Here is a 134,262-nt window from a genome sequence, read left to right on the forward strand (position 1 = left end):
CATCTGTGGCTGGCCTCTTCAGAGGATCTGATGTAGGAAACGAAAGCAAGTGTATATACCGTGAGGTCAATAGGTGAGGCCATCTGAATAGAAGTAGCTTAGCTTGTGAGTAACAATGAAGTCTGTAACATGTGAGTCACAATGAAGATAGCAAGGTCAATAGGTGAATGCATCTGAATAGAAGTAACCTGGCCTTTGTTCCCTTTGATTGCCATTGCCATTATTGCCATTATTAACACGGGACAACTATAGATAATGGCAATCAAAGGGAACAAAGACCAGGTTACTTCTATTCAGATGCAATCACCTTGCTGTCTTCATTGTGACTCACATGCTACAGACTTCATTGTTACTCACAAGCCAAGCTACTTCTATTCAGATGGCCTCACCTATTGACCTCACAGTATACATACTCCACTTGCTTTCCTTTCCTACATCAGATCCTCTGAAGATGCCGGCCACAGATGCAGGCGAAACGTCAGGAGAGAATGCTGCTAGAACACGGCCATACAGCCCGGAACCCCCACAGGGCTCCAAAAATTAAATTAGTCCTAAATAAAACTGTCTTCTCAAAGAGAGAAAGTGAGGGGGCCGGGCGCACCTCCGTGGGAAGAGTTTTCCATAATTGTGGGGCTGCCCTCTCTCTAGTGCTCACAAAAGAAGCGTCTTGAATTGGTGGGGCAGTCAGGGTGTCTCTCCCTGCAATCTTAATTCCCGAGCAGATACATACGGGAGAAGACAGTCCCCAATCTCAAGTCATGCAGGACTTCAAAAGACAAAAACAACACCTTGAATCGGGCTTGAGAGTGGATTGAAACCAGTATAATTGCCACAGTACTGGGGTCACACAAACTCAGTTGGTAGCCCTGACCAGCACTTCAGCAACAGCGTCCTGGCCCAGCTGCAGCTTCTGAAGTTTCGCCAAAATATATTTTTACTTTCAAACTTTTAAACAGACAGGGAGAGCAGGGCTAGGTAAGCACTGGGACCCAGGCGGAATATTTTACAACAAAGAAGGTCCAGCATGCTTTGATCTGTGGCGGAGGAATATACAGTCTACTAACACCTTTATGTGAAACAGAGTATAGAGTTGTCAATCTCACAGTGGGGCTGGAAATCCCAGATCCCAGCCTTGAGGGGACTTATCAGGCCTATGAACCAGCTGAGGCAACCCCCCCCTTGCTCTCTTGTAAGATCAGAATAGATTAAATCTCTCTTACACGTTGATTACACTGTGCAAATCAAACAGTCACTCTTCTTAGGGCGATTCCGCACATGAGTAAAATAGGTTCTACCCAGTTCCCTGAGAAGGGTACTGACCTAGGTCGAAGCCGTTGTTGTTCCCCACTGCAACCAGCTTGATCCCAGCTCGGAGGGCGGAATCATCCTGTGCCTCTTCGCCGCTCCGTTCCGATTGGCTACTGTTCTACAGCCATATTCCGTCTATCCCCACACACGTTATAAAAAAAGACTGCCACAGGAATGGAGGGACAAAGGTGGCGTTTTTAATTGGCCAACTGTACGCATGCCCGAAACACTCAGGTGTGATTGGCTGAATGGGGGACTCCTGGCACCAGCGATTCCGCACTTTACTGGAATCGAGCTGAGTTCAAGCGTGGTTCCCTGAAAAAGTAGTAGTTCCCAACTGGAGTCGGAAATTTGACCATTACATGGGGCGAAGCTGGTACAAAACCACGTCGATCCCAGTGGTTGTGCGGAGCACTTAGGTCGAATGCAGCTCGAACTTAGGTCGATAACGCAAGTGTGGAATCGACCTTAGCTCTCCAAAAAATCTGCAGATTACAGTATACTGGATCTATTTTTGAACATCAATACCATATTTCAGTTGCCTTCCTTCCTTTTTCGAAACATTATTTAGACATATCAGCACAACGCAAGAAATATAATTTCCATTTCTCACGAAACTCCTGTTTTCGACATCTGTTTACTAGACTAGTAAGATTTGCCACTGTGGCGTGTTCTCCCATCTTCTCTTCCCATGTTTCTCGGCCAGGACACACGTCTGCTTCACACCTGTAGAGTCGGCAACCCTAATGCCTTCGCAGGAGGGCAGAGCACCTTCTTCTTGTGGGAGCAGCCAAGACACAAGGCAGTAGAATGAAAACGGGACCTTAGACCTGGAATTCAACGCCTTTAACTGACTGGCAGCACTAATATTGAGGATTCTCAGCAAGCTTCCCAGGGTAGCTGCTTCTGACAATCGCCCGGCCACCACATTGTGGCTTCTTTCTCGTAAATTCTACCTCAAAAAATTAGGCAAGGCCCTAAGGGAGGCCTCTCCAGCACTCCTTAAGGAGCACAGATCTTAGCAGCTCAGGGATAATCAATACAGGTCGTTTCCCCACTTACCATCAACCACACTTTGCTGCGTGCTACTCTCAGCGAGCGTCATTTCTGGCGCGCTCCTGGGCTTCCCCCGACCTTGCACTCTGCGCGGGGTCATCAAAAGGTGACGTTTTGAGGAGTGCCAGGAATGACGTGCGCTGAGGGGGCGTGAGAGCGGCAGCGTCGGGGCGACTGCATTGTTGCCGCCCCTGTAGTGGGGAGTGCTGCGGGACCTCGCGCTACTTGGCGAGAGTAGCGCGCAGCAGATGGTGAGTGGGGAAACGACCATAGTCAAATATATACAAAGGATTTCTTGCTAACTTGAGCTATGCAATACACACTCCTAAGCCCTAAGAAGGGGGAAGGGGGCGTTAGAGCAAGACAGGCAGAGTTACCCAGTCCACCGAACCGTCGCAGTTGGTGTCCACCTTCATGAAAATGACATCAATGTCTTCATCAGGAATGTTGCCCATAATCTTCTTCATCGCTATTCTAAACTCGTCCATATCCAAGCCTGAAAAGAAAGTACTGATGAGAGTGTAGGACCAAAGTAAAGGATTTGATTAATTTGATTGGTGCGAAGGTACATGGTGTAGTGTTTAAGAGCAGGTAATCTAAGAACATAAGAACGTAAGAACGAGCCTGCTGGATCAGACCAGAGTCCATCTAGTCCAGCACTCTGCTACTCGCAGTGGCCCACCAGGTGCCTTTGGGAGCTCACATGCAGGATGTGAAAACAATGGCCTTCTACTCAGAGGTAGGATCCAGCAGGATCTCACAGGTTCGCGAGAGTAGGTTACTAATTATTTGTGTGTGCCAAGAGGGGGTTACTAATTGGTGATTTTGCCATGTGATTTTTGCCTTAGTTATGCCCCTCCTCTCAGCAGTAGCGCGCAGAACTTGAAGCAGTCTAGCAGGAGGTGCACCGGCGTGCGTGGCAGCCTGCGTCTGTGTGCATTAGTTTCCCGCCCAAGGACCCGCGCAGCGGCTGCATCCTTGCCACAACCCCGTCTAGGAATGCCCCGCCCCGGAATGCCCAGCCATGCCCCCATCGTGCCCAGCCCAGCCCCATTGGCACTACGCCACAGTTTGAATCCCACCACCATGGGAACCTGTTACTAAAATTTTTGGATCCCACCACTGCTTCAACTGCTGCTGCTCCCGAGCACCTGGTCTGCTAAGGCATTTGCAACCTTAGATCAAGGAGGATCAAGATTTGTAGCCATAGATCGACTTTTCTTCCATAAATCTGTCCAAGCCCCTTTTAAAGCTATCCAGGCTAGTGGTCATCACCACCTCCTGTGGCAGCATATTCCAAACACCAATCACACGTTGCGTGAAGAAGTGTTTCCTTTTATTTAGTCCTAATTCTTCCCCCCAGCATTTTCAATGAATGCCCCCTAGTTCTAGTATTGTGAGAAAGAGAGAAAAAATTGTCAACATTTTCTACCCCAGGCATAATTTTATAGACTTCAATCCTATCCCCCCTCAGACGTCTCCTTTCCAAACTAAAGACTCCCAAATGCTGCAGCCTCTCCTCATAAGGAAGGTGCTCCAGTCCCTCAATCATCCTCGTTGAAAAAAACCGGGTTTGATTCCCCACTCCCCAACCTGTATGGCAGAGTCGTATCTGGTGAACTGGATTTGTTTCCCTGCCCCTCCATATGAAGTCTGCCTAGTGAGCTAGTCACAGTTCTCTCAGAACTTTCTCAGCTCCACCTACCTCACAAGTTGCCTGTTGGGCTGGGAGAGGAAGGGGAGGAGTGTGTAAGTCCCTTTGAGTCTCCTTTGAGTCTCCTTACAGGAGAGAAAGGGGGTATAATCCAAACCCCAGTGGTTATGCAAAAGAAGCCATTTCAATGTGAGCCTCCTTCTGTTGCTGTATGACGTGCAGCACAAACAGAATATCAAGGGTGCTGCTACCTGGTTCAGTCCTTTGCACCCGGTCACCCTATCATACAGGCCGCACCCAGGAATCATAGAGCATTTGGGCACTCGTGGCCTCCTTTGCTTTAAGCATGCTTTCCTTTCAGGTTTGATTCTCGTTTGTGCACACCATTTCCCCTCTCCGGCAGTCACTCTGCTTCAGATCAGAGAATCCCTGCGGTTTCAAAAATGCTCTGTTACCTTCATTTTTTCCTCCCTTTGTAGGTGAAGTGAAGGAGAAATGTTAGCATTTCTTCAGGTTTTCTTGCTTTCGCACACCTTTCCCTGCCCACACCACATTACTGGCCACTATTCTAGGACAATCAAGTCCCCCAGAGGGCTTCTTTTTTTAAAAAAATGTTCATGCTGAAAGTCAGTCTCAGGAGCAGAAGACTGGTGGTGGTGGACCCAGTGAATTTGACAAGGCTGGCTTCTCTACCTGAACAAAAAACCAGGGCTTTTACCTGCCTTCCTTGTCTTTCCCCTGCCACAGCTGCTACCGCCTCCCTCCCTCCGTCCCTCCGTCCCTCCTTCCCTCCATCCCTCTGTCTCTCCATCCTTCCGTCCCTCCATCCCTCCCTCCCTCCGTCCTACCCTCCGTCCCTCCCTCCCTCCGTCCTACCCTCCGTCCCTCCCTCCCTCCGTCCCTCCCTCTGTCCCTCCCTCCCTCCCTCCCTCTGTCCCTCCCTCTGTCCCTCCCTCTGTCCCTCCCTCTGTCCCTCCCTCCGTCCCTCCGTCCCTCCGTCCCTCCCTCCCTCCGTCCCTCCGTCCCTCCTTCCCTCCATCCCTCTGTCTCTCCATCCTTCCGTCCCTCCATCCCTCCCTCCCTCCGTCCTACCCTCCGTCCCTCCCTCCCTCCGTCCCTCCCTCTGTCCATCCCTCCCTCCCTCCCTCTGTCCCTCCCTCCGTCCCTCCCTCTGTCCATCCATCCCTCCCTCCCTCCCTCCGTCCCTCCCTCTGTCCCTCCCTCTGTCCCTCCCTCTGTCCCTCCCTCTGTCCCTCCCTCCGTCCCTCCGTCCCTCCGTCCCTCCCTCCCTCCGTCCCTCCGTCCCTCCGTCCCTCCTTCCCTCCATCCCTCTGTCTCTCCATCCTTCCGTCCCTCCATCCCTCCCTCCCTCCGTCCTACCCTCCGTCCCTCCGTCCCTCCCTCTGTCCCTCCCTCTGTCCCTCCCTCTGTCCCTCCCTCCCTCCCTCCGTCCCTCCGTCCCTCCGTCCCTCCGTCCCTCCGTCCCTCCCTCCGTCCGTCCGTCCGTCCGTCCGTCCGTCCGTCCGTCCGTCCCTCCTTCCCTCCATCCCTCTGTCTCTCCATCCCTCCCTCCCTCCCGCAAAACTTTAGGCTTTTACTGCTCGACATGTCAGACCTTGCCTTGGCTATTCATTTCAGCAAACTATCCATAGTCATTCAGATGCAAACCTCCATAAAAACGGCGGCAGACAACCTTACAGAATGAAGTTTGCATTGCAACAACAACGAGGTGGGATCAGCTCAGATCAGCTCAAGCAGGGAAACTAAAAACCGCAGGGCAAAAAAGAATGGTGCAAACAGAAAACCTCACTGTGAAGGAGAATGGATGGGTTCTCAGCCTCAGGGTAAGTAATTCACACTTGAATGGCCAGATACATTGGAAAGGTGACACGGTGCCCAAGAACGGCAAATGCACAGAATCATTTTTCTGACAGTAACCCCAGTGAAAGTCCTCGCTACGACCCTTGCAGTTTTTGCAGAAAGGCTCTCTGGTTGCAGAGTCTGCTTCAAGAAATTGCAGAGAGCTGCAGCCAGTCAGGAAAGGGCTTGATGAACCTCTTGATCAATGGTGGGATCCAAAAATTTTAGTAACAGGTTCCCATGGTGGTGGGATTCAAACAGTGACGTAGCGCCAATGGGGCTGAGCAGGGCACAACGGGGGCTGAGCAGGGCACAACGGGGGCATGGCCAGGCATAAAAAAAGTTCCTAATTTCCAGCTGGTATCTTTCTGTCCATAATTTAAACTCATTATAGCAAGTCCTATCGTCTGCTGCCAACAGAAACAACTACTTCTCCTCTAATTGACTGCCTGTCAAATACTTAATACTTTCAAATACTTAATTTTGTTTCTAGAAATCAAAAGAAGGATACTTTCCTTAAACAAGGAACTTGACCATATTTCTAAAACATGTTTTTAAAACAGCCCAACAGGGAGAATTATCCCGTTTTCTACCTTCGCTAACCAGCCCCATAGGAAACAACAGGACTTTATGATTTTGGGACTTAATGGAATTTCTAACGGAAAAGCAGACCCAATTTGTAACCCCCTCTTGGCACACACAAATAATTAGTAACCCACTTGCAGATACCAGCTGGAAATTAGGAACTTTTTTTTTTTACAGCAAGAGTTTTTTACAGTAACAGAGAAATTATTAATGCCCCGCCCCCGGAATGCCCGGCCACGCCCCCATTGTGCCCCGTCCAGCCCCATTGGCGCTACGCCACTGTTTGAATCCCACCACCATGGGAACCTGTTACTAAAATTTTTGGATCCCACCACTGGGTATGTGTTGTTTAATTAACAGAATCAGGAGTGGGTTCCAGGTGGGATACCCCAAAGCCTGCTCTGTGAAGCCCAGTGTGCCTCTTCTTTAGTGGAAGGAGTACGATAATTAAGTATTTATAAAGATCTGTGAAAGGAAGATTTTCCCTGGAAAAAGTAGTTGAATGAAGGAAGTTTTATTAAAACTGAGTCAAAGACCTGTCTGTAACAACTGAAGTGTTTAGCAAATGACTGTAACAACTAAAAGATTTAACAAAGTATTTTGGCCTAAAAAAAACTTACTATCTTGGAAATTTATATTCTTGTAAATCTGTAAATAACAGTTCTGTCTTTGATTGTTAATAAGGCTCAAGGAGTCATTTAAGAGTGCCTGATCCATCCTGACAAGAGGAATCAGCTTTTGGAGGGAAAAGCAAAATCTCTTCACAGAATTAACAATATTCCCTCAGAGGTGGCAGCTAGAATAAGCCTGACAGGATCTCCTGAAGACCACTGTACGGAGAGATGAAGAAGAAGAAGAAGAGTTTGGATTTATATCCCCCCCCTTTCTCTCCTGCAGGAGCCTCAAAGGGGCTGACAATCTCCTTGCCCTTCCCCCCTCACAACAAACACCCTGTGAGGTAGGTGGGGCTGAGAGAGCTCCGAGAAGCTGTGACTAGCCCAAGGTCACCCAGCTGGCGTGTGTGGGGGTGCACAGTCAAGTCTGAATTCTCCAGATAAGCCTCCACAGCTCAGGCGGCAGAGCTGGGAATCGAACCCGGCTCCTCCAGATTAGATACACGAGCTCTTAACCTCCTACGCCACTGCTGAAAAAGAACCAGCTCAGAATGACCGTTTGCTCACCTCCACCGCCGTCGACGTCTGCTTCGCGGAACATGCCCTCCAGTTTCTGCAAGTGGTCGTAGTTGATCTGCTCCTCCACCTTCTTGCAGTGAGCCTCATCGGTCGAGTCCGTGAGCCTTATCAGGTGTTTGTGAGAGGAGCACGTGACGCCGGCCTTGCTCAGAAGCCGAGGTAGCTTGGGCTAAAGGCAACACCACATTAGTCCAGAGTAACCAGCACTCAAGAGCAACATCAGAATCTGGGAGCAGCTGCAGAAGTTTTGCAAGTTGCCAGCCGTCTTTTGAGTCAGAGCTGATCTCGTCAGGTCGCAGAATTGCCGTATCAAAGTGAGTTTTTTGACTCATAAAAGCTTCTAAACTTGAAAAAATCTGTTAATCTTTAAGGTGCTACTAGATACGAATTTTATTCTGCTATTGTAGACTAACATGGCTACCCATGTGAAACTAAAAAGAAGGAGGAAGAGGAAGAAGAAGAGTTTGGATTTATATCCCCCCTTTCTCTCCTTCAGGAGACTCAAAGGGACTGACAATCTCCTTGCCCTTCCCCCCCTCACAACAAACACCCTGTGAGGCGGGTGGGGTTGAGAGAGCTCCGAAGAACTGTGACTAGCCCAAGGTCACCCAGGTGGTGTGTGTGGGAGTGTACAGGTTAATCTGAATTCCCCAGAGAAGCCTCCGCAGCTCAGGCGGCAGAGCTGGGAATCAAACCCGGTTCCTCCAGATTAGATACACGAGCTCTTAACCTCCTATGCCACTGCTGCTCTTGATAAAGAAGAAGATTTTGGATTTATACTCTCCCCCCTTTTATCCTGTCAGGATACTCAAAGTGGCTGACAAATTCATTTCTTCTCTCCACCACAGACACTGCTTGCGAGATAGGTGGAACTGAGAAAGTTCAGAAAGAACTGTGACCAGCCCGAGGTCACTCAGCAGGAATGTAGGAGTGCAGAAACACACCTGGTTCACCCAGAGCCGCCATGAATCTGCTGCAACTTGACAACATCTTCTTTATCTAGTCATCCTGACCATTCCTGTTTAAGGAGGTCCAAAACGAGTGTTTTTGGACAATCAAGGTCAACTCTCATCTAGGGCCTAGCAGCAATCAGAGACCTTGAAACAGCCTTGCAAGACGGACCGTGCTGGAGGCTCACAGCTGGGCTCCAGCAACAGTCGTGGTGGGTGTTGGGTAGGGTGGCAAATCTGTAGGTCAGGGCTGGTGTCTTCCTGGAATTACAACCGATCTCTAGATTGCAGAGATCAGTTTGTGCATTTTATTTACGTCCCACGGAGGTCTCGGGGCGGCTTACAAAATTGAAAAAGACAACGAAACGACCAAACCACAATAAAAACTACATCAAACATCTCTACATCATATAAAGCAGTGGTGGTGAACCTTTGGCACTCCGGATGTTATGGACTACAATTCTTATCAGCCCCTTCCAGCATGGCCTATCGGCCATGCTGGAAGGCATCTGGAATAGTCCGCCAAAGGTGTCAGTCCTACCACGGAGTATCAAAAGCAATAATAAAAATGCCATAAAACACTCCCAAAATGTTACCCACCCATATACCTGCCCCCACCCCAGAATAGCAGCCTTCTGAAAGGGCATCAAGGGAGTTAAAGAGCCAATGTGATGTGGTGGTTAAGAGCAGGTGGATTCTAATCTGGAGAACAGGATTTGATTCCCCACTCCTCCACCCGAGTGGCGGAGGCTTACCTGGTGAACCAGATGTGTTTCCGCACTCCTACATTCCTGCTGGGTGACCTTGGGCCAGTCACAGTTCTCTCTGAACTCTCTCAGCCCCACCTATCTCACAAGGTGTCTGTTGTGGGGAGAGGAAGGGAAAGGAGTTTGTAAGCCACCCCGAGTCTCCTTACAGGAGAGAAAGGTGGGGTATAAATCCAAACTCCTCCTCTTCTTCTTAAAGACCAAAGGCCTGGGTGAAGGAGAAGAAGAAGAGTTTGGATTTATATCCCCCCTTTCTCTCCTGTAGGAGACTCAAAGGGGCTGACAATCTCCTTTCCCTTCCCTCCTCACAACAAACACCCTGGGAGGTGGGTGGGGTTGAGAGAGCTTTGAGAAGCTGTGACTAGCCCAAGGTCACCCAGCTGGCGTGTGTGGGAGTGTACAGGCTAATCTGAATTCCTCAGAGAAGCCTCCACAGCTCAGGCGGCAGAGCGGGGAATCAAACCCGGTTCCTCCAGATTAGAATGCACCTGCTCTTCACCGCTGTGCCACTGCTGGAGTGGAACGGGCCTTATCTCATCCAGCACGTGGCATTCATTCCATTCACGATCCTCTGATAACAAACCAGTGCACCTGCTCTTCGGAGAATCTTTGCCAGACAACGAAACCCATAAAGGGTTGGCCTCATAGTCTGGGGCCAGTCACAAAGGAAGTCCACCCCTGTACTTCCTCCCCCTCCACCTGAGCCCTGCCATCCCCTGGCCTCCCTGCTGGCTCCCATAAGTGCAGGAGGGGGAGGTACAGGGAGCCAGGCAGGAGGGGGGCACAGAATGGCGGTCATGCTCCCAGGTGCCATTTACGTTCAGCATGCCACTGGGTAGAGCAGAGTGGGGTATAAACAGTGGTGTATCTGCCTAGGGACAAGGAGTACCCCTTGTCCCTGGGCGCCACTCTTCTGGTCACGTGCGGGGGCGCAAAATCGGCCCCCCACGTGACCAGGAAGTCCTGCTGTCTGGTCGTTTTCGTGTGCCTCGACCCTGTCCGAGGCATGCAAAAAATCCTGCTGCCTCCAAGCACCCTCAACCCCACCCTGGACTCCCCCCTCCCTTCCTTCCCCCCATCCGGCAGCCTGCAGTCTCTTCTGACCTCCCCTCTGGGCAGGCCAGAAGAGACTGCAGTCCCGGCCTCGGAGACTTTCTTTTATAAGCACTGAGGCTGAGGGTGGGGCTTGGGGAGCAGAAAGTCCCACCCCTTCCTGCTCCCCAAGCCCCACCCCCTGGCCTCAGTGCTTATAAAAGAAGGTCTTTTTGGCCGGGACTGCAGTCTCTTCTGGCCTGCCCGGAGGAGAGGTCAGAAGAGACTGCAGGCTGCCGGTTGTGCTCCAGCCGGCAGGGGGAGTCTGTGGGGGGGGGAGGTAGGCACCCTAGACCTTGCCCATGTCCATGGTGACATGGGCGGGGTCGAGGGCAGTGGGGGTGGAGCCTGGGGCATCAGGGGGCGGAGCTAGGGTGGTGGGGGCAGAGCCTGGGGGGCGTCCTGGAGACAATTTGTCTCCGGGCGCCATTTACCCCTGGTACGCTTCTGGGTATAAAACAAACTCCTCCTCCTTGTGCTAGCCCAGTATCACCTTAGAGACCAACAGAACTGTCAGAGTTATGGGCTTTTGAGAGTCAAAATTCCCTTCATCAGATGGTCTCTAGATCCGTACTGGACTCAAATCTAGCTGTTCTACTGTAGACTGATATGGCAACCTCTGCAACTAGCTCCCAGGCGAGGGCTAAAATCACTGGGATCAGCTCCACAGGAGAACGTAGCAGGTTTGGCGAGTGAAGTCTACGAAACTCCATCCTCCCCATGTCCTGCCCCCCCCCAAAAAAATCTTCAGGAATTTCCCAAGCCAGAGTTAGCATCCTTAAACCCAATCCTGCATTTTACGTGCAACTTAAATGGCTCTGGGAATTGTACTCAGACCAGGTACTCACTCTGAGATGCAACACGGGGGGAGACTTGTCGCTAACGTCTTCCTCCGACTCTTTGAATGCCCTGATTGGAAGGAAAACCAAAGACAGACACAGGCTTGAATAAGTATTCAAATGCTAATTTTCAACTCTTAAAACTGAGATCAGAAATAACGCAGGCCAAGAACTCAGAAGAGGTTTTCGGGCTTCTTCCGAAATCCTGCCTTGGGCACAAGTTCATTGGGCGGCCTTCGTTGTGTGCCTCAGTTCTTCTGTAAAATGAGACGTGTGATCTAGGGTTGCCGGCTTCCTGCTATTACAACTGATCTCCGGACTACAGAGACCAGTTCCCCCGAGAAAATGGCTGTTTGGGGGGTAAGTTCTATGCCACTATACCCAGAGGTGGGATCCAGCAGGTTCTCACAGGTTCCCGAGAGCAGGTTACGAATTAGTTGTGTGTGCCGAGGAGGTTACTAATTGGTGGTTTTGCCACGTGATTTTTGCCTTAGTTACGCCCCTCCTCTCAGCAGTAGTGCGCAGAACTTGAAGCAGTCTAGCAGGAGGTGCACCGGCGTGCGTGGCAGCCTGCGCCTGCGTGCATTTGTTTCCGCCCAAGGACCGGCGCAGCGGCTGCATCCTTGCCACAGCCCCGCCCAGGAATGCCCCGCCCCCGGAATGCCCGGCCACGCCCCCGTCGTGCCCCGCCCAGCCCCATTGGCGCTACGCCACAGTTTGAATCCCACCACCAGGGGAACCTGTTACTAAAATTTTTGGATCCCACCACTGACTATACCCTTCTGAGATCCCTCCCCTCCCTGCCCCAAACCCCACGTTTCAGCCCCCAAATCTCCATTTATTTCCCAACCCAAAGCGTGCGTTCCTAGGACTATCGCAAGCAACCCCAGAGGGCTCTTTAAAAAGCAAATGCAATGAAAAAAAGCAAGAATTGCAATCCATTTCGAACAAGCTTGTATGCAACCGCTTCTCATTTTTGCTGAGACTAGCTGTAGAAATATTTTTTTTAAATTAAAAAGAAGGAAATCAAAAACAACTTCACTGACATGAATTCAAGGTTGCTCAGCATTACAAAACTTGGATCAAAAGTACAAAACAAGTTATACTCACAATCAATGTAACTGTACGGAATGATATAATCAAATGTCAAAAATTGTGATGAAATATTCGTTGTCTCTCTCACAATTTTTCAATTTTATTATATAAAGTATGTGTAGTATAATATATATAATATATAGTATAATATATACCAGTGATGGCGAACCTTTTCGAGACCGAGTCCCCAAACTGCAACCCAAAACCCACTTATTTATCGCAAAGTGCCAACATGTCAATTTAACCTGAATACTGAGGTTTTAGTATAGAAAAAATGGTTGGCTCCAAGGTGCGCGTTACTCGGGAGCAAGCTTGGTGGTAATTGGTGGCTTTACTTAGAAGCAACTGTGCAATGCTTTGAACGGGTGAATCACAACCCTAGGAGGGTTTACTCAGAAGCAAACCCCATTGCCAGCAAGAAGAAGAAGAAGAAGAGTTTGGATTTAGATCCCCCCTTTCTCTCCTGCAGGAGACTCAAAGGGGCTTACAATCTCCTTGCTCTTCCCCCCCTCACAACAAACACCCTGTGAGGTGGGTGGGGCTGAGAGAGCTCCGAGAAGCTGTGACTAGCCCAAGGTCACCCAGCTGGCATCTGTGGGAGTGCCCAGGCTAATCTGAATTCCCCAGATAAGCCTCCACAGCTCAGGCGGCAGAGCTGGGAATCAAACCCGGTTCCTCCAGATTAGATACACGAGCTGTTAACCTCCTACTCCACTGCTGCTCCCAACTCTTCCAACGGGTGAACTAGGGGGGTTTACTCAGAAGCAAGCCCCATTGCCAGCAACCGATCTTACTCCCAGGTAAAGGATCACGCTTTTGTTCTTCCCATGAAAATCAGTAGGGTTTAACAGCGCTTAACAGGGTTATCTACACTGCTTCCCCAAAACTAGATTTTAGGTTTAATGCTAATAATTGCACTATTATCACATGACGAACTCTGTGCACGCGTGCCCACAGAGAGGGCTCTGAGCGCCATCTCTGGCACCCGTGCCATAGGTTAGCCACCACTGATATATACAGTCTATACCCGTGGTGGCGAACCTTTGGCACTCCAGATGTTATGGACTACAATTCCCATCAGCCCCTTCCAGCATGGCCAATTGGCTGGGCTGATGGGAATTGTGGTCCATAACATCTGGAGTGCCAAAGGTTCACCACCACTGGTCTATACAGTAGGGGTCTCCACCGATGCAACTTTAAGGGCGGCAGCACAAGAATCTCTGTCCTGCAGGAACTGTACGCTCACTGCGGGGCAGAGCACTAGTGTATAATAAGCCATAGTTCACCCAAGTTACCAACATGTGGGGTAGGATCTTATTGCCTTTCAGCAGTGGCGTAGGAGGTTAAGAGCTCGTGTATCTAATCTGGAGGAACCGAGTTTGATTCCCAGCTCTGCCGCTTGAGCTGTGGAGGCTAATCTGGGGAGTTCAGATTAGCCTGTGCACTCCCACACAGGCCAGCTGGGTGACCTTGGGCTAGTCACAGCTTCTGGGAGCTCTCTCAGCCCCACCCACCTCACAGGGTGTTTGTTGTGAGGGGGGAAGGGCAAGGAGATTGTCAGCCCCTTTGAGTCTCCTGCAGGAGAGAAAGGGGGGATAGAAATCCAAACTCTCTCTTTCTGCTTGATGTAGAAGTGGGGATTTGGGGGGGGGGCAGAAAAGCAAACCGCCCTCTGCCCCCAGAGCTCACCAGGTCACGGAGGGCTGGACGTTCCATCTCAAGCTGCTGCTGGCCAAAGAGCTCTCCAAAGAGCTCTCGAAGGAGCTGGCTGTCTTCCCAGAAACAGACATGTCGGGATCCTCGTTACGATTCTTGCCGAATGTTCAGCCAGGGACCTGCGGAAGCCGCCAGCAAGCGCTCAACCGCAAGAACACTGGCACGTCCAACTGTCAGCGCTGGAATCATGACATCATCTCCCAGAACCTCAGGGTCATGCCTCCCTGCTCCAGACTCTGCAGTGCTAGAGCTACCCGAGGGGCCAACGTTAGGCTACGAAGGTCACGCAGGTGCCGCAAACTCTGCCGGCAAGAGCAATTGTGCTTCGTTGTATGTGCGTGTAAAGAGCTGTCAAGTCGCAGCCAGGTTAAGGCGACCCCTTCGGGCAGGGGTGTCCAACTCTGGGGCTTCAAATGCTCATGGACTACGATTCCCATCAGCCCCTGCTGGCATGGCCAATTGGCTGATGGGAATTGTAGTCCATGGACATCTGAAGCCCCAGAGTTGGACACCCCTGCCTTAAGAACATAAGAACTAGCCTGCTGGATCAGACCAGAGTCCATCTAGTCCAGCTCTCTGCCACTCGCAGTGGCCCACCAGGTGCCTTTGGGAGTTCACGTGCAGGAGGTGAAAGCAATGGCCTTCTGCTGCTGCTGCTCCTGAGCACCTGGTCTGCTAAGGCATTTGCAATCTCAGATCAAGGAGGATCAAGATTGGTAGCCATAGGATTTCCAAGGTACGAGAAGTTCCCCAGCTTCCTTGCCAACTCTGAGGCCTGACCTCTGTGTCTTCTGCTTCCCCACTCCTGGGCCCCACAGGTGCTCTTTACTGCCTGGTGCACCCCTGAAAGAATATCAGCTTGCCAACTGCCAGCCTTTCCCCTCCTGCCCCCCCTTCCTAAAGTAGCATGTCCAAGATGGTGGAGGTCTGTGGTACAGAGAACTTCTACCAGTATCCAACATTAAGAAGTATTTATTAAGAAGAAGAAGAAGAAGAAGAAGAGGAAGAAGAAGAAGAGTTTGGATTTATATCCCCCTCCCGTAGGAGACTCAAAGGGGCTGACAATCTCCTTGCCCTCCCCCCAGAGGTGGGATCCAACCAGTTCTCACCTCTAGAAGTGGTTACTAATTTTTTCTGAGTGCCGAGAAGGGGTTACTAAAGCAACCTCCCTGCCCAATAGGGACTGGAGGTGCGTGTGTGCGGCGACGCCACTGTTTGAATCCCATCACCATCGGAACCTGTTATTAACATTTTTGGATTCCACCACTGCCTCCCCCAACCCCACAACAAACACCCTGTGAGGTGGGTGGGGCCGAGAGAGCTCTGAGAAGCTGTGACTCGCCCAAGGTCACCCAGCTGGCATGTGTGGGAGTGCACAGGCTAATCTGAATTCCCCACATAACCCTCCACTGCTCAAGCGGCAGAGCGGGGAATCAAACCCGGTTCCTCCAGATTAGAATGCACCTGCTCTTAACCACTACGCCACTGCTGCTCCTAATCTTTAGTTGTTGTTGTTGTTGTTGTTGTTGTTATTATTATTATTATTATTATTAAAAGATAATATTTAGTTATTATTATTATTATTACAGGCATACATTTAGCAGAGTACCAGGTTGTGCAAGGGATTCAAAAGAAATGAGGGATAAACACAATTCCTCTTTCCCATCTATCAGTTGTTAGAGTACTAGGGTAGGCTCTTAAGCTTAGGATGTTTCAGCTGTCTCCAGATTCTCTGTTACCTAGATGATGTCCTTGGGTGAGCACATGGTCCAAATGGCTGCCTCCTCCAGAACTCAGGCAAGAGCTCCGTCTCCTTCAATGGTCCCAGCCAAAGAGACCCTTCTTCTGTTTTCATGAGTTTTATCAATTCCCAATCCCCACCAGAGTTAGTCTGGGCCAAGGAAGCTTTTCTTGCTGGAGTTTTTTTTTAATATAAATGCTTTATTCATATAGTTAATACACAAGTGTTTAAAATTGCTTATTACAGCTGTAACATTCTGTTGCTAACATAGTTCATCAAACATAGAATCTTCTATATATTTCAATCCTTGCTTTGAGGAAATTTATACATAAAAGAAAACTTCCAACTATGATTTATATTTCTTAAAGGTTCCATCTCTTATATTAGTTTCATGAAGAACATATATTTACACCAATTAAGTACTATTTGCTACATAAAAAGAGAAATCTAACATATAACTTACTCGCTGACCTGTAGAGCTTATCTTTAACGTTATAGTCTGTTTCATATTTTTTTCTAACATTTTCCCTCTTTGTAAGTAATTGATCTTGTCTTTATCCTTCAATTACACACGAGTAGATTAAAAAAGAAAAGCGGAATTTCCATTGGAGAGGTAGAGTCTATACAGAAAGGAAAAGAGAAGAAATCAACTATTTAATACGTTGGAAATATAAACCATTTTTTTCATATACCAGATAATTGACCCATGTTTGTAAGAAAATTGTCAAGTTACGATGTTCTAATAAATTGGAAATTTTATCGATCTTAACATATTCCATTAACTTCTGAATAAAGTCTTCTGTTGAGGGTACCTTCCTTAATTTCCACATTTTAGCATAGTTTATTCTAGCTGCTTTTCTTGCTGGGTTCAGGTCTCCTCTTCCCGAGGCCCTTCTACCCTTTTGAGACCTCCAAATCTGTGATACCTGATTGGAGAAAGAGGGTATTGTCTTTCAATACCTGTATTAGCATTTCTAAAAGGTGGCTGGGTGGGGCTGGAATTCCCCTGCCCAGAGCGAATAAAAAGCTGAAACATTCTTTTCAAAGGGGTGCTGTGTGGTTTCCGGGCTGTATGGCCTTCGACAATACATTCTTTTCAAACCTCAAGGGGGGTGGCATTTCTTCACAGGCTACCAATCTTGATCCTCCTTGATCTGAGGTTGCAAATGCCTTAGCAGACCAGGTGCTCAGGAGCAGCAGCAGCAGAAGGCCCTTGCTTTCATCTCCTGCACGTGAGCTCCCAAAGGCACCTGGTGGGCCACTGCGAGTAGCAGAGTGCTGGACTAGATGGACTCTGGTCTGATCCAGCAGGCTAGTTCTTATGTTCTTATGAATGAGTTCCTGCTGTTCTATATCTAACAACCTGTGTTTTATTATTTCGTACTCTGATATTTTGGATGCCATATTCAAAGAATCCAAGGATATCCCTATTTTAATTTCCCCCCCTGAATGTGGGTTAACCAAACAGAAGACTGATATTCTGTGAGCGTGTGGAAAATAAGGCTTGTGTGATCAGATCTAAGGAGCTGACGTAACTAGATCTTAATGGCTATCAGCCACGCTCTAGCTTCTAATAATCTTTGGTAGGTTTCCAAGCGCAATACTGCGTGTGGAACACAATTGGAGTTTCAAGAATTCTACGAATGAAAGGAGATTGAGAACTTTCCACCGCTTGGTTAAATGCACTGGTCCAAAGCAGAATGCCTTACAACAATTGAGCATTTGATTTAGAGCTGGAAACCCTGAGAACTGCAGGGGCATATTGATTGCCTTTTGTATAGAAACACCTATAGCTGCAGTGCCTTTTTTTGGGCTGTATTAATTGCAAACTTGCAATGTGTAACTGTTGTGTTGCAATGAGTTAGTGTAACCTCTATCTGTGGGTTCTGTGGGGTAGAACTTGGAATGAGTTTGCAACAACAAATTTTAAAAACAAAATGGTTTACTTTCTTAACATATAACATCAAACATCAACATTGAACATCACACTTCAAGGTCCTGTTCAGGTTTCACTTCAAGTCCTTCTAGTTGCAGTCTACTGATACTGCCAAGTCCAATTCTTCCTGCAAGTGGGTTGGCTCCTGAAGACTCCAAGGGCTTGGTGAACAGGATTCAACATGATGAAGGTTTCCAGGAGAACTTTCACCCATTACAAACACAAAAAACCCTTAACAAGGTGTTAAGGGCTTATGCAAATCAAGGTCCGAGTCTGGTAGCCTCGTCTCCTCCAAACTACATGAGCTCTGCAGCCTCTTGCTGCTTTGAGTCTCCACCCCTTTCTGGGTCAACCCATTCTAAGCATGGGGGTTACATTAACAGAGCAAATAATAGGGCAGAGATGTGAGTGTGTTGTTTTGTAGGACTTTACTAGATAACAAATGAATTTACACTAAATATAGGAACAGTTACGTCTTCCTGTGGAAGTGCTCAGTCTAGGTGTCGGTGCAGTCTACCTGTGCCTGTGTGTCTTTCCACTTTTGCTGAAAGAAGAAGCAGAGAGGCCTTTCCAAAAGCTCACCCACCCCGAGCCCCACCCCCCAGCCTCTTTGCAGGCTGAGCCCCACCCCCAGCTTTCCTGCAGGCCAGCAGGGCCTGGGCTGGCCTCCACAAAGGGCAGGGGTGGGCTTAGGGGGCAGGGCTTGGCTCAAGTGAGAAGGGGCCGGCTGGGCCATGGGCTGGAGTCTGGAGTGAGCCTGCATGAAGCAGTGGAGTCCTGGGTGTGGCCTGGCTTGATAGCAGACTGGAGCGGTACTACTCAAAGTAGACAAGTGGGCATACACAGCAAACTCAGGAAGAAGAAATACTCCACACAGCAGATTCTTTCAAAAGAAGGCTTTTACCGTAGAGTTGCTATATGTACATGATACTATATGCAGAGTATATTAAACAGTCCAACAAAGTGCTTCGCCAGGCACTTGTTTCCCTAAGGAACAAACACACGGTACATTGCTGTTGCTTATATACGTGGTTCCACCAATCACTGTAAAGGTCGCTAGCAACTGGATTGAACCGGTCTGCTTGCTGTTCTCTAGCTGTCAGATCATTCCTTTCTTGCTGACTCATGCCTCTGCTGGATAGGATATGATCACCATGATTTAACTGTCATGACATGGCTGACTGCTCTGCATAGACGCAGGTCCAGCCGTTGACGTGGCCGGCCGGCCTCCTCTTGCTTGGCCTGAGTGAGAGAGGCCAGGCCGGCCGGGCCGGGGCCATCGGAGCATGGTGGGTGAGTCACAAGTGTGGGGGACAATTTTCCACCCCCCACGTGACTTAGTGTGGGTTGCTCGGAGCATTTGTCCCCGGATGTTCCCATGGGTTATGCCTATGAGTGTTGGCAAGTGGGGCAGAAGGCACCTCCGGCCTAGGTTTCTGCCCGCATTCTCCACCACCTCCTGAGGCACCCATTTCCTCCCCTGTGGGCACTCTGCGCTCTGCCCTAGATGGTCTTGTCTGGCCTCAGAAGGGGGTCCAGCCTCAGCAGCCAGAGGTCTTTGCTCCTGAGGCTTTTGGGTGCAGCCTTGCCTGGCTGCCCTCTTCACCTTCTTCCTCCTTGGCCACCTGGCCTTTCTTTCTGTATATGTTTCCTCCACATCCTCCGCCTTGCCCAGTTTCTACTCCACTCCTGATCCCTCCCAGGTAGGCGGAGCCCCCCTCCACCCAAACATCCTCCCCGCCCGGTCCTGGGTTCTCCTGGCCTGTTTTTGGCCAGCTCCCGCCTCCTCCTTTCCCCGCCTTCTGTCCTCATTGCCAGCAAAGGAAGCTGCCCAGATGCCTCCTCAAGCAGGCTGCACTCCCTGAACTGCTCCTCCCGGTGGGCTTCCCAGGGGGGCTTCTTTTGGCCTAAGTATGGGAACATAATGACATGGGAATGTCACCTCAATGCCTGGCAGCTGTGAAAAAGGCAAACTCTAGGCTGGGGATCATTAGGAAAGGAGTTGATAATAAAACTGCAATAAAACTGTCATGCCCTTATATAAAGCAGTGGTGCGACCGCACTTGGAGTCCTGTGTCCAGTTCTGGTCACCACATCTCAAAAAGGATATCGAAGAGATAGAAAAAGTGCAGAGAAGGGCAACGAGGATGATTGAGGGACTGGAGCACCTTCCCTATGAGGAGAGACTGCAGCATTTGGGACTCTTTAGTTTGGAGAGGAGACGTCTGAAGGGGGGATATGATTGAAGTCCATAAAATGATGCCTGGGGTAGAAAATGTTGACAGAGAGAAATTTCTCTCTCTTTCTCACAATACTAGAACCAGGGGGCATTCATTGAAAATGCTGGGGGGAAGAGAATTAGGACTAATAAAATGAAACACTTCTTCATGCAACGTGTGATTGGTGTTTGGAATATGCTGCCACAGGAGGTGGTGATGACCACTCACCTGGATAGCTTTCAAAGGGGCTTGGACAGAGTTATGGAGGAGAAGTCTATCTATGGCTACCAATCTTGATCCTCTTGGATCTGAGATTGCAAATGCCTTAGCAGACCAGGTGCTTGGGAGCAGCAGCAGCAGCAGAAGGCCATTGCTTTCACCTCCTGCACGTGAGCTCCCAAAGGCACCTGGTGGGTCACTGCGAGTAGCAGAGAGCTGGACTAGATGGATTCTGGTCTGATCCAGCTGGCTTCTTCTTATGTTCTTATAAGCAGGGTAGAACAGAGGCGTATGCAGAGGAAATGGTACAGAGGAGCAACTCCGTCTCCAGGTGCCCCCGAACCCCGCCCCCGGGCCCCTGCAGCCTGGCTTCTGCCCTCCCCAGAGCCTGGGGAGAGCAGGAGTGGAGCCGGCCTCCAGGGACATGCTTTCAAAAGCATGTAGGCTCGGGGGAGGGGACAGAGCACTGCCCCCCACATCCCTGGAGGCCGGCTGCTGCTCTCCCCCAACCTGCAGGGAGGCCAGGAGGGGGGGACGGGGTGGCGGGCAGGTGCACGCTGTTTTATCACTGGGGGGCGCCCCCCACGTGACCGAAAGGTGTGCAACCGGGGACATGGGTGTCCCCATGTCTCTAGGCCAATATGCCCCTGGTGTGGAATAAAAGCATAAATATGAAAAGGAAGCAAGACGTAAAGGAACAATAAAATTGGCAGGCAAAAGACTGTAACTATTAGATCACGGTACACTCTAGTAAGTCAGCCTTAGTATTCACTAAGCTTGTTTCATAGTACAGTACAGGCTGGTTTCCCATTAGCCAGCATGGCCCTTCTCCAAGCCTTTGATATGGGCCTTTGATCTTCCAAACTTCGTGTTCTTCTGGAACGGGCTGCCTGATGGATATCCTTGCAGCTACAGTATGTTCTGAGTGCGATTCTAGGTCCGTTGACGACAACTGCGCGCTGTCAACCCTGTTGTGGTTCCTGCATTGCTCATGCTTAGGATAGTGAGAAATGGTCTTGGAAGGGGCCTAGAGAGTGTGTCTTATGAGGAAAGGCTGAAGGATTGGGAGTGTTCAGTCTGGAGGAGTTCTGCTTCTCTACTGATCCTTGATCCTGTTTTGATCAGTCTGTCTAACAAAGCATGCCCTGAACAGGATGTCCCGGGGTAGACTGATCTCGTCGGATCTTGGAAGCGAAGTAGGATCAGCATTTGTTAGTGCTTAGATGGGAGACCACCAAGGAAGCCCCAGGTTGCCATGCAGAGGCAGGTAATGCCAAACCTATTTGTTTGCCCTGACCTTGACGGCCAAGGCTAGCCTGATCCTCCTCAGATCTGGGAAGTTTAGCAGGGTCAGCAATGGTCAGTGCTTGGATGGGAGACCACCGAGGAAGTCCAGGGTCACTACATAAAGGCAGGCATTGGCAAAGCACTTCTGAACATCTCTTACCTTGAAAACCCTAAGGCATAGGTGTCAAACTCGTGGCCCTCCAGATGTTATGGACTACAGTTTCCATCATCCCCTGCCAGCATCATGCTGGCAAGGGAGGATGGGAACTGTAGTCTATAACATCTGGAGGGCCACGAGTTTGACACCTGTGCCCTAAGGGGTCACCTTAACTTGGCTATGATTTGACAGCCCTTCACACACACACACACACACACACACACACACACACACACACATGATGAAGCACACCTGCTCTTCATGGCAGAGTTTGTGGCACCTGTGTGACCTTGGTAGCATAGTGTTGGTCCAGAAGGCCACCCTCAGGTAGCTCTAGCACTGCAGAGTCCAGGGCTTGGAGGCACCACCCTGAGGTTCTGGGGGATGACGCCATGATTCCAGTGCCGACATCATAGTCGAACATGCTGTCATCCTTGTTGGCTGAGCATTTGCTGGTGGCTTCCTCAGATCCCGGACTGAACATTTAGCATGAATAATAACGGGAATCCTGACATGTCTGTTTCTGGGAAGACGGTCGATTCCTCGGGGAGTTCCCATGAGACCTCTGGGGTCAGCGGCAGCTTGACACGGAGCCTTCATCGCTCCGTGTCCCGGTGAGCTTTGGTTGCAGAGGGCCGTTTGCTCATTCTTCAGGGGCATTTCTTTTATAGCAATTTTATGGTGGGAAATTGCTAGAAATTGGGAGCTGGAGCCTGGGGAGGACAGGGTTGGGGGAGGGGAGGGATCTCAGTGAGGTATAGTGGCATAGAATCCCCCCCCCCCAAGCAGCCATTTTCTCCAATGGAACTGATCTCTATTATTTGGGGATCAGTTATAATAGTGGGAGGCTGGAAACCCAGGATCCTAGTTTGCATTTACAGAGAAGGACTAAGGCCAGTGGCGTAGCTACCAGGGGCCAGGATGGGAACAGGCGCCCTGGGCAGACACCATTGGGGTCACGTGGGGGGCGGATATCACCCCTACACCCCTCTTCCTTTCCCCCTCGCCCCGCCCTGCCAGGCTTGGCAGAGGCCGCTGCACACGCTCCTGCCCAGCACTGCCCCACCTGGCCCCACTGCTGGCTAAGGTAAGTAAGCGGGGGGTATGCGGGGGACGGGATGCCAGGGGGATGGTTAGGGTTAGAGATCCCCCAATGAAGGTTGCCTGGTGAACTTATGACCAAGGCAGGATTTTGGAGGAAGCCCAGAAACCTCTTCTTAACTCTTGGCCTGTGATATTTCTTATCACAGTTTCCGGTAACGAGTTGAAAATTAGCATTCCAATACATACTCAAGACTAAGAATCAAGAATCTGGAATCAAGACAGTGACAAATCAGCTCCACACAAACACAGGACAACTATAGACAATATCAATCAAAGGAAACAAAGACCAGGATACTTCTATTCAGATCCATTCACCTATTGACCTTGCTATCTTCATTGTTATTCCCAGGCTACAGACTTCTTTGTGACTCACATGCCAGGCTACTCTATTCAGATGGCCTCACCTTTTGACCTCACAGTATATATACTCCACTTGCTTTCCATTCCTACTATCAGATCCTCTGAAGATGCCAGCCAAAGATGCAGGCGAAACGTCAGGAGAGAATGCTGCTAGAACACGGCCATACAGCCCGGAAACCACACAGCACCCCATACTCAAGACTGTTATTGACTTTGGTTTCCCTTCCAATTTTCAGTGGAGGCAGAGAGTTTGAGGAAAAGGTTACCATGAAGACTCCCCCCGTATTGCAACTTAAAGTGAGTACCTGGTCTGAGTAGAATTTCTAGAGCACTTTTAAGTTGCACGTAAAAGGCTAACTGTCTTGGGTAATTCCTGCAGATTTTTTGGACATGGGCTTGCCAGAGAGGTTAGAAACAATAAAAGGGGCCTTTTTTGGGTTATGTCCTTAACAAAAGGAAGAAAAAGGATATGATAGGGCAGGGGTGGGCAATTATTTTTTCCATGGGGCCACATAAGAAACAGAAAATATTGTGGAGGGCCGGGCCAAAAGGCTGAACTCAATTCTGCATAATAGGGGCTGAGAAGTGACAGACAGGTGCACTGATCAACTTGGAATCAGTGGCAACAGTCCTGCATACAACACTATTTGGCACAAAGAATCACAGGCTTAACCTACCTGCATAGTTGTCCACTGTGACAATCAAGCAAGTGGGGAGACTTAAGTCCCTTGACCTACTTTTTTCATCGACTGGTGTTTTTGAAAGCCCCGCAGAAGCCGGTTGCCTTGGTTGCCGGCTTCTGCGGGTCTTTCAAAGGCGCCTCGCTCCCCAGCAAGGCGGTGGGGGGGAGGCACTTTTGAAAGCCCCGCAGAAGCCGGCAGCCAAGGCAACCGTTTCTGCGGGGCTTTCAAAAACGCCTCTCTCCCCAGCAAGGCAGGCGGGCGAGGCGCTTTTGAAAGCCCCGCAGAAGCAGGCAGCCAAGGCAACTGGCTTCTGCGGGGCTTTCAAAGACGCCTCGCTCCCCAGCAAGGCGGGGGGGAGGGCCAGTCAGGGTCATCTGGCGGGCCGCATGTGGCCCGCGGGCCGTATAATGCCCAGGTCTGTGATAGGGTCACTGCATGGAGAAGGTGGCAAAATACTAACAGGGGATGGAGAAAAGACAGCTGGAAGAATCCACAAGGGCCATCAAGTCCAACCCTCCGCCATGCAGGAATACACAGTCAAAGCACCCCTGACAGATGGCCATCCCACCTGTACTTCAAAACCTCCAAGGAAGGAGACTCCACTGTTCTCTGAAGCAGTCCTTTCTGTCAGGAGGTTCTTCCTAATGTATTAGGTAGAATCTCTTTTCTTGTAGTTTGAATCCAGTATTCCATGACCTAGTCTCTGGAGCAGCAGAAAACAAGCTTGCTCCCTCTTCAACATGACATCCCTTCAAATATCTAAACATGGCTATCATTATTATTATTATTTATTATTATTATTATTATTATTATTATTATTATTATTATTATTATTATTATTATTATTATTATTTATTGGGTTTATAGACCGCCCTCCCCCGAAGGGCTCAGGGTCGTGAACAACATATAACAGAGCACAATAATAAATTAAAATCCAATAAATATAAGTTAATATGGCTCTAATAATAAACCCTATCTTATTAAAAATACAACATTATTAAACTTAGCATTAAACTAACATTAAAACAAGATGGCGCCAGCTTCAGTTCACCCAGAGCCCCAGAGGGGGGATGAGGCGGTGGATCCACTTGATGTTATAATAAAGGAGAGGGAGGAGAGGAGGAGAGGGAGGGGGCCCCTATCAATGGCTAGGCTCCCCAAAGGCCCGGTGGAACAGCTCTGTCTTACAGGCCCTGCGGAACTCAACCAGATCCCGCAGAGCCCGAACAGCTGGTGGGAGAGCGTTCCACCAGGCGGGGTCCAGAGCTGTAAAGGCTCTGGCCCGAGTGGAAGCCAGCCGTATCACTGAGGGGCCAGGAATCACCAGTAGGTTGGCCTCTGCCAAATGCAGAGACCGATTCGGGACATCATGTCACCCCCTTAACCTCATCTTCTCCAGACTAAAGATGCCCAGCTACCCAAGTCTCTCCTCGTAGGGCATGGATTCCAAACCTTTGACCATTTTGGTTGCCCTCCTCTGGACCCTTTCCAACTTGACAATATCCTTCTTGAATGTTTGTTGCCCAGAACTGGACACAGTATTGCAGATGAGGTCTGACAAATGCAGAATAGAGAGGTTCTATTATGTCCCTCAATCTAGACACTGTACTCCTACTGATGCAACCCAGAATTGCATTTGCTGCCTTGGCCGCAGCATCACACTGCTGACTCATATTCAGTTTGTGGTCTACTGAGACTCCCAGATTCCTTTCATACGTGCTGCTGGTCGTTTCCGCATGGCAAAACTATACCTGTGCACCATTGTCTTTTTTAACCTGGGTCTATTTTACCCCGGGGTGTCCGTCTGCATGGCTGCTCATTTTTTGAAGGAATTCATTGAAAACTGGGAGCAAATACTCCAATTTCTTTTTGCATGAACCCAGGTCTTCTGTATGTATGTATGTATGTATGTATGTATGTATGTATGTATGTATGTATGTATGTATGTATGTATTTATTTATTTATTTATTTATTTATTTGATATGCTGCCCTATCCCCAAAGGGCTCTGGGTGGTGTACAACATAAAACATCATACATAAAATCATCATAAAATCATCACTAGAGTAAATAATTATAATTAATATCCAAGCTCCATCACTATAAAATTAATCCCATTTAAAACAGCGGTTATTTCCCAACATAGGCATCCCACGAAAAACCCTTACTTAAATTTAACCCTCCCAGAAAAGGAGGAGGAGGGGGGAGACGGTGGGTCCCAATGATGGGGGGGGGGGCAGGGGGCACACTCAGTGGCTGGTCTCTCCGAAGGTCCGGTGGAAGCATATCTGAGCATGCCCAGTGTCCCGCGTTCTGATTGGCTGTTTTTTTAGTGGCTGCTGCAAGCGTCTCTGCCTGGTGTCCTGAGTTCTGATTGGCTGTTGTTTTTGAGTGGCAGCTTGAGTGAACGTCAAGCCGGGAGATCAGCCGGCTGGGCAGGAAAAATAAACCACTCCTGCTTCTGATTGGTTTTCGCATGGTAGCAGGTACAAGCAGGGTCACAGCGGGATTTTTTAAAAGAACCTCTAAACTGGCGATTTTTGAACATCCTGGGCTAAGGTAAATGTTGTGGGGCAACACCAGGGAAGGCCCTCTTTAGCACAGGGAACCACGCAGAATTCTTGGCTGCACAGGGATATTATCTTGTTCAACCCAGGATATTTTGACCGTGTGGAAATGGCCGTTGTTAAACCAGGTGTCACCCACCTTATAACTCTGCATTTAATTTCAATTGTTTTGCCTAAGTGTTGCATCTTACATTTATGTCTGTTGAAATTCATTTTGTTTTGTCCCAGCTCTCTAATCTGTCCGGGTCATTTTGAATCCTGCCCCTGTCCTCCAGGGTATTAGCTACCCCTCCTAATTTGGTGTCATCTGCAGATTTGATTAGCATGCCCTCTATTCCATCATCCAAGTCACTGATAAAAATATTGACTAGCACTGGGCCCAGGACAGAACCCTGTGGCACCCCACTAGTCACTTCTCTCCAGGATGAAGATGAGCCATTGATGAGCACCCTTTGAGTTCTGTCAGTCAACCAATTACAAATCCATCTGGTAGTAGCATTGTCTAGTTCACATTTCACTAGCTTCCTTGTGACATTTGGGTGCTGTGTGGTTTCCGGGTTGTCTGGCCGTGTTCTAGCAGCATTTTCTCCTGATGTTTCGCCTGCATCTGTGGCTGGCATCTTCAGAGGATCTGATGTTGGGAAAGCAAGTGGAGTATATATATCTGTTGGAGTGTCCAGGGTGGGTGAAGAAACATTGTCTGTGAGTAACAAAGAAGACAACCAGGTCAATAGTTGAGGGCATCTGAATAGAAGTATGAGTAACAAGAAGAAGAAGAAGAAGAGTTTGGATTTATATCCCCCCTTTCTCTCCTGCAGGAGACTCAAAGGGGCTTACAATCTCCTTGCCCTTCCCCCCTCACAACAAGCACCCTGTGAGGTAGGTGGGGCTGAGAGAGCTCCGAGAAGCTGTGACTCACCCAAGGTCATCCAGCTGGCGTGTGTGGGAGTGTACAGGCTAATCTGAATTCCCCAGATAAGCCTCCACAGCTCAGGTGGCAGAGCTGGGAATCAAACCTGGTTCCTCCAGATTAGATACACGAGCTCTTAACCTCCTACGCCACTGACAGTGCTATAGACAATGAAGTCTATAGCATGGGAGTAACAATGGAGATAGCAAGGTCACTGGTGGGAGCATCTGAATAGAAGTATCCTGGCCTTTGTTTCTATAGTCATCCTGTGTTTGTGTGGAGCTGGTTAGACACTGTCTTGACTCTAGTATTTTTCAACACTGGCAGCCAAGTTCTGTTCATTTTCATAGTTTCTTCCTTTCTGTTAAAATTGTCCATGTGCTTATGGATTTCAATGGCTTCTCTGTGTAGTCTGACGTAGTGGCTTTCAGAGTTCCTTGTGACATCTTATGGGACATCTTGTCAAAGGCCTTACTGAAATCAGCTCATGCTATATTCACAACATTCCCTTCATCTTCTAAGTTTGTCACTCTCTCAAAAAAGAGATAAGATTGGACTGGCATGACTTGTTTTTGAGAAACCCATGATCATGGATGGCATTTCCTTCTAAATGCTTACAGACTGTAATAATCTGCTCTAGAATCTTTCCTGGTATTCATATCAGGCTGACTTGGCGGTAATCGTTTGGGTCCTCTTCTTTTTCTTTTTTTTGAAGATAAGGACAAATTAGATTAACTCTCCTCCAGTCTGTTGGGGTTTCTCCTGCCCTCCAGGCATTCTCGAAGATTATAGCAAGTGGTTCTGAGATTACTTCTGCCCGTTCTTTTAATATCCTGGGATGTAGCTAATCAGGCCATGGAGATGTACTGCCTCTTTATTTTCTCTGCGCTGAATTTCCCCAACTGTATCTTATGTTCCATTTCCCTGTGGTTGAGCACTTTTCCCCTTTTGTTTGGAGACTGAGGAAAAGAAGGTGTTGAGTAGTTCTGCCTTTCTCCATCTTGTTAGCATTTTGCCATCTTATTCATGCAGCGACCCTCTCGTATCCTTTTTCTTTCTTTTGCTATGGATGTAATAAAAAAACCTTTTAAAATTGTTTTTAACTTCTTTGGCAAGCCTGAGCTCATTCTTCACTTCTTTGACTTTCTCCCTGCATGACTGGCTATTTGGTGGAATTCCTGACTTTCTCCCTGCATGACTGGCTATTTGGTGGAATTCCTCTTTGGTAATTTCTTCCCTTTTCCATTTCTTTTACATGTCCCTTTTAAATCTCAGCTCAGTTGAGAGTTCCTTAGACATCCATCCTGGTTTCCTTAGACACCTCCAATTTTTCCTCCTCGTTGGAACTGTTTGAAAGTTCACTTTTAAGAAACTCCCATCCACCATGGGATTTTTTAGTATTCATAACCTCGGGATCACCCCAGTAGTTTCCTAAGAGCAGGTGGACTCTAATCGGGAGAACCAGGTTCGATTCCCCGCTCCTCCTCCTAAGTGGTGGACTCTCATCTGGTCAACTAGATTTTCCCTGCTCCTGCACATGAAGTCTGCTGGGTGACTTTGGACCAGCCACAGTTCCAGTGGCGAGATTCAAATAATTTAACAACTGGTTCCGGTGGTGGAAATTCAAATAATTTAACAACTGATTGTTTACAAGAACCATTTTAACAACCGGTTCTGCCGAAGTGGTGCGAACCGGCTGGATCCCACCACTGCCCAGTTCTCTCAGAACTCTCTCAGCTCCGCCTACCTCACAAGGTGCCTGATGTGGGGAGAAGAAAGGAAAGGAATTTGTAAGCCACTTTGTGTCTCCTTACAGGAGAGAAAGGTGTGTGTGTGTGTCAATCTAAACTGTCCTTTTTAGATTCATGTGGGTAACTATGGGCCTTTCCCCACCTTAAGTCCCACGCTACTTAAGGAGAGTAGCGTGGGGTCCCCCGGCCCTCCCCACGAGAGGGGCGGCAACAGCACAGCCGCCCCGACGCTGCCGCTGTCGTGCTTCCTCAGCTCACGGCATCCCTGGTGCTCTTGCAAAGGGCGCCTTTTGATGACCCCATGCAGAGGGCGGGGTCGTGGGGACGCCCGGGCGCGCACCAGGTATGCCGCGTGCTGAGAGCTGCGCGCGGCATAGGGGGGATCCGGTGAGTGGGGAAATGCCCCATGTTAGTCTATAATAGCAGAATAAAATTCATTTCTAGTAGCACCTAAAGATTAACAGGCTTTTTCAAGATTGGAAGCTTTTAAAGGCCAAAAAACTCACTTTGCCCAATACAACAATTTTGCTATGTGACGAGGTCAGCTCTGACTCGCAAGGAAGCCCACAACCTGAAAAGCTGCTGCCACAACGCCCAGATTTTGATATTCCTTTTGAGTTCTCGTTGCCCCGGATTAACACGGTGTTGCCTTCAGCCCAAGTTACCTCGTCTTCTGAAGAAGGCAGGAGCCACGCGCTCGTCTCACAGACACCTGGTAAAGATCACGGAATCGTCTAAGAAGATCGAAGAACAGATGAACTATGAACACTTACAGAAACTGGAGTGTATGTTCCGCGAAGCAGATGTTGACGGCGGTGGAGGTGAGCAAGCGGGCCTTCCTCGCGCATCTCTCTGGGCTGGTTCTTTTTCATCTCCATACAGTAGTCTTTTAATTGATAAATTGGCATCCAATCCAATCCAAGGCCTTTATTGTGGAATTTTAATTGTGGAAGATCACTGCTGCTAGTGTTTTAATGTTTAATTTATTTATTGTTTTAATTGAAACTATTAGCTGTATTCAAATGTTGATTGTTTTGTATTATTATTGTTTTGTATTATTATTATTATTATTAAATTTAATAGATTTAATAGGTCTATTAAATTTAATAATAATAATAATAATAATAATAATAATAATAATAATAATAATAATAATAATAATAATAATAATAATAAGTGGTGATTGCCATACTAGGTGCAGTGCCCAAAGACCTTGGACCTTGGACGGCACTTAAAAACAATCGGCGCTGACAAAATCACCCTATGTCAGCTGCAAAAGGCCACCCTATTCGGCTCTGCACACATTATTCGTCGATACATCACACAGTCCTAGATGCTTGGGAAGTGTCCGACGTGTGATGTAATACAAAATCCAGCATATTGATCTTGTTTGCTGTGTATAACTGTTTTTGTATCAATATAATAATAATAATAATAATAATAATAATAATAATAATAATAATAATAATAATAATAATAATAATAATAATAATAATAATAATAGCCATCTAGGCTATAAAGTAATAATTATACAACATTTTTAAATATACAGAGATTTAAAATAAACAAAAGACATCATACAGCACAACATTGCATGATAAACCGGCATCACTAATTGTCTGAAGACCCCTAACTGGTTGGACAGGCCTCTCATTTAAGTGAGATGTTTCACATAACCAATTTTTTATTTATTGTATTTTTTATAATTTGATACTCCATCCTTTCCTGACCATAACCAGGCTCAGAGCAGCTTACAAACATAGCTTAAAATAGAGAAATTGGTCATACAATCAATTTAAAACAGTAACAATTTTCAAACCATTAAAACATTGAAAATACAAGATGTATCATCCAAGATGGTGAATAATTGGGTATTCGCAGCAGACTCTACCCTAGCAATCTAATTATCTAACCATGATGTGTTTTGGAGAAATATTCCATAAGTATTATTTATGCATAGCAGCCCTAATAGCCGAAATCTGATCTCGTCAGATCATAGAGGTTAAGCAGGGTTGGCCCAAAGTGGCATGTAGCTGGGGAACCACCAATGAAAACCAGGGTTGCGATGCAGAGGTCGGCACTGGCAAACCATATCTGTTTGACTTTGCCCTGACCTGTATGGCCCAGGTTAGTCCATTCTTGTTGGATCTCAGATGTTAAGCAGATGTTACCAGTGGTGGGATCCAAACATTTTAGTAACAGGTTCCCATGGTGGTGGGATTCAAACTGTGGAGTAGAGCCAATGGGGCTGGGCGGCACTAGGAGACACACGCGACAGGGGCATGGCGGGTTAGCTCGTGGCAAAGGAGGGCGCCCAGCCTAAGGCTGTGCAGGTCCTTGGGTTGTCGAGAATGCACGAGCGCCCAGGCTGCCACGCACGCCGGTGCTCCTCCTGCTAGACTGCTTCAAGTTCTGCACTTTACTGCTGAGAGGAGGGGCGTAACTAAGGCAAAAATCATGTGGCCGAATCACCCATTAGTCACCCCCTCTCGGCACACACAAATAATTAGTAACCTACTCTCGGGAACCTGTGAGAACCTGCTGGATCCCACCTCTGGATGTTACCCTGGGTCAGCCTGGTTAGTACTTGCCTGGGAGACCACCAAGGAAGTCCAGGGTTGCTATGTTCAGAGGTGGTTTGACCCTGGACCTTTCAGGTAGTCTCCCATCTAAGTACCAACCTGGGCTCACCCTGCTTAGCTCCCGAGATGTGATGAGATCTCATTAGCCTGGGCCATCCAGGTCAGGGCAGTCAAGAAGTGGTGGTCCAGGGGAAAATGACACCACCATGGGGCCTGCAAAGCAGAGGTGGGATCCATCAGGTTCTCACAGGTTCCCGAGAGTAGGTTACTAATTATTTGTGTGTGCCGAGAGGGGGTTACTAATGGGTGATTTTGCCACGTGATTTTTGCCTTAGTTACGCCCCTCCTCTCAGCAGTAACGTGCAGAACTTGAAGCAGTCTAGCAGGAGGAGCACCGGTGTGCATGGCAGCCTGCGCCTGCGTGCATTCGTTTCCCGCCCAAGGACCGGTGCAGCAGCTGTGTCCTTGCCACAGCCCCGCCCAGGAATGCCCCACCCCTGGAATGCCCAGCCACACCCCCATCATGCCCCGCCCAGCCCCGTTGGCGCTACGCCACAGTTTGAATCCAACCACCATGGGAACCTGTTACTAAAATTTGTGGATCCCACCACTGCTGCAAAGAATTATGAAAGGATTGTGAATCTGGGTGAAGAGGGGACCCAGGGTGAAGCTGTCAGGATGGTGGAGTGGAGAAGACTGTGGCCAACCTGAGTGATCAAAAGGGTCGTATCTCAGTCTGGCCAGCCAAGTGAAGAGCATAAGGATTGCAATGATGATGATAAGAATGAGTGAAGCTTGATGTTTGGTAAGGTGTACTGTGCCGCGTCCATCTGAGCTTGTTGCGTTCTAAGTGTTAACAAGTACACGCCACCACTGGAAAAAGTCTGCTGGTGTAGTGGTATCTGCTGGGTAGTGCAGAGTGAGAAACAACGGCCTCATCGTAGGAGCAGCAGTGGCGTAGGAGGTTAAGAGCTCGTGTATCTAATCTGGAGGAACCGGGTTTGATTCCCGGCTCTGCCGCCTGAGCTGTGGAGGCTTATCTGGGGAATTCAGATTAGCCTGTCCACTCCCACGCACGCCAGCTGGGTGACCTTGGGCTAGTCACAGCTTCTCGGAGCTCTCTCAGCCCCACCCACCTCACAGGGTGTTTGTTGTGAGAGGGGAAGGGCAAGGAGATTGTCAGCCCCTTTGAGTCTCCTGCACGAGGGAAAGGGGGGATATAAATCCAAAACTCACTCTCTCTCTCAGATGGGGAAAGCTTGCATCAAGAGGTCTGTCAAGCAGTGTCCTGACTGACTGCGGCTCTCTGCAATCTCTGGAAGCAGACTCCGCAACCAGAGAGCCTTTCTGCAAAAACTGCTGGGGTCATAGCGGGGACTTTCACTGGGGTTACTGTCAGAAAAATGACTCTGTGCATTTGCCGTTCTTGGGCACCGTGTCACCTTTCCATTGTATCTGGCAGTTCATGCGTGCACTGCTTACCCCGTGGCTGAGAAGCCATCCATTCTCCTTCACAGCGAGATTTTCAGTTTACACCATTCTTTTTATCCCTGCGGTTTTTAGTTTCCCTGTTTGAGCTGAGCTGAGGTGATCCTGCCTCGTTGTTGTTGCAATGCAAACTCCATTCTGTAAGGTTGTCTGGCACCTTTTTTTATGGGGGGAGGGGGTTGCATCTAAAACACTATGGGTAAAACGGTTCAAAATATCTTTCTGAGAAAGATTTTGGCCCTGCCACCCTCCACCCCTGCCCCGCTGCTCTGAATGGAAGTAGGGCTACCCTCCATCAGAACAAGAATCCATCTAAGAATACTTTTGTATTATAAAACCTTGGCAACGCTAAAGTCCAACCAATTAGTAAATATGAGCTATAGACACATGACGAGAACAAACAGGGGGGGAGGATCAAATTTCTCCCATATTAGCTCTTTACGAAATTTCTGATCTGAAAACTATTCATAGATGGGATGCTAGCAAAATTCGTGACTGGCTCTATAGTAGAGATGCTCTACAAGAGACAAAACAACTTTGCTTCCATTCAGAAATACTTCCCCATATGGTCCCTCCTAGCTTCAAAAAAAAAGAACAAATGTTATGCACAATATCCTCACAAATCTCAAGGAAGCAAACCTAAGGAAATCATTCACTTCCCTGAGATATCAGACGTTTAAATCAGAACAATTACTGGGGAGATATGCTAAAACACCAAAAGAGCTACATGTATGCAGATGTAGTTTAAATCAGAGTGACGACATAATACACTACACACTTCATTGCCCTTTTTACTCTGCTATCCGCAACAAATATATCAATGATATCCTGTCAGGCCTGACAGGTAGTGAGGAAGAGAAAGGAAAAACCCGAAAGAATCCACCCCCCAGACAATCCCCCCAATACTTACCTTGGGGTGCCTGTCAAGGGTGCATTCAGGATATCCTCATAAGACTATCCTGATGATACCACCCAAATCTGGTGATGTTGGTTCAGGGGGTCCAAACCTGGTTCCAAACTCTTCTTCTACTTCTACTGGAGCAGCAGTGGCGCAAGAGGTTAAGAGCTCGTGTATCTAATCTGGAGGAACTGGGTTTGATTCCCAGCTCTGCCACTTGAGCTGTGGAGGCTTATCTGGGGAATTCAGATTAGCCTGTGCACTCCCACGCACGCCAGCTGGGTGACCTTGGGCTAGTCACAGTTCCTCAGAGCTCTCTCAGCCCCACCTACCTCACAGGGTGTTTGTTGTGAGGGGGGAAGGGCAAGGAGATTGTCAGCCCCTTTGAGTCTCCTGCAGGAGAGAAAGGGGGGATAAAAATCCAAACTCTTCTACTCTTCTTCTTCTTTAAAATCCTGGGGGTGGGGGGCATGTCTAGTTTTCTGTTTTCTGTCTTTAAGCATTGTTTCAAGGGGTTTTTCCACTCCCCTGAAACAATGCTAAAAGACAGCAAACAGCAAACTAGACGGCTCCCCCTTCCCCCCGCAAGCACCAGAAAGCAGAAGTCCCACTTACAGGCGTGTCGGAGGTGGAATCTGTAGTTTGAAGAATGCTTGAAGACAGAAAATGGCAAACTAAAGATTCCACCTCCCCCTTCCCACAACAAGCGCCTGCGAGCAGAAATCCTTTAAAGAGACTCCTGCATGCAGGCGTTTGCCAGTGGAAGGGGGGGAAGCGGCTGCATGTGGATCGTTTAAATGATCCTTGAATGCCACTGAATATATACAAGCCGATCCAAATACTTTGTATCCGAAAACTTTGTATCCGAATACTTTGTATCCAAATACTTTGTATTTGGATTGGCTTGAATTTGGGCATACTGTATTCAGGCCTGAATATGCCCGAATAGGCCGCAATTCGGCCATTTTTGGCGATTCGGGATACCAAGCCTAACAGACACCTTGCGAAGTCGGTGGGGCTGAGAGTGTTGTGAGAGAACTGTGACTGGCCCAAGGTCACTCAGCAGGCTTCATGTGTAGGAGCGGGGAAACAAATCCAGTTCACCAGATAAGAGTCCGCTGATCATGTGGAGGAGTGGGGAATCGAACCTGGTTCTCCAGATTAGAGTCGGCCACTCTTAACCACTACGCCATGCCCCTCCCTTACAGCCAATGAAATCAATCAAATCCTTTATTACTGTCATATGCCTTTACTAGCTTTAAAAAGGGCTTGGACAGATTTATGGATGAGAAGTCGATCTATGGCTACCAATCTTGATCCTCCTTTATCTCAGATTGCAAATGCCTTAGCAGACCAGGTGCTCGGGAGCAGCAGCAGCAGAAGGCCATTGCTTTCACCTCCTGCGTGTGAGCTCCCAAAGGCACCTGGTGGGCCACTGCGAGTAGCAGAGTGCTGGACTAGATGGACTCTGGTCTGATCCAGCTGGCTCGTTCTTACGTTCTTATGTTCTTTACCACCACTTTCCTTTCAGGCTTGGATATGGACGAGTTTAGAGAAGCGATGAAGAAGATGGGCAATATTCCTGAGGAAGACATTGATGTCATTTTCATGAAGGTGGACACCAACTGTGATGGTTCGGTGGACTGGGTAACTCTGCCTGTCTTGTTCTAACGTCCCCTTCCCCCTTCTTAGCGTTTAGGAGCGTGTATTGCATAGCTCAAGTTAGCAAGAAATCCTTTGCATATATTTGACTGTATTGATTACCTCTGAGCTGCTAAGAAGTCCTGGAGAGGCCTCACTTAGGGTCTTGCCTAATTTTCTGGGGTAGAATTTTGTGGTGGCCGGGCGATTGTCAGAAGCAGCTTCCCTGGGAAGGTTGCTGACCGTCCTGAATATTAGTGCCGTCTGTCAGTTAAAGGATTTGAATTCCAGGTTTTTATTCCTGTTTTCATTTTACTGTTTTATATCTTGGCTCCTCCCACAAGGAGAAGGTGCTCTGTGCAGCTGTTTGATTTGCACTTAGTGTAATCAATGTGTGGCAGATATTTCACCTGTTCTGATCTTAACAGGGAGCAAAGGGAGGTTGCCTTCAGGGGCATATCTGCCAGAGGGCATGGGGGGGGGGGTCAGTTGACTCCAGGTGCCACCCATTCGATCATGTGGGGTGTGTGTGCAAAATTATCCCACACTTCTCCCATGGAGAGGCGCCCCTGCCCAGGCTGGGAGCCTGCTGCGGGCCTACTGGACCTCCTTTGGCCCAGCCCAGCCCAGCCCCACCAGGGCCAGCCCAGCCCGGCTGCCTAGGATTGCCCCGCCCTCCTCCACCAGTTGAGGTAAGTAAGGCATGGGGGAGGGGACAGGGGAGGCGGGGGCACTTGAGCAGGTGTTGCCACAGGTGTCATTTTCTCCCAATACACCTCTGGTTGCCTCAGCTGGTTCATGGGCCTGATAAGTCCCCTCAAGACTGGGATCTGGGATTTCAAACTCCACTGCGAGATTGACAACTCTATACTCTGTTTCACATAAAGGTGTTAGTAGACCGTATATTCCTCCGCCACAGATCAAAGCATGCCGGATCTTCTTTGTTGTAGAATATTCCACCTGGGTCCTAGTGCCCACCTAGCCCTGCTCCCCCTATCTGTTTAAAAGTCTGAAAGTAACAATACATTTTGGCAAAAATGCTCTTGTATCAGAGTACCATGTTCAATCATGCACAAAACAATGCTTGTGACAAAGTCAACGCGTAAATGTGAATGATAATGCTATACTCTAATGCGGAAGCAGACAATTTTCTCAACTGCTGCACCTCAACTGACCAAACTAACATTTGTATGTGAAATAGTGTCTAGTTGCTTGTTCTGCTCTTTGGGAACTCTCTTGGGGCGTTTCCCCACTTGCCACGACTCCCCGCATGCCCCTCGCTGCTCTCAGTGCATGTCATTTCTGGCGCACGCCTGGGCTTCCCCATGACCCCACGCTCTGCATTCAGAATCCAAAGGCGCCATTTGGAAGCGGCTTAGAACGACGCTGCTGAGTGGGGAGTGCTGGGGAGACTCACAAGCTATTTCAAGCCGCCAGGTAGCGGGGCAGAAGGCAAGTGGGAAAACGCCCTTGGAGAATCTGACACACAGCACTGGTTATAAAGGATATGATACTCTGTCAGTCATTGCTGGGGAAATGGTTTTAGCAGAATGTGTAGCTCTACTCGCAGAGGAGCCAAATACATGGGCTTCCTTCCTTTTCACAAGTCATCTCCTTTTTCGTGTGCTGGGAAAGTTGACGAACATTCAGAATCTGCAGCTGGGCCAGAATGTTGGGGCCAGCGACTAGGATTGTGTGACCCCAATACTATGGCGACCACATTGGTTTCGATCCACTCCCAAGCCCAATTCAAGGGGCTGGTTTTGTCCTTTAAAGCCCTGCGTCTTCTCCCATATGTTTCTGCATGGGACTTAAGATTGCAGCGAGAGGCACCCCGACTGTCCCACCAATTCAAGGGCCCAAGAGAGGGCAGCCCCACAATTATGGAAATCTCTTCCCATGGAGTTGCACCTGGCCTCCTCACTTTCACTCTTTGAGAAGATGGTTTTATTTAGGATTGATTTAATTTTTACTTATTGGCGATCGTAACTGAATTTTTTTTAAAAACTGGTCTTTTATGTGCTGTTTATAATCATTGTTTTATTCATCCTGTAAGCTGCCTTCAGTTCTGCAAGGTAGAAAGGTGGCGGATAATTGTTTTGAATGTAATTGACTCTCCCTGAGACAATGGCCGTTTCCCCACTCACCTTTTGTTGCGCGCTACTCGCTCCAAGTAACGCGGGTTCCAGCTGCACTCCCCACTACCGGAGCGGTGACAATGCAGCCTCCCCGATTCTGCCGTCCTTGCGACCCCTCAGCGCGCGTCTTTTCTGTTCCTGTTCGGAACAGCGTCTTTTACGAAACCCCGTGCGACTACCTGCAGTGGGGAGCGTGACTGCGCGCTCAAAAACACCCGAAGCTTACAAAACCATTTTGCCTCTGCTTTTTTTTAAAACATGAGGAAATGGCCAAGGAGCGATGCCTTCCTTGGTGGAAATGTGCAACTGAGCTTGCTTCCCTGTTGCATTGTTTGCAGGAAGAGTATCTAAATTACATGCTGTGTGAATACCGGGGGAAGGACATTATGCAGAAAACCAAGGAGCTCCCAGGACTTGTGACAACCATGAAGCCTGTCCCAGTGTAAGTGTCTTCATGTTGCGGAAGGTGGGATAATGCATCTGCCAAGAAATTCTTTTTCCCTGGGAAATATTTGCTCTGGAAATATCCCAACTGTCTGGCTGTTAGTTTGTGGGGGTTTGTAGAGCTTCTAAATTCTTGTGGTCAGTCCAAATAAGGGAGAAAAAGTAGATTTGGGCTGAAAGAAGTTCAACGGGCACCCATAGGAAATCGCCTCCTGCTTTGTCGCTGCAGGTCCCACTCTGAAGAGATCATCAAGATCCAGTTTTTCCCCAGTCAGAGCCGGGGGATGAAATCCAAGAAAGGCGAGAACACCAGCATTGGCAGCAGTCAGTCCGCCTCCGGGCGCTTCCTCACCGTGAGCAGGGACGGGATCCTGCAGGTCTGGAGTGACTCCTTCAAGCTGCTTCGGACAGTTAATGTAGGTCAGCTGGGTCAGGGCTGGGGGGTGGGGTAGAGTTGGCAGCTCTGGGGTTGGGAAATACCTAGAGATTTTGGGGGTGGAGCTTGAGGAGGGCAGCGTTTGGAAAGGGGAGGGACTTCAATGGGTTATAGTGCCATAGAGTCCACTATCCACTGTGGCCATTTTCTCAAGGGAAACTGACCTCTATTGCCTCTCTAATAAAATTAAATCCCAGGCAGCATGGTGTAGTGGTTAAGAGCAGGTGGATTCTAATCTGGAGAACCGGGTTTGATTCCCCACTCCTCCACCCGAGCGGCGGAGGCTTATCTGGTGAACCAGATGTGTTTCCGCACTCCTACATTCCTGCTGGTGACCTGGAACTAGTCACAGTTCTCTCAGAACTCTTTCAGCCCCGCCTATTTACAAGGCATCTGCTGCGGGGAGAGGAAGGGAAAAGGAGCTTGTAAACCACCTTGAGTCTTTTTACAGGAGAGAAAGATGGGGTATAACTCCAAACTCCTCCTCCTCTTCCTCCTCCCCTCCCCCTCCTTATTCCTCCTCCCCCTCCCCTCCCCTCCCCCTCTCCATCTCCCTCCCCCTCCCCATCTCAAAATGGCTGCTGCAAGGCCAGGATCCATCCCAGGAGGCCCGAGAGACTCCAAGTTAAGCTTTGTCCTACACAGGAAGCTTCTGTTTATCCACAGAGGCAAAATATGCTCCCTTTGCATTCTCAAAGAGAGGAGAGTTTTGCTCCCTGTGTGGAGATGGGCCAGCCGTCCCCAGCCTTTTTGCGCCTGCTGAAAAAACTTTACCAACTTGGCTGTCCCAGTGAGACAAAGGAGTGGGAAACTCCCTGATAAGTATCCTTAGACCCCCTCCAAGTGTGACCGCACCCAGCATCCTCTTGAAGAGGCTTTGGACCAGTCTAAGACCTCTTCCGCACATGCAAAATAATGCGTTTTCAAACCACTTTCACAACTGTTTGCAAGTGGATTTTGCCATTCTGCACAGCTTCAAAGAGCACTGAAAGCAGTTTGAAAGTGCATTATTCTGCATGTGCGGAATGAGCCTAACCCTGTGAAATAGATACACCTTTAGGTAGATGTGTTTTCTCTCTCTGTCTCTCTCTGTCTCTCTCTGTCTCTAGCTGGACCAGAGGAAGCTGCGCCCCGGTGTGAAATTGTGGGTGATGGACATGGTGTGCCTGCCAAATATCAACTTGATGGCAGTTGCATCTACTGAGCAAAATATTGGTGAGACTGAGAGCAGTTGCGCATTTCTCTTCTTGCCAGGGCTGGCAAAGGGCTGGCTGAGAAGTGGGGCCATGGTCTGGTAGTTCTTGCTCCTAATTTTTTGTCCGCCTCTGTGACTTACATCTTCAGAGGCATGTCACAAGAAGATGTGTTTCTCCCCATGGCACAATGTAGAGACACAGGAGCAATAACTACCAGACCATGGTCACACAGCCCAGAAAACCCACGACAGTCAGTTGACTCCAGCTGTGAAAGCCTTCGGTAATTTGAGAGTTGTTCAATGATGAAAACAAAATCAATGCAGTACTTTTGATTGAGGCCAACACAAATGGTGAAAAGCATTGTGCACACGTTCAAGGTCTTCAAAACCCTTCATCAGGTGGCAGAAACTACAAAAATATTTTTTTAAAGGAGGAGAAAGGGGAAATTTTGTAGGCCTCCATTTGATGCTGGGCATTGGCAAGTTCAAAGTCTCCGACGATTTCAGTAGGTATTTGATGTCAGACTCTCACATGTGGAAATAACAGAGACCGTAGGAAAGTCCAAAAGCAGTTTATTCCAGGTGATCAGGGGCGTACCTAGGCAAACTGGCGCCCGGGGACAAAACCTGAGTTTGGCTTCCCCAGCCAGCCTGGCGTATGGAAGACCCTCCCCCACCATGACCAATTTTGGGCATTTGGGGTTATTTTAATGTTTTAGGCCTGCGGGGAGGCGCATTTAAAGCTAAGCTGCACCATGATTTCAGGGTACCATCCAGAGGACTATTCAGATAATTACCACCTTGGGAATTTGGTGATGTTTGTAGTTCGAGGCAAAGTTATGGACCCCCAAAGTGCGCCCCATCAAACTGTTTTCAATGGGAGCTAACCTAAGATGCAGTACACCCATTTGAGGGACAATAACTTTAGTCCTCCTGATTTTAACTTCACCAAACTTGGGCATCATATGAATAAGGTGTGGATGATACCCTGAAATTTTATTCTCACTATTTGTATAAAATACATCCCTTCCAGGCACTTTAAAAATTTGCCCAAGATTCTTTGTTTTGCAGTGACTTTTTGCTCCACTGCGGCTATTTGAAGAATTTCCTACAGGGCAGGCTTTTATTTTTGAAGATAGAGGCGCCAGACTTTCAAGGTGGCGGAGAGACATCCTAATTGCATCCAGGCTTAGAGACTGCTTCCTGTCCAACCAGTTTTATGCGGGCCCCCAAAGGCTTATTTTTGTTTCCCACTCCACTGCACATGGAAGCCTGCTGGGTGAGTTCTCTCAGAACTTCTCAGCCCCACCCACCCCCAAAAGCAAAGCTCACCTGAAGCTTGGATACTTTATTACTCAAAGGCCTCTTGGGGCCTGTGAAAGTCACCAGGCATGCCTCTTCAAAAATGTAGATCACTGCTTACACACTCCAGAAATTCCCCAGAATCACAGCCATCAAGCCCTGCATGATGTGCATGTTCTAGGTGGGAAAAATTATTTTTCCCACCGGAGACTTCAATCGGGGACTTTCTGTTGTGCCCAGCTGGCTCTCTGGTAGAAGGATTTCAACAGGAGCCACTGTAGTAGTGTAGTTTTCTCTGAAGTAGGGGCACTTATTTCCTGTAGGGCTGCTGGTGTGAAGATCTCCTACCAGAAGGAACCAGCCAACTTTTCTAAAGTTTGCCTAGATGGCGGAATCACTGTGGGCATCAGAGTTTTCTGCCTTCAACTCGGTGCCCACAGCATTTTCCTCCATCTTATCCGAATTGGCTGGTTCCTTTCAGGAGACTCACACCAGCAGCCCTACAGGAAATCTACCCCCACTCAGAGCAACATCCCTACCACTGGTGCCTCCTGCTTTAGAAGCCTCTACCACCAGAGCCATCTGGGCATAACAGATAGCCCCATTGAAGAGTCCTATGGGTGAGAAAGTAATTTTTCCTACCACAGGACACTAACTGAAGTACCAACAGGCAAATTCCTGGGGGAATTTTCTGAGTGTATAAAAGCTGGCTGCACATTTTTGAAGATAGGAGGCATGGGACTTTCAAGGTGGCTCTGTAGAGACATGGAGTAATAACATCAAAGCTTGGTGAAAGCAGCTAGAGTGGGGGGGGGAGTTGAGAGGATTCTGGGAGAACTCAGCCCTGAAGCTCGCTATTTTAGAACAGAAAGGAAACAAAATAAACCTTGGGGGGGCCCATAAAATTGAACCCCAAGCGCCGAAGTCTCCGAGCCCTGGATACAATTAGTGGGATGCCCTCCTGGAGCCACCCTGAAAGTCTGGTGCACTCTATCCTTTAAAATGTGCAGCCTGCCTGCACACTCAGAAGTTACCCAGTGGCTGTGTAGCCAAAGTCACTGCAAAACAAAGAATCTTGAGCCATTTGCTTGGGGTTGCCTGCAAAGAAGTCTTCTGTTACACAGCTAGTGACCCCCCAAAATTTCAGGGGTATCATCCTGTTAACGAATTCTTGTGATTAACACTGCAGTGAAGTTATGTTCGGGAGGACTGAAGTTATTGTCCCTCGACCGGGTATTCCACATCTAAGGTTAGCTCCCATTGAAAACAATGGGGATGAGGCTTTTAGCACTGCAAGGAGTCCACTAACTTTGCTTCCCCTGAACCAAACCTCCACAAAATTTGGGCATCATCGGGCGAGTCTCCGTTGGTACTGAAATTTTGGTGCCGCTTCCTTCCTTAAACATGCGCCCCCTGCAATTTCCGGAACGATGGCTTTCAAATGTAAAACCTGGCGACCCTGAAATGTTGACTGCGTGACCAAATGGGGGGCGCCCGGGGACAAAGGGTACCCCATGTCCCTAGGTAGGAACGCCACTGCAGGTGATACGAAGAGTAACAATGTAAAGCAGGATCTGAGCTAGAGAGCTCAGATCCAGGACTTATATCCTTTAATCCCCCCCCCCGTTTCACCCCACACCAAATGTCCACTACAGTTTCTACTACAAAGCTACAAAGAACCTGGGAACCTTTCACACCTCTTTGAAGATGGGCTGGCACCAGGAGATTGCTAGGAAGGGAAGAGGGAAACAGGAAGACAATTGCAAATCACACACAGCAAGACATCAAGATACTGACAGGCATGGTCCTGACATTTGATTCTATCACTTGCATTCTGGGAAGAAGAAACGAGCAATAAAGAGCCACGTTGTTTGAAAAAAAAAACCTGAGCTGTTTACAACTGTCTTGTTTACAGCTGTTAGTTAAAATGATGGCTTGAAACTCACAAAGGGAAACACAAACCCAACCTTATAAAATAACATAGGAACCAAAGGGTTGAAAAAAACTGAGAGAATATTAAAATCTTAAGTATATAGAGAACTTTTTTATTATACTGTACTCACATGAATTATATTAAAAACATTCACCACTAAGGAATTTGACTCAGCACTGACATACACACACACACTGTGAAAGTTGATCCCCGCACGATCAAAATATCCTGGGTTGAGCAAGAAAATATCCCTGTGCAGCCAATAATTCTGCACAGTTCCCAGTCCTAAAGCAGGTTTGCCCCATGATATTTCCTTCATCCCAGTGTATTAAAAAACCACCAAATTGGAGGTTCTTAAGAAAAACCCCAGGGGGAACCTACTGCAGCTTGCTACTGTGCGGAAACCAATTGGGAGCAGGATCGGTTTATTTTTCCTGCTCAGCCCCCTGATCTTTCCTCCTGACGTTCATTCAAGCTGCCATCCCAAAACAACAGCCAATTAGAACGCGGGACACAGGGCATTCTCTGAGATGCTGGCAGCTGCTACTCAAATATAACAGCCAATCAGAACGTGGGACACCAGGCATGCTCAGATATGTTTCTGAAGTAAATACAAAAGTCCCGGGCTCATGCAAAACAAGCGGGAGTATTTCCTCCTGGTCTTCACTGGATTCCTTCAAAAAACAGGCACCCCGGGATAAAATAGACCCAGGTTAAAAAAACCCAGTGGTACACAGGTATAATTTTGCCATGTGGAAATGGCCTTTATGTGCTATTATTGTGTTTTTTTTCCATATTACTGATGATGCAACTCCTGGATTTATATTTCCATTGAATTTCCACAATTTTGAATGGTTGTAAATGTTTTTAATATGACTCTTCTGAGTACAGCGTAATAAAATATTTTGAATATACTCCAGCTTTGCTGAACGCTTTGGTTCCTAGTTAAAATGATGGCACCATCTTCTGGCTGATGCTTAGCTACAGACAAACACGAGTTGGTTAAGTTTGGTCACTCGTTCAGTTATTAAGAACAGGAGGCCAGGCGAAGCCCCAGATAAGATAAAGATAAGGCAGACACAAGGGAAAGGGTCCCTCCAGTAGTACCAGAGGCTGTATCAGAGGTGGGATCCAGCAGGTTCCCACCAGTTCCTGAGAGTGGGTCACTAATTATTTGTGAGTGCCGAGAGGGGGTTACTAATTGGGTCTGCTTTTCCGTTAGAAATTCCATTAGGTCCAAAAATCATAAAATCCTGTTGTTTCCTATGTGGCTGGTTAGCGAAGGTAGAAAACGGGATAATTCTCCCTGTCGGGCTGTTTTAAAAACATGTTTTAGAAATATGGTCAAGTTCCTTGTTTAAGGAAAGTATCCTTAAGTATTCTAAAAACAAAATTAAGTATTTGAAAGTATTAAGTATTTGACAGGCAGTCAATTAGAGGAGAAGTCGTTGTTTCTGTTGGCAGTAGACGATAGGACTTGCTAGAATGAGTTTAAATTATGGACAGAAAGATACCAGCTGGAAATTAGGAACTTTTTGTTTACAGTAAGAGTTTTTTTACAGTAACAGAGAAATTATTAATGCCCCGCCCCCGGAATGCCTGTTGTGCCCCGCCCCCGTCATGCCCTGCCCATCCCCATTGGCACTACGCCACTGTTTGAATCCCACCACCATGGGAACCTGTTACTAAAATTTTTGGATCCCACCACTGGGCGGTATGTCTTTTTCCATCAGTGGCTGGGGACGACAGGCAGTGGGGTGCTGTTGTCCTTAACCTGGTTTTGGGCTCCATAGAGGCAGCTGGCCAGCCGCTGTGTCAAAGAGAACGCTGGAGTGGATGGGCCATTGTTCTGATCCAGCAGGGCTTCTCTTATGGTCTTTTGGTGGCTGTTTTAGGTGTAACGAGACCCTTAGTCTGCACTCCATTTTCCTCCTTCCACGCAGAGTTCTTTGATATCGGGGGCAACAAATGCGACCTTCAGTTTTCCCTGGAACTGGATGTATGTGCTTCTGCCATGGATTACTGGTATGACGTCCAAAGCTCTGTGCATGCGGCATGTGCGTTTTCCTCAGGTTGGGGTGTGATTAGGAAGTTGGAGATGGAGTTGGGGCTGCCAACCTCCAGGGGGTGGCTGAAGATCCCCCAGAGTTGCAACTCATCTCCAGGCAACAGAGATCCATTTCCCCTGGAGCAAATGGCTGCGCTGGAGGGCGGACTGTGCAGGAACATATCCGTACCGAGCTCCCCTCCCCAAATCCTGCCTTCCCCAGGCTGCTCCCCCGAATCTCCACAGATTTCCCAAGCCAGATCTGAAAACCCTCATGGCAGGGGAGTGAGTAAGCCCATCTGGCTATCCATCTCCTCAGAGGGCCAGGGGGCAGAATATGGCCACGCAGGGGTAACCACACAGAGAAGCGGCTAATGTAACCTCTATCTGTGGGTTCTGTGGGGCAGAACTTGGAATGAGTTTGCAACAACAAATTTTAAAAACAAAATGGTTTACTTTCTTAACATATAGCATCAAACATCAACATTTAACGTCACACTTCAAGGTCCTGTTCAGGTTGCATTCCAAGTCCTTCTAGTTGCAGTCTTCTGATATTGCCAAGTCCAATTCTTCTTTGCAAGTGGGTTGGCTCCTGAAGACTCCGAGGGCTTGGTGAACAGGATTCAACATGATGAAGGTTTCCAGGAGAACTCTCACCCATTACAACCACAAAAACCCTGAAACAATAAACTCCAACATTTACAACATAGCAAAAATAAACAACTACCTTCCCAGTAGTTCCCAACAACATTGCAGTTACCTTAACAAGGTGTTAAGGGCTTATACAAATCAAGGTGCAAGTCTGGTAGCATCGTCTCCTCCAAACTACATGAGCTCTGCAGCCTTCTGCTGCTTTGAGTCTCCACCCCTTTCTGGGTCAACCCATTCTGAGCATGGGGGTTACACTAACACACAGATTAAAAGGGTAAAAGGTTGCTGGCTGCCATCCCAGGAAGTCTGCCTTTGGGTGAGGTCCGAAGGCTGGCTGTAATCTTTGACTCCCTCGTCCTTGTCCGGATTATACTCGGCACTGCTTTTGCTAGCTCTGTGGAGTGTGGCTCGCTTTCTTGAGTCATCGCGGTCTTGCTCCTGACTAGAATTCATGGGGTCGGTCAGTGGGGGAGCTCCAGTGAGAGGGCGACCCTGCCTTCTGGCCGGAGGGGTTTGGAAAAACATCCTTCCAACTCCTGGGGCAAAGGCTCTCTGCACAAGTGTGTTGGTGTTGCCTTTCCCAGTTGGGCCAGGTCTTGACCCGATCCGAGACTGCAGAACGTGACACGCTCTCTGTCTTCCGCTCTTCCTCCCGAACTAGGACAGATGGATTCAAAGGGGTGTTTTGTGTTGGAGATGTGAAAGGGAACATCTTGATTTTCACTTCATTGAATGTCGTGACCAGCGGACTGTTCAACATCCGAGCCTACATAGGTAAGCCCCAAGGCCAGGGACAGAGTGGGTGGGTTTGCTTGATGCTGAGCTTATTGTTGGCTTGGACTAGGTTGCCAACCTCCAGGAATATGCCGCCACAGGAGGTGGTGTTGGCCACTAACCTGGATAGCTTTAAAAGGGGCTTGGACAGATTTATGGAGGAGAAGTCCATCTATGGCTACCAATCTTGATCCTCTTTGATCTGAGATTGCAAATGCCTTAGCAGACCAGGTGCTCGGGAGCAACAGCCACAGAAGGCCATTGCTTTCACATCCTGCAGGTGAGCTCCCAAAGGCACCTGATGGGCCACTGCGAGTAGCAGAGAGCTGGACTAGATGGACTCTGGTCTGATCCAGCTGGCTTGTTCTTACATTTTTATGTTCTTAGGAAGGAGGTAAATTTCTCCCAGAATTACGATTTATTTTTTTAATTTATTTTTAATTTATTTTTGAGGCTTTTAGACCGCCCCATCCCCGGAGGACTCTGGGCGGTGTACAACAGATAAAAGCAACAATACAGAGTTATTAAAAACATTAAAAGCAGCAACAGTTGAATAATAGTTATCAAAAAAATAAGGATATGAGTGGGTCCAGCATCCTAATTTTAAAAATCCCCTCCCCTCCCCCCCAGAGGGAGGCATGGTGGCCTCGTTAGCTGACAGATGACCCAGATGTCGGGGTCAGACGAGGACCAAACCGGGAGGGGGCACCACATCAGCGGCCGGTACCTCCAAAGGCCCGGCGGAACAGCTCTGTCTTACAGGCCCTGCGGAACTCACCAAGGTCCCGCAGGGCCCGGACAGCTGGAGGAAGAGCGTTCCACCAGGCCGGAGAAAGAGCCGTAAAGGCCCTGGCCCGCGTAGAGGCCAGCCGCATCATTGAGGGGCTAGGGACCACCAGTAAATTGGCCTCAGCCGAACGAAGAGGCCGTGTAGGGACACGTGTTAGAATTCAAGGCCAGCGACAGGGGTTGGGTGGTAGCGGGGGTGCTAGGACAGGCAACTCCCAGTTAAGAAACTCCTGGAGATTTGGGTGTGGGCAATAGGAAGGACAGGGACCCCAATGCCATACAATGCCACAAAGCCCACCCTCCAAATCATTCATTCTTCTCTGGGGGAACTGCTGTGTGTCGTCTGGAGATGAGCTGTAACTCTGGGGGGGATCCCAAAGTCTATATCCCTGCAACCCGCTCTTGTGGAAGTGCCGGAATCTGCCATTGGTGAGAATGTTCCAGTCACCTGACTCGGAAAGTGAAAGAGTTCATGGCATTTGGGAGACACTGACTGTACCTTTTTAAGGAGCAGCAGTGGCGTAGGAGGTTAAGAGCGCGTGTATCTAATCTGGAGGAACTGGGTTTGATTCCCAGCTCCGCCACCTGAGCTGCGGAGGCTTATCTGGGGAATTCAGATTAGCCTGTGCACTCCCACACACGCCAGCCGGGTGACCTTGGGCTAGTCACAGCTTCTCGGAGCTCTCTCAGCCCCACCTACCTCACAGGGTGTTTGTTGTGAGGGGGGAGGGCAAGGAGATTGTAAGCCCCTTTGAGTCTCCTGCAGGAGAGAAAGGGGGGATATAAATCCAAACTCTTCTTCTAAAGATTTTGTGTAAGGAAAAGGGAAGGGAGGCTGAGCGAGGGAGTCTGACTTCCTCCAAACTGGACACAGCAGAGTCATGGCAGCACTGAAAGCTGCCAATCTGAGCCTAAACAGAGTTTCTAGTCCTCATGATTGCTTTAACTGTAGTAGCTTGGAAAGAATTTAAAAAAAAGAGAGAAGAGCCATTCCTTCCACCTGAGGCGCCATCTTACCAAGAGAATGATGTCAATGTGTTTTAACAGACATTTGCAATGTTTTTAGGTTTAGTGCGATCATAACATATGGCTGTATTTGTTGGTTATCTCTCTGGTAAGAGATACCTTAGCATTACAAGCAGAGTGCGCAGTGGCAGAGCACAACGGATCATCTCCGAGCATTAGTGTCCGCGCTGGCAAAAAGAAAGTCGGAGTCATTCTTAGTTTCTAAACTAATAAGAGGAATATTTATTAGTGAAATCCATTCAGGATAGAAAAGTGGAGAGATAGGTTCTCTATCGTAATCTATCTGGCTAGATGGGGATGGAATAATCTAACAAGAAGAAGAAGAAGAAGAAGAAGAAGAAGAAGAAGAGAAGAAGAAGAAGAAGAAGAAGAAGAAGAAGAAGAAGAAGAAGAGTAGGAGTAGTTTGGATTTATATTCCACCTTTCTCTCCTATGAGGAGACTCAAGGTGGTTTACAAGCTCCTTTCCCTCCCCCCTCGCAACAGACACCTTGTGAGGTAGGTGGGGCTGAGACAGTTCAGAGAGAACTGTGACTAGCTCAAGGTCACCCAGCAGGAATGTAGGAGTGGGGAAACAAATCCAGTTCACTAGATAAGCCTCTGCCACTCAGGTGGAGGAGTGGGGAATCAAACCCGGTTCTCCAGATTAAAATCCACCTGCTCTTAACCACTACACCATGCTGCCTCACATTTAGCAGAATTGCCAGCTGACCCGTTGACTGAGCGCAGGGAAGAGTCCTGTGCAGGTCTGCCTGTTATGTTGAGGCACCAACAGAATTCTGATTCAGTGATACACAAAATGGCTGCCGACAGTGGAATCCATTACCTCAGAGTGTGGTGGAGTCTGCTTCTTTGGAGGTTTTTAAAGAGAGGCTGGATGGTCACCTGTCAGGAGTGCTTTGATTGTGTGTTCCTGCACTGCAGGGGGGTTGGACTGGATGGCCTTTGTGGTCTCTTCCAACTCTATGATTCTGTGATTCTAAGTTTATTTTACCTTTTTCCTGACAGGTGGCTTAGCAAAAGTCCCAGTGCATATCCTCATGGGAGGCAAGACATACCCATACAGGAATTTCACTGTGCCGGTGAGGTTATTTTAATGCACCCGTTCAATGTATTGTCGAAGGCTTTCACGGCCAGAATCACTGGGGTGCTGTATGGTTTATGGGCTGTATGGCCGTGTTCTAGCAGCATTCTCTCCTGACGTAAGAGTGGCCTGGCAAGTGAGTAACAATGGAGTAACAATGGCCAGGCCACTCCTATTCAGATGCCCTCACCTATTGACCTTTACTCACAGGTATATATACTCCACTTGCTTTCCTTTCCTACTATCAGATCCTCTGAAGATGCCAGCCACAGATGCAGGCGAAACGTCAGGAGAGAATGCTGCTAGAACACGGCCATACAGCCCGGAAACCACACAGCACCCACCTGTTCAATGTTTTGATACTTCACAACAATGATGCTTTCTCCCCTGTGGTTTGCTTTGTGGTATAAATTCACTCGTGCAGTGGGGGACAGCGGGCAGCTCAGGTATTTTTCTACCGCTGTCACTCTCCCCTGCCCCCAGCTTGCTCACAACAATTGGCAAAGGGATACACTGAACTCATGAAGATGCCGTCTGCTAATGCAGACCAATGATCTGACTTAGTCGAACAGGTATTGCCTGTTCTGACTGGCAGCAGCTCTCCAGGGTCTCAGGTAGAGGAAACCTTTTCACATCATCTACTGCTTGATCCTTTCACCTGGAGATGGTGGGGATTGATGCTAGATTCTTCTGCCTGTCGAGCAGATTCTGTGTCTCACAGGCATGACCCCACCTCATAGAGAAGGAGAGGGAATCAGCTGGGAGAAGATGTTGGTGACTGCTCAATACCCTAGAAATTCGGCAAAATTCGGATTTGGATTTATTCGGGCATAAAATTCGGAATTGGATTTATTTGGGCATAAAATTATCTGTGTGCCCGAATAAGACAAAAAACATATTTGAATATAACCTGAAAAATTCAGGTCCATCTGATTTTTTGGTATTTTTGGTGGGTTTTTTTGCGTTTTGAGCTTCACAGGGGGCATTTTTAAAGCTAGCAATACCAGGGTATAATTCAGAGACTGTTCTTATGATACCACCCAAGTTTAGTGAAGTTTGGTTCGGGGGGGCGAAGTTATGGACCCCCAATGGGTGTTTCCAATGGGAGCTAACAGGAGATGGGGTCTACCCCTTTGAGGTTCCATAACGTTGCCCCCCCCGAACCAAACTGCAGGCTGAAATGCGGAAAAACACCCAACCCCCCCACCTCGAATACCTTGCATTCGGATTCATTCATATTCGGACATATTTAATTTCATATTCGGATTCGTTCATATTCAGGCATATTCGATTTTTGCCCGAATATGACCGAATATGCCCAGTTTTGGGCTGGATCCAGTATTTGTTGCACCCGAATCTCCAAGCCTAGTTGGTGTCTTCGCTTCTTCAGGGGGATTATGGGAAAGAGCTTGGAAGATGGGTGATTGATGGAAAGCCCAGATCCTGAAGGGAAGGCAAATGGAAGAGCAGGAAGAGCAGGTCTTCACAGCAATTGCATCAATGCCTTTCATTTTTAGAATCAGTTGACTTGACCATCAAGGAAGTCCAGGGCTGCTACAGAGAGTCAGGCAATGGCAAACCACCTCTGTTCAATTCTTGCTTTGAGCTGGATGGCAGAGGCTAGTCTAATCCCATCAGATCTCTGCAGCTAAGTAGGGTTGGCGACCACCAAGAAATCCCAGAGTTGCTATGCAGAGGCTGGCAATGGCAAACCACCTCTGGTTATCTCTTGTCTGGATGTGAAGGTCCCACGTTAATTTGATTTCTCCAGATCTCAGAAGCTTAGCAGGGTCATTGCTGGCTATTAGTTACCTGGGAGACCACCAAGGAAGTCCAGGGTTGCTATGTGGAGGCAGGCAATGGCAAACCACCTCTGCTCCTCTCTTGACTTGAAAACCCAACAGGGTCACCGTATGTCAGCTGTGACTTGATGGCAATTTCCACACCCTCCACTATCTCTTCATGTCCATCTCAAAAGGAACGATGCCAGCCGAGTGACCTTTTTCGCACTTATTCAGCATTCCGTGAATCAAGCCAATACATCCTTCCTTCCTTTCTGCCTGTTTTTCCTTTTGCTGTTGGTGGGTGGGAGGGGTCTCTTTGGGGACAGCCCACAGGCATGTCTGCGCTCCGCCCTGCCTTGTGCTTTCAGCTACGGCCGGCTTCTTGTTTGCAGCATCTCCTCCCCTCCCCCACGCAGGCCTTGCACGAGGACTGGTGCCATCAAATCATGTTCATCCCGCAGCTCAACTTGGTGGCCTCCTGCACGCCGGCTGAGAACACCGCCATGGCCCTGACTTTGCTGCCGCTGAAGACTGTTGGCAAAACCCAGTAAGAGCCACTCCCCCTTCCTCTCCCAGTGCTCTGCAAACAAGAAGGGTGGGACTTAGGGAGGAAAACAGATCCAGGTGCCCCCAAAGATGCAAATTGCACCAGAAGTATGTTGCGTCTGTGGCAGAGACTGCAAAGGCGACAAGTCTGGTTCCTCAAGGCTGTCTGGGAAATCACATGAAGTGATGTTTTGAGTTGTTACCCTAAGTGGTGGGAAGTCATAGGCCCTTTCTGCACGGGCCTTTTACAGCGCCCTGGGGATGACAAAAACGCCGTCCCGAGGGAGCTGTTCGCAAGGGGGGCACAGCCCTTGCTCCTCCCCAGCGGCGCAAAGCCGCCATTTTCCCACCTCGGTCTTTGAGGAGCGGTGCGCAATATTAGAACAATGGTTAGTTTTAGATTTCGAGTTCTTTCCTTTTTGGGAGGAACAATTTTTGACTGAATAAATATAATAAAAATAATAAATTAGGGTTAGGGTTAAGGCAAGGGTAGCGGCTCAGGCTTGCCTTAGTGTTACGTTGAGTTCAAGGGCGCAGTCCGAGAATAGTGCTATGGTCAGTTTTAGGTTTCGGGTTTTTTAAACGCCATTGTAACGCCGTTGTAACGCTGTTGTAACGCCGTTGTAACGCCATTGTAACGCTGTTGTAACACAGTTAAAAAGCTTAGGGTTAAGGAAATGGCAGGGGCTTAGGCTTGCTTGACTGTTACGTTGAGTTCAAGGGCACAAACCGAGAATAGTGCTATGGTCAGTTTTAGGTTTTGGGTTTTTTAAATGCTATTGTAACGCCATTGTAATGCCTATGTAACGCCGTTGTAACATCATTGTAACGCCGTTATAAGGCTTAGGGTTAATTCAAGGGGAGCGGCTCAGGCAATTATTACATTGTAACGCCATTGTAACGCCGTTGTAACACCGTTATAATGCCGTTGTAACGCCGTTGTAATGCCGTTATAAAGCTTAGGGTTAAGGCAAGGGCAGGGGATCAGGTTTGCTTTAATGTTACGTTGAGTTCAAGGGTGCAGTCCGAAAATAGTGCTATGGTAAGTTTTATGTTTTGGGTTTTTTAACGCCATTGTAACGCCATTGTAACATCGTTGTAACGCTGTTGTAACGCCGTTGTAACGCCGTTATAAGGCTTAGGGTTAATTCAAGGGGAGCGGCTCAGGCTTGCCTTATTATTACGTTGAGTTCAAGAGCGCAAATCGAGAATAGTGCTATCGTCAGTTTTAGGTTTCAAGGTTTTTTAATGCCATTGTAACGCCATTGTAACGCCGTTAAAAAGCTTAGGGTTAAGGAAATGGCAGGGGCTCAGGCTTGCATGACTGTTTCGTTGAGTTCAAGGGCGCAAACCGATAATAGTGCTATGGTCAGTTTTAGGTTTTGGGTTTTTTTAATGCCACTGTAACGCTGTTGTAACGCTGTTGTAACACCGTTATAACGCCGTTGTAATGCCGCTGTAATGCCGTTATAAAGCTTAGGGTTAAGGCAAGGGCAGGGGATCAGGCTTGCTTTAGTGTTACGTTGAATTCAAGGGTGCAGTCCGAGAATAGTGCTATGGTAACTTTTATGTTTCGGGTTTTTTAAATGCCATTGTAACGCTGTTGTAACGCCGTTGTAAAGCCGTTGTAACGCCGTTATAAGGCATAGGATTAAGGCAAGGGGAGCGGCTCAGGCTTGCTTTATTTTTAAGTTGAGTTCAAGAGCGCAAATCGAGAATAGTGCTATGGTCAGTTTTAGGTTTCGGTTTTTTTTAATGCCATTGTAACGCTGTTGTAACGCCGTTGTAACACCGTTATAACGCCATTGTAACGCCGTTATAACGCCGTTGTAATGCCGTTATAAAGCTTAGGGTTAAGGCAAGGGCAGGGGATCAGGCTTGCTTTAGTGTTATGTTGAGTTCAAGGGCGCAGTCTGAGAATAGTGCTATGGTAAGTTTTATGTTTCGGGTTTTTTTAACGCCAATGTAACGCCGTTGTAACGCCATTATAAGGCTTAGGGTTATTTTAGGGGAGCGGCTCAGGCCTGCCTTATTATTACGTTGAGTTCAAGAGCGCAAATTGAGAATAGTACTATGGTAAGTTTTATGTTTCGGGTTTTTTTAACGCCATTGTAACGCCATTGTAACGCCGTTATAAAACTTAGAGTTAAGGGCATAGTCCAAGAATAGTCCAAGAATAGTGCTATGGTCAGTTTTAGGTTTCGGGTTTTTTTAACGCCATTGTAATGCCGTTGTAACGCCATTGTAACGCCGTTGTAACGCTGTTGTAACTCCATTATAATGCTGTTGTAACGCCGTTGTAACCCTGTTGTAACCCTGTTGTAACGCTGTTGTAACGCCTTGTAAAGCTTAGGGTTAAGCCAAGGGCAGGAGCTCAGGCTTGCTTTACTGTTACGTTGAGTTCAAGGGCGCAAACCGAGAATAGTGGTATGGTCAGTTTTAGGTTTTGGGTTTTTTAACGCTGTTGTAATGCCATTGCAACACCGTTGTAACGCTGTTGTAACGCCGTTATAAAACTTAGAGTTAAGGCAAGGGCAGGGGCTCAGGCTCCGGTGTCACAGGGCAGAGCGGGCATGTCCCATTTTCCCATCTCGGCTTGCGCCCTTGAACTCAACGTAACACTAAGGCATGCCTGAGCCACTCCCCTTGCCTTAACCCTAAGCTTTATAACAGCGTTAAAACAGGGGGGCGTGTCTCCTGGCCTCGGCGACACGCCGGACGGTCGCAGGGACGGTAAGTCGATTGGGGAACGGCACAGCGCGGCGCCGTCTTCCCGGTCGTTGCCGGGACCGTTTGTGAGAACGGTCCCTGGGGGGGGGGGGTTGGCGTCATGTACACCGACCCGACCCCCAGCTTGTCCGGCAGAAGCGGCCTTAGTGTTGCGAAATTAGCTGAAGCAGTCTCTTGGCACTGCAAAAGGTCCAGCAACATTTGGTCTTGACTGCCTATTTATACGTCAGCTTTTATGTAGGGTTAGTGTTAGGGTTAAGGTTAGGAAGAGTGGATCTGGGATCTGGTGGATCAAAGTTTAATAATTTTTTATTAAGGGATGAAAATGGGGATACACAAGAACAATAAAACAGCAGAACTCACAGTTCTAGGATATCGACAGTTGTGAGGGGATAGATCTGGAATACATAAGGAATATAGGGAGGGGCAATAAAAGTTATAGTAACTTGACGTAGGAGCGGAATGGTCCAAGGAACAGAACTGAGTGACCTGCACTTAGCTCCGGAAGAAACAGCACCGTGGAACGATACCACAGACAGAGAGTTGTCCAGAGATACTGAACACTATATACTGGGGCGGTGGGCTTCTTGTAGGGAAAAAGGATCCTCAGGGCTGCGCAGAGTGATCCTAGGGATTTCCCGCCATTCCTGGGAAGATGGGAACTGTCTCCAGGGCAACATCTTTTGTTGCCCTGGAGCAGCAGTGGCGTAGGAGGTTAAGAGCTCGTGTATCTAATCTGGAGGAACCGGGTTTGATTCCCTGCTCTGCCGCATGAGCTGTGGAGGCTTACCTGGGGAATTCAGATTAGCTTGTGCACTCCCACACACGCCAGCTGGGTGACCTTGGGCTAGTCACAGCTTCTCGGAGCTCTCTCAGCCCCACCCACCTCACAGGGTGTTTGTTGTGAGGGGGGAAGGGCAAGGAGATTGTAAGCCCCTTTGAGTCTCCTGCAGGAGAGAAAGGGGGGATACAAATCCAAACTCCTCCTCCTCCTCCTCCTCTTCTTCTTCTCCTCCTCCTTCTTCTTCCTCTTCTTCTTCCTCTTCCTCTTCCTCTTCCTCCTCCTCCTCCTCCTCCTCCTCCTCCTCCTCCTCTTCTTCTTCTCCTTCTCCTTCTTCTCCTTCTCCTTCTCCTCCTTCCTCTTCCTCTTCCTCTTCCTCCTCCTCCTCCTCCTCCTCCTCCTCCTCCTCCTCCTCCTCCTCCTTCTCCTTCTTCTCCTTCTCCTTCTCCTCCTTCCTCTTCCTCTTCCTCCTCTTCCTCCTCCTCCTCCTCCTCCTCCTCCTTCTTCTTCTTCTTGTGTAGCAGGAAGGGTGTGAGAGAACATTATGCACGTTGCTTTGGAGGGAGACAAGTCCAGACAAAGTTCTTTTCCCTTGGAGGCTGCCCAAAACAAGTTTCTCTATTTTGGCACTGCTGCTAGGCATCCCAAGGTTGTTGTTAAGGTGCTACCAGCCTTGAATCTTGCTGTTGTTCTTCTTCTTTTTTTTTTTACTGTAGCTGAATACCATTATCCACTGTTGCCTGCAAATATGTTTGTTAGTGCTGAGAGTTCAAAGGGGCAATTCAGAGGACTGTACTGCAGAGGGTGCAATTGCATTTTGTTTGACCCCTTAAAGGTTTTACATAGTAGCCTTTTCTACACAAGCCACCTGAAATGTTTGCAGTACATTTGCACTCACCCCCTCCAAGAGTTTCATGGCCGCCTTGAGGAGTTTTTTCCTATCTTTTTTGGCCATTTGTAGAATTGATGCTTTGAAAACTTGTTGCCTGGATCCTGTATTGCGGTGTGTAACGGATGCTTCAAAGGTTTAACCAGTTTTTTTTTTTTAAAAAAACCCAGAACGGACAAAAATAAAGAGGCGAGGGGGAACAGAGTGAGCTCAGAGACGTGATAAAATGGCACCGAGGGGAAAGTTTATAGAAGTCTCTAAAATTATGCCTGGGGTAGAAAATGTTGACAGAGAGAATTTTTTCTCTCTTTCTCACAATACTAGAACCAGGGGGCATCCATTGAAAATGCTGGGGGGAAGAATTAGGACTAATAGAACAATGTGTGATTGGTGTTTGGAATATGCTGCCACAGGAGGTGGTGATGGCCACTAACCTGGATAGCTTTAAAAAGGGCTTGGGCAGATTTATGGAGGAGAAGTCGATCTATGGCTACCAATCTTGATCCTCCTTGATTTCAGATTGCAAATGCCTTAGCAGACCAGGTGCTCAGGAGCAGGAGCAGCAGCAGCAGAAGGCCATTGCTTTCACCTCCTGCAGGTGAGCTCCCAAAGGCACCTGGTGGGCCACTGCGAGTAGCAGAATGCTGGACTAGATGGACTCTGGTCTGATCCAGCAGGCTCGTTCTTAGGTTCTTAAAGTTTGGGAATGGCATAGAGGCATGGAAAATGCCAGAAAGATTAGATGTTTTTAATATGCCCACACAGCAAGGGAAGATGTTTTGAAAATGTTTTACACAAAAAGATTGTTGTGGAAAGGTTTTCATATAAAACGTTTCTAGGCTGGAAATAAAATGTTTTCAGAATATAAGGGGGAAAAAAGCAATGGCCCGTTCCGCATGGGCCGGTGAAGCGGCTGCACACTGGCATACATGATGCTGGAGGAGCCCTGGGACCGTTCACATGCTTCCGTGCGGGTGGCCCTGGGGCTGCTGTGCCCCACGGAGGGACCTCCTGTTTTTTAAAAACCTACCTTCTCTCCCTGCGGAGCTCTGCAGGGTCAAGTGGACATGCCCCCATGGCCACGGAGATGCCCCGGGGGTCGGAGGGCAGTGTCGGCGTGTCTCCTTGTCCCTGCGGAGCTGTGCAGGGAGAGAAGGTAGGTGTTTAAAAAAAAGGAGGTGCCTAAAAGCAGCGCCTTCAACACGGCACCGGGTGCACAACGCTGTTTTTCAAAAACCTCACTCATTGAGCGTGTTGGAAAAACAGCATTTCCCTGCCGGTTGTGGGTAGGTAAGTGGGTGGGTGGGGGGAAGCGCGGCTTTGCCTCATTGTGGAGGCAGTAGCCATGCGAAGTGCACCCCAGGAATAGTGTTTTTACTGTGCCTGGGGCACTGTTTTTGGCCCTCGCAGAGTGGGCCAGTGTGGAACTCCAGAGTGGAAAGGTTTTATTTCCCACCTGAAAATGTTTTAAAATGTCTGTGCAGAAAGGGCCGGCGTTCAGTGAGAAACACTCAACCTGGAAGCCAGCAGATTTGTTAATTCACACCATATTATGCCTCATTAATATATATGGATGTGAAAGGTAAATAATAAGTAAGCTGGCGGGATGGCAGTTGATTCATTGGAAATGTAGTGTTGGAGGGGAGTTTTATGGATGGCGAGGACCGCCTAAAAGACAAACCAGTGGGTTCTGCATCAAATCAAGCCTGAACCCTCCCTAGAGGCTAAAATGACTAAACTGAGGCTGTTGTACTGTGGTCGCATTGTGGGAAGTCAAGGCCATTTCCGCATGGGCCAAATACAGCGTCCCAGGGGCGGCAAAAACACCGTCCCTGGGAGAGTGTTTGCACAGGATGTGTTGCTGCTGCACAGCAGCGCCGTCCTGGTTTTTCCCGGGTGGCATGAAGCCACCCCTGAAAACCTCGCTCAATGAGCAAGGTTATTGATAAACAGCATCTTCCCTGCAGCGCGGTGCAAACTGCACCGCCGGGAAGCCGCTGTTTTCCCCGTTGGCTCCACTCACCTTCTTGTGCAGCGTCCCTCTGGCTGCAGAGACCCACCCATGCTCTGGAGGTCACAGGGCAGCATGGGTGGGTCTCTGCAATCCTCCAGAGGGACGCTGCACAAGAAGGTGAGTGGAGGGAGACCACCGAGAGGCGGCTCCGCATGGCTTCGCCTCTCCGGCTGCAAAGGAAGTCAGGGCTGGCGCACGCTAGCGTGCAAAAGGTCCTGACCCTCCACTGGCATACTTCATGCCGGTGGAGGTGCGTTTCCGCACGTGTGCGGAAAGGGCCCAAGACTCACTGGAAAAGACCATCGTCCTGGGAAAAATGGAAAGGAGTAGGGAAAGAGGAAGGCCCAACCTGATGGACAGGCTGTCCAGAATAGGATATAAATTCCTGGAGTTCCCATGAGTTAGAAGCGACTTGACAATGCTTCATCCATGCAAGTTTTTTCAGGCAAGAGCCTCCATGCAAATAAATGCCCTGAAATCCTCATTGTACTTCTCTCTTCTGTTTGTTCCAGAACTGCTATGATTGTACTGAGGAAAGGCATTCTCTGCTTCGACTACTCTTCTGAAATGAACATTCTTGGTACTTATTTCCTTCAAATATTTTTTTTACCGGGCGCCTCCTCCCAAAAACTCAGGGTGGCAGCCAAACTCCACAAATCTTTTTTTGATTTAATGTCAAACCTGGGTCTGATGGATGTGTAGAGAGAGAAAAAAGGGGATAGGGTGCTGTGTGGTTTCCGGGCTGTATGGCCGTGTTCTAGCAGCATTCTCTCCTGACGTTTCGCCTGCATCTGTGGCTGGCATCTTCAGAGGATCTGATGGTAGGAATGGAAAGCAAGTGGAGTATATATACTGTGAGGTCAAAAGGTGAGGCTCTCTGAATAGAGTAGCCTGGTATGTGAGTCACAAAGAAGTCTGTAGCCTGGGAGTAACAATGAAGATAGCAAGATCAATAGGTGAATGGATCTGAATAGAAGTATCCTGGTCTTTGTTTCCTTTGACTGATATTGTCTATAGTTGTCCTGTGTTTGTGTGGAGCTGATTAGTCACTGTCTTGATTCTAGAGTTTTTCAACACTGGCAGCCAAATTCTGTTCATTTTCATGGTTTCTTCCTTCCTGTTGAAGTTTATTTATTTATTTATTACTTAAACTTTTAAACCGCCCCATCCCCGAAAGGCTCTGGGCGGTGTACAACACAAAAATATAAATACAGTTAAATAAATTACCAAAACCATTTAAAACAGCGATAACAGTAAAAGAGGCGTCCGCCAACCCCAATTTTAAAATTCTCCCCGGGAAAAGGGAGGGGGAGGTGGCGAGCCATGTTAGATGGAAGGCCCAGGTGTAGAATCAGCTAGGGGCCAAACTGGGGGGTGCCAAACTGGGGGGGGGGGAAAGAATCAGCTAGGGGCCAAACTGGGGGGGGGGGGAAGTTGTCCATGTGCTTGTGGATTTCAATGGTTTCTCTATGTAGTCTGACGTAGTGGTTGTCCGAGTGGTCCAGGAAACCACACAGCACCCCAGTGATTCCGGCTGTGAAAGCCTTCGACAATACAAAAAAGGGGATGTCGAAGAGTATACTTTTTAGCTGGACACCATACGCATTTGAGGATTGACATGGGTTGGTCGACAAAACTGTTATGCATGAATACAAAAAAAATGTCCATCAGACCCAGGCCTATTTCAGATCACAATGCCATATGTTGGGAACTGGGAACAGTAAGAAATCGCTTACAATGGAAGGCAAAGGGCTGGGTTTTTCAAAGCTCAACTTGTAAAGAAGAAACAGGAGTAAAATTAAAGGAATTCTGGGAACTCAACAAAAGTTATAGAATATAATAAAAGTAAGAAAGGCGAATAGTAAATGTGTGTTGAAACTCAAACATGGTTCTCTTCCCCCCCCCCTTTTACTCGACAGTGACCGGAGGGTATGACCCACTGATCCGAATCTGGAGTCTATACGTCACGAGCAGCCCCGTCACACAGCTGAAAGGCCACACAACCGCAGTCACTCACATTATGGTGAACAGGCAGAGGAACACCCTCATTAGCATCTCCAAGGACAAAGTAATGTGTCTGTAGGGGTGAGGGGTGGACGTTTCCTATGCCCCAGGTCCTATTGCCTTGATCCTGATTTGGTTTATAGGCCGTCCTTCCCCTTATGGGCCCAGTGCAGCTTACAACAGTTAATTATGATTAGCCAGGCTTATGGTTGAGGCAGGTATGATGTCCCATTACATGGCCCCTCCTACTTTGCAGTGTGGTGTAGTGGTTAAGAGGTGGATTCTAATCTGGAGTGGATTCTAATCTGGAGAACTGGGTTTGATTCCCCACTTCTCCACCTGAGTGGCAGAGGCTTATGTGGTGAACCGGATGTGTTTCTGCACTCCTACATTCCTGCTGGGTGACCTTGGGCTAGTCACAGTTCTTCAGAACTCTCAGCCCCACCTACCTTGCAAGGTGTCTGTTGTGAGGAGAAGAAGGGAAAGGAGTTTGTAAGCCACCTCGAGTCTCCTTACAGGAGAGAAAGGTGGGGTAGTATAAATCCTCCTCCTCCTCTTCTTGTTCTTCTTGTTCTTCTTGTTCTTCTTGTTCTTCTTGTTCTTGTTCTTGTTCTTGTTCTTGTTCTTGTTCTTGTTCTTGTTCTTGTTCTTCTTGTTCTTCTTGTTCTTCTTCTTCTTCTTCTTCTTCTTCTTCTTCTTCTTCTTCTTCTTCTTCTTCTTCTTCTTCTTCTTCTTCTTCTTCTTCTTCTTCTTCTTCTTCCCTGTCCCTCTTTTCTGTGGCCTACCCGTCTCCATTCCACTCTTTTCCATTCGGTTCCTTTCCTTTCCTTTCCTTTCCTTTCCTTTCCTTTCCTTTCCTTTCCTTTCCTTTCCTTTCCCTTCCCTTTCCCTTCCTTCTTTCCCTTCTTTTCTTCCCTCCTGGTTAGAAGTATTAACTCCCATTATTGGGATAAAGGGATGGATGTTTTATGTACATGGGATAGCTCCTAAACTGCAATTTTAAATTTAAATTTTAAATCCTATTTATACTGTATCTATATTATTTTATGTGATGTTATTGTACTATTTATTGCATTAAGAAGGTTGGAAACCACCTTGAGCCTGGAAGGGCGGCATATAAATTGCATTAAATAAATAAAATCAATAATAAAACAATACATAAAACCTTAGGATAGTCCAGAAAATTAAAACAGGAGATCAACACACCTTTGGCATCACGACGCCATAATATCAATGAAGGAGGAATAAACATATCAAAATTTGCTATCGTCTCCCATACCATCGTCTCCCGGGGGGCTCAGGGCTCACTGTGGCCAGGGGGCTCAGGGCTCAGGGGGGCATGGTCATGCCCCCACCCCACCTGGGGGCATGGTCACACATCCCCAAGCCCCACCCCTGGGCTCAGTGCTAATAAAAGCAGCTCTTGGAGGCTGGGGGATGGCAGTTGCTTCTGGCCTCCCCAGAGGGGATGGCAGAAGGGACTGCCGGCTGCCGGCTGGGAGCCAGGAGCAAAGAGGGGGCGGCAGCCGGGCGCCCTGGGACAGAAGGCACCCCTCATCCCTAGGCAAATATGCCACTGCAGGGGAGTGTGTGCCCTAGTCCCTCCCAGTGACTCTTCCACCAAGAAATGGGAGAATGGGGTGCTGGAGGCTCACCTGGGACAAGCTCACATATCCTCACAGGAAGGAAGCGTGTCCAAGGTGTTCTCCACTGCCTCTGCCGGTAGAGTGGCCAGTCTCTAGGTGGGGCATTTATTGGTTGGTTGGGTTTATTTATTGGTTGGGTTTATATACCGCCCTCCCCCGGAGGGCTCAGGGCGGTGAACAAAATATGAAATAGAGCACGTACATCAGATTAAAATCCAGTAAATATCAGTTAATAGGCTCTAATAAAATAAACCCCACCCCATTAAAAGGCAGCATTATTAAGATCAACATAAAAGATGGCAACTGTTAACCATTCCCTTAAAAACCGGAAGGAAGGGGCGGCAGGCTCCGCTTGATGTTATAAGGAGGAGGGGGGGCCCCCATCAGCGGCTGGTCTCCCCAAAGGCCCGGTGGAACAGCTCGGTCTTACAGACCCTGCGGAACTCACTAAGGTCCCAGAGGGCCCTGACAGCTGGAGGGAGAGCGTTCCACCAGGCCGGGGCCAGAGCTGTAAAGGCTCTGGCCCGGGTGGAGGCCAGCCGCATCATTGAGGGGCCAGGGATCACTAGTAGATTGGCCTCTGCTGAGCGTAGAGACTGATTCGGGACATATTCGGGGCATGCAGATCTCCTGGAACTACAGAGCTCAGTTCCCCTGGAGAAAAGCCATGGAGGCAGGGGCTGGGGGCCAGGGGCTGCCGGAAGGTATCTTTCCCAGCCCCCTCCTTCAAACCCGGAGCCGTCCCTTGCTTGTCACTTTTGTTTTTTTCTGGTCTGTGTGTCACGTGTTTGGTTGTTGTTTGAAAACTCTTCTATGTTCCATTGGCTTTTGGGTCTCTGAGACTGCTCACCTCCCTCACCACCTGGCTTTGTTAACGCAGGTTAACCAGTAAATAAAAGGAAGCTCAAGAAAGCTCTAGCCGAAACAGAATAAAATCAGATTGAATTTTATTCAGCCAACCATGGGCAATAGAGTACCAAGGGAGCCTCTACAAAATGGCAGTGTGTTCTTACTTTTATAGCATGACAGCAAGTTACATCGAAAATGGCAGAAAGGAATACACCCCAAAATGCTCGCATCATCAATCAATCATACAGAAAGGTGGAGATTTCCCAAAACCCCAAAACATTTGAGTTTTCTAAGACCCTTATTGGAAGATGGGAGCACCTGATCCTTTGACGCAAGGTGAACTAGGACCTGTTTCTTTCCTATCTCTTTTGCCTTTTGTTGCCCTTCTTCTCAGAAGAAGAGCCTAAACATCTTTATGTTCCTCTCTTCTGTCTCTAGGAGAAGGGCAAATTCAAGGTATCTGATTAGGAACAGTAAGACCTTAAAACAGTTGAATCTGCACATTCTGTATAACTCTGGACAAAGGGCATTCTGCTGAACTATCAAGCTTGCCTAGTAACAGGAAGAGAATAGACTTTCAGGCCTGCCTCTTTTCTTTGCTCAGCTGCATTATGGTTGCCAACTCCCCATTACAGGAAGAAAGTAATGGGGGGCAAGAAGAAAGCCTTGGCATATGAGAAAGTATATCCCTCTTATGCCTTCTGCGCCTACAGCTTCTCTCTTGCCTTCTGCAGAACATCCGTGTCTGGGACTTGCTGGATCACTTCTGCGTGCAGTCCATCCAAGGCAAAAACGTGCAGCTTGGAAAAGCTCCCATTTCGGCGGCCTACTATCACGCAACTGCCAATGTTGTGGCTTGCGCCACTTGCATGGTGAGGAGTTTGTGGATTGGGGTGCAGAGGGAGGATCCGTGGGTGGGGCAAGGCCAAAATTGGCACCTGTGTTGACTTGGGCCTCAGTTTCATTGGACAAGAAATGAAGTGTTTGTTCTTCAGATCTGTGGAGATTTGCCTGCAATAAGCACAACAGGAGAATGTGCGTGGCTTTCTTGTCCGCCGCATCACACTGCTGACTCATGTTCAGTTTGTGGTCTACTAAGATTCCCGGATCCCTGTCACATGTAGTATTGTCAAGCCGGGTGAACCCCATCCTATATCTGTGCATTTCATTTTTTCTGCCTAAGTGTAGAATCTTACATTTATCTGTGTTGAAATTCATTTTGCTAGTTTTGGCCCAGCTCTCTAATCTGTCCAGGTCATTTTGTATCCTGCCCCTGTCCTCCAGCGTATTAACTACCCCTTGTAATTTGGTATCATCTGCAAATTTGATTAAAATGTCCTCTATTTCATTATCCAAGTCTTTGATAAAAATATTGAATAGTACTGGGCCCAGGGCAGAGCCCTGTGGCACCCCACCAGTGGCGTACCTAGGCAAACTGGAGCCCTGGGCAAAACCTGAGTTTGATGCCCCCCCATGGGCGGCCACCCTCTCCCACCATTACTAAACAACGATTTTTTCCACCAGGTCTGAAGTTTGGTTCAGGGGGTCCAAAGTTATGGACCCTCAAAGGTGTAGCCCCATCTCCTATTAGCTCCCATTGGAAACAATGGGGGATGGGGACATAACTTTGGACTCCCTAAACCAAACCTCACCAAACCTGGGTGATATCATCACGAGAGTCTACCAAAAAGTCCCTGAAATTATGGTGCTGCTTGCCCAAAAATTGCACCCTCTGCAGGCCAAAAATGGAAAAAAACTGAAAATACAAAAAAATCCCACAAACGAACCTGCAGTTTTTGCGCCCCCACAAGGGGGCGCCCTGGGCAACTGCCCACTTTGCCCAATGGGAGGAACGCCTCTGCACCCCACTAGTCACTTCTCTCCCAGATGACCAGGGTCAACCCTGCTTCGCTTCTGAGAACTGATCAGATCTTTCTAACCTGGACTTCTTTGGTGGTCTCCAATCCAAAACGTAACCATAGTCGACCCTGCTTAACTTCTGAGATCTGATGAGATCCATCTTGCTTGCGCCATCCAGGTCGGTGCTGTCATAGACAAGACCACCCCAAAACTCACCACTTGTGGCCTGGTAATGAACTCCAGAGGCGCAACGCGGACCATCGCAGGGAGGATGGCATTAAGAGCGTCCTGGGTAAACAGCAGGCAGAGATTGCTGCCTTTCAGCAGAGGGAAAAGGATTGGGTGGTCACTAGCGGGGACGACCAGGAATCTTCCAGCAGTTCGTATCCAAATCTGTAAAGAGAGACGGTGGAACATTGGGCAGAATACAATCCTTCCTGGAAACATTCTTTACAGTGCTGCAGCAGCATCTTCCCATCTTCCCAAGAAACCAGTCAGAATCTTCTTCCTAACCTGTCATTAATGCCCAGTGTCTTGCCCAAAGCAACACAGGAACACTGTCTTCCTAACAGCTGGTTCCACTAAAATAGCTTAAACCATACAATGTTTTAACCGTAACAATTTGGATGTGCAATACTTGGGCCTCCATGGGCATTTCGCACGTGCAGAATAATGCACTTTCAATCCACTTCCACTGCACTTTGCGGCTGGATTTTACTGTACGAAATAGGAAAATCCACTGGCAAAACAACTGTGAAAGTTGCCTGAAAGCGCATTACTCTACATGTGCGGAATTTTTTTTTTGGCCTTTATTGGCATAGACAACAGTACAGCAATAATAAAAATGGATTAAAAAGCATATACAATACAGGAAATAAATGTTAGGTTGAAGGAAATCTACTGGCGTTTAGTAATTTCCAGGAGAAAGTCTGCCACTATCATACAGAGAGAAGGGTCAGGATTGTCCAACAAGTAGTGTAATCTTTTGACCCCTTCCAGTCCCATCAAGTAGTGTAAGCTTTTGACCCCTTCCAGTCCGGCTTCCGTGCTGGGCATGGGACGGAGACTGTCCTCGTCGCCGTCACAGACACACTCCGTATGCAGCTTGACCAGGGCGGGTCGGCGCTGCTGGTATTGCTAGTGGAATCTTTACATGCAGCGCTTTGATGTGGTCGACCATGACAGCACTTTTGGCCTTCACCGCCTGGCTGCCTCTGGGGTGCGGGGCACCTGTCCTTCAATGGATTGTCTCAAGTTTCTCCGGTGGCGAGAATCCAGCAAGTGAGTCTTAAAGCGGGGATGAGGCCTCCCCTGGAAGTGCCCGCTTTATTGCGGCGTACCCCAGGGGGCATGTATTGCATCCCCGCCTGTTATTTAACATCTACATGCGACCCCTTTGCTCAGCTGCTGAGTGCGTGAGTTTTTGGGCTGTCGCAATAAATGTCATCAGTATGCGGATGACACTCAAGCTCATCTCTGTTGATGGAGGGAACAGCCGCGCCGCCTCTGCAGCTCTACAGCATTGTTTGGAGGCGGTTGCTGGTTGAAATCATCGGCGACAAGAGCAGGTTAAAAACCTGAACCCATCGAAGACCCAGAGATCCTCTGGCGTGGGCCACGAGGGGGGATGTTTCAGCCACGGTGTGGGAGGGAGGTCACATTGGCACCGACCCCTCGATGGTGACGCAACCCCTGTGGGGGTCCGCACCTGGATTCATGCTTCTATCAATGGAGCACTCCAGGTGGCCCATATTACCCGGGTTGCTTTTTTCCACCTTCGCCAGGCCCGGCGTAGTTGTGCCCCCTTCCTCTCCCAGACCGACCTGGCCACAGTGATTCCATGCAACAGTCATCTCCAGATTAGACTATTGTAACTTCGGCCATCTCACGCGGGCCTTCCCTTGCGTTTGATTCCGGAAGTTAAAAGCTGGTCCAAAATGCAGCTGCGGCGGTTTTGCTCACAGGTAATGCCGCACCTGGGATCATATCCAACCTGTGCTACGCCAGCTGCATTGGCTCCCAGTGGAGTTCGAATCTCATCTTCAAGGTGCTGGTGTTGACTCTTTAAGGCCTTACTGGCGGCCTTGCAGGACCTTATAAATGTTATCGCCTCGGGACCGCATCACCCCACATGTCCCAATACGGCCTCTTTCGTTCAGCAGAGGGGCCAGTTTACTGGTGGTCCCTGGCTCCCTCGGATGATACGGCTGGCCTCCACGCGGGCCAGGGCCTTTACAGCCCTGGCCCCAGCCAGGTGGAACGCTCTTCCACCAGCTGTCCGGGCCCTGCGGGACCTTACAGAATTCCGCAGGGCCTGTAAGACGGAGCTGTTCCGCCGGGCCTTTGGAGGTACCAGCCGTTGATGGTGCACCCCCCTTCCCGTGGCCTTTACATCTGTGCCTTTGCCATCTCGGGATTTGCTGCCCTTCCCTCTCTGAAAGAGGGTGAAATTAGATTGTCGGACGCCATCTTACAAATTAATTTAATTATTCTTTTTAGTCCTTTATCTACTGCTGCTTTTAAAGGTTTTAACTGTTTTTATCTGTATACAATGGTTATCGTGTTGTACACCGCCCAGAGCCCCTAGGGGATGGGGCGGTCTAAAAATCTGAAAAATAAAAATAAATAAATTAATTAATTAATCTAATTAAATCGGGGAGATGGGGTAAATGTAAAGGAGTAAGATTCACATACTTGGATCTGATTTCCTTGAATCTGAGACAGTGTAGTAATTGGTGGGCCAGAGATTCAACTGAGCCATCGTTACATGGGCACAATCTTTTAGCCTTTTCTTGCTTATTAAATCTGCCATGTAACAAGGCAGAAGGCATAACATTAAGCAATACAGGTAGTGTGCCAAGTGGCCCCATTCAAATAAGAGAGAAAAATACAGGGGGAGCACGTTTTCTTGGCTGCGGTGATTAGGGTAGAGAACTCTCTATCCAATGTCCTTTGATTTGCACCATAGAGGTTTGTTTGGATGCTCTTTGTTAATATTAAATACACGCATTTTAGCATGCACACGCTATGTTATAGCCACTGTAAAGTGGTTTGGGTTTTTCCCCCTTGAGATATTGGCCCCCTTCCACACATGCAGAATAATGGATTTTCAATCCACTTCCACAATTGTTTGCAAGTGGATTTTGCTATCTTGCACAGTAAAATCCAGCTGCAAAGTGGATTGAAAGTGGATTGAAAGTGCATTATTCTGCATGTGCGGAAGGGGCCTTGGACTAGAAGGTGTGGCACGTTCCTAATGTTCTTGTTCTTGTGCTTCAGATAGGCCTGTTCTTTGAGACAGAAATTTCTGAGGTAGAAGTCAAAACTCAGGATCTGCCGGTGTGTTGTGCTTTGTACAACAAAAACTTCAAAGAGGTAAGTCCCAGATTGCAAGACTTGAAATGGGGGCAGGAGGGGGGAGGCGGAGAATAATGGGATGTGGCCAAGGGGATGGCAGAGTATATTCAGTTTTTAAAGTGTTTAAAGGCGGTCAGAACAGGTTATCTATTCTGGTACACTGTTTAAGAGCTGTGGATTGATCTGAAGAACTGGGTTTGATTCCTCTCTCCTCCACACATGGTGGACTCTTATCTGGTGAACTGGATTTGTTTCCCCGCTTCCACACATGAAGCCTGCTGGGTGACCTTGGGCTAGTCACAGTTCTCTCTGAACTCTCTCAGCCCCACCTACCTCACAAGGTGTCTGGTGTGGGAGAGAAAGGGAAGGAGAGAAAGGGAAGGGCAACAAGGATGATTGAGGGACTGGAGCACCTTCCCTATGAGGAGAGGCTGCAGCGTTTGGGACTCTTTAGTTTGGAGAGGAGGCGTCTGAGGGGGGATATGATGGAAGTCTATAAAATTATGCATGGGGTAGAAAATGTTGACGAAGAGAATTTTTTCTCTCTTTCTCACAATACTAGAACCAGGGGGCATTCATTGAAAATGCTGGGGGGAAGAATTAGGACTAATAAAAGGAAACACTTCTTCATGCAACGTGTGATTGGAGTTTGGAATATGCTGCCACAGGAGGTGGTGATGGCCACTAACCCGGATAGCTTTAAAAGGGGCTTGGGCAGATTTATGGAGGAGAAGTTGATCTATGGCTACCAATCTTGATCCTCCTTGATCTGAGGTTGCAAATGCCTTAGCAGACCAGGTGCTCGGGAGCAGCAGCAGCAGAAGGCCATTGCTTTCACCTCCTGCAGGTGAGCTCCCAAAGGCACCTGGTGGGCCACTGCGAGGAGCAGAGAGCTGGACTAGATGGACTCTGGTCTGATCCAGCAGGCTAGTTCTTATGTTCTTATGAGTTTGTAAGCCACTTTGGTGGATTCTGCATGGGCCAAAAACAGTGGTGTGAAAACGGTGTGAAAAAACTATTTTAAACTATTTGACACCATTTTCACACTGTTTTTGGCCTGTGTGAAATCCACCTTTGAGTCTCCTTAGAGGAGAGAAAGGTGGGATATAAATCCAAACTATTCTTCCTTACAGTTGGGAAAAGTGGGCTATACATTCAAACACCCCCTTCTCCTGTTCTTCTGTTACAATGTTCACAGGCAATTCCCAGGTGCTCCTTCTCACCTGAGATATGAGCAGCAAACATTTTACTGTGAAATTAGAGTTAGGTTAAATTTTCATGAGAATGGCATGGGGACAATTCCCCCCCCCCCAGAAGATGTGCTTGGAGTTGGTTCCTGGCAGTTTGAGGGGGGCTGAGGACTTTTGGTGATTGCTTAAAGACTGCCAGCGAGGGAGAGCTCAGCATTGTTGCACAACTCTTACTGTAAAAAGTAAGAACATAAGAACATAAGAACATAAGAACTAGCCTGCTGGATCAGACCAGAATCCATCTAGTCCAGCTCTCTGTTATCCCATGCATAATTTTATAGACTTCAATCACATCCCCCCTCAGATGTCTCCTCTCCAAATGAAAGAGTCTCAAACACTGTAGCTTCTCCTCATAAGGAAGGTGCTCTAGTCCCTCAATCATCCTCATTGCCCTTTTCTGCACTTTTTCTATCTCTTCAATATCCTTTTTGAGATGTGGCGACCAGAACTGAACACAGTACTCCAAGTGCGGAACCTTTCCCTTGGTAATTTCATGTTGCCATAACTGTTCCTCTTCAAATTTAATATGGCTCTCTTGTAAACAGATTATATCTGCTATTTCTTTAAATAGTTGAAATTTTTTTTCTGTTTGGTGGGGTGATTAAGTCCATTGATATTGCAAGAAAATATCTTTTTGAGGGTTGGATTTATCACTTGTTCAGTCCTTGTTGGATCATAGTCTTGTGAAGTATCAACAGAGAATGGTTTATTTGTTTGTTTAGTTAGTTCTGTTCGCTGGATGTTTTGTAAAAAGTCCGGTGCTTTAGTAACTGTAGATAGATTTGCCTTGGTGTAATTCCAGATAAGGGAAATCCCTTCTGGAAATGGCCATCTGTAAGAAATGTTTTGTTCTTGTAGGAAGTTTGTAAAGAAATTATGTGTTTTTCTTTTCTTAAGAAAGCATGCCGGGATTTCTTTAAGTATGGTGAGGTTTGAGTTTTCCGAAGTCCAGATTTCTCATTTCTAAATGGGTAGCGCAAACACAGAGATGCTGAGGGACAGGAGCGTGTCCCCTGTGTGACACCAGTTAACTGAGGCTGATTCCACATGGGTCAAAAACAACGGTGTGAAAACAGTGTGAAAACAGTATAAACTAGGCTGACCAGACGTCCTGCTTTTGGCAGGACAGTCCCACCTTGAAACAACAACTTGTTCCTGCCAGTCGCGCCCCGCCAGCGGGTTTCTTTTTTTTCTAAGTGTCACCAGGTTTTGGAAGGCTGCCGCGACTGCCTGCAGAGGCTAAGGCATAAGGTCGCGGCAGGCCTCCGTCGGCAGCTGCGGTTAGAGCGCACTGTGCCTTCTGGGTGTTCCTGCTCTGCCCTGCCTATGACAGGGCAGAAACAGGAGCCTCCCCAGAACGCAGCAGTGTACTCCTGTGGCTTCATAATGATAATGATACGCGATGCTGGCGTCAGCCCACCCGGCCCCGGTTCAGCAAAGGTGACCATCTGGTCACCTTAGTATAAACCCTTTTACACCGTTTTAACCCTTTTACACCATTTTCACACCGTTTTCACACTGCTGTTTTGGGCCCATGCGGAATCAGCCTGAGTGTTTGGATAACCAAGAGTGCCAGATAGCAAAGGCTTTAACGCTAATAAGGGCTCTGCTTTGGGTTTCATCCTCCAGAGAGGTCTGGACAGAAGCTGCTCTGGTTAATTTCCACCCCACTCTGGTTTCTGCTGCAGGTTGTGAGCGGCTACTACACCGGACTGGTCACTGTTTGGGATTTTGTGACGGGGCAGAAAATTGTAAAGATTTCCGCGACTTCTGAAGTGGTACCATTGGTGGAGATCACAGCGATGGCTTTTGATGGCCCAGAGAGGAGGTTGATTACCGGTCTGAAAAATGGGATGACCAAGTTATGGAATTTCAACAGTGGGGCCTGCCTGGCTGTGCTGCCTTCAGCGGACAACAAAGAGGTGTGTCCTGGTGGAAAGAAAGGAATATCTCTGGCTATCCTCCATTTCACATAAAGATATTTGTACATTGTATCTTCCTCCGTCACAGAACAAGGCATGCTGGACCTTCTTTGTTGTAGAAGGTGCCTGCCTAGCCCACATCCGTTTGAAAGTTGAGAGTAAAAATACATTTTGACATAAATGTTCTCAAATTAAAATACCATGTTCAACAATTCAGAAACTAATAGTTTTGACAAAGGCACAGTGGTGGGATCCAAAAATTTCCGTAACAGGTTCCCATGGTGGTGGGATTCAAACTGTGGTATAGCGCCAATGGGGCTGGGCGGGGCACAACGGGGGCATGGCCGGGCATTCCCAAGGCGGGGCATTCCTGGGCGGGGCTGTGGCAGGGCGCGGCAGTTGTGCGGTCCTTAGGCGGGGAAATCTAATACCCCAGCATGAGCAGGCTGCCGCCTTGCTGGCCAGTCTGCAACTCCTGCTAGACTGCTTCAAGTTCTGTGCACTTCTGCTGAGAGGAGGGGCGTAACTAAGGCAAAAATCACGTGGCAAAATCACCAATGAGTAACCCCCTCTCAGCACACACAAATAATTAGTAACCTACTCTCGGGAACCTGTAAGAACCTGCTGGATCCCACCTCTGCAAAGGCAGTGTGTAAAAATTAATAATAATTCTAATATTGGTTCGGGACTATATTCTAATTCAGAAACATACAATCTTTAAGTGAAACAGTGTACAGTCACTGATGGCCCCTCCCCTTCCAGCAGCTGCAAGAGTCCTTTCCTTAAGTTGGAGTCACCGATTGGGATGTTTGGAACCTCTGCGTGAAGAATTTCCCGACTCCTAGTGGAACAAATATATAGCAATCAGGGTGCCTTTATACTTCATTAAACAATCAGTGCAGCTAAAGTACTACTGCCTTCTTGCAATGTACGTTAGGGTTGCCAGCCAACTGTAGTCAGCTGTCTGTAAAGTGCTAGCCCAACCTCATCGGAGCTCGGAAGTTAAGTAGGGTCAGTACTTGGATGGAATACCATCAAGCAAGTTTGGGGTTGCTTGGCAGGGGCGGGCAATGGCAAACCATGTCCGTTCCTCCTTTGAGGAACAGCAGTGGTGTAGGAGGTTAAGAGCTCGTGTATCTAATCTGGAGGAACCGGGTTTGATTCCCAGCTCTGCCGCCTGAGCTGTGGAGGCTTATCTGGGGAATTCAGATTAGCCTGCGCACTCCCACACATGCCAGCTGGGTGACCTTGGGCTAGTCACAGCTTCTCAGACTCTCTCAGCCCCACCTACCTCACAGGGTGTTTGTTGTGAGGGGGGAAGGGCAAGGAGAGTGTAAGCCCCTTTGAGTCTCCTGCAGGAGAGAAAGGGGGGATATAAATCCAAACTCCTCCTCCTCCTCCTCCTCCTCCTCCTCCTCCTCCTCCCCCTCCTCCTCCTCCCCCTCCTCCTCCTCCTCTTCTTCTTCTTCTTCTTCTTCTTCTTCTTCTTCTTCTTCTTCTTCTTCTTCTTCTTCTTCTTCTTCTTCTTCTTCTTCTTCTTCTTCTTCTTCTTCTTCTTCTTCTTCTTCTTCTTCTTCTTCTTCTTCTTCTTCTTCGAAGGGTTGCCATAAGTCAGCTATGAGCTGATAGCACTCTCTGGCACCACCATGGTTTTTGTCATGATTTCCTTCACCATGTAAATGGCTGCCTGTATTTTTCTTCCTTTTGCTCCTGTGTCTTTCAAACAGATCAGCTGCATTTCATGTCTGGAGGACAAGATTTTTGTGTCGGGGTGGAGCAGGAGAGTGACCTGGTACCTGTAAGTAGGAAGGAAACCTTGGGGCCCATCTGAGAACGTTAGGGGCTTCAACTCATCACTAAATGATGGTCTCCAAGGGAAAATTAGGCCTCAGTTTATAGGGAGAGTGGGCAGATTTGCCATTGAGCACAGTTTTGCCTTGAGCATGTTGCCTCCGCCCACGGCCAGTCTTCTCATTCCCTCCCGCTGCCATCCAGACTTTCCCTCTCGCCCTCTCTTCCATGATGCTGGCTCCTTCAAATGGAAGGAAAAAAAGCCTCACTCGCCCCCTGCATTGATCTATTGATATCTTGACATAATAACAACAGAGAGTGTTTGGAAATAACAAGCCTCTCGGTCCTCTGTTGGCAGCAGGAGTAGCAGGGAGTGTGTGTGCAGGGGCAGAGAATATTGGCTCAAATCCCGCTCACCTTCTTTGCTCTTTCATTAGGGGAAGGGACTATTTTTGGAGCAGTAATAGTGATAAAAGTGCAGTTTAAAGACTAAGCCAGCAATCTTGACTACAGAGTGCAGTGGTGGGATTCAGCCAGTTCACACCGGTTCGGCAGAGCCGGTGCCTAACTTTTTGTTGAGTTCTGTGAACTGGTTGTCAAAGGTGGCTTTCAGAGCCCCAGAGCAGCCTGGGGCCTTGCCGCCTGGCTGCTCTGAGGTGCAAAAACCCTTGTTGCCCCCTCTCCCAGGGCAGGAAGGGATGAGTCAGTGCCTTGCTCTTTCTTACCCGCCCAACATGATGTAGTCGTGGAGTCTAATCTGGAGTTCTGGGTTTGATTCCCCACTCCTCCACATGAATGGCAGACTTGTTTGGATTTGTTTCCCGGCTCCTCATTAGAACATAAGAACATAAGAACAAGCCAGCTGGATCAGACCAGAGTCCATCTAGTCCAGCTCTCTGCTACTCGCAGTGGCCCACCAGGTGCCTTTGGGAGCTCACCTGCAGGAGGTGAAAGCAATGGCCTTCTGCTGCTGCTGCTGCTGCTCCTGAGCACCTGGTCTGTTAAGGCATTTGCAATCTCAGATCAAAGAGGATCAAGATTGGTAGCCATAAATCGACTTCTCCTCCATAAATCTGTCCAAGCCCCTTTTAAAGCTATCCAGGTGAGTGGCCATCACCACCTACTGTGTAGCATATTCCAAACACCAATCACACGTTGCGTGAAGAAGTGTTTCCTTTTATTAGTCCTAATTCTCCCTGGCATTTTCAATGAATGCCCCCTGGTTCTAGTATTGTGAGAAAGAGAGAGAAATTTCTCTCTGTCAACATTTTCTACCCCATGCATAATTTTATAGACTTCAATCATATCCCCCCTCAGCCGTCTCCTCTGCAAACTAAAGAGTCCCAAATGCGGCAGCCTCTCCTCATAGGGAAGGTGCTCCAGTCCCTCAATCATTTTAGTTGCCCTTCTCTGCACTTTTTCTATCTCCTCAATATCCTTTTTGAGATGCGGCGACCAGAACTGGACACAGTATTCCAAGTGCGGTCGCACCACTGCTTTATATAAGGGCATGACAATCTTTGCAGTTTTATTATCAATTCCTTTCCTAATGATCCCCAGCATAGAGTTTCCTTCACATGAAGCCTGCTGGGTGACCTTGGGCCAGTCACAATTCTTCAGAAAACTCTCAGCCCCACCTGCCTCACAAGGTGCCTGTTGTGGGTAGAGGAAGGAAAAGGCGTTTGTCAGCTGCCTTGAGTCTCCTTATAGGAGATAAAAGTGGGATATAAATCCAAACTCTTCTTCTTCAAGGTTAATGCTGATCCCGATTTTGGGATCAGGAAGGAATTTTCCTGCGGGCCAGACTGGCCAGGGATTATGGAGGGTTTTTTTGCCTCCCCTGTGAGCCTAGAACAGAGGTCACTGGGGGACTGGGGGGGGGGAGGTAGTTGGGAATTCCCTGTGTTGGGCTGGAGGTTGGACTGGATGACCCTTATTTATTTATTTATTTATTTATTTATTTATTTATTTATTTATTTATTTATTTATTTCTCAGTCTTATAGACCGCCCAACCTCCGAAGGGCTCTGGGCAGTAAACAACATAAAATAACAGTTACACAATAGACTGTAAATAATTTAAGTTAAAATGCAGCAATTAATAACGACTAATAACAGCAGTGCCTGCAACAATTCCTGTTAAACTCTCCCAGAAGGGGAGAAGAAGAGAGCGGGCCCATAGATGGTGATGGGCCCAAAATGTAGGAGGAGGCGGGGGCACTTGTATCAGCGACTGGACACTCCAAAGGCCCGGCGGAACAACTCCGTCTTGCAGGCCCTGCGGAACTCACCTCATTCCCTTGAGGTTCCTTCCAGCTCTTTTCCTATGCATCTCACCATAGAAAATGTAAGACATCCGGGAGTTTTTGGAGGGGGGGTAGCTATGTAGGGAGACAGCTGTCGTGTCAGGTTTGCATCTACTTTAATTTGGTGCTTCTGCTTAACTTTTTTTTTTTTTAAAAACCCCAGAGACACCAAGGGAGAAGATAAATTCATCGAATGTAAGCACTGGAAATCGTACCACGCTGACGATATCTTGTCGATGGACACTTATAACGATAAGCTGTTGGTGACCTCGTCCTGCAACGGAGATATCATCCTGTGGAATGTAAATTTTGGCCAGGCGTTCTGCAGATTTAACGCTTCCGAGAGTCCTTTGGCCCTTCATCCCCAAAGGGTATGTTAAATGTAATAGGTGATTAATCTTTTTTTACAGCAGCAGTGGCGTAGGAGGTTAAGAGCTTGTGTATCTAATCTGGAGGAACCGGGTTTGATTCCCCGCTCTGCCACCTGAGCTGTGGAGGCTTATCTGGGGAATTCAGATTAGCCTGTACACTCCCACACATGCCAGCTGGGTGACCTTGGGCTAGTCACAGCTTCTTGGAGCCCTCTCAGCCCCACCCACCTCACAGGGTGTTTGTTGTGAGGGGGGAAGGGCAAGGAGATTGTCAGCCCCTTTGAGTCTCCTGCAGGAGAGAAAGGGGGGATATAAATCTAAACTCCTCCTCCTCCTCCTCCTCCTCCTCTTCTTCTTCTACATTTAATTTATTAATACTTGAAATCTTTAACATCTGATAATACAGGAATTGAAAAATTAATGTTAATCTTAACTTACAGTGATGGCAAAAACTGTTGCTGGTAGAGAAAACGTGGAATAGCTACCTCATTTAACACTGCTAACAGCAGTTCTTTCGCCAATATTCATGGAAGCTGAGGAAGGTGAGAGCTCATGCGAGAAGTCAGCATGGCATGTACGCCACAGAGAAATGTTTGCCAAGATAACGAAGTTAGGAAACGCAGACCTTTCTTTAGTTAAAAAACAACAGAGACATGCACTGCCACTCATCATACTGCCAAAATTTAGTAATAGCTGCAAAGTTGATATAGTGTCAAACCTATGCTCCAAACCAGACTCTGTAAGTTGATGGTTCAGAAGCCTTTATTAGTAGATGCATGGGTAAGGGGGAAATAGCTGGTTCTGCCAGAACCTTCAATACTGTCCCCAGCTACAGAAGGCCCGAAAAGCAGGAACGTAAGATGAGCCCAAGGTCAGAAGAACGAGATAAAGCTTTTTTAAAATATACTTTATTGAAAGCTTAAAAGAAGTTACAAAATTTAAAAAAAAGAGTAAGGAGGGAGAAGATCAGAGAAATCAATCTGTACAGATTTAATTTTGTTTTATACATTTTCTCACTATATAAGCTTCAATTTCATTAATGTTATCAATTCATTCACTAATTAATCATCATTTAATACAGAACAATAATTTTTCCTTAATCAATAAGATAAAAAAATACATATGAGAAAAGTGATGTTATTAAGAAAAAAAGAAAAAAAGAAAAAAGAGAGATGGAGAAAGAAAAGGAGAAGAAAAAAACTTATAAGTTTGACTTCTCCTTCAACAATAGATCTACGATCTTTTGCAAAGCAAAACCTTTATTGGCATACATAGAACAACAGTAACAAAACACAGCAAACATAAAAATTTTAAAAGGCAAAAAGGATAACCTTAGATATATGCATATTATTACTGGCTCTGAATTATCTCCGTAACAAAGCTTGCAACCTCTTCACAAAAAACAGAATCAGAATTGTTCAACAAGAGAAATAATCTAATCTATGATCTTTTAATATCTCATGTTAATATAAATTAAAAAGCTAACTTTCATTATTATATTCTCTTGAATGTCAGTAACTGTCATCCTTGTCCTTAATCTAAAAAGAAAACTTAACAGTAATAACTTCTATATAGTTATCTATTATCCTGCATTGTTGTTGAGGTTATGGTACAACCACTTATAATTGTATATCATGCAAGAGAAATATTGATATTATACACTGTACTTATTTTCAAGAAATTTTGTTTTTATAATGTTTAATTCTAATAGTCAACAGGAATATTCATGACTTCTGACTCCTTTGTAATATAGTCTGTCCAGGGCTGCCAGTTTTTGATGTATGTTTCCACTGGCAAGAGCTTTTAGCGGTAAGAGTCTCTTCCCAGGAAAACGAAAGCAATTTACGCAACTCAGTGGAGTTCCCCTCCTCCCGATGCCTCTCTGCTGGTTGCCAAGCTCCAGCCAGACATATGGGCAAAAAATTGGAAAGCAAGTTGTTATTTCAAGATTGGCAAAATAAAGCCGTGGAGTTAAAGACTAAAGCAAAAATTTCTGATTTGTTGGAATGTAAAATGAATGAAGAATTTATACAATGGTGGAAAAATTGGTCTGATTATTTGGGGAAAATTTATGATATAACATTAGTTTAACTTGCTAAATGTGTGAGATAATTGGACAAATTGTATGGTCTAATATAGATATTACAACAATGTATGTTTAATTTGTCTTTTTTCTTTTTTGTATATTTTTTATGAGATGTATCAATGGATCTATTTGTGAATTATTATAAATGTATGATATATTTAAAGTTGTGTTATGTTTAAGGAATTTAATTTTTTAAAAAGAAAAAATATCATTATAACATTATTTGATTTGTGTTTTGTCCTACCCTGTTGACATCAATGTACCTTTCCCCTCCATCATATCTATCTATCTATCTATCTATCTATCTATCTATCTATCTATCTATCTATCTATCTATCTATCTATCTATCTATCTATCTATCTATCTATCTATCTATCTATCTATCTATCTATCTATCTATCTATCTATCTATCTATCTATCTATCTATCTATCTATCGATCTATCGATCTATCGATCTATCGATCGATCTATCTAGATCTAGACTAATGGTCTGCAACCTTTGGCTCTCCATGGCCAATTGACTGATGGGAATTGCAGTCCATGAACATCTGGAGAGCCAGAGGTTGCAGAACCCTGGTATAGATATATAGGTAGATCAATCGATCGGTCTGTCTGTCTGTCTGTGCAAATCCTGAGCCACAGAGAGGAAGACAAATAAATGAGAGGAAATTTCCTACACTGAAATATGTCACTGTTTTGCCTTTGTCCAGGAGTTCTTGCCGAGTCCCGATGATCCCAGCCTGAAAGGTCCAAAGAAAGCACACTTGCCCCAGGATGAGCTTGGGAAAAAGTTTTTGTCCTACTCTGAAAAAAAACACTCCTTGAGACCTGCCAGTGCAAACTATCCCCAGCATGCTTCTGTACCTTCACCTACTCATAGAATCTTACAGCCCCAGGTACGTTGAGGCAGATTTTTCAAATTGAGGGTAGAAAAAGGAGAATGAATGCTTGTTTGTCCTGCTGTGGATGAGTCTGAAACACACGGGCTTGTGAAAGCCTCCATTCATTAATTTAATTACATTTATATTCCACCTGTATCCAAGATCCCTAGGCAACTACAACATTAAAACACCCCATTACACAAAGGCTCCTTCTGCACACGCAAAATAATGCATTTTCAAACCACTTTCACAACTGTTTGCAAGTGGATTTTGCTATTCCGCCCAGCTTCAAACTGCACTGAAAGCAGTTTGAAAGTGCATTATTCTGCGTGTGCGGAATGAGCCATATACATCTATTAAAAATGCAGCCTACCAAAGTTAACAACCCAACCCTCAGCCCCCACCCCCACCCCTCAACCAGCAGCATCACAGAGAGGGCATCCCAAGAGACTAACTAAATGCCTGGGTGAAGAAGAAAGCCTTCGCCAAGCACCTACACCCATACAGGGTAGGCACCCGGCCAGTGGCGCTGCACCCATGGAGCAGGGGGGGGGGGTGCTCTGGATGGAACAGTGGCGGAGACTTGGCCGGGCCGTGGAGGGGGCATTCTGGGAAGTGGCGGGCGATGCGCTTAAGGAGCGCCAGGGTGCAGTGTTTCCCGGCTCTGCATCTGCACCCGGTGAACATCATTCCAAAGCCTGGGGGCAATTACAGAGAAGGTCCTTCTGTGCACCCCCATATCTTGGTAGGGGGTGGGGAGGTGTCGCAAGGAGAGCATCTCCCCGTGTAGTGCCCAGTGCCCAGGCAAGTACATACGGCCCAGGCATTCTGTTTAGGTAGGGACAGCCCAAGCCAATTAATGCTTTGTATATTAATTTCAACACCTTGAATTGGCCTAGAAATGAATTGGGAGCCAGTGTAGTTCCTTTAGGACTGGCGTGATGCCACTGTTATGTGGCTGGTTTTCTATTTCACATCGCTCTGTGGGCAGGCTTATAGTGGAGCGGTTCTACGGGCTACCCAGTAGAGGTTTTAAGTGGGCAACTCCTGGATAATATCTTGTAAGCTTTTCAGTCAGAAAAATGAGATCCGTTGAGCTTCAGTAGGGTTGCCACCTGTGGGTGTGGCCAGAGGTGGGATCCAGCAGGTTCTCACCAGTTCCCGAGAGTGGGTTACTAATTGTTTGTGTGTGCGGAGAGGGGGTTACTAATGGGGTCCGCTTTTCCATCTCCTTCCCACACCCTCAGCTTCTCCCCAAGAGGCAGTCCTGCCTTTGAGCAGTGAAGGTTCCATATAGCACCATTCGCGACTAATAAATGTCACTTCCCCCTGAACTTTGGGTTAATCCCTTTCAGGTACCGCAATTCATGGATTCTCAGTCTTTCGTACCTTTCATCTCACCAGTCTCTATCAAAGAACCTGTGTGTTTCACCATTGCTGTGTTCAGATTTGTGAGTTGGGGCATTTTCTATTTAGTGATGATGATTTAGAAATGACCTGGTGCAAAGAAAATTTGGGGGGTCATGGTGGGGTGGCCCAGGTTTTGCCCAGGGCTCAGGTTTGCCGAAGTACACCTCTGCTCCCTTTGCTGAGGGGGGGCTGGTGAGGGAACCTGCTAATAAAATTTTTGGATCCCACCACTGGGTGTGGTGATGTGTGCCTTCAAGTCTTTGAACTGATGGGTAGAGTTAAGAGGAAAAGCAGTTGGAACAGAGTTGGAACTGAGACCTTGGAGAGTTAAGACTGAGAGCTTCTGTTTAGCTGTCAACTGTTCTATAGTTCTTATTGTTAGTTGTCAATAAACCAGTTTTAAACCACTATGGTTGTCCTACCATCGATTATGACAGTGGGCTGGGAAATTCCTGGAGATTAGGGGATAGAGTCAAGTAGGCTGGGGTTTGGGGAGGAGCCTTAGCAGGAAATGATGTCATAGAGTCTGCCCCCCCCCCCAAGCCACCATTTTGTCTTGAAGAACTGATCTCTGACATTTGGAGGCCAGTTGCAATTCTAGGAGATCTTCAGGCTCTACCTGGAAGTTGGAAATCCTAGAACGAAGTTATTCACACCAAGAGCGTTTAGTGTCAAGAACAACATATAGAACAGGGGTCTGCAACCTGCAGCTCTCCAGATGTTCATGGACTACAATTCCCATGAGCCCTTGCCACCATAGCCAAGGTCGTGATGAGAATTGTAGTCCATGAACATCTGGAGAGCTGCAGGTTGCAGACCCCTGGTATAGAATAACATGTAGTTGGAAGGCAGTGGTGGGATCCAAAAATTTTAGTAACAGGTTCCCATGGTGGTGGGATTCAAACAGTGGTGTAGTGCCAATGGGGCTAGGCGGGGCACAACAGGGGCATGGCCGGGCATTCGGGGGTGGGCCATTAATAATTTCTCTGTTACTGTAAAAAACTCTTACTGTAAAAAAAAGTTCCTAATTTCCAGCTGGTATCTTTCTGTCCATAATTTAAACTCATTAAAGCAAGTCCTATCGTCTACTGCCAACAGAAACAACTACTTCTCTAATTGACTGCCTGTCAAATACTTAATACTTTCAAATACTTCATTTTGTTTCTAGAAATCAAAAGAAGGAGACTTTCCTCAAACAAGGAACTTTACCATATTTCTAAAACATGTTTTTAAAACAGCCCAACAACAGGGAGAATGATCCCGTTTTCTACCTTCGCTAACCAGCCACATAGGAAACAACAGGACTGTATGATTTTTGGACCTAATGGAATTTCCAATGGAAAAGCAGACCCAATGAGTAACCCCCTCTCCGAACACACAAATAATTAGTAACCCACTCTCGGGAACTGGTGAGAACCTGCTGGATCCCACCTCTGTTGGAAGGGCAGGATCTTATGCTTGCATGGTTGTAGATGGATCAGGGCCTGCACCTGACTCCCTCATCTGTGTTAAGGCCTAGAAATGTTTGTTAGACCTACACCCACACAGGGTAGGCACAAAAGATGCCTCTGAGCCAATTCTCAACCAAGGTGGACATTAGAGTGCAACCGGAGGCCTGGTATAACTGGATACTCTGCATTCCCTGGTTTCTCTTTAGCTGCTTCGCTGGTCTGTTCTGTATTCCAAGATTGTTAGTGGGACTTAGATCATTAGTTCTCAAAAACTTGGTGGCAACTATAAATGACTGTAAATGCCATATCAATGGCTCACTGGCCATGGCCAATCTGTAGAATGTGCACCACCTTTCCGAGGCCATTGTACCCCCACCCTCCCCCAGACTGGCTTGAAGCTCACAAATGTGGTATCACCTCCTGGGGAATTGTCTGTCTTGGACTGATGGTAAACTGATTGCAGTGGAAGGCCCAGTTTGACATTCTCCATGGGTTTTTAGCCAGCCTGGTACGTGCAAGGAAACCACAAAAGCACCAATCTGCAGCAAGGAAAACAGGCCGTTGGAACGGGTGGCGCCAGACCTCCAAAAGGAGATTTGCTCATCAGACAAGGAGGATTGGGGTCTTCCAATGTTGCTGTTGAGAAGGTAAGTGGTTCGGTTTTCTCCTTATTGGCTCAGCCGTACAGAGACCTGGATGGCCCAGGCTGGCCAGCTTTCATCCGAGTTCAGAAACTAAGCAGAGTTGATTCTGATTATAACTTGAATGGGAGACCACCAGCAATCTCCAGGCTCCTATCCAGAGGTAGGCAATGGCAAACCACCTCTGTTCATCTGCCCTGACCTTTAATAAGATTCTGAATACAAAAAGATAAGCTACAAAACATACTTAACAAAAGAGGAAGACAAGATAGTCAGGTGCCAAAAAGCACCTGAAAGCAGACTAGATCACACAATAAGAACATAAGAACATAAGAACTAGCCTGCTGGATCAGACCAGAGTCCATCTAGTCCAGCACTCTGCTACTCGTAGTGGCCCACCAGGTGCCTTTGGGAGCTCACATGCAGGAGGTGAAAGCAATGGCCTGCTGCTGCTGCTGCTCCTGAGCACCTGGTCTGCTAAGGCATTTGCAATCTGAGATCAAGGCAGATCAAGATTGGTCGCCATAGATCGACTTGTCCTCCATAAATCTGTCCAAGCCCTTTTTAAAGCTATCCAGGTTAGTGGCCATCACCACCTCCTGTGGCAGCATATTCCAAACAATAATCAAACAAAGAAAAAGAGCAGCACTCAACAATATCGCATAAAGACAAGAAGGAGAGTAGGAAGGAAGGAAGGAAGGAAGGAGGAGGGAGCATACAAAGCTACACCATAATATGCAGACAATGAAGGTGACCCTCAACCAACCAATTAACTGCTCGCCTGCCCTGCATTAATGTACAGCAAACCAAATGGTGCAACTATCTTGCTCTTGCAATAATTTATACAAGAGATGCCAAATATTCGAACAGTTTTTAGAGGATAAATTAGCGTGAACTAGATGGAAGTTTGATTTACTGCAGTTCATGAGTTATGCTAGAAAATACCCTGAATAAACTAGCAAATGGATCATCATCATCATCATCATCATCATCATCATCATCATCATCATCATCATCATCATCATCATCATCATCATCATCATCATCATCATCATTTAATTTAATATACCGCCCTATCCCCGAAGGGCTCAGGGCGGTGTACAGTATAAAATATCACATATAAAAACATACATACAATTTAAAACAATTAAATCCTAAAGCAAATTGTGTCCCAAAACAGAGTCCCACGAAACCCTTACACAACCCTCCCACAGTAAAAGAATAATGGGTCCCGATGCTGTTAGGGACCCATATAGAGCAGGGGGGGCTGGGGCACCCTCAGCGGCTGGTCTCTCCAAAGGCCTGGTGGAACAACTAGGTCTTACAGGCCCTGCGGAATTCTCCAAGGTCCCGCAGGGCCCGGACAGCTGGTGGAAGAGTGTTCCCCCAGGCCGGCGCCAGAGCCGTAAAGGCTCTGGCCCAAGTGGAGGCCAGCCACGTCATTGAGGGGCCAGGGACCTCCAGTAAGTTGGCCTCTGCTGAACGCAGAGGTCGAGCCGGGACATATGGGGTAATGTGGTCTCAAAGGTATGAGGGTCCCAGGCCGCGTAAGGCCTTAAAGGTCAGTACCCACACCTTGAAGATGATTTGGAATTCAACTGGTAACCAATGCAGGCGGCGCAGCACAGGGTGAATATGTTCCCGGAAGTTGGTTGTTATAACATAGCTTCTTATTTGGATTTAATCCTAATTGCTCTTGCGTTTTTAGCATACGTTCAATGCTGCCTTTCTGTGTGTCCCAGGTAGGAAGCGATCAGATTTGAGGCGGCTTTTAGATCCTGCAAATGGTCTGAATTGTCTCTGGCTACTGTGTTGGCCATTCCAATATGGAAAGGCCTCTTGGGCACTACATTGCTGGCTTATCTGCTTGAATAATCCCTGTCTTTGTAGGTTATTTTCCTGAATACTCGTAAGTGCCATCCTGAGACAGCTATCCTGCTGACCAGCTCTTCAAATGGGTATATCCATGCCTGGTCAGTTGGTGGCAAAAGTGGAATGGTGGGAAAATTCCGAGGAGGCCACGGATTCGCTCGGGACACAGCGGTGACCGACATGTCCACGGATGTGAACGACTTGGTCCTTTTTACCAGCGATTCCTTGGGATACATTAAAGTTAGTGTTTCGATTGTTGTTTTGGGTTGATTCCCCTTAAGGTGCTGGGAGTTTATTTTGGGCATGGCCAAAAGCCATTTAGAGAGAGGGCTGTGTATTACAAAGTGTAAAGGTGGCTGAGGGTTGCTTCTTGTCAAACCCCAGAGATGTAACTCAAATCAGACTCTGTAGCTTGAAGCTTTAGGTGTCTTTATTGGCAGACATCAAGCGCTAGAGGGAAAAATCCAGTTCTACTGGTACAATCAAACAACCCCAGTATATCAACCCCTGTTCACCTCCTTCAGGGCCCCTCTGGGCAGAGGTGTAGCTGGGCTAAACTGTGCCCGGTGCGCAGTCTATCTTTTCCGCCCCCCCCCCGCATGGCCCCACCACGGCGCCCCCCAACCCTTCCCACACTTACCTTAGTTCCTTTCCTTTTCCTAGAACTTTTTCAGGCTGAAAAAAAGGCCTATTCACAGTTCAGGCTTAAAAACAGCCTGATGGGAACTATACTTCCCAGGAGACCTTGTGAGCCCCAAGGTCTCCTAGGAACTGTAGTTCCTCAGGCCGTTTTTAGCCTGTACTGTGAACAGGCCTTTTTTCAGCTTGAAAAAGTTCTTAGAAGAGGAAAGTAACTAAGGTAAGTATGGGAAGGGTCGTGGGGGGCACTGGGAAGGGGGAGGGGCCTGGAGAAGGGGGAGGGGTTGGGGGAATTTTGCACCCCCCACGTGACCCAAAACCGTGCGCCTGGTGTATGGCGTACCCCCACCCCCTGGTAGCCCTGCCTCTGCTCTGGGGCATCTCCCTTCCTCTGTGGCTTCTTAAATCTCCTTGGTACAACATCAACTTAGCATGCTGAATGTCCCAAGTTCAGTCCCCCACATCTCCAGCTACAAAGATTAAGTAGTGGGTGCTGTGAAAGATCTCTCCACCTGAGACCTTGGAGAACTGTTGCCAGTCTGGCTTTGATGGACCAACGCTTTGATCCAGCATGAGGCAGATTCATTTGTCCATGTGAATCTGATAGCCCCGGCAATTGTCTGGGTGTAGGAGGGAACGGTCCAAACTGCCACATTCCAGAGGCAAAATGCAGAGATGCTGGTCCAAATTAGATTGTCCCAAAGCCTGACCAGCTCCTCACCTTTCTCTAGATCTGGGACATCCAGAACTATTGCAGACAATCTCAGAGCAAAGAAACCAACATGGAAAATGGTGAGGAACCTCCTCCAGAAAATGTTTTCTGTAGCTTAATCCCAGAACACTGCCGATTTCCTGAAAAATTCCCCCCCGCTGGAAAGACTGAGACGGTTAGTAGCTTTGTGCAGAAACCCCTTAAAGGATGTTGATTCGGCTTTTTCATGTGGAACAGATTTTGAGGGATGTTGTACCAGGTTCCCCAGCGTGGTTCACGTGGGCTTTGTGGCACCTGCCCTGCAGAGACCTTTCCTGCTGCCCACCAACAGATATTAAAAGGAGGGTGGGGCCACGTTGGTGTTTTGCCCAGTGAGACTTCTTATTGGCCACTGGAGATCTGTTGTTTTGGCAGCAGCTACCACCAAACATCGAGGATCTTCACTGCATGGCTGAGGCCCTTTCCGCACGAGTCACCGAAAATGTTTTCAGAATGTTTCTGATTCCCACCCTCCTTTACCACGACGTTTGTCTGCACTCACCCCCTCCAAACATTTCATGGCTGCCATGAAAGTATTTTTTCCTCTTTTTTTGGGGAAAGGGGATATTTGTACAAACAACACTTCAAAGAGTCTTAGGCCCTTTCCGCACGGGCGAAATACCGCGGCCCAGGGACGGCAAAAACGCCATCCCTCGGATGCTGTTTGCACAGGAGCAGCAGCACCGTCCTGGCTGCTTGGGAGCGGCGTGAAGCCGCCGCTGTAAACCCCGCTCATTGAGTGAGGTTTTTTCAAAGCGGCGTCTTCCCGTCGGCACGGTGTGAACCATACCCCTGGGAAGACGCTGCTTTCCTCTTCGCCTCCACTGACCTTCATGTCCAGCGTTGCTCTGGAGGGCTGCAGAGACCCGCCCATGCTGACCTCCGACCCCTGGAGGTCGGAGAGCAGCATGGGTGGGCCGCTGCAGCCCTCCAGAACAACACTGGACATGAAGGTCAATGGAGGGGACTGACCAAGAGGCAGCTCCATGCAAAGCCGCCTCTCCGGCTGGGGAAAGTGGGGGCCACTCGCACACTAAATTATGCAGGTGGAGGTTCGTTTCCGCGCGTGTGCGGAAAGGGCCTTAGATTCTCTGTGCGTACATACAAACAGTTTAAACAGGTTCATTTTAAAAGGTGTCCTGATAGGCCGAATTTCTTCCTGGAACGGTGCAGAGTTGCAATTACAGTTATGCATGACTTCACTCCCAGAGATGGAGTGGTTGACTCCGCCTCTTGTGGCCACCATGTTGTGGGGGGTGGCCAAGATCGGTGCCGCTTGGGGCAGAGCTGCACCCTGAAGATTAGGAAGCACGTAGGGCTCGCCTTAGTCAGAGCGGGTGCTGCTTCCCAGCGGATGGATTCTCACTTGCTTTTTCTTTTGGGCAGGTCGACGATGGCTGGGTGACGTCCTTAATCCCCCCGCCCTGCCTGAACTCTTGGAGGGGCCACCTGAAGACCATCGGCAGCATCAGATACGTGGAGAAGTTCAGAGCGATTCTCACTTCCAGCCACGATGGTAGCATCAGACTCTGGTTGCTTTCAGGCCTGCATATCGGTAGGTCATTCTCCTGAAGGAGCAGCAGTGGCACAGGAGGTTAAGAGCTCGTGTGTCTAATCTGGAGGAACCGGGTTTGATTCCCCGCTCTGCCGCCTGAACTGTGGAGGCTTATCTGGGGAATTCAGATTAGCCTGCGCACTCCCACACATGCCAGCTGGGTGACCTTGGGCTAGTCACAGCTCTTCTGAGCTCTCTTAGCCCCACCCACCTCACAGGGTGTTTGTTGTGAGGGGGGAAGGGCAAGGAGATTGTCAGCCCCTTTGAATCTCCTGCAGGAGAGAAAGGGGGGATATAAACCCAAACTCTTCTTCTTCTTCTGAATGTTTGACCACTGGGCAGGACACTTGAGGGATAACGACATGGTACACCCATCACATGCAAGATCACGGGTGTGCTATCGAACTCACTGTAGGTTGTACTTCGGGGGAACTTAGCCTAAAAAGTGCTTGTTTGCTTGGTTCTGCCAGGGGGAGAAGAAACTTCCAGTTTCCCTCCTACTTTGCTTTTGCCAGAATAAACATTCCGATTAACAAATTTTAGGAGGTGGGAGCAGAGGTGGGATCCAGCAGGTTCTCACAGGTTCCCGAGAGTAGGTTACTAATTATTTGTGTGCGCCGAGATGGGGTTACTAATTGGTGATTTTGCCACGTGATTTTTGCCTTAGTTACGCCCCTCCTCTCAGCAGTAGCGCACAGAACTTGAAGCAGTCTAGCAGGAGGTGCACCGGCGTGCGTGGCAGCCTGCGCCTGCGTGCATTCGTTTCCTGCCCAAGGACCGGCGCAGCCCCGCCCAGGAATGCCCTGCCCCTGGAATGCCCGCCCCCGCCCCGTCGTGCCCCACCCAGCCCCATTGGCGCTATGCCACAGTTTGAATCCCACCACCATGGGAACCTGTTACTAAGATTTTTGGATCCCACCACTGGTTGTGGGGGAGCAGTATCCCAGGAGCAAAAAGAAAAAAATAAGGTCTTGCCTACTTGCAGCTTTTGCCATAAAATTCTGGGAGATTCCTAGAGCTACCACAGGAAGTGACAAAGGGTAGCTCTAGGAGTTGCCAGGATCTCTATGGCAAAACCAGAAACTCCAGAGAATCCTGTTTATTTTTTGTTGGCTTTCTGTGGCTCCTGACCTGAGGCTGGGGGTGCCAGCTCTGGGTTGGAACGTTCCGGAAGCCACTTCCTTGCGAGGGTGGAGTTTGGGCAAGAGACACAGCCCATCAGGGGATATGACGTCATTTTAGGGTTTCTCGTTCTCCTAGAGTCTACCCTCCAAAGCAGCCGTTTCCTCCGGCGGATCTGATCTTTGCAGATCTCCAATCAGCTGTATTTCCAGGAGAACTCCAGGCCCCAACCCCACCTGAGACCCTGGACTGAATGGCAGTGTAGAGTAGTGGTGAAGAGCAGCAAACTCTCATTTGGAGAACTGGGCTTGATTTCCCACTCCTCCGTATGAAGCCTGCTGGGTGTGGTGATGCTTGCCTTTAAGAGTTTAAGTTGATGGGCAGAGTTAAGAGACCCAGGAACAGTAGTTAGAACCGAGAGCTTCTGGTCAGCTGTTATCTACTGCAATAGTTCATATTGTTAGCTATGAATAAACCTTCTGTAAACCACCGTGGATGTCCTACCATCCATCACGACATTGGTTGACCTTGGGCCAGTCACAGTTCTCTCCGAACTCTCACCTTCACCTGCCTCACAAGGTGCCTGCTGTGAGCAGAGGAAGGGAATACGATTGCATGCCACTCCGAGACTCCTTCAGGTAGAGCAAAGTGGGATATGGGAACCTCCTCCTCCTTCGACTTGATTTCTGGGCGTCATGATTAAAGAGGACTTGACATAAGAACATAAGAACATAAGAACAAGCCAGCTGGATCAGACCAAAGTCCATCTAGTCCAGCACTCTGCTACTTGCAGTGGCCCACCAAGTGCCTTTGGGAGCTCACATGTAGGATGTGAACGCAATGGCCTTCTGCGGCTGTTGCTCCCGATCACCTGGTCTGTTAAGGCATTTGCAATCTCAGATCAAGGAGGATCAAGATTGGTAGCCATAAATCGACTTCTCCTCCATCAATCTGTCCAAGCCCCTTTTAAAGCTATCCAGGTTAGTGACCATCACCACCTCCTGTGGCAGCATATTCCAAACACCAATCACACGTTGCGTGAAGAAGTGTTTCCTTTTATTAGTTCTAATTCTTCCCCCCAGCATTTTCAATGTATGCCTCCTAATTCTAGTATTGTGAGAAAGAGAGAAAAATTTCTCTCTGTCAACATTTTCTACCCCATGCATAATTTTGTAGACTTCAATCATATCCCCCCTCAGCCACCTCCTCTCCAAACTAAAGAGTCCCAAACGCTGCAGCCTCTCCTCATAGGGAAGGTGCTCCAGTCCCTCAATCATCCTTGTTGCCCTTCTCTGCACTTTTTCTATCTCCTCAATATCCTTTTTGAGATGCGGCGACCAGAACTGGACACAGTACTCCAAGTGCGGTCGCACCACGGCTTTATATAAGGGCCTGACAATCATTGCAGTTTTATTATCAATTCCTTTCCTAATGATCCCCAGCATAGAGTTTGCCTTTTTTACAGCTGCCATGCATTGAGTTGACATTCCCATGGAACTATCAACTAAGACGCCTAAATCCCTGGGGCGTACAGACTGCCGCGGTGGTTAAGAAGGCCCAGCAAAGACTGTACTATCTGAGACTTTTAAGGAAACAACAACTGAATGGAAAACTCCTGGTGTCCTTTTACCGCTGTGCTATAGAGAGTGTCTTAACCTACTGCATCTGTGTATGGTTCTCCAGTTGCACAGTGGCAGATAGGAAGGCGCTCCAAAGGGTGATCACTACTGCACAGAGGATTATCGGCTGCCCTCTCCCCTCCTCGGAAGAACTCTATCATTCCCGAAGCCTAAAGAAAGCCCAAAATATTCTGAGAGACCCGTCTCATCCAGCACACTCTCTTTTTGAACTGTGACCATCCGGCAGACGATACAGGTCTATCAAAACTAGGACAAAGAGGCTTAGAGACAGCTTCTACTCTAGAGCTGTGGCGATGCCGAACTCCGCGGCTTCGTGTTGATGTGTTTGGGGCTGTGTAGGGATGGGTGGAGGAAGGGGAAAGGGAGGGTGGGATATGAGTCTGAAATTGTGTGCATCAAGGAATGCTGCTGTAAATTTCGTTGTGCGTGCACAATGACAATAAAATGCTTATGCTTGATGAACTCCCTCCCGAGTCCTAACCAGGGCAAACCCTGTTCAGCTGCAAAGAACTGATGAGATCAGGCCAATGGAAATTTATTGGCTTGAATGGGGGTCATAATAAACCGCCCGGACAGGAGACCGTACTGCAGCTGTTCTGCTTTTACTGCTCCCATCCAGCACTTTTGCTCCTGGTTTGACTTACAGGGACATTTGGACAGTCGACCTGGAAATTCAGAGGCCACCATGTTGCAACTGCAGAGATGCCAAGGGAGATTCGCCGTGTAGGCTCCCAGCACACCCTGAGAGTCCTGAACGCAGGCAGACAACCCCACTGGGAGTGAGTAGAGGGACTTATAAGAGGGACTTATAAGACTTAGAGGGACCTGTAAGACGGAGCTGTTCCGCCAGGCCTTTGGAGGCAGTGGCGCAGGAGGTTAAGAGCTCGTGTATCTAATCTGGAGGATTCCCAGCTCTGCCGCCTGAGCTGTGGAGGCTTCTCTGGGGAATTCAGATTAGCCTGCGCACTCCCACACATGCCAGCTGGGTGACCTTGGGCTAGTCACAGCTTCTCGGAGCTCTCTCAGCCCCACCTACCTCACAGGGTGTTTGTTGTGAGGGGGGAAGGGCAAGGAGATTGTAAGCCCCTTTGAGTCTCCTGCAGGAGAGAAAGGGGGGATATAAATCCAAAAAAAAAGATATGGAAAGGGAAGCCCAGGGGGGGGGGTGTTATAGAAAGAGAGGATTGGAGCTTCCTGAGGGAGCGTAGCTATCTTTCTATGAGAAGCACTCTAATGGAGAGTCTTTCTTACAGTTGTTGTTCAAGGAACTGTTTGAATTATACTTACCTGAGGACTGAAATGAAGTGTTTTAAACAAAGAGCTAGAAAGCCAAACAGAACACAGTTACACCTACATGGTTGTATCTAAATTTTCTTGTACAGAATTGAAGAGACTAACATTGGGGAGGCACTAAGATAGTGACCTATATAAAACACATATCAACTGGAAAAGGTTACTGAACCAACTTGTAAACAGTAACCTCTCAGAAACCAGCTTCTTGGTTCCTGTAAGCAAAATCTTTTAATTTTGTGGTTCAACATTCCAAGCCTCTGGTGCCAATTTATTATTTCCTGACAGAAAACTAGCAGGTTATTTTGGTGTTCCCTCAGAGCTGCTTCTCTGCCTAATTGAAAAGTGCCCAGGAAGAGCAGCTAAAGACTACCCCCCCTTTTCTGTTTAATAGTGAAGGTGGAAAAAGTGAGAGAGTAAAACACCCTCTCGGTGCTACTAAAAATCTGTTCTGACAGAGGGGAAAAAATTTGCTCAGAGCTGTATGGTCCATTAGAGGGTTTTTTTGGGGGGGGGAAGGGAAAATCCTCTCAAGGCATTGGGCAGTGAGCAGGCACTTCAGGGCACCCCCCCTTTTGTTTGGGTGTATGTGATTCCTAGTATGAACTTTGGACATTCTGTATGTAAAGCAGGTCCTCTACTTATGAGCCACAGATCTTCCCTGAAATATGCCTGATCCAATATGGCTGACTTTATGGAGCTTATGGAGCAGCAGTGGCATAGGAGGTTAAGAGCTGGTGTGTCTAATCTGGAGGAACCGGGTTTGATTCCCAGCTCTGCCGCCTGAGCTGTGGAGGCTTATCTGGGGAATTCAGATTAGCCTGTACACTCCCACACAGGCCAGCTGGGTGACCTTGGGCTAGTCACAGCTTCTCGGAGCTCTCCCAACCCCACCCACCTCACAGGGTGTTCATTGTGAGCGGGGAAGGGCAAGGAGATTGTCAGCCCCTTTGAGTCTCCTGCAGGAGAGAAAGGGGGGATATAGATCCAAACTCCTCCTCCTCCTCCTCCTCCTCCTCCTCCTCCTCTCCTCCTCCTCCCCCTCTCCTCCTCCTCCTCCTCCTCCTCTTCCTCTTCTTCCTCTTCTTCCTCCTCTTCTTCCTCTTCTTCCTCTTCTTCCTCCTCTTCTTCCTCTTCCTCTTCCTCTTCCTCTTCCTCTTCCTCTTCCTCTTCCTCTTCCTCTTCCTCTTCCTCTTCCTCTTCTTCCTCTTCTTCCTCTTCTTCCTCTTCTTCTTCTTCTTCTTCTTCTTCTTCTTCTTCTTCTTCTTCTTCTTCTTCTTCCTCTTCTTCTTCTTCTTCTTCTTCTTCTTCTTGAACACTGTCGGTTCAGCCACCCAGTCACTTGCCTGGGTAGCAAAATAGGGTCTCTATAGGCATTTCACATACCTCCCCTTTACCTACTGCTTTCAGGAGCACCCGCAGCATCCTCCAAACCATGGTCCGACGGAAGAAGAGACAGTCCATACTGCTGGATTTCCTGCATTTGAAGCCGAGCGTCGTCAGTGCGGGGTCTGGCAAAATGCAGGAGCTGATCCTGAAGGAGAGACGAATGTCCGAGTTTACGGATGAACAAGTCGAGACCAGTTTTCAGAAGTGGGAGGAGTCAGGAAAACTGGTGAGGACTGTCAAGGGAGGGGGGGGGACCCAGGAGGTGTCTGACGAGGAAGAGCAAATATCTCTGGAAGTAGAGATGCTTGCCCCCCCTGGTTCTAGTATTGTGAGAAAGAGAGAAAAATTTCTCCCTGTCAACATTTTCTACCCCAGGCATAATTTTATAGACTTCCATCATATCCCCCCTCAGACGTCTCCTCTCCAAACTAAAGAATCCCAAACACTGCAGCCTTTCCTCATAAGGAAGGTGCTCCACTCCTTCAATCATCCTAGTTGCCCTTCTCTGCACTTTTTCTATCTCTTCGATATCCTTTTTGAGATGTGGCGACCAGAACTGAGCACAGTACTCCAAGTGCGGTCGCACCACACATTTATATAAGGGCATGACAATCATTGCAGTTTTATTATCAATTCCTTTCCTAATTATCCCCAGCACAGAGTTTGCCTTTTTCACAGCTGCCATGCATTGAGTTGACATTCCCATGGAACTATCAACTAAGACGCCCAAATCCCTTTGGGAGCTGGGGGGTCCCCTGGAAGTGTAGCTCGTCTCCAGACTACACAGACCAATTCCCCTGAAGAAAATGGATACATTGCAGGGTAGACATCTGTTGGGAAATTAAATCCCTTAACTTGTAAATTAGCAGAGTGCGGAATAAGAGAACTTGAGACAGTTGCTGTGATTATATAAAAGAGAGTTTACTTACGGACAAAGGGAAAAAGGGTTACATGGAATAAAAACAAAGAATCCTTTCTATTCTAGCACTAACTTGGTCACATTGCCTAGGTGGACCACGTGTTCTTACAGGGTGCCTATGGGTAAGGCAGATTCACCTCTCAAGGTGAATCTTCAACAAAGAAGAAGAAGAAGAAGAGTTTAGATTAATATCCCCCCTTTCTCTCCTGCAGGAGACTTAAAGGGGCTTACAATCTCCTTGCCCTTCCCCCCTCACAACAAACACCCTGTGAGGTAGGTGGGGCTGAGAGAGCTCCGAGAAGCTGTGACTAGCCCAAGGTCACCCAGCTGGCGTGTGTGGGAGTGTACAGGCTAATCTGAATTCCCCAGATAAGCCTCCACAGCTCAGGCGGCAGAGCTGGGAATCAAACCCGGTTCCTCCAGATTAGATACACGAGCTCTTAACCTCCAACGCCACTGCTGCTGTGTGAGACAAAGAAACATAGATCACTTTATAACCTCTGACCTACGTGACCAGTCTCACATAAGCAATGCCGGGTTAGCTAGCCAATGGCTTAATCAATGAACTGGTCCTAAAACTATGACCTCAGTAACTAATTAGCATGCACATAGTTAACCCCTTCTTGTCAGGATTGTGACAGACACTTGCAAATCCTGATGACATCATATGTGGCATCATATGTCCCTCTGAGGTGCTTGTTCTTCCCAGGCTCCACCCCCAATCTCCAGGAATTTCTCACTGTGGATCTGGCAACCTTGTCTTAAAGTTGTATGGCATGCCAGTGTGTGGGAGAAAAGTAAAAGGCCAACATTTGCTCTGAGGAGCTTGTGGCCTGGGAGAAGATGTTGGGTTCCCAGCTCCAGGTTGGGAAACTCTTGGAGATTTGAGGATAGAGCCGGGGCGGGTGGGAAGGGAGGGACCTCGGATGTATCAGATGCCATCCAGAGTCGACCTTCCAATGGGCGGTTTTATGCAGGGGAACTGATGTCTATTTGGCGATCAGTTGTAATTCTGTGCGATCTCCATGCTTAAGGTGACCAGACGTCCCGCTTTTGGCGGGACAGTCCCGCCTTAAACAATTTGTCCCGCATCCCGCGGGGGTTTTTAACTGTTCCAATTTTTGGAAGGCTGCCGCACTGCCTTCTGGGGCACTCCCCTTTTCTTGCGCTGTCACAGGGCAGGAAACCGGGGAGCGCCCCAAAAGGCAGTTTGCTCCTGCGGCCGCATGTGCACGCGTGCGCGCGCCCCCGGATCCCGGTTTAAAAAGGTGAAAATCTGGTCACCTTATCCATGCTCCACCTGGGAACTGGCAACACTAGAAGAAAGGTCAACAAAAGTAAATGGGCCCTTGAACGCTGTTTTAGCTGGAGACGTGGGGAGAGGCAAATCCAGGCAGGTGTTCTGGGAGGGAGGCCCGGAGCAGGAGAAAGGGAGGAGAGGTTTGAAGACATGAGAGATGTTTACATAGCTCAGGGGGTGATGGCTGGAGGAAGCAAGGCCACAACCAAATATCTCTCTTCTTTCCATGCTGGTGAGTGCAGAAAAGTGACATCCTTGGCCACTCCTATAAGCCGAAGGTGCCCCGGCCACCGCTGAAGGGGCTTTCTGATGTGAAGGGTTGTATAGCTGACAAGGAACAGGTAAGCAAGCCGCTCCTCCCAGCTGAGTGATTGGAGATCCAAGGCCAGACTCCCGTTCCCTTTGCATTTAGCTCCTAGAATTATAGCATCATAGTTGGAAGAGACTGCCATTAAGTCCAAACCTCTGCCATGCAGGAACACCTATCGCCCTTCGAGGCAGTGCATTCCACTGTCGACTAGCCCTGACTGTCAGGAAGTTCTTCCTAATGTTTAGGTGGAACCTCTGTTCTGCACCTGGAACCCATGACTCCTGGTCCCAGTCTCTGGAGCAGCAGAAAACAAGACATCCCTTCAAATATCTGAACATGGCCATCATGTCCAGGCCTTTTACCATTTTGCAAAAGCAGGCAATGACAAACCACCTCTGCTGATCAAGACTACTCCTCTCTAATCAGATCTCAGGAGGGTTAGCCATGGTTAGTGCTTGGGTGGGAGACCAAGCAAGTCCATGTCTGTTGCAGTGGCAAACTACCTCTGTCTGGCCCCATATGTCCCATCTCGGCCTCAGCGCTCGGCAGAGGCCAATCTGCTGGTGGTTCCTGGCCCCTCTATGACGCGGATGCTCTTCCACCAGCTGTCCGGGCCCTGCGGGATCTCAATGAGTTCTGCAGGGCCTGCAAGACCGAGCTATTCCGCTGGGCTTTTGGGGAGGTCAGCCGCTGATGGCCCCGCTTTTTCCGACAACTGGGGCCCTGCTGTCCTCCCTTAGAGGAGTTTTAGTTGTTGGGCACTATCCCCTGCTTGAAATGTTGTATTAGGATGGAACGCTGTTTTAATGTACACCAGTACTGTATGTACGGTGTTTGTTTATTATTTATTTGATGCTGTTGTTTGTCTGTTGGGAACCGCCCTGAGCCCTTGGGGGGAGGGCAGTATATAAGTTGAATAATAAATAAATAAAATAAATAAATGTCTGTTGCAGTGGCAAACTACCTCTGTTCATCTTTTGCCTGGATCTGGAGGGCCTAAGCCAGTGATGGCGAACCTGTGGCGCTCCAGATGTTCATGGACTACAATTCCCACCAGCCCCTGCCAGCACGGCCAATTGGCAGAGGCAGACAATGGCAAACCGCTGCTGTCCGTCTCTTGCCTCGAAAGCCTCACAGGGCCGCAGTAAGACGGCTGCGACTTGACGGCGCTTTCTCCCGCCACGAGTCCTCTTTATGCTTGCTGAATGAGATCTTTTCTCTGCAGACCCGAATCTATCACTGCATCCAGTACACCCAACTCCGGCCAGTGCCCGATGCTCAGATCCCCGAGAGCTTGAGAGACGCAGAACAGCAGGCCCAGGCCGCGGCGGAGCAGCGGGCTGCCAGGAAGGGCAAGAGGTGGGCGGCCCTCTCGAGCCTCGTGGCCAAGCCCAGCGTGAGGAGCTTCATGAGGCAGAAGCAAGCTCTGTACACCAAAGAAGCCACCTCTTTCACAGGCCTGGCTTAGACGCAGCAGTGGCCGAGGCCGTCGGAATCCGCGCTCCGACAGGGTCTGGCTTATGTAGGTGGCCTGCACGCTAGCTGAGCGGCATGGGGTAGCCGTCCAGTATAAACCAGACATTGTTTGAGTGCAAACCCGTGGGAAAGCGGTTCTCTCTCCCCACCCCCACCCACCACCCCAGAGTCATATTTAAATCATGTCTAAGGAGTCCTTTTAACCGATGAGCCCCGGGCAATAGTGAATGTTTCAGGAAATCTGTTCAGAAGAGTGAGAAACTGTTGGCTGGATGCCGGGATGGCAGACCTCCCGTTTCCACCTTCCTTTTCATAGCTTCAGCACTGATGTTTAGAAGAGCTGACTTGCCCGTGGCTCGAAAATAAACGCCATAATCAGTGTGTTGTTTGGGACTGCGGGTCTTTCTTCGTAAATCTTGCCTGCTGTCTCGAGGAGAAAGTAAAGACTTCCGATAACCAGGGAGCGGCTTGGAAGCCCGGCCCATTGAATGTTTTTTATTTATTTCTTTAATTAATTTATTTAATTGATGTATTAGTCACCTTTCTCCCTTGTGGGACTCAAGATGGCTGACCATGTACACAAAATATTATTTTAAAAATCAATTAAAAAGCCCATACAATCCACAAAGCCACGCATCCAGTAGTAGGGTCTCCCGTGCTCAAGACAGTCATTCAAGAATCCACATACAATCCACATGCCATAATCAGTGTGTTGTTTGGGACTGCGGGTCTTTCTTCGTAAATCTTGCCTGCTGTCTCGAGGAGAAAGTACAGACTTCCGATAACAAGGGAGCGGCTCGGAAGCCCGGCCCGTTGAATGTTTATTTATTTATTTAATTGATGTGTTAGTCACCTTTCTCCCTTGTGGAACTCAAGATGGCTGACCATGTACACAAAATGTTATTTTAAAAATCAATTAAAAAGCCCATACAATCCACAGTTGAAAAAACTCCAAATAGGATTGTGGCCAGATAATTAGGACCCGCTCACAACTATTCCCTCGTTCGCTGGCTGCCCAAACTATGCTCTCTTTCTGGCGAGGATCTTTTCAGACAAGGTCTTCCAGATTGGGTGATGAGTGGTCACCCGCCGTCCCATTTTGTTCCCTAAGTACCATTTCATTTACTGCCACTCACCAAGAAGGCAATTGTACCCTTTCACTCGGCCTCAACAATCTCACGACATTTTCGATCCCCTCATCTTGAGCACTGAGTCGCTCCACAAAGCCACGTATCCAGTAGTAGGGTCCCACGTGCTCAAGACAGTCATTCAAGAAACTATCATGATCCAACCCCAGATGTCCATGAAGGAAGTGCGGGTCAGTCTAATTGCTCTCCGCATTTCCCACCTGTTGCCTGAATATGCCCTCTTACCTGCGTCTTAATGAGAGAGACTGGGAAGAATGTGGAACAGTCCCAGCTTTCCCAAGAGCCCTAAGTGTGTGGTCTGACTGATTGGATACCCCCCGTCGTAGCAGCAGTCTCTGCCATAGATGTAGCCAACTTGGAAATCCTGGCTAATAAATATCATGATCCAACCCCACAATTCCCTCCCAGCACGCAGCAAGCTTGATCCCGCTAGATTGGAAACAGCTTACCACCACAGATTTTTTCCTTGTCCACCCATGGTATCTTGTTCCTCCCACACAATGTGTCTCAGGCACTAGTGTGCGCTCAGATGCACAACCTAAATTTAGCCCGGGCCGTGGATCTAATTAGACACTCATACGATGGGCATATCCCAAAAGAATTCAGGCAATTGATAAAAAACAGCCTCACTAAAGCTGATATTGAATTAGAAGACTGGTGGAGAATTGGGACTTTTCATCAAATATCTACGTCTTTAACCAACTTTGTGGTTTTAACTATTGATTATTTGGGACAGATGAAATGTCGTTTTAGATAAGCTATTTTTGTCCTCTCGCGTAATTAGCTTTTCTCCTTGAAATGAAATCAGTGAGTGACATGAATTGTATTTCTAGCTTATGCCGGCTAGTTGTAGGTTTGAAATAGATTTTAGCTGTTAACTGTGAATTTCCCCCTTCATCCAATAGCAGTTAGCCTCGTCCATGAAATGTGTTTTTAATGAAGCAATTGTTCTTCCCCCCAGGAAATATATTTAACCTGTGTCAGTATATAATTGCTGCTGTTGTTTTATGAATTGATCCTATGACATTTTACTTGCACCAGCTAGCCCTGGTCCGAAAAACAGAATTGAGCACTTTTCTCCCACAGGTAGGCAAAATTGGCTGGGGTTCCCTCCAAATTGCCACACATCCCTGGTAGTCCCTTTATTTCAACTTGGCTGACTCCCATTCTTACCCCTGACTTTCATCGACATGGTTCACCACCGAAACAGCACACGAAGCTTGCGATGGACATCACAACCTTCATTGGGGGGGGGGGTGTTGCCAGACTGATCTTTGGTGGACTAACAGGACCCTGTTTAGACTCTTTACCACCTCATCTCACTTTTGGGGCCAGCATGGTGTAGTGGTTAAGAGCATGTGCATTCTAATCTGGAGAACCGGGTTTGATTCCCCACTCCTCCACCTGAGTGGCGGAGGCTTATCTGGTGAACCAGATGTGTTTTCGCACTCCTACATTCCTGCCAGGTGATCCTGGGTTAGTCACAGTTCTTCAGAGCTCTCTCATCCCCACCTACCTCACATGGTGTCTGTTGAAGGGAGAGGAAGGGAAAGGAGTTTGTAAGCCACCTTGACTCTCTTTACAGGAGAGAAAAGTGGGGTATAAATCCAAACTCCTCCTCCTCCTCCTCCTCCTCCTCCTTCTCAGAGCTCTCTCAGCCCCACCTACCTCACAGGGTGTTTGTTGTGAGGGGGGGGAGGGCAAGGAGATTGTAAGCCCCTTTGAGTCTCCTGCAGGAGAGAAAGGGGGGATATAAATCCAAACTCCTCCTCCTCTTCTTCTCCTTCTCCTTCTCCTTCTCCTTCTCCTTCTTCTTCTTCTTGACGTCCTCCTCCTCATTCTTCTTCTTCTTCTTGACGTCCTCCTCCTCATTCTTCTTCTTCTTCTTGACGTCCTCCTCCTCCTCCTCCTCCTCCTCCTCCTCCTCCTCCTCCTCCTCCTCCTCCTCCTCCTCCTCTTCTTCTTCTTCTTCTTCTTCTTCTTCTTCTTCTTCTTCTTCTTCTTCTTCTTCTTCTTCTTCTTCTTCTTCTTCTTCTTCTTCTTCTTCTTCTTCTTCTTCTTCCAGTGCTAAAATGGAGAGCCCATTCCTTGCATTGGCTCAGTGCACCTAAGGAGAAAGAACTTGTGTCCCTCCTAAATCAGCATGCACAGTGCTTCTCTCACACCTAAGTCAACACAAAGACCGTGCCCTGGAGAGAGATCTTATTTCCAGCCTTGGGCCATACACCCCGGTGAAGACAATGGGTGTGCTCACATGCTTACCTGCACAGGGTTGCACTAACTAATGTTTCTTCCTCTGACAAATGCCTTTAATGATCAACCACCTTATTTGCATTGTCATTGTTTTACAGCTGTAATTTCATCAGCTAACCTTCTCCTTGGAGACACTCCCGAGTCTGGAACATCAGGCTAATGTCTCAAAACATTATACCAATGACCCAGCCATTAAGGTTGATGGCTATCTCTTGTCCTTCCCAGGAAAGGCAGGAAATCCCTTTGATTAAGGATCACTCTGCATAACCCTGAGGGTCCTTTTTCCCTATTAGAAGCCCACTCTCCCATTAGTCACTATTCAGTATCTCTGGACATCTCTTTGTCTGTGATACTATTTCACCGTACTGTTATGCCAGAGCTAAGCGAGGGTCGCTCAGTTCTGTTCATCGGACCATTCCGCTCCAAGATCATGTGACTATAACTTTTGTTGCCTTTCCCTGTATATTTCCTATCTATTCCAGACATATTCCCCCAAAACTGTCTGTATTCTAGAACTGTGTGTGTGTTCTGCTGCTTTTATTGTGTGTTTGTGTACCCCTATTATCCCTGAATAAAAATTGTCAAACTTTATTTGCTCTCCTGTGAGTTTCTTGTGAATGCTGGTGTAACCCCCATGCTCAGAATGGGTTGACCCAGTAAGGGGTGGAGACTCAAAGCAGCAAGAGGCTGCAGACCTTATGTAGTTTGGAGGAGACGAGGCTACCAGACTTGGACCTTGGTAGTATAAGCCCTTAACACCTTGTTAAGGTAACTGCAATATTGTTGGGAACTACTGGGAAGGTAGTTGTTTGTTTTTGCTATGTTGTAAATGTTGGAGTTTATTGTTTCAGGGTTTTTTATGTTTGTAATGGGTGAGAGTTCTCCTGGAAACCTTCCTCATGTTGAATCCTGTTCACCAAGCCCTTGGAGTCTTCAGGAGCCAACCCACTTGCAAAGAAGAAATGGACTTGGCAATATCAGTAGACTGTAAATATAAGGACTTGAAAATGCAACCTGAACAGGACCTTGAAATGTGATGTTAAATGTTGATGTTATATGTTAAGAAAGTAAACCATTTTGTTTTTAAAAAATTGTTGTTGCAAACTCATTCCACGTTCTGCCCCACAGAACCCACAGATAGAGGTTACACTGGCTCATGTATACGAAGGCAATCAAGGTCTTGTGTTGCCTGGTCTTTTGCTAAGCCAAGAATCTGCTCCTGCTAATTCCCGACTCTAAAAGGGAGAGACTTCCCACCACTTTGGGTACTAGGATTGCCAATAATAAAAGTTAACTCAATCGCAGTCCTATTTAAAATGCTCTTCAACTGCCCCCTGAAGATTGACAATGAGGGGGTCAGGCACACCGCCCTGGTGAGGTTGTTCCATAAATATGGGGCCGCTGCAGAAGTGGCCCTGTCTTTGTGTACACACCAAACAAGCATCTTTAATTAGTGGGACACTCAGGAGGGCTTCTGGCGCATCACCGGGGCGTGATGCACATCGCCGGGGCCTGGGGACACGCCTCCCCTGCGCATGGGGGAGCATCGCCGGGGCCTGGCACATCGGCGGGGCCTGGGGACATGCCTCCCCTGCCCTGCGCACCTGCTTCCGGGTCGCAGAGCAGGGGGGCATGTCCCCAGGCCCCGGCGACGCTCCGGAGGGCCGGAGAGCAGGTAAGGGAAGCGAGGGGGTGGGGGGGAAGCGCCAGGAAGCCGCTGCCGTTCGCACGGCAGCGGCTTCCAGCCGGCATTTCCCCAACAAGAGCACTTCCCAGCGCTCTGGGAAAATGCCGGCGTGGGGTCGGGTGGGCGGCGCGAGGGCGGCGCGGCTGCGATGCAGCTGCGCCCCCTGTGCAAATGGCGGCCAGGCCGCCATATTCCGCCCGTGTGGAAACTGCCTTAGATTCTGATTTGCCAAAAGAAATAAAGTTCTAGTTTTGTCAGATTCCTCTTTGGAAAGGAGAGGTATTTATCAAAATTTAGTCTGGCTATTAACAAAGAAAGGACAATGAAAAGGGGCGCATGGAATTGATTCTACGCTGTTATGCCTGCAGGGGCAAAGCCTAGCTGAATAAAGGATTTTTTGAAATCTCCCATACAATATGCCTGAAGGAAGGATCTCCCAAACTTAACAAGGACAATGTATTGTTGAAGGCTTTCACGGCCAGACTCAACTGGTTGTTGTGGGCTTTCTGGGCTTTGTGGCCGTGGTCTGGTAGATCTTGTTCCTAATGTTTCGCCTGCATCTGTGGCTGACATCCTCAGAGGTGTATCACAGAGTATCACCCCAAGTCACTTCTCTTTGTGATACACTCCGGAGATGCCAGCCACAGATGCAGGCAAAACATTAGGAATAAGATCTACCAGACCACAGCTACACAGCCCGGAAAACCCACCACAACCAGTTAACAAGGAACGATTTTCTTAGCAGCACCAATGAATTCTTGCTGTTCTATATTTAACAACGTGTGTTTTATTATTTCATACACTGAGGTTTCAAATGCCACATTCAAAGTGTCCAAAGCTATCCCAGTTGTTTAATTTTTTTTCTCAATGTGGGTTAACCAAACAGAAGACTGAAATACTGTTGAAGGCTTTCATGGCCGGAATCACTAGGGTGTTGTGGGTTGTATGGCCGTGTTCCAGAAGCATTTTCTCCTGACGTTTCGCCTGCATCTGTGGCTGGCATCTTCAGAGAAACTGATATTTTTTGAGCATGTGGAAAATAAGGGTGTTACAATCAGATCTAAAGAGCAGACGTAACTAGAACATAACAGTTATCAGCCATGCTCTGGTTTCCAATAATCTTTGGTAGTTTTCCAAGCATCATACCTTGTATTGAGTACAATTGGAGTTTCAAGAATTCTACGAAGGAAAGAAGATCAAGAAGGAAAGGAGATCAAGAACTTTCCATTGCTTGGTTAAATGCACTGGTCCGAATCAGAAGGCCTTACAACAATTGAACATTTGATTTAGAGCTGGAAACCCCGAAAGCTGCCGGTGCATATTGATTGACTTTTGTATAGAAAAATCTAGTGAGAGCTAGACTGTTATTTTTTTGCTGTATCAATGGCAAACTTGCTATGCATAACCCAACTTGTGTTATGGTGGAAGCAGTGGTGGGATCCAAAAATTTTAGTAACAGGTTCCCATGGTGGTGGGATTCAAACTGTGGCATAGCGCCAATGGAGTTGGGCGGGGCACGACGGGGGCATAGCCAGGCATTCTGAGGGCGGGGCATTCCTGGCAGGGCTGTGGCAAGGACACAGCCGCTGCGCTGGTCTTTGGGTGGGAAACGAATGCACGCAGGCGCAGGCTGCCACGCACGCCGGTGCACCTCCTGCTAGACTGCTTCAAGTTCTGTGCGCTATTGCTGAGAGGAGGGGCGTAACTAAGGCAAAAACCACGCGGCAAAATCACCAATTAGTAACCCCCTCTTGGCACACACAAATAATTAGTAACCTACTCTTGGGAACCTGTGAGAACCTGCTGGATCCCACCTCTGGGTGGAAGTAAATTCCCAGATATGTAAAATATTAACTTGTTCTATGTTGTTACCTCTGGTGTTCCATTTCAAGGGGCTTCCTTGTTTTTGAGAAGACTACATTTTACATTACCTATAATTCAACAAAATCCTGTCAATCTCACAAAAATCTAGGAACTGTAATAGCAAGTATTTCAGACCTATTTGAGAATGAGATAACGATAGAATCACCTGCATTGGGACATGCAGTGATCCAAACTTAGGACAGTGCCCATTTATAAAACATAATGTTGGAGCCAGGTCATTTTAAAAACAATTTTGAATGAGAAGGGTGCCCACCCTTCATTTAGTTTGAATTTTGGCTGTTAGGTTTTCTAGGAGGATAAAATTGAGCTAACAGGATGTAGGTGAATGTAACATTTTGATCAGATAGAAAAAATTCCTATCTATATTCATCCTAAATAATAAAGTAGAAAATGTTGACAGAGAGAAATTTTTCTCTCTCACAATACTAGAACCAGGGGGAATCCATTGAAAATGCTGGGGGGAAGAATTAGGACTAATAAAAGGAAACACTTCTTCACGCAACGTGTGGTTGGTGTTTGGAATATGCTGCCACAGCAGGTGGTGATGGCCACTCACCTGGATAGCTTTAAAAAGGGCTTGGACAGATTTATGGAGGAGAAGTCGATCTATGACTACCAATCTTGATCCTCTTTGATCTGAGGTTGCAAATGCCTTAGCAGACCAGGTGCTCGGGAGCAGCAGCAGCAGCAGAAGGCCATTGCTTTCACATCCTGCGTGTGAGTTCCCAAAGGCACCTGGTGGGCCACTGCGAGTAGCAGAGTGCTGGACTAGATGGACTCCGGTCTGATCCAGCAGGCTATTTCTTATGTTCTTATGGTCTTATGTTCATTAGCAGGGGATACAGTATTGTAACAAGCTCATGAAAAAGGGTGGCTAGAATAACTGATACCCTGCTTGGCTTAATCGATTGATCTTGGTTGCGGTCACATAGCAGCCTAGATAAGATACTCACAATTAAAAAGATAAAATGTATTAAAAGTATAATGATCCATCTAAAAGAATTTACTGACAGAAGAAAATTGGGAACGCAAAAAAGATATGAGAACGTAAAAGGGGTGGGATAAGAGTATAAATATGAAAAGGCAACAAGACGTAAAGGAACAATAACATTGGAAGGCAAAAGACTGTAACTATTAGATCACGGTACAGTCTAGTAAGTCAGCCTTAGTATTCACTAAGCTTGTTTCATAGTACAGTACAGGCTGGTTTCTCATTAGCCAGCATGGCCCTTCTCCAAGCCTTTGATTTGGGCCTTTGATCTTCTAAACTTCGTGTTCTTCTGGAACGGGCTGCCTGACGGATATCCTTGCAGCTACAGTATGTTCTGAGTGCGATTCTAGGTTTGTTGACGACAACTGCACATTATCAACCCTGTTGTGGTACCTGCATTGCTCACGCTCAAGATCATGGCAAGCAGTCTTGGAGACCAAGCCCTATGAGGAAAATGTATTGTCGAAGGCTTTCACGGCTGGAATCACTGGGGTGCTGTATGGTTTCCGGGCTGTATGGCCATGTTCTAGCAGCATTCTCTCCTGATGTTTTGCCTGCATCTGTGGCTGGCATCTTCAGAGGATCTGATAGTAGGAAAGGAAAGCAAGTGGAGTATATATACCTGTGAGTAAAGGTCAATAGGTGAGGGGATCTGAATAGGAGTGGCCTGGCAATTGTTACTCCATTGTTACTCACTTGCCAGGTCACTCCTTTAAAAAACTTGGTTTCATACCTTTTGCTTTAATAAAGATCTCAAATTTCTCCTCCTGGGGGCATCTTAAAATGTGCATATTCTTAGCTAAGTCCTGGCTTTCAAGCTGGCTTAATTACGTTAACATCTCTGTGTCCACGACATCTTTGCCATATATTTATATTTATTTATTTCTCAGTCTTATAGACCGCCCAACCCCCGAAGGGCTCTATATATTGTCTATGACAGTGATGGCAAACCTTTTTGAGACTGAGTGCCCAAACTGCAACCCAGACCCCACTTATTTATCGCAAAGCGCCAACCCGGCACTTTAACCTGAATGCTGAGGTTTTAGTTTATAAAAAACCGGTTGGCTCCCTCTTCCTCTGCCCCACCTGCTCGAGCAGGGGCCAGCCTGCTCTAGCCTCCAGCAAGTCCCACATGCACCGCTCTGTGCCTCTCTAGCATCTGTACCTCCTCTGCACCACCCACCCACCCCCGGGCAGCAGCCACCCAGAGAACAGGCATCAGGCCCACCAGCCGAGTCCTCTCTATGCACTGCGGTGTGTGCACATCGTGCTCAGTGGCCCAGGCCGGCCTAGATGTGTGTGTGGGGGGTGGGGTGATTTTCCGCCCCACACATGATGAATTCTGTGTGTGCGTGCCCACAGAGAGGGCTCCGAGTGCCACCTCTGGCGCCCGTGCCATAGGTTCGCCATCACTGGTCTATGAGCACATCTCTGAACAATATTTGCAGTCTTGGCATATCAATAATCTTTTTGGATGCCCTTTGCAATCAGTTATGTCCCTTGTCTTATAAAGCATCTTTACCCAAGTGAAGTAATCACTCTCTTATCTGCTAAAGCATTCATTGAAATCAAAATCACCTGGGATACTGTGACCAGTTCTGGGCATCACAATTCAAGAAGGATATTGACAAGCTAGACTGTGTCCTGAGGAGAGTGACCAAAATGGTAAAAAGTCTGGAATCCATGCCCTATGAGGAGAGACTTAGGGAACAAAAGAAGGAGCAGGGGTACAAAAGATCAACTCCCGATAGATAAAATGATAATGGAGAACTGCAAGAATCAAAGAACGAATTTGCATATGGTGTGGATTGATTACAAGAAGGCGTTTGACTCACTGCCTCTTAGTTGGATCATGAAATCCATTGGCATCAGCAAAAACATTTGAGTATTCACTGAATAAATGATGATACAGTGGAAAACTGAACTGATGGTTGAAAATGAAAACTATGAAACAGTATTAAGTGAGGAATTTTCCCAGGTGATTCACTATCGTCCTTACTGTTTATCATTGCTATGATCCCACTAATTTTAAAGAAACCATAGTTGGGCTATCAAATGGCCAGAGATTCAGAAAAAAAATCTCACATTTGCTGTACAGGGATGATTTGAAGCTGTACGGGAAATCAGACACAGAACCCCAGTCACTAGTGAACACAGTCCGAATGTTCAGCACAGATATTTCAATGGAGTTTGGCCTGTGGCAATAAAGAGGAGCAAGATCACTGAGAATGATGGCATAGGAATTGCATAGAAATTTGGATGGCATGGATATTTATGGTACGACAAAGGAAAATTACACAAAGAATTATCTAATAATGATATTAGAAGTAGGCTTCTATAGGTGTGGTTGAAATATAAAAAAAATTATAGCAAGTACAGCACCATTATGGTTGACCCCAGTTGAAGCTCGTTCTAGGAAAGAAGTGAATATGAAAGAGAAATGGTCCACGTATCAAGAATTGCTCAACTTTAAAAATGGCAAATGGGAACTTAAGCCCATGGAAGAGATAACAGATATGGCAAAAAACTCGTTCCATTATTACCAGTTCTTGAGGATGCATTTAAAATGCTTTCAGGCTGGAAATAAAACGTAAAAACTATGCAGAACTCCTGGGAGGAAACTTTTTATTTCCTGCCTCAGAACATTTGAAAGTGTTTGTGTGGAAAGAGCCACTATGTCAACAGGTAGAGGAGTACAGTCTGTGCAGCAATATGGCAAAGGTCTCCTTCACCTGGGAATGGCCCATTATTCACAGGGTGGGCTTGCATGCAATGTCCATTGCAAAGAAGAAGAACGGGTTAGCACACAGGTGTCAAACTCGTGGCCCTCCAGATGTTATGGACTGCAGTTCCCATCATCCCCTGCCAGCATGATGCAGGGGATGATGGGAACTGTAATCCATAACATCTGGAGGGCCACGAGTTTGACACCTATGGGTTAGCAGATGACCCAAGCTGTGATTCACGAGACAACCACTAATGGTGCCTATCTACCAAGTTTATTCTCCCCTTTTCTAAAGGGGGTGCCCCATCCCCATTGCTTCCAATAGGAGCTAATAAGAGATGGGGTTACTTACCCCTTTGAAGGTCCATAACTTTGGCCCCCCTGAGCCAAACTTCACCAAACTTGAATGGTACAATCAAGACAGTCTTAAGATGATAACCTGAAGTTTTGGTGCTGCTAGCTTTAAAAATATGCCCCCTGCAGGCCAAAACACAAAAACCACCAAGAGCACCCAAAAAATAAGACAGACCCGAATTTTTTGGGTATACCCGAATATTCTGTTATATCCGAATATGTTATTTGTCTTATTCAGACATACAGATAATTTTATGCCTGAATAAATCCAAATCCGTCGCTAATCTATAAATCCAGAATATTGTTGGATGTTTAAAGCAAACAGTGCCCCGATTAGCTCCTCCTGATTCGCTTAGATGAATTGCAGCCGGTGAAATTGTGTTGGCTGACTGCTGCAAAGTTGCCAGAAGCGACTACTGATAGGGCAGCAGGGTGAGCGATAACAACTTTGTGCCAGGGAACAGGAACACGGGTCAGTGCCTGCTAGTACACTATGCAGCATGTTCGTCTTTGAATGGAGCTGCATATGTCATGGGAATTTGCAGCACGGCGTTGCTAGCGCCATTCTCCTGGACACGCCTTCCTAAGTTCTGGCTTCATTTGATGTGGTTACTGGCCTATATAATGGCCCTTTGTCTCCCGACTGCGTGAGGGCTGGGGCAAGGAAGATCCACACTGTAGCCCAGCCCAGCCCTGAACGAAAACAGCAACTGCAGGTAAGGAGACTGGGTTATGGGAGATGGGAATGTCAACTCAATGCGTGGCAGCTGTGAAAAAGGCAAGCTCTATGCTGGGGATCATTAGGAAAGGAATTGAGAATAAAACTGCAAAGATTGTCATGCCCTTATATAAAGCCGTGGTGCGACCGCACTTGGAGTACTGTGCTCAGTTCTGGTCGCCACATCTCAAAAAGGATATCGAAGAGATAGAAAAAGTGCAGAGAAGGGCAACGAGGATGATTGAGGGACTGGAGCACCTTCCCTATGAGGAGAGGCTGCAGCGTTTGGGACTCTTTAGTTTGGAGAGGAGAAGTCTGAGGGGGGATATGATTGAAGTTTATAAAATTATGCCTGGGCTAGAAAATGTTGACAGAGAGAAATGTTTCTCTCTTTCTCACAATACTAGAACCAGGGGGCATTCATTGAAAATGCTGGGGGGAAGAATGAGGACTAATAAAAGGAAACACTTCTTCACGCAACGTGTGATTGGTGTTTGGAATATGCTGCCACAGGAGGTGGTGATGGCCACTAACCTGGATAGCTTTAAAAGGGGCGTGGACAGATTTATGGAGGAGAAGTCAATCTATGGCTACCAATCTTGATCCTTCTTGATCTGAGGTTGCAAATGCCTTAGCAGACCAGGTGATCGGGAGCAACAGCCGCAGAAGGCCATTGCTTTCACCTCCTGCATGTGAGCTCCCAAAGGCACCTGGTGGGCCACTGCGAGTAGCAGAGAGCTGGACTAGATGGACTCTGGTCTGATCCAGCTGGCTTGTTCTTATGTTCTTATGTTCTTATGACTGGGTGGTTGGTAGTCAGAGGGCTTGTGTTGCTAGTAAGGTCTCTTCTTTCTGAACAAAAAATAGCAACGAGGCCTTATAGCAAGTCAGACCAGTGTTTCTTCCCACTGGCTGGGAAGCTTTCCAGATTCTCAAACAAAGGCCTTTCCTATCATCTTGTGCCTGAGATCTTAAAACCACTGATGCTAGAGAACAGACCTGGGTCCTTCAACATGCCATGGAGGTGTGCAGGGGTGCCCAAGGAGATCACTCAGGAAAAAAGGTTACTACGCAGAGGGAGGAAATGGCAGACCAACTCTTGTCCCCACCCTGGCTTAGATGACCTCCAATGGACCGGGCTAGCTCAATATCATCAAATCTCAGAGCTTGAGCAGAGTTGGCCCAGGTTAGGACTTGGATGGAAGATCTCCAAGGAAGTCTAGCGTAGCTATGCAGAGGCAGTCAATGGCTAACCATTGGAGCAGCAGTGGTGTAGTGACTAAGAGCAGTGGCTTAGAGCAGGTGCACTCTGATCTGGAGGAACCGGGTTTGATTCCCAGCTCTGCCGCTTGAGTTGTGGAGGCTTATCTGGGGAATTCAGATTAGCCTGGGCACTCCCACACACGCCAGCTGGGTGACCTTGGGCTAGTCACAGCTTCTCGGAGCTCTCTCCGCCCCACCCACCTCACAGGGTGTTTGTTGTGAGGGGAAAGGGCAAGGAGATTGTCAGCCCCTTTGAGTCTCCTGCAGGAGAGAAAGGGGGGATATAAATCCAAACTCCTCCTCCTCCTCCTCCTCCTCCTCCTCCTCTTCTTCTTCTTCTTCTTCTTCTTCTTCTTCTTCTTCTTCTTCTTCTTCTTCTTCTTCTTCTTCTTCTTCTTCTTCTTCTTCTTCTTCTTCTTCTTCTTCTTCTTCTTCTTCTTCTAACCACCGCTGTTCATCTCTTGCCCTGACCTGGATGGCCCGGGCTAGCCTGATCTCATGAAGTCTCAGAAGCTAAGCAGGGTTGGTCCTGGCCAGTACTTGGATGGGAGACCAGCAAGGAAACGCACGACTGCTCTGCAGAGGCAGGGAGTGCTGAAACCACTTCAGTTCACCTCTTACCTTGAGGACCGTACAGTGTCACCATAAGTCAGTTTTGACGGGATGGCATTTCCCACCATCACCACCGCCTTTCAACAAGTATTTTCTGCAAGGAAAACTAGTCTTGGCCGTGTCTCAAGCCATGATGATACCCTCTTTCCCCCTCAAAAAAAAAATTCAGGAGACAGAGGGACGGGTTTACATCCTGGCCGAATCAGACCTGAGGTCAGTCTTCCCTTGGCGCACTTGGGACACTAATTCTTGGCTTAGGAGCAGCAGTGGCGTAGGAGGTTAAGAGCTCGTGTATCTAATCTGGAGGAACCGGGTTTGATTCCCAGCTCTGCCGCCTGAGCTGTGGAGGCTTATCTGAGGAATTCAGATTAGCCTGTGCACTCCCACACACGCCAGCTGGGTGACCTTGGGCTAGTCACAGCTTCACAGAGCTCTCTCAACCCACCTACCTCATAGGGTGTTTGTTGTGAGGGGGGGAGGGCAAGGAGATTGTAAGCCCCTTTGAGTCTCCTGCAGGAAGAAGAAGAAGAGTTTGGATTTATATCCCCCCTTTCTCTCCTGTAGGAGGCTCAATTCCTCAGATAAGCCTCCACAACTCAAGCGGCAGAGCTGGGAATCAAACCCGGTTCCTCCAGATCAGAGTGCACCTGCTCTTTGCCACTGCTCTTAGCCACTACGCCACTGCATAGGGGGGGATATAAATCCAAACTCCTCCTCCTCCTCCTCCTCCTCCTCCTCCTCCTCCTCTTCTTCTTCTGCTGCTGCTGCTGCTGCATCTGCTTCTGCCTCTTCCTCTTCCTCTTCCTTTTCCTCTCCTTCTGCTTCTGCTTCTGCTTCTGCTTCTTCTTCTTCTTCTTCTTCTTCTTCTTCTTCTTCTTCTTCTTCTTCTTCTTCTTCTTCTTCTTCTTCTTCTTCTTCTTCTTCTTCTTCTTCTTCTTCTTCTTCTTCTTCAGCGTGCCAACTTTGGGTGATATGTTCTTATGTTCTTATGATATAGACCTAGCACCTAAGGAGGAAGGGCTCCGAAGCGGGGAAGGACACCAGAGGGATATAATGCCATAGAGACCACCCTCCAAGTTATTTTCTCCAGGAGATTGAATCTCTGTAGCCTAAAGATCCGTTGTAATGCCAGGAGATCTCTAGGCCCTGTGTGGAGGATGGCAACTGCGATATACCCTCTGCCTTTGAGTGCCCTGAGGAGATTTTTCCCTCCAAAATTTTATCTGCTCGACTCTGCAGACTCTGGGCAGCCCAGTCTATAGCTTCCATAGAAAAGTGTAGCATGTGAGGGTTGTATTTGGTTGTAATTTCACTGCTCTCCCACCCTGTTAACTTCAAAATAAAATATAATGAATGAAATGGGCTTCTAAGCTCAGAATTCCACGTGCCACCCAGGAAGCAGGAGAGAGTCATCCATTTAGGACCCGTTTCCTAGGTCAGAAAATAAAAATTAGGCACAAGGCTTTTAAAAAGATATAACAGATGAACTGGAGTAAATTTATTTTAAAAAGCCTTCGACAATACATTAAATTTATTAAAAAATAACAAAGATGTTTGGTGAGGTGAAAAATATCACAAGGCACCATATATGAGAGAGAGAGAGAGAGAGAGAGAGAGACTATATACATGTGAAATGTTGTTCAAGCTTCTTAGGAGAGATTTTAGCCATGTAAAATCAATGCTTCTATTTGGGTGCTGTGTGGTTTCCGGGCTATATGGCCGTGTTCTAGCAGCATTCTCTCCTGACGTTTCGCCTGCATCTGTGGCTGGCATCTTCAGAGGATCTGATCCTATGAAGATGCCAGCCACAGTTGCAGGCGAAACGTCAGGAGAGAATGCTGCTAGAACTCGGCCATATAGCCCGGAAACCACACAGCACCCAAGTGATTCCGGCCGTGAAAGCCTTCGACAATACAATGCTTCTATTTGTTTTGTTTCCAGGTTGCTGTCATGGCCAAGATATTATTTCTGAGTGTTCTCTTGAGCGTCCTCCTGACGTTCCATGTGGCTTCTGGCGACGCTGGATGGGTACTCACTAATCCTGGGCTGGATCAGCGTAAGAACCCCCCCTCCCCAATTGCTGCAGGAACCCCAAAGCCCCCACTGATTTGTTTGCAATTCCTAGAGGGTCCCCTCCCTGAAGGCATGATGTCACTTTTCTCTGGAAGTGACATCAGCATGTGGGCATGCCCAGTGGTTTATCTGGTGAACCAGATGTGTTTCCACTCTCCTACATTCCTGCTGGGTGACCTTGGGCTAGTCACAGTTCTTCGAAACTCGCTCAGCTCCACCTACCTCAGAAGGTATCTGTTGTGGCGAGAGGAAGGGAAAGGAGCTTGGAAGCCACCTCGATTCTTTTTATGCATTGGGCTTGATAGACCGCCCAACTCCTGAAGGGCTCTGGGCGGTGTACAATGAGACATAAAACAAATAAAATCTCATAAATACAATATAGCAATAAAACATTAAAATTCATTAAAATGCATTATAGGTGGAATATAAATCCAAACTCTTCCTCTTCTCCTCCCCAGACCTTGCCCTCCTCGAGCCATACTCCCAAATCTTCTGGGGTTTCCCAACGCAGACCTCGCAACCCCACCCCTCTCACTCTCAGTCCTTCAACTGGCTTTTTTATTGTTCACGGCAGAGCCAAGGAGGTTCAGGGAGAAGGGGGCAGCTGCTGGGTTCTGCGTGTTCATTGGAGTTTTGCCACAGAATTGCTCCTGAAATGGAGGGGCCTCGGGGAGTAGAGGATGGGTACAGAAGCGGACATGTAGACCCTTTCCCAGAGGTGGGATCCAGCAGGTTCTCACCAGTTCCCGAGAGTGGGTTACTGATTATTTGTGTGTGCTGAGAGGGGGTTACTAATTGGGTCTGCTTTTCCGTTAGACATTCCACAAGGTCCAAAAATCATAAAGTCCTGTTGTTTCCCATGTGGCTGGTTAGCGAAGGTAGAAAACGGGATAATTCTCCCTGTTGGGCTGTTTTAAAAACATGCTTTAGAAATATGGTAAAGTTCCTTGTTTAAGGAAAGTCTCCTTCTTTTGATTTCTAGAAACAAAATTAAGTATTTGAAAGTATGAAGTATTTGACAGGCAGTCAATTAGAGGAGAAGTAGTTGTTTCTGTTGGCAGTAGACGATAGGACTTGCTAGAATGAGTCTAAATTATGGACAGAAAGATACCAGATGGAAATTAGGAACTTTTTTTTTACAGTAAGAGTTTTTTATAGTAACAGAGAAATTATTAATGCCCCGCTCCCGGAATGCCCGGCCACACCCCTGTCGATCCCCGCCCAGCCCCATTGGTGCTACGCCACTGTTTGAATCCCACCACCATGGAAACCATCTCGCTCAAAGGTGGCTCCACAGCACGGTCATGCCTTTGCCTAAGTGTGAGTGGAAGCTGCCCTACCTGCTGGACTTCAGACTGTCATAGGTTCTTCACTTGACAGGACTGTAATCCTGTGACAGCGTTTCCTGATGCTCGGTCAGTCCTTCTTCCCTTATCCAGCAGTTTCCGGGCTTCCTTGTGTAGTGGATCGTACTCTTGCAGCATAGTTTCGAGTGTGCAGATGGCTTCTTCCTTGTGCTCAGGAAAGCAGTCCCTACTTGCCTTCGTTCCCCCAGGCCATGGGCGATTCCGCACATGAGTAAAATAGGTTCGACCCAGTTCCCTGAGAAGGGTACTGACCTAGGTCGAAGCCATTGTTGTTCCCCACTGCAACCAGCTTGATCCCAGCTTGGAGGACAGGATCATCCTGTGCCTCTTCGACGCTCCAATTGGCTACTGTTCTACGGCCATGTTCCGTCTATCCCCACACATGTTATGAAAAAAACTGCCAGAGGAATGGAGGGACGAAGGTGGCATTTTTTGATTGGCCAGCTGTACGCATGCCTGAAACACTCAGCTGTGATTGGCTGAATGGGATTCTGCACTTTACTGGAATCGAGCTGAGTTCGAGCGTGGTTCCCTGAAAAAGTAGTAGTTCCCAACTGGAGTTGGAAATTTGACCGTTACACGGGGCGGAGCTGGTACAAAACCACGTCGATCCCAGTGGTTGTGCGGAGCACTTAGGTCGAACGCAGCTCCAACTTAGGTCGATAACTCAAGTGTGGAATCGACCCATGTTTACTTCTGAACGTGGCCCGTGGCTCCATCTTCCAGAATGGTTCATGACATTCCAACTGCCTTTGTCGTTACAGTTTACCTTTTATCACATGACTACGCCTCCATGGATCTGTGCAAAGTTCTCTTGAGACTTCACGTGAGGTTGCCTTCCCATTTAAGGTGAGATGGATCTTTTCCTTCCCAGGAGCTGTGCCGTGAAGCCTCTTCAGGGGTTGTTTTCTCTCCCTAGATGTCACTGCTCGATTGCAGGGTGACGCTGGTGAACTTGGGTACATGTCAACAGGAGGAGTTCTTGATTCGAGTTCCTTGAAAAATTTTTTTGCCTGGTCACACCAGCAAAAATGAATGAACTTTATTTGTCTTAGACCCGCAATTAAGAAATTAGCATTACTTCACCAATAACAAGTTGACATTATTTTAATAACAGTTGAACAAAACAGTTAAGATATTCATTGTTATTGAAGTGGACTATATAAGCACCCCTCCCCAATATTTCTATGAGCACAGTCTCCCAACATATACTAGGATTGCCAACCTCCAGGTAGGCCCTGGAGGGACCCCCCCTCCCCAGAGTTGTGGCTGATCTTCAGACTATAGCAGTGGTGGCGAACCTTTGGCACTCCAGATGTTATGGACTACAATTCCCATCAGCCCCTGCCAGCACGACCAATTGGCCATGCTGACAGGGGCTGATGGGAATTGTAGTCCATAACATCTGGAGTGCCAAAGGTTCACCACCACGGGACTATAGGGACCCATTTCCCTGGAGAAGATGGTTGCGTTAAAGGACGGGTTTTCTGGCATTATACACATTTGAGGTCCTCCGTCCGGGGGGGACGGCATTGTGATGCTTGTTTGGGATTCCATCTTTTTTCGGATATGCCCCGTCCCATTGATTGATGGTATGGAGTGTTTGGGCCTCCACTGGGATTCCTCTGAGAGGTTGGCTATTCTGCTGGTGTCCCAATTGCCTTGTGCACCAGCAGAGAGTCGCAGAGTGGGCATTGTGGCTCCCCAACCAATTTGTGTTGGGGGATTTTAATATCCACGCTGATTCGACTTCCTCTTTGGTGGCCATGGATCTGGTGTTATCCATAGCAATGCTGGACCTTTTCTCTTTTGAACATCGGGGCTCCCACTCATCAAGGAGGCCACGCTATAGACCTGACCTTTGCAGCAGGTGTGCATGTGGTCCTGATAGAGTGCCATGGTCAGACCACTACATCCTTAAGGCCCAAATTGATACTGCTATGCCCCCTCCCCGTCTAGGTGAAGGGCATATTTGGGGCCGCCCGCAGAAGCTAATGGACCCTGAATGGTTCCAGAATATCCTGCGAGATACCCCCCACCGGCACCTCTTTCAATCAGCTGGTAGAGAGTTGGGAAACCAGACTCTTTGGGGCTTTCCCCACTGACAGAGTACAACTGGTTTCTACCGAGGTTCGTCTCAGTGAATCCCCACTGCCACCGAGCTCAACATTGTTTTGTCTCAGTTCCCCCCCCTCAGAACTGCGACATCCTTGTCGCAGTGATGAACTACACTTTTCTGCTGGAACAAGGTCGATACCACTTCGAAGCTCCGAAGTGGGGAAGCATCGAAAAGACACCTCATCCGTTCAACCAATCAGGAGCCGCTTTTGTGGCATGCGCAGAACGGGAGAGTCGTGGCGGGCAGAAAGCGAATGTAACTGTAAACTGTAAAAACTGTAAAAAAAAGAATGCTTCCGTTTCCCACCGTAACACAAGCGCCAATCACGATCGAGGAGCGAAACAGGCACCAAGATGATCCCGCCCACTTAGCTCGGTTCCAGGGGACCAACTCAGTTGCTGTGGGGACAGCCTGGAATCGCCCTCCACTGAAGGGAACCAAGTCGACCTTAGCTCCCTTCTGTAGTGGGGAAAGCCCCTTTGGAACAATCAAGACTGTCACACCCAGTCGTTCTCTCTGCCCCTGCGCCAGGTCTGCTCCTTGGAATACTGTGGAGCTGAAAAGGATGAAGCGAGAGCTGAGACGACTCGAGCGAGTGTGGTGGTGGGTTCGTGATGAGGAGACAAGACACTCATATAGGATGCTTATGAAATCCTATGAGAAAGCCATGAAGGAGGCAAAGAGGAATTTCTTTGCTTTCTCCATTGCAACTGCAAGCTCATGCCCGGCACAATTGTTTAGGGTGAGTCTGACTCTGATGACCTCATCTATTGGTCCTAAAACTCAGGATTTGGCGTTTGTGAGCTATTTTGCAGGAAAAGTCTTATCTCTCCACCAAGCCCCCACAGCCACCATTGATACAGTAAGGGAACTGGAGGCCCCTTGCTTGTCTTCTGGTCCTTGTTTGGACCATTTCTGCCTGCTCGACCCCACCAAAGTGGACAGGATTCTGGCAGCTGTAAGATCTACCACTTGTCCTTTTGACCTGGGCCCTTGCTCGTTGGTGAAAGCCAGTAGGGAGAAGTTACGGAGCCACCTGTTGGATATCATCAATGGCTCCCTTGAGCAAGGAGTCTTTCCGGGTTGGCTGAAAGAGGCAGTGGTCTCCTCGCTCCTTAAAAGACCACAGTTAGATCCTTTGGATCTGGCCAATTACCAGCCAGTTTTGAATTGTTTGTTTCTGGGCAAAGTAATTGAAAGAGCAGTGGCAGAACAACTACAGAAATTCCTGGATGATACTGAAGTGCTAGATCCCTTCCAGTCAGGCTTCTGCGCTGGTCATGGGACCGAGGCAGTTTTGGTCGCCATTGTGGATTAATGCCAACTTTAATTAGATGGAGGCGGTTCAGTGCTGCAGGTATTGTTAGAGCTCACCGCAGCATTCGACATGGTAGATCATAACCTTTTGATCCACCACCTTGCTGATGTCGGGATATGGATGAGTTCATTCATCCGAGACTGGGGACTGCAGACATTGTGGGGGGGGGGAGCTGTGGGTGGCATCCTCTGGTGTGTGGGATGCCGCAGGGGGCGATCCTCTCCCCAATGCTTTTTAATATCTATATGCACCCTTGGCCAAATTGATTCAAAGCATATGCAGATGACACCCAGCTCATATTCATGAAGGTGGGCAGGCTCTCCAGCGATGTTTAGAAGCTGTAGCTGGTTGGTTGAGAGCGAGCAGATTGAAATTAAATCCAGCAAAGACAGAGGTTCTGTCGGTGGGTCAGGAGAGGCCAGCGGGCTTTAGTCTGACTGCGCTGGATGGCAAGGCTCTCCATCTAGCCTTGTCAGTAAGAAATCTGGAAGTGACCCTGGACTCCATGCTATCGCTGGAGACCCAGGTCACAAAAATAGCCCAGATAGTTACCATCTCCGCCAGGCATGACAGTTAACTCCATATCTCTTCCACTCTGATCTGGCCACACTGTAATCCACACAACGGTCACCTCCAGACTTGATTATTGTAACTCGCTTTACGCTAGCCTGCCCTTGAAGCTGAGATGGAAATTAAAACTCGTTCAGCATGCAGCTGCAAGGCTCCTGGTAGGAGCCTCTAATTTATTTATTTATTTATCTATTGAACTTATAGGCCGCCTCATCCCCGAAGGGCTCGAGGCGGCTCACAATACGGCTGTTCTACCGAACAGCAAATCAACAGCATAAAAACACTAAACCTGTTAAAACTTATGCAGCAATTACAACAACAAGGAACTATAAATTAAAACAACCAAAGTTTTTATAAAACAGAAGTTGTTTAAAAACAGGCGCCCGATCTAAGGCCAAAAGAAAGGGAGGAAGTAGGCAGGGCCCGCGATGGAATCCATAAATCAGGCCCAATCAGGATCACATAATCAGGATCACATAACTCCTGTCCTGCAAGGTCTCTGACCCGCAAGACTCTGGGTCAAGGTGAACTCAGCCTATCACTGGTGTTATTTTTGCCACAGGTAAAATCAAGTTGAAACCCTTCTGAATTGTTTTGCACCGTGACTGCACGCCATATACTCAATGTTGTCTTGCTCTTATGAATGACTAGATCTCTCTTGACCCTCTCTGCTGCTCAGTGTCAGCTGCCACCCCCCCCCCACACGGGCAGCTGTGTGGGTCTTTGAATGAAAAGAGGCACCTTGTGATCACCTCCTCCCCCCCCATTTTGTAGTGTCATCATCACGGAATGCTCACTGGTGTCCATAAAGGCTGTGCTGAAGCCCAATGTCGCAGTGCACCTGTTCATTTGTGCAGATCTCCGGGTTCAGGTTGCACCGTGAGTATGCTCTCTTGATCTTCATGGGCTTGACTTCTGAATGTGGTAATAAAGCTTCTTTGGGCTTTGTTCCAATAGGAGGGGGCAAACCCCTTGGGAACCCAGTCTATGCAAAAGTATGAATTGGCGCACCTGAGCTACAGGTTGGGCGAGGACACCTGAATTGTCGCTTCACAGATTTCATCCAGGATAGTTTCAGAGGGTAGCTGTGTTGGGCTGCAGAAGAGCTAGATTTGAGCGCCTTAGAGACCAACAAGATTTTTTTTTGGCACAGAAGCTTTTGAGAGTCACAACTCCCTTCATCAGAGGAAGGCCTTTCCCCACACAAGTCACCTAAAATGTGAGCAGCAGTGGCGTAGGAGGTTAAGAGCTCGTGTATCTAATCTGGAGGAACTGGGTTTGATTCCCCGCTCTGCCGCCTGAGCTGTGGAGGCTTCTCTGGGGAATTCAGATTAGCCCGTGCACTCCCACACACACCAGCTGGGTGACCTTGGGCTAGTCACAGCTTCTCGGAGCTCTCTCAGCCCCACCCACCTCACAGGGTGTTTGTTGTGAGGGGGGAAGGGCAAGGAGATTGTCAGCCCCCTTGAGGCTCCTGCAGGAGAGAAAGCGGGGATATCAATCCAAACTCCTCTTCTTCTTCTTTCAATCCCCCCTTTACCATGATGTAGGTCTGCACTCACTCCCTCAAAATGATTCATACCTGCCGTTACATGAGTTTTCCTCTTCTTTTTGAGCTAGGTTTTGAATGGATGCTTTAGTGCTTCACAACCTTGTATGGTAATTCTCTGCCCCCCCCCCCTGTATACTCAATGCATCAAAGATTAGTTCCCCCCCCACAAATTTTAAAACCCCCAGAAATGGTGCAAATAAACAGGCGAGAGGGAACAGAGTGAGATTAGAAAATGGCACCGAAGAGGAAGTTCAGGGACGGGACACAGGCGTGTGGGAAACGTCTGACAGCAATCGCACAGGCAACTGAAGATGTTTCGAAAACATTTCCACCAAAGTGGTACATAAAACCTTTTTAGGAAATCCCAATTTAAAAGCCCACAAAAAGAATTACGGAGACATTGATTCGTGTCACCCTGCTGTACTGCTACAAATTCTAATCCCAGCCGCATAAAATTTAGCAACATTAACAGTGTCGTGGGAGTTCTCATCACTTGCCACTTGTCATCAATTGTCATCCAATGTCCTGCGCGCCTTGTTTTACCCTGAGGTTTGAAGAGATTGGGCCATCCAGGTCCAAGGGCAGACAATAGCTGGCTTTCTCCTTTTCTCCCTTCGTACAGGTTCATTTATGCACGCATTGAAGTGACCGCCAGACTTGTCTTGCGTATTGGACGTCATGGGTTGTACGTTCACGGATGTGGGATTGTGGATTTAGTGATCAAGGCACGCAGCCTGCTGTTCACGTAAGTCGCTATGCAGATCAAGAGAGATGGCTGAGTCGCAATTTTTAAAAAATGGAGGCTTGGTCCCCTGCCTTCGGTCCCCCTAGCAATTCCCACTGGTGAAGAAGTATGCCAGGATGATGTGGTGGCTGAGAGCGTGAACTATAATCTGGAGAACTGGGTTTGATTCCCCACTCCTCCACATGAGTGGTGTGTTCTAAATTGGTGAACTGGGTTTGTTTCCACGCTCCTCCGCATGAAGCCTGCTGGTGACCTTGGTTCAGTCACAGTTCTCTCAGGACTCTTTCAGGCCCATCTACCTCAAAAGGTTTCTGTTGTGGGGAGTGGAAGGGAAAGCAGTTTGTAAGTTTCTTTGAGACTCTTTGCAGGACAGAAGGCATGGTATAAATCCAAACCCTTCCTCCTCCTCCTCCTCTTCTTCTTGTTCATCTTCAAGTTAAATGTTTTGCCCAGATCATGATACATGGAGAGGCATTGCCAACTTCTGAAGAGAGAAAGGGTCAAGGCCCCCTTGCCCAGACAGAGCAGCAGGTGGCAAACCCAGTTTCAGTATATGAAAGACCATGGGCGATTCCGCACACGATTAAAATAGGTTAGACCCAGTTCCCTGAGAAGGGTACTAACCTAGGTCAAAGCCATTGTTGTTCCCCACTGCAACCAGCTTGATTCCAGCTCGGAGGGCGGAATCATCCTGTGCCTCTTCGCCGCTCCATTCCGATTGGCCACGTTATAAAAAAAACTGCCAGAGGATAACTTGGTTCATGGATCCCATCTCTGATGATATCCCAGAACAATGCAGACTGCTTTTCTGTGTCTATTGCTGCAGGGACGTTGTATGTGCAGAAATGGAGAGAGAATAAAATACCAACAACAGAAGACTGGATATTGAAAGTCCCAGAATACTCAAAAATAGCAAAATTAATCACTTCAGAAAGAGTAATACAGAGAAGTTTGCAGAAAACTGGAAACTTTCTATTGAAAATCTGTGATAGTAAAGTAATAATTGCAGGATTTAAAATCTAAAAAAATACGGAAGAATGAATTAGAATATTAGTAATGATATAGTGTGTATCTGATAAATTGTTCCATTTTAAACATATGCACAAACCTGGAATGGATTAGAATTCAACAGTGAGTTAGCAAGAAGTCATTATATGGCTTTGTGGTGTTTAGTTAGTTATATTAGGTTGTGTTTAGATACTGTAAAATTTGTGCTTTATTTTTTCTTGCGGAGTTTTTTTTGGGGGGGTATTTTTAATTGTTATTCTGTACTAGGAATGTGTGTAGTTTTTCCTTTATTTTTTACATGTTGGAAAAATGTATTTTAAAAAGAAGTTGCTGCTACATCTCCGCCAACTTCATTTCCGCTTTTGTCTTCTTTTTAGGGATGCAATTGCACAGGTCTGTTTGGACGCGTTGATCAGGCTGCTGTCTGGCCCGGTAGGTTTTAGGGGAGAATCTCTCTTTTCTTGGGCTCCACATCACCAGCCACACCTTCCTTTTGGCTACTGCCAAGCCAAGTCCTGCCCCACTAACCTTTGGAAGTTCTTTGTGGAGCATGAGGGTGAACTGGTATATAGATGGTACATATCTGGATTTCCAAAAGGCTTTCGGTGAGATACTTCACCAGAGTTGCTTGAGTAAGCTTGGCGGGGAATAAAGGACAGGTAATCCTCCATACCTCAAGACGGGCTGCGTGGTATAGCGGTTAAGAGTGGCAGACTCTAATCTGGAGAACTGAGTTTGATTCCCCACTCCTCAACATGAGTCTGATTCCCTACTCCTCTATTATCCAATCCAATCCGATCCAAAAACCTTTATTAGGCATAAACCAGAAGGACCATACATTCCAAGTACAAAAACAGGATCATTGTTATCTATCTTGTAGAACACGGATTAAAAATGTAGCAACTGCTTCAGAAATTTCTACACTAGGGCTGTTCAATAGCTTAGACATTTTTAGTTTGTCTGAGAGAAACATAAATTCTAGGGGTAGTAAAGCTCCCAGATCGGTTCTAATATCATTATACCTTGAACAGTAAAGCAAGATATGAGGGATTGCGTCCATAGCGTTGGGACAGTACCGACGACAACGCTCACTTTGTGGGATGTTAAGGAAACGACCTTGAAGATAGACAGAGGGGAATGAGTTGCCCCTTGCTCTGGTCAGGACCCATCTGCACTTATAATTAACAAGCTGTTCTAAATATACAGCAGGGCTAGATTTCGGGGGTGTGATCCCAAAGTATAGAGGGGAACAGGAGCTTTGTGCAGCACTCAGGAGAGATTGGTTACTCCTCTGTTATGCACACAGTGCTTACCATGGTTAAGAGCAACATTCGCTTCCCAATCTTTGATCCACGGCCTGCTGCCTCTGTCTCCTCCCTCCCTCATGGTTTCCACCCTATCAACACTGGAACCAGGCATGGTGGATGCTCTTCTAATTAGACTTGACCTGTGGTGCGTGATGTCTGTTGGGGGTGGGGGATTCTCCTGTTTTTGAATGTTATACCAAAGATCCACACAAGCACCTATGAACTTCCTCATTGCTCATTGTTCCTGCAGCCTCTGCTTCAGCAATCCCCTTCCCCGCCCCCCCAACTTTCCCCAAAATGCCACAACAATAAATGTTGGGAGACTCCGGTCTGTCATTTTGCCGCACAATTGTCTAAATGGAGCAGCAGTGGCATAGGAGGTTAAGAGCTCGTGTATCTAATCGTGTATCTAATCTTGAGGAACCGGGTTTGATTCCCAGCTCTGCCACCTGAGCTGTGGAGGCTTATCTGGGGAATTCAGATTAGCCTGTGCACTCCCACACACGCCAGCTGGGTGACCTTGGGCTAGTCACAGCTCTTCGGAGCTCTCCCAGCCCCACCTACCTCACAGGGTGTTTGTTGTGAGGGGGGAAGGGCCAGGAGATTGTCAGCCCCTTTGAGCCTCCTACAGGAGAGAAAGGGGGGATATAAATCCAAACTCTTCTTCCTCTTCTTCTTGGAAGATTGAAATGTTGTCCCTGAAATGCCCCCATCCCTGGAAGGGAAATTATAAGCAGTGATGCATAACTGTCCAAGCGGAACCCCAAAGCCAGAAAAACAGAAAGGGGGTAGAAAAGGAGAAAGAATTCTGTCCCCGAACATAGATCTGTAGCCAAATGGCAGACCCGCTATCGGAAAGCACTTTTGCAGCTCTTCCCCCGGAAGGAACATTTGCACACCATTCACCTCCAGTCAGGAAGCGAGAGCCTTCGCGATTGGAGTCAGAGCCTTCTCCCAGAGGAAAGTGTTCCAGAGTAACAGGGACTTAGGAAGGTGGAAGGACGCCAGGGCTTAAAACGATTCTCAGAACACGGGAGCATACGGGATCAGGCAAATAGACAGAGCCTTGTCGATTTCAATTATGCACATTGTTTCATGGATAGATACATGCCAACAGTACAAAAAAACCCCCCCGATGTTGATTATCACATTCTGATTATGATAATATTAAAGACGGGGAGATGCACAAAAATGGCAGTAGCCTTAGAGCAGCCATTCCCAACCAGGGTTCTGTGGTACCCTGGGGTGCCGTGAGCATGTCCCAGGGGTACCGCGGCAACACTACTGCCCCCCTCATTTTTGTGGTGTCTCCCACCGGTGCCAGCAAGGACATGGAGCTGGCCCATGGGGCAGGGCCTGCCGCAAGGTCAGCACCCACCTCCCCTAGTGCTTCCCTTCACCCTGGGAGGGGAAGGTGGGGTGTGTGACAAGCAGGGGCAATGGGAGGGGAAGGTGGGGGGTGGCGGCAGGGGTACCATGAGATATGAAGAGTGAGGTCAAGGGTACCCTGACCTCGAAAAGGTTGGGAAACACTGCCTTAGAGGTTACTCTGGACTGAGAAGTGGGCAGAATTCTCCTCTAAATGCTCTGGAGTGAGTGGGGAATTGAGTGGGGAGTGAGTGGGAAGGGGTAGAGGGGCAACCCCTGGGGCAATTCTATGTGGGCTGGGATTCCATCTGCTCTCTTGGCGGGGGAAAAATTGCAGCTAAAGATCATTCACAGAATGCAAGGAAGTAAATAGGGAAGAGCGGGGCCAGCCCTGATTTTGCAAAAATATGTCTGCACAAAAATTGTTGCCCCAACAGGAAGGTACACTAACTACAAAGCTGATCGGTGTCCCCACTCCATCCCATGAAGCCTACTGGGTGACCTGAGGCCAGTCACTGTACTCGCTGAACTGTCTCAGCCCCACCGACCTCTCAAGGGGTCTGTCGGGGGGAGAGGAAGGGAAAAGCGGAATATAAATCCAAACTATTCTTCTCTTGTGGATTAAAAATTAATTAAAAGGCAGGGAGCAGAGACTATACTTATATACCCGTTTAAATCCTTTCTGACCCTGCTTTTCTGTCCTTTTGCAGTTTTGTGAAAGAGGAAGGACATGGTGCCGAGAAATGAATTACTGTCTTGACATCTCTCCAAGTAAGTACAGTGATGTAACTCCTGGAATCGTGACAAAGGCCCTTTCCACACAAGCCCCTGAAAATGTTTTGCAAACCCCTCATTTGTTTGCATTCACCCCCTCAAAAACCTTTTGGCTGCCATTTTGTGGTCATAGAATCATAGGCCCTTTCTGCACGGACCTAATATGGCGCCCTGGGGACGGCAAAAACGCCGTCCCCAGGGAGCCATTCGCACAGGGGGCGCAGCTGCTTCGCAGCCGCGCCGCCCAAGCGGCGTGAAGCCGCCGTTTTCCTACCTCGCTTCCCGAGCGAGGTTTACGGAAAACGGCGGCTTCAAGCCGCTGCCGTGCGAACGGCAGCGGCTCGAAGGCGCCTTCCCTCCCCCCATGTCCGGTCAACCTACCTGCTGTGCTGCCCTCTGGCGCATTGCCGAGGCTTGGGGACACGGCCCCTCTGCCCTGCGACTCCGGCGTGTCCCCTGGCCTTGGCAACGTGCCGGAGGACTGCAGAGCAGGTAGGTCAACCAGACGACAGCACAGCGCAGCGCTGTCGTCCCAGTAGGTTCTGGGACCGTTCATGCGAACGGTCCCAGAGGGGTTGGGTCAGCGTCATGTATGCCAACCCAACGCCTACCGTGGCCGTGCGGAAACGGCCATAGAGTTGGAAGAGACCCCAAGGGCCATCAAGACCAACCCTCTGCAATGCAGGAACACACAATCAAAGCACTCCTGACTTGGCTTGGTCAATATCTTAAATATTCGGTAAAATTCAGATTCGGGTTTATTCGGGCATAAAAGTAACTGTATGCCCGAATGAGTGGGAATATAAGATTTGGTATGCTCTAATATATTTGGATCTGCCTGATTTTTTTGGTATGTTTTGGTGGGTTTTTGCATTTTGGCTTGTGGGGGGGTGCATTTTAAAGCTAGTTTGGTTGGGGGGGGGGCAAAGTTACAGACCCCCAAAGTGGGTGCCCGATCCCGCATTGTTTCCAATGGGAGCTAACAGGAGATGGGGGCTACCCCTTTGAGGGTCATTAACTTTGCCCCCCCCAAACCAAACTTCACCAAACTCAGGTAGTATCATCAGGACAGTCTGTGGATGAGACCCTGAAATTTTGGTTCCACTAGCTTTAAAAATGTGCCCCTGAGAGACACCCCAGGAAATTTGCCCAGATTCTGTGCTCTGCAGTGGCTCCATTGTAGCCAATGGGGAATTTCTTTTTCTTTTTGAATTTTAATAGCTTTGATTGAAAATTAATAGAGATACAATTTATACATTCCATTTCAGCTTCATACATCCCATTTCATATAGTTAAAACTATGTTATCTCCCTTTTTTGGGAGTTTCGTACATAAACATCCTATTCAGAAGACTTCTCTCCTGATTGTAACGCTTTACAAATCAAAGTTATCAAATATGTGGAAATATTCTATTATAAATCTGCACATAGTGACTCTTTCATATTGTATTTTATATATAGTTATTTCAGTCAAACATTTGATGTTTACACATTTAAATACTTGCCTAACTTATTCTACCTACCTACTTATTTATTGCATATTTATGCTGTATATTTATACTACTTACCTACTACATATTTATTCTATCTACACTTATCTGCCTGATAGTATAGTTTGAAATAATCTTCCAATGGTTTCCACTCCAATTCTTTCTTTCTTGTGTCTTCTTTCTGAGTGTGTAGGCAGGCTGCACATTTTTCAGGGTAGAGGCACCAGACTTTCCAAGGGGCTCCGGGAGGCCCTCCTGGTGATAGCATCCAGGCTTGGTGACCCTTTCCCACTAAGGAGGGAGGGGAGGTTGGTTGATGTGGTCTACACCCTGCTTAGTCCTCATGTCATCCCAGGGGTGAGATTCCAAAGGTCTGTTTTGCTCTTTGGCTTAGGGCAGTGGTGGAGAACCTATGGCACGGGTGCCAGAGGTGGCACTCAGAGGTGGCACTCTGTGGGCACATGCAAACAGAGTCGCCCCCACCCCCCACACATCTAGGCTGGCTTGGGCCGCTGGGCTCCATTATTAGCATTAAACCTAAGACCTAGTTTTGGGGAAGCAGTGTAGGTAACCCTGTTAAGCACTGTTAAACCCCACATGCAAAGAACTAAAACGCGATCCTTTACCTGGGAGTAAGCTCGGTTGCTGGCAATGTGGCTTGCTTCTGAGTAAACCCTCCTAGGGTCGTGATTCACCCGTTGGAAGAGTTGCACAGTTGCTTCAAAGCAAAGCCACCGACTACCACCAAGCTTACTCCTGAGTAACACATGCCTCAGAGCCAACCATTTTTTCTAAACAAAAACCTCAGTATTCAGGTTAAATTGCCATGAGCCCTTCGGGGATAGGCGGCCTATAAGTTTAATAAAATAAATAAAAATAAATGTTGGCACTTTGCGATAAATAAGTGGGGTTTGGGTGGCAATTTGGGCACTCGGTCTCGAAAAGGTTCGCCATCACTGGCTTAAGGGGTGCCTCACACCAGACAGGCTATTCTCCTCAGCAGGATCCGGGCAGTCATACATAAAACCTTTATTAGGCATAATACCAATATAACACCCAGCATTACCCAGACAGATGTTCCATACATAAAACCATCACAGGTATTATTCCAAAGTTCCTAAAAGGAACCTAGCGACAGAATTTAAAATCACAGAAGAAGAGTTGTTTAGTAGGGATGCAACCTTCCCAGCAACAGAGTATTCCTTAAACTTAGCAGGAAGAAGAGTCAAAAGCCTGGTCCTAGCTTCTTCGTATTTGGGGCAGTCGAGCATGATATGTTCCATGGATTGCACCACTATAGTACAGCTGGGGCATTTCCGCTCTTGCGAGTCAATTTTAAGAAACCTCCCTTGGAATACAGAACAAGGGAAGGAATTACAACGAGCCCTCGTGTATGTCCATCTAAGCTTGGGCTCTTGGAGTATACTCAGATAGTCTGCCATCCGATTGGTTTGGAATTTGATGTTGAAAAAGAAGGGGGAACAGTTACTTCCCGCTTGGTCTTGCAGAACTTGTAGCTCCTGGTCAAGGAGTCGCCTTTTTAGTTGGAAAAAAGAGTTCGGAAGGAGGTAGTGTTTGCAAAGAATCCCAGGAGAATCCCAGGGAAAGTATTTTATTTCCATGGCAGAGGGAATGGAGGCCCCATTTCAGTGGGATACTGGTTGGCTTTTGTGTCTGTTTCAGCAAACGCCTGTTCCTTTCACAGATCCATACCCCGTCACTTCATCCTGCTATGGCGTCTGGAGAAATAAGCCTCCCCGCGTGGCTGACGACGAACTTGACCTGCATTCCCACGTAAGTGATCAAACACGCTGTCAGTTGTTTCCTTTGGGGTCGTTGACCCATCGCTTGCTGCAGAGTGTTAGGACTCTCCACTTATTGACTTTGTGCTTTTGGACTCCGATATTCTGCGCTGGTTAGCTTGCATGCCCGGCCACGTTGTCTCCATTCTCCTGTGAAATGTGTGACCTACATGGTGTAGAGAAGAGAGAATCAAGGGGAAGTCAGGATCCTAGTTTATAAAGCTCATGCATGGTGAAGAGAAAGTGGGTAGAAAACGAGAGAGGACTGCGTGACGGGAAACAGCAAATTCTACTAGAATCAACAAGAATTTATTACGAAAACATTCCTGTATATTAGGAATCCTCTCACAGTGGAGAATCTCACGCCCTTTCCCCACTTACCTTAAGCCCCGCGCTACTCTCCTAAAGTAGCGCGGGGTCCAGTTGCACTCCCCACTTCAGGGGCGGCGAGAACGCAGCCGCCCTGACGCTGCCTCTCTCGCGCCCCCTCGGCGCGCGTAATTCCTGGCACCTTTTCAAATGGCGCCTTTTGATGACCCCGCGCAGAGTGCGGGGTCGTGGGGAAGCTGGGGCGCGCGCCAGGAATTGTGCGTGCTGGGAATTGCGCGCAGCAACCCCCCAACAAGGGTAAGTGGGGAAAGGGCCTTAGATTTCTGCACACTTACCTTATAGTGCTGTTTATAATTCGATTTACCTGTCCTTCCTGCGGTATTTTGTGCTTGCCAATTCTCACCTATTCCGTTTTGCTGTTTGTAAGATGCTGTTTTGTTTGACGTGTTGTTTTTGTATACTGATCTACATGTTCCGCCTGACTTCTTATATGGTTTTGATGAAGTAGTTTTTTGTCAGCTTGGAGAAAATGCATAGAGACGGCTTCTTCTCCTTTCCCCTTAACACTGGATCTTGAGTCACCGGATGGAGTTTGTGTTGGAATTTAGTTAATTGTGGATCAGCCCAGCCCGGTGTCTGAGTGCAGTAGAAGAAACTCTCCCAGAGACATAAGTGTAAAAGGAAAAAAACATTTATTCAAGGAGGAGTGTTCAGTTCACAGCTTTGTTTCAGGTGAGAGGTAGATAGAAAGAAACCCTAATCTAAAGAGAAAACTTCCCTATACACCAGGGGTCTTCAAACTATGGCCCTCCAGATGTTCATAGAATACAATTCCCATGAGCCCTACCACTTGGCCATGCAGGCAGAGGCTGATGGGAATTGTAGTCCATGAACATCTGGAGGTGCATAGTTTGAGGACCCCTGCTATAAACAAATGGGCACTCTGATGCACCATCACGTGCGTGGGTGGGTATGATATGCTTATGTGGGAAAGGCCCACAGAGGCAGGGAGCCGTTGTCCATGCGCTCAGGACAAAGGGCAGGACAAAAGTGGCTGCAGCATGGAGAAGAAAGGAAGTCAGTGGGTGGTCTCCTGGCCCAGACAAGGAGGGCAGGCAAGAGAGGCGACAACATACAGTGGAACCTCGGTTTTCGTCAATAATCCGTCTGGGAAACCTCAGCGAAATTTGAAACCGACGAAAACCAAGGTGAACACTGGAAAGCAATGGAACTGCATGGGTCGCCATTTGTTGTCGCAAAAGTAGCACGCGCGCATCGATGAAATCCGACAAGAACCAAAGCAAACACTGAAAACCGAGACAAAATTTTTGGGGAAAGAATCGACGAAAACCAAAACCGGCAAAAATCGAGGACAACGAAAACTGAGGTCCCACTGTACTTAGACAGACACAGCGCCCCCCCCCCCCATTGTCCAGGCATGCAGAAGTCGCTCATTCTAACAGTTTGATGGTAAAAATTGACCAAACTGATGCCATTGTGCTCTGGTCACATTACGAGAAGACAAGAGATGCTTGAAAAGACAGCAATGCTAGGAAAAGTCAGAGGCAGTAAGAAAAGAGGAAGACTCATCACGAGATGGATTGACTCTGTAGAGGACGCCATGGACCTCGGTTTGAAAGTCCTGAGCAAGGCTGTTAATATATTGTCAAAGGCTTTTACGGCTGGAATCACTGGGGTGCTGTGTGGTTTCCGGGCTGTATGGCCGTGTCCTAGCAGCATTCTCTCCTGACATTTCACCTGCATCTGTGGCTGGCATCTTCAGAGGATTTGATAGTTGGAAAGGAAAGCAAGTGGAGTATATATACTTGTGAGTGAAGGTCAATAGGTGAGGGCATCTGAATAGGAGTGGCCTGGCAAGTGAGTAACAATGAAGTGTAGCATGTGAGTAACAATGGAGATAGCAAGGTCAATAGGTGAGGCATCTGACTAGAAGTAGTCTGGGCTTTGTTCCCTTTGTCCCCTTCCGCACATGCAAAATAATGCGTTTTCAAACCACTTTCACAACTGTTTGCAAGTGGATTTTGCTATTCCGCACAGCTTCAAAGAGCACTGAAAGCAGTTTGAAAGTGCATTATTCTGCATGTGCGGAATGAGCCTCCGATTGTCTATAGTCATCCTGTGTCTGTGTGGAGCTGATTAAGTCAAGACAGGGACTAATCAACTCCATATATAGACAATCAACTACAGAAATTTTGGAGGACATTGAGTCAGAGGGTCACCATAGGTCAGAAATGACTTGATGTCACTTGATACACACAAACACAGAGATGTAGGACAAACAACAGGAAGAAATCCCTCACACAGACCTTACTTAACTTATGTAACACTCTGCCCCAAGATGTAGCAATGGCAGCTACTTTCAATGGTTTTGAGAGGAGGCTAGATAGATTCACAGAAGGGAGATCTCTCAGTGACTTCTGGCCATCACAGCAAAATGGAGTCTCCAAATACAAAGGCCATATAATAAATCCAATTGGAATGAAGGATTCTTGGAGGTTTGTTGCCTTCTATCGCCATTCTATGTAGATTCTCGGTTCCTTCTCTCATTTTCAATGCCAGGTTACTAGAATGTTGGACTAGACCTTCTGTCCAGCTAAGCTTTTCTGATGTCCTCACCTGGAATATTTAGACCTCACCTGGAATATTGTGTACAGTTCTGGGCAGTACAATTCAAAAAGGATATTGACAAGCTAGGACGGGCTACTCTCCTAAAGGATTGACAAGCTAGGACGGGCCCAGAGGAGGGCAACAAAAATGGTAAAAGGTCTGGAGTCCGTGCTCTATGAAGAGAGGCTTAGGGAGCCAGGAATGTTTAGTCTGGAGAAGCGAAGGTTAAGGGGGGACATGTTAGCTATATTTAAATATTTGAAGGGATGTCATGTTGAAGAGGAACCATGTTGTTTTCTGCTGCTCCAGAGACTAGGACTTGGAGTAATGGATTCAAGGTGTAAGGAAAGAGTTTCCACCTAAACATTAGGAAGAGCTTTCTGACTGTCAGGGCTGTTCGACAGTGGAACTCACTGCCTCGGAAAGTGGGTGGAGTCTCCTTCTTTGGAGGTTTTTAAAGAGAGACTGGATGAACGTACGTTGGGAGTGCTTTGATTGTGTTTTCCTGCATGGCAGGAGGTTGGACTTGATGTCCCTTGGGGTCTCTTCCAACTCTGTGATTCTATTATTCCTTTGATGGCCCTCGTGGAAGACAATCTAAGTTTCTTCTCCTTGTTTCCCCTTCTTATTTTGGCAGCCGGTGTGTACCTGCAGAGAAATGGAAGGCGGCGTTTCTGTGAACATTGAGGTCATGCTCGCCTTGGCCATCATCACGAGCCCAAAGGACCAGGCCTACTTTTTCATACACGAAAAGGACACCAGCTACATCTTTGAGTGTATGCGGAAAGGGAGAGCTTTCAATGGCATGCAGACCTTGGTTAGTTCTACCAGTCAAACGCCTTTTCCCATTTGGCCTTGTTGAAATGAAACCAGAGCTAGAGCTCCTGACCCCACCAGTTCCTCTCCCTCTGAAACCCTAACACAGTGAAAGGGATTAAACACTGGTGCTGTGTTCTGCGCAGAAGGGAGATTCTCTTTGGGGCAGAGCTTCTCTTATGAATGCCTTTCCCCCCTTCTCACACTCACTGCATGGCAGATCTGATAATCTCTGCTGTTTGTGAGAGCAGGCAAAGAGTGACCTTTCGCCTAGCTTCTGTTTGTTTCTGTTTGTTTGCTTTCTTTCTTTCTTTCTTTCTTTCTTTCTTTCTTTCTTTTCTTTCTTTCTTTTCTTTTCTTTTCTTTTTCTTTTCCTTCCTCCCTCCCTGCTCCCTCCCTCCCTCCTCCCCTCCCTCCCTCCTTTTCCCTCCTTTCTTCCCTCCTTTTCCTCCCTTTCTCTTTCTTTCTTTCTTTTCTTTCTTTCTCTTTCTTTCTTTCTCTCTTTCTTTTCTTTCTTTCTCTTTCTTTCTCTTTTTCTTTTTCTTCTTTCTTTTCTTTTTTTTTCTTTTCTTTTTTCTTATCTCCCTCCCTCCTCCCTCCTTTTCTCCTTTACTCCCTCCCTCCCTCCCTCCCTCCCTCCCTCCTTTCTTTCTTTCTTTCTTTCTTCTTTCTTTTCTTTCTTTTCTTTCTTTTTCTTCTTTCTTTTCTTTTCTTTCTTTCTTTCTTTCTTATCCTCCTCCCTTTCTCTTTCTCTTTCTTTCTCTTTCTTTCTTTTCTTCTTTCTTTTCTTCTTTTCTCTTCTTTTCTTCTTTTCTTCTTTTCTCTCTTTTCTCTTTTCTTTTCTTTTCTTTCTTTCTTTTCTTTTCTTTTCTTTTCTTCTTCTTTCTTTTCTTTTCTTTCTTCTCCTCCTCCCTCCCTCCCTCCCTTTCCTCCTTTTCCTCCTCCCTTTTCTTCTTTCTCTTTCTTCTTTTTTCTTTTCTTTTCTCTTCTTCTTTCTTTTCTTTTCTTTTCTTCTTTCTTTCTTTTCTTTTCTTTTCTTTTCTTTCTTTCTTTTCTTCTTTTTCTTTATCCTCCCTTTTCCTCCCTCCTTTACTCCCTCCTCCTCCCTCCCTCCCTCCGCCTCCTCTTTCTTTCTTCTTCTTTCTTTTCTTCTTTCTCTTTCTTTCTTTTCTTTCTTTCTTCTTTTCTTCTTTTCTTTTCTTTCTTCTTTTTCTTCTTTCTTTTCTTTTCTTTCTTCTTCTTTCATCCTTTTCTTTACCTCCTCCCTCCCCTTTCTTTCTTCTTTCTTCTTCTTCTTCTTTCTTTCTTTTCTTCTTCTTCTTTCTTTTCTTCTTCTTCTCTTCTTTCTCTTTCTTTTCTTTCATCCGCTCCTCACCTCGTCCGTTCGCCTCGCTCACCGCTCACCGTTCGTCTTCGCCTCGCCTCGCTCCGCTCTCGTTCATTTATATTTTAGACCGTCTCCCGTAGGGTTCTAGGGCAGTGTGCATATCATAATTCAAAACACAATAATAACATATAAAACAGTAGTTCCATCCAAAATCCATCTCTTTGCAGGAAAGATGAAACAAAAGCTCCGCACCTATCTCTTTGTTTCCGCGGTTTTTTTGTTCTCCTGCCTCCCTCAACCGCGCATATCTCAAAACGCCTCCCCAATGACCAGGAACGAGTTTTAAAACTTTTAGTTCAATCTCCTCAAGACCTCTTGTACCATATTAGACCTTATTGGAATAATTTGTACCATATTAGACCTATTGAGATCTGATACAGGAATATTTGAAATACCAAGGGATACCAAAATAACAACAAGCCCCGTTAAAGCCGGGCAGCCGCAGCAGCTGCAGCAGACAGCGCAGCAGTAATATGCATGTGGGGAGAGAGCATCATCAGTTCTAGTGATTAATGCCCCCCCTTTTCAGCAAAGAGTGGTGAAAGGACTTGCTTTGTTGCTTTAATTTGCGGGGGATTATTTTTTGGAACAGGACTACAATATTGATAACAGCGATAACAGCACTATCTACATGATAGCAATTCTTGAAGCTGGCTTTTAACAAAAGCCAGCGGATCATGCTTACTACCAAGTGTGATGAGATCTGTGCCTTTAAGAGTGAATTGATGGGCGGAGTTAACAGAACCAGGAAAAATCGTTAGAACTGAGATCCAAGAGTTATATTTCAGCTTCCAACCGCGCATAAGGCGTTGAATCGCCTCCCCTTGTAAACAGATCAAGTGCGTAAACTCAATTTTATGGTGGTTCCTGCATTTAAGTCTGCTTTTATGGCATGGAGACCAGTCAGTCATAGTCTTTGCCCTCTGATGCTCAACTGATCAGTGGGTGGGTTAAAAAGGAAAATAAACCAGTTTACCAGAACCTCTGGCCATCGTATTCCTGGAGATTCCTGAGTTACCCAGTGAAGTGATATACCAGCAATGTTGTGCTAGTAATTGCTGCCAGAAACGCCATGGTAATTTTACTCATAGAGTGCCTGGTGGTTGTTGTATTGTCCTTATCACCGTCAGGGTATCTCCACATTTCGCCAGGCAACCTTATGAAGCTGTCCCAAAGAACCACACTGGACACAGTGGCAACACTATTTTCCAAGCCCTGAGTCCACTAAGGAAGGGAACCCACTGGGTTTGCCATCCTACAAGTTATGACTGGAGATCTCCGCTACTACAACTGATGACCAAGATATTGAAGAGATAGAAAAAGTGCAGAGAAGGGCAACGAGGATGATTGAGGGACTGGAGCACCTTCCCTATGAGGAGAGGCTGCAGCGTTTGGGACCTCTTTTAGTTTGAGAGGAGATGTCTGAGGAGGATGATTGAAGTCTTATAAAATTTATGCCTGGTCATTAAAATGTTGACAGAGAGAACTTTTTTCCCTTTCACACCACCATACCAGTGAAACCAGGGGGCATCCATTGAAAATGCTGGGGGAAGAATTACCAGGACTCAATCAAAGCGAAAATAACACTTCCTTTCACGCCAACGTAAGCTTGATTGGTGTTTGAATCTGCGTCGCAGGAGGTGGTGGATACCTTACTCTACCTGGAT

At 47.6% G+C, this 134,262-nt stretch overlaps 1 protein-coding gene across 1 annotated transcript; it reads left to right on the plus strand.

Moving 5' to 3' along the window:
* The first annotated feature begins 22,163 nt into the window (after positions 1 to 22,163).
* Positions 22,164 to 64,977, plus strand: EFCAB8 (EF-hand calcium binding domain 8). The gene is made up of 15 exons (XM_048497953.1): positions 22,164 to 22,288; positions 23,375 to 23,435; positions 29,704 to 29,869; positions 35,548 to 35,663; positions 38,134 to 38,237; positions 38,469 to 38,655; positions 39,785 to 39,890; positions 45,049 to 45,130; positions 46,465 to 46,577; positions 49,400 to 49,473; positions 51,676 to 51,806; positions 58,732 to 58,799; positions 60,139 to 60,287; positions 63,453 to 63,590; positions 64,822 to 64,977. Exons 1-15 carry the CDS (start codon positions 22,164 to 22,166, stop codon positions 64,975 to 64,977), a joined length of 1,776 nt encoding a protein of 591 aa, XP_048353910.1.
* Positions 64,978 to 134,262: the final 69,285 nt, after the last annotated feature.

The sequence above is a fragment of the Sphaerodactylus townsendi genome, linkage group LG05 (genome assembly GCF_021028975.2).
Source record: "Sphaerodactylus townsendi isolate TG3544 linkage group LG05, MPM_Stown_v2.3, whole genome shotgun sequence".
Classification (NCBI taxonomy): domain Eukaryota; kingdom Metazoa; phylum Chordata; class Lepidosauria; order Squamata; family Sphaerodactylidae; genus Sphaerodactylus; species Sphaerodactylus townsendi.

Bases quoted from the DNA above. Each gene is read 5' to 3' on its own strand.
- EFCAB8 (XM_048497953.1), top strand. From the start codon at position 22,164: ATGAATAATAACGGGAATCCTGACATGTCTGTTTCTGGGAAGACGGTC. The intron at 39,891-45,048 runs GTGAGACTGAGA...CCTTCCACGCAG, and splicing joins ATCTACTGAGCAAAATATTG to AGTTCTTTGATATCGGGGGC. The intron at 45,131-46,464 runs GTATGACGTCCA...CTCCCGAACTAG, and splicing joins GCTTCTGCCATGGATTACTG to GACAGATGGATTCAAAGGGG.